The 115,664-nt window shown below is 33.5% G+C and overlaps 4 protein-coding genes across 7 annotated transcripts in view; all 4 read right to left on the reverse strand.

Annotated features, from left to right (window-relative positions):
• Positions 1–10,501: 10,501 nt before the first annotated feature.
• Positions 10,502–29,672, reverse strand: LOC131945948 (uncharacterized). Its single transcript, XM_059306614.1, has 5 exons — positions 29,513–29,672; positions 17,246–17,272; positions 14,103–14,161; positions 11,998–12,145; positions 10,502–10,629 (listed from the first exon to the last, which is right to left on the reverse strand). The coding sequence occupies exons 1-5, from the start codon at positions 29,532–29,534 to the stop codon at positions 10,502–10,504; spliced, it is 384 nt and encodes a 127-aa protein (XP_059162597.1). The 5' UTR covers positions 29,535–29,672.
• A 19,376-nt stretch (positions 29,673–49,048) lies between these two features.
• On the reverse strand, positions 49,049–96,079 carry LOC131948335 (fibulin-1-like). Of its 4 annotated transcripts, none has more exons than XM_059310081.1 (10): positions 95,986–96,079; positions 92,821–92,922; positions 56,194–56,298; positions 55,659–55,784; positions 55,405–55,530; positions 54,048–54,106; positions 51,925–52,072; positions 50,424–50,482; positions 49,372–49,522; positions 49,088–49,172 (listed from the first exon to the last, which is right to left on the reverse strand). In XM_059310081.1, coding segments are annotated over exons 2-10 (837 nt in total). In that variant the 5' UTR covers positions 92,882–92,922; positions 95,986–96,079; the 3' UTR covers positions 49,088–49,170. The 4 variants fall into 4 exon arrangements, with proteins under 4 accessions (XP_059166129.1, XP_059166064.1, XP_059165937.1 ...); XM_059309954.1 differs by lacking the exon at positions 95,986–96,079 and adding an exon at positions 95,769–95,848; XM_059310025.1 differs by lacking the exons at positions 92,821–92,922; positions 95,986–96,079 and adding exons at positions 58,564–58,659; positions 60,352–60,428.
• On the reverse strand, positions 79,698–89,755 carry LOC131948733 (uncharacterized). The gene is made up of 7 exons (XM_059310442.1): positions 89,590–89,755; positions 86,107–86,133; positions 84,464–84,522; positions 82,287–82,434; positions 81,252–81,313; positions 79,955–80,105; positions 79,698–79,756 (listed from the first exon to the last, which is right to left on the reverse strand). Coding segments are annotated over exons 1-7 (471 nt in total). The 5' UTR covers positions 89,612–89,755; the 3' UTR covers positions 79,698–79,754.
• Positions 96,080–112,701: 16,622 nt separating the features above from the next.
• The window catches only part of LOC131948008 (fibrillin-1-like), a 13,151-nt gene continuing 10,188 nt past the window's right edge, over positions 112,702–115,664 (reverse strand). The window contains exons 8-11 of the mRNA XM_059309498.1: positions 115,026–115,173; positions 114,469–114,530; positions 113,180–113,330; positions 112,702–112,980 (exon numbers count right to left, since the gene is read on the reverse strand). Coding sequence (XP_059165481.1) covers positions 112,979–112,980; positions 113,180–113,330; positions 114,469–114,530; positions 115,026–115,173 — 363 coding nt within the window. The 3' untranslated portion in view covers positions 112,702–112,978. The remainder of the gene's footprint in view (positions 112,981–113,179; positions 113,331–114,468; positions 114,531–115,025; positions 115,174–115,664) is intronic.

A 115,664-nucleotide genomic window follows, 5' to 3' on the forward strand; every position in this document is an offset into this window, starting at 1 on the left:
TGCTTTAATAATTATTAACTGGTTGTTCTCTATTATATAAATTTTCAAACCGATAAAATCGTGTCAAATTTGTATTAAAACTTGTGAAACCGTTCATTACATGAATTAATTTTGTGACAGCTTTTTCAGAAAAAAATCTTACACGGTAAGCTGTGGTGTTTAGAGAGCATACATAATGAGGAAAGTGAATTTTTGAATCAAACAATGTTCATTTTGCAAAATAACAGAATGTAGCAATTTGGCTACATTATTTAACGATAGGATAAAACATGTAAACATAGAAAAAAAGATAAATCAGCATTCATTGGAAATTTATTTCGTAATTGTTGATTTTAGAAATACACTTATTTTTCCCACATCAGGTGCATTAGAAATTCATTTACAAGAAAGCAATTTACATGTTTCGCACCACATCGCTATTACCAGTTATGTAATATTTCTTAAAAATAATGGATATTTTTATCGTGCCAGTCAATACGTAGTCTCAGTTTGTTCAGCAGGACCTCTATCATGTATAATTTCAACTTGTCATTGTTCTAAATTAAAAGTGGTTTTTAATTATTCAAACTTGTTGATAGGAAGGAAATTAGAATAAATCTACTAAGCTGACATTCGGCCATCATTAGATCTTTGTCCAGTGCTGTGATACTAGAGACATTACTGTTAGAAGAGAATGGCTAATATCTGCTATATCAAAGTCTGCAAGTTTTATCTGGATTCTTTGTGAAATGTAGATCTAATAAATGTGCACCTATTCACCCATTAAATTAACAGTCTCTATCCATGATGCAAAATAAAAAAATCTTGAGCAGTCATAAGTCTTTGCGCTAAAAACTAAGTTGATCAATGCATATTTCATACAAATACAAGAGAGCATTCACGTATTTTAGTTTACATCTTATGTTCAGCTTATGAATGTATATCTTATAATAAAGTATATCGCTCCAAACCAATAACTTTAAATATATTGTGTCTATATCACTTTCTAAGTGTACAATTTTAGTTACAGTAACACCTTCAACATCAGTTAAACCAAAAAATAAATAATTAGACATTAGTGACTAAAGAAATATGCAGCCTCTTTTTCTGACATAATTCTTCTGTGAGAACTTTTTCCATCCTGTAAAAAAAATGTCATTACTAAAACAAACGATGCATTATATCTGGATCTATTGGCATTATCTTCACACAAGCACAAATTAAATTTTAATTGAAATAAACATAATTTATCAATGCAAATTTTATTATACTGGTGTATTTTATGTGCAAGTATAAGTATTATATGTAAGAATTTCAGTAAAATATTATTATACCGGTTCCCAGAAAGAACCGCAACGAAAAAAAGCGAAACGGAAAAAAAAGCGCAAAACAAAAAGCGCAACGGAAAAAAGCGCAAACGGAAAAAAGCGCAAAGAGAAACAAGCGCACACAGAAAAAAGCGCAAACGGAAAAAAAGGGCAAACAGACAAAAAGCGCAAACGGAAAATAAGTGCAAATAGAAAAAAGCGCACACGGAAAAAAGTGCAAACGGAAAATAGCGCAAAGGAAAAAAAGCAAACAGAAAAAAGCGCAAACGGAAAAAAGTGCAAACAGAAAAAAGCGCACACATATTTTGATATACTAGGCCTACACTAAGTTTGATAATTCGTCTAAAAAACCGCTTACATAAATTTGATTTAAAGTGTTATTTGTTATTTTCCATTCAAATACTAAGTAAATATGGAAAAAGCCGTATTAACGCATTAAAATAACACTCTATGTCAGTATCGATATACGAGTAAACCTTAGTAAATAAGACTACTTTTCGGTGCCTCGACGATCGATAGCACAGGTGATGTAAAGTTCAACAGTTTCTGTTAAGTTTGGCACACGTAGTTATAATGCGGTCAGTTTTATGCAAAAACAAAATCTTTAGTTTCCCTACCTTATGTTAAGCGTTGATTAGAGCTTGTTGGACCAGAACATGGGATCCGAGCACCTGTCTTAACAGTCACGGGCTCTAGCTACAAACCACGCTGTCATAATACAGACTTTATATTGTGTTCCAAACTCTGTAAACTAGAATTTGCCATAATATAAATATACAACTGTGCCCCTATTTTACAAGACTTTGAGTTCAATTCATAACAAAAGCAATTTACTTGTGATAACAAAACAATTCAGACTCCCCCTTGTACAATTCATTTTGACTTTAATCACTGATGGTGCAGATAGGAACAGCATATATTGTCGAACACCAAGTCGCTTTGCCAAGTTACGAAAACAACGAGTCAAGTGTTGTATGCAATGACTCAGCAGACGACAGATGTCAAAAATACATTACAACACGTGACCCGCTAAACTCATAGAATCGAAATCATCCGCACGATAACGGTTTGATATTGAAATGTCGCACTGCCGCCCAGAGGACTTCACTCGTTTCTAAACCGCAGAGGAGCGCAACTCTTGGGTCGGAGAAAATTCTAGTCCTCTAAGACATTAAGGTTAGACTTTTGTTAAACTTTTAAAGCTAATACTTAATTTTGTGGGGAAAATTTATTCATTTGAACCGATTCCTATCAACTCGTTATCGAAAGCTGATTTAACTCGAAGTTAAATGAGGATTACTGATTTTGTAAAGCTGGTATAGATTAATTATTCATCCTAAATACTTAATCTGTTAACCTTTATCAACACTTTTTGATGCACATTCATAGTAAATATAGTCGCAGATCATACCCCTAAATCTTACGTCTAAGCTGACCTTTGACATTCAAAGGTTACCAGAGTTTCTTTGGGCATCTTGGGGCGTTAGGGTTAGGGTTAGGGTTAGCTAACCCTAACCCCCCCCCCCCCCCCCCCGAAAAAATTCTACCGCCCCCCCCCCCCCCCCCGAACGAAATAAAATTTATATAATTTATATAGAAAATATATACTTTTAACAGTGTCCACCCCCGTCCACCCCCCCGAAGAAACTCTACCGCCCCCCCCCCCCCCGAAAATTTCAAGAGCCCGACCGGAGAAAAAATTCTGGAAGAAACACTGAAGGTTACATTCACAGTTTCTTTAAGAACGTCACCGCCAACCCCCCCCCCCCCCCACGACAAATTAAAATATTAAGTAAATTATATTATATTTCACCAGTGTGCACCCTCCCTTACCTCGGATAAAATTTTGTCGTAACCGTTTCACTCCCCCGCCCCCAGGAACTTTCAAGTTCCCAACCTTATGGAGTAAAAAGTCTGAAAGAAACACTGGTCGCAGATCATACAGACTAAAGATAGACCCTACATCTCAAATCTAATCACGCAGACAGCCGGGTTTTTTTCCACACTCTTTTTCCTGGGTGGGTTGGTTGGTTCGGAGTGGGGGTAGTACTTAAAATTGTCGGTAGTTGGTGGACGTACTAAATTTTTCGATGGGCGGACAAGTATATAAGTATTTTCTATATAGGTACTTCCCTAGAGCCCCCATCCCCATTCTCATTTGTAGTTCATTATTAACGTAAAGCTTGTTACTTAAACGTTTTTTATGCAATTTCTTTTAATCTAATAAAATTTTATTATTTTTTTTTAAAATCATTCTTGTTTAATACGAGTAAATTGCCCGTTGAGGGAGGGATACAACGGGCGTTAGGTTGATATTGTTGACTATTTCTCTAAACCAAAACTAAAGTCATCAACTCAACTTCAAATTTAACCGGAATATATATATATATATATATATATATATATATATATATATATATATATATATATATATATATATATATATATATATATATATATATATATATATATATATGTTTATATATATATATGTTAACATATGTTAGAACACCTTTTATTTCATTAATCGAATTATGCTGTGGTAGCGTTATGTTAATTAATAACATCAAATATTTCATTTGAACAAGAAAAGACGTTAGGTTTTTAAACTAGGTCGTGCGGGTGATATATTCTTATAGACGTACTCAAAATATCTGATAACCATTAAACAAAAGCATTTGTAATTTGCCTTATTGTATTGTACGCTCATAATTTATTTCCAGCTGCGCTAATTGTTTTTCATAACGATGGTCTCAGCATATAGAAATAAATTCATAGATAAACTCAGTATATATATATATATATATATATATATATATATATATATATATATATATATATATATATATATATATATATATTGTCTGAGATATTTTGTCTGAGATCATTTGTCCTGTCACCCATGATGTGTGATGAGGCTTTTACCACAATAACTAATACAGGATTTACCTACTCCATCAGACATTATTTAACCTATCCGATCTAATTTTTTACACAATTCAATAACAAGGGCAATAGATACATGACTCGATCCCACCGCTGTAATGAGAACAGAGCGTTTTAAACAAAACTCGATCTTTGTTGATAAACATCGGATCTGACGTTGATGTTACTAAGGCATGTTTTCCTCAGGTATGCAATTCAGCGTCAATTTACCTTGTTATGTTCGCTTTAGTATTACAGTTTTCATCATTGGCTTTTAAGGACAGATACATGTTTATAATAGTAATACTTCAATGTGACATGTACTATCATTCATTGAAGATGGTTTAATGATAGAAAATTTAAAAAAAAAACAACATCTAATTACAGTTTTATTTTTAAATCTGATATTGCAAAGTATAGATTTATCACTGTTACGTCCCCTGATTGTGTGTTGTGTGTTTGAATGACAGGTACCCTTGGTTAAAGAGTGTGTTTACATTGAACGATAAGTGTTCACGCGAGAATTGTAACCAGAGTGTGTGCTATGGTGTGAGGCAATTGGTTGTGTGTTAATTATTGAGTATTGTTATTCGTGTCTTCAACACATTTACTTTCTCGTATATACGGAGTATAGAGGAAGTATTGTAAACGTGTAAACAATCGACGTTTTAGACCTATTTGAGTTGGAAAAACTTAATTTTTCAATCTTGTCTGTAATGTGTTTCTGTGTGTCTGTGTATTACATTTGTATTTCTGTATCAACTTTTCAGCAATTTCCGGTAACCAGAAGATGATCTTATCCCACTAATTTTTTTTTTCAAAAGCGAATGGCTTTAGTAATAATTTTTATAGATAGACGAAATTTACATTAGACCACTGACCCAGTTTAATATAATAAGCAAATTTGAATCTTTCAACATAGCCAAAAACAATATAATGTGTAAGTATTGGCCAAACATTCAGATAACATTACAATTACGTATTCTACTCGGTTAAATAATTTATTCAACTAACTTTTATTTAACACATACTGTCATATATTGCTTCATTTAAGAAAACAATAATTTTATAAATTAAGCTACCTTAAAAAAGGTTAAATTTAAATACACCAAGATATTATGGTAATGAAATATATTATTTTTATCCAGCACTAATGTTTGACAACTCGAAGTACAGAAATAATGACAACCCATCTGTAGTCACACAATCTTTGTCTTTTAAAAACAAACTTGTATGCGGATTTGACATCCTGCAGTACAGACACAATGACATCCAATCTGTCATTCACCCAAGCTGTGTCTAATGACTCTGTGTTGCTATGGAGGGTCACACAAGTTAATCAACCTACTCCTAATATAGTTTAGACAGAGCCATTCTTAAATTCGTAAGTTTTAACAATTGTACTTTTGTAATCCAAAAGAGCATATGACTATTTAAAGATTTTATCATTTGATTTCTTTGATATATTTATCAACTCATTATGATTAATTTGTATTCATCATGGCGAGCATATATTTTTATATAGTAGGTACATATTTTTAAAAAAATGTCTTTAAAGAAATATCTCTTATAAATGCATAACTTACTTCACAAAATGTTATTCAATAAAGAGCCGAATATTCTTCCCACATTATCACGCACATACAAGCCGGGAAACAAAGACCGACAAGTCTACTTAAACATACATATAGTGTATTCTGTAATTTTTACATTCTACATTAAACACTATTTTTTAAGAACACACACCTGCATATTTCTTACACGATTCTACATTCTTAAGTGTATCAATGACTAAAAAAATTAAAAGAGGACACTACGATGAGAATGCAAGTCTTTATTCAACAGTTTCCAATATATATACAAGTTGTCTAAGCAGTTCATTCGACAAATGTCGAGTCTCCGGCAGTACATTGTTGCTTTCTGTTTAGACGTGTCTTCCCCAACTGTTTTCTATGGTAAAACACAATTTTCATTAAAATCAGTTTATTTTTCTCGAAACCTATAAAACATAAGCTTACAATTATAAAAGGTGTTACACGTGAAATAATATTTATCATTTAATCAATAGTGTTGGTAATGCAATTTTTAAAATTAAAAAACAAAATAAGTTAATTTTATGAAAGGTAAAATTTGAACCACTAACACTCACATTTATCACATTTAAGATAGACAAATGTGTCCACCGGAAAGTTCTTTATGTCAACAGTGGATCCAACCGTATAAGTATTAATACAAGAACTTTTAGGGAAATATTTATAGCCGATACAATCGGGATCTCCAAGGCAATAGTAAAAACAATCCTGTAAGAGAAGTGCAAAAACATCCTCAGAAGATGAAAAGTTAAATCAATAGTAAGGCTAAGATTATAATTCCCAAATATAGAAGAGATAACACAAGACATGGGTAAATAAAGAAAGAGAAAGACATTTGTTTGTATTGTTTGTATGAAAAAAAGCTGAATAAGTAGAGCTTTCTTAAACACACACACACACACACACACACACACACACACACACACATATATATATATATATATATATATATATATATATATATATATATATATATATATATATATATATATATATATATATATATTTATATATATATATATATATATATATATATATATATATATATATATATATATATATATATATATATATATATATATATATATATATATATATACATATATATATTTATATATACTTACACACACACACACACATATATATATATATATATATATATGTTAACATATGTTAGAACACCTTTTATTTCATTAATCGAATTATGCTGTGGTAGCGTTATGTTAATTAATAACATCAAATATTTCATTTGAACAAGAAAAGACGTTAGGTTTTTAAACTAGGTCGTGCGGGTGATATATTCTTATAGACGTACTCAAAATATCTGATAACCATTAAACAAAAGCATTTGTAATTTGCCTTATTGTATTGTACGCTCATAATTTATTTCCAGCTGCGCTAATTGTTTTTCATAACGATGGTCTCAGCATATAGCAATAAATTCATTGATAAACTCAGTATATATATTGTCTGAGATATTTTGTCTGAGATCATTTGTCCTGTCACCCATGATGAGTGATGAGGCTTTTACCACAATAACTAATACAGGATTTACCTACTCCATCAGACATTATTTAATCTATCCGATCTAATTTTTTATACAATTCAATAACAAGGGCAATAGATACATGACTCGATCCCACCGCTGTAATGAGAACAGAGCGTTTTAAACAAAACTCGATTTTTGTTAATAAACATCGGATCTGACGTTGATGTTACTAAGGCATGTTTTCCTCAGGTATGCAATTCAGCGTCAATTTACCTTGTTATGTTCGCTTTAGTATTACAGTTTTCATCATTGGCTTTTAAGGGCAGATACATATTTATAATAGTAATACTTCAATGTGACATGTACTATCATTCATTGAAGATGGTTTAATGATAGAAAATTAAAAAAATAAACATCTAATTACAGTTTTATTTTTTAACCTGATATTGCAAAGTATAGATTTATCACTGTTACGTCCCCTGATTGTGTGTTGTGTGTTTGAATGACAGGTACCCTTGGTTAAAGAGTGTGTTTACATTGAACGATAAGTGTTCACGCGAGAATTGTAACCAGAGTGTGTGCTATGGTGTGAGGCAAATGGTTGTGTGTTAATTATTGAGTATTGTTATTCGTGTCTTCAACATATATACTTTCTCGTATATACGGAGTATAGAGGAAGTATTGTAAACGTGTAAATAATCGACGTTTTAGACCTATTTGAGTTGGAAAAACTTAATTTTTCAATCTTGTATGTAATGTGTTTCTGTGTGTCTGTGTATTACATTTGTATTTCTGTATCAACTTTTCAGCAATTTCCGGTAACCACAAGATGATCTTATCCCACTAATATTTTTTTTCAAAAGCGAATGGCTTTAGTAATAATTTTTATAGATAGACGAAATTTAAATTAGACCACTGACCCAGTTTAATATAATAAGCAAATTTGAATCTTTCAACATAGCCAAAAACAATATAATGTGTAAGTATTGGCCAAACATTCAGATAACATTACAATTACGTATTCTACTCGGTTAAATAATTTATTCAACTAACTTTTATTTAACACATACTGTCATATATTGCTTCATTTAAGAAAACAATAATTTTATAAATTAAGCTACCTTAAAAAAGGTTAAATTTAAATACACCAAGATATTATGGTAATGAAATATATTATTTTTATCCAGCACTAATGTTTGACAACTCGAAGTACAGAAATAATGACAACCCATCTGTAGTCACACAATCTTTGTCTTTTAAAAACAAACTTGTATGCGAATTTGACATCCTGCAGTACAGACACAATGACATCCAATCTGTCATTCACCCAAGCTGTGTCTAATGACTCTGTGTTGCTATGGAGGGTCACACAAGTTAATCAACCTACTGCTAACCTACTGCTAATATAGTTTAGACAGAGCCATTCTTAAATTCGTAAGTTTTAACAATTGTACTTTTGTAATCCAAAATTTAAAGATTTTATCATTTGATTTCTTTGATATATTTATCAACTCATTATGATTAATTTGTATTCATCATGGCGAGCATATATTTTTATATAGTAGGTACATATTTTTAAAAAAATGTCTTTAAAGAAACATCTCTTATAAATGCATAACTTACTTCACAAAATGTTATTCAATAAAGAGCCGAATATTCTTCCCACATTATCACGCACATACAAGCCGGGAAACAAAGACCGACAAGTCTACTTAAACATACATATAGTGTATTCTGTAATTTTTACATTCTACATTAAACACTATTTTTTAAGAACACACACCTGCATATTTCTTACACGATTCTACATTCTTAAGTGTATCAATGACTAAAAAAATTAAAAGAGGACACTACGATGAGAATGCAAGTCTTTATTCAACAGTTTCCAATATATATACAAGTTGTCTAAGCAGTTCATTCGACAAATGTCGAGTCTCCGGCAGTACATTGTTGCTTTCTGTTTAGACGTGTCTTCCCCAACTGTTTTCTATGGTAAAACACAATTTTCATTAAAATCAGTTTATTTTTCTCGAAACCTATAAAACATAAGCTTACAATTATAAAAGGTGTTACACGTGAAATAATATTTATCATTTAATCAATAGTGTTGGTAATGCAATTTTTAAAATTAAAAAACAAAATAAGTTAATTTTATGAAAGGTAAAATTTGAACCACTAACACTCACATTTATCACATTTAAGATAGACAAATGTGTCCACCGGAAAGTTCTTTATGTCAACAGTGGATCCAACCGTATAAGTATTAATACAAGAACTTTTAGGGAAATATTTATAGCCGATACAATCGGGATCTCCAAGGCAATAGTAAAAACAATCCTGTAAGAGAAGTGCAAAAACATCCTCAGAAGATGAAAAGTTAAATCAATAGTAAGGCTAAGATTATAATTCCCAAATATAGAAGAGATAACACAAGACATGGGTAAATAAAGAAAGAGAAAGACATTTGTTTGTATTGTTTGTATGAAAAAAAGCTGAATAAGTAGAGCTTTCTTAAACACACACACACACACACACACACACACACACACACACACACATATATATATATATATATATATATATATATATATATATATATATATATATATATATATATATATATATATATTTATATATATATATATATATATATATATATATATATATATATATATATATATATATATATATATATATATATATATATATATATATAACGAGTCTCAACTGCCCGAGTGTTCAAACTCAAAATTTTACGGGTTAGCAAGCATGAGATTACCCGCCCGACCACTCCAAGCCCCCCCCCCCCACCTCCTCCATTAATATTTATGCTTTGATTTGCTGTCGGGAACAGAGAGGTATTGATAAATTAAGTCTAGATCAGAAGGAGTTACCAAGCGTAGCAAGGACAGATTAAGCTAAGGCTGCCTTCCTGAACATAAAAATATATGGACCCCAGCATGCCTGCATTTGAAAACCAATCTTACATAAAACCTGTTTTGCTGTAGGGAACAGAGAGGTGTTCATCTTACACTACCACCGAGAATGTACAGACATTCACCAACAGCTGTCAAAGAAGAGTTCAATACATTCTCTGGTCAGACACTATTATTGGGGTTGGCGTGGTCCTGTCGGTAAAGCTCGTGGTTGCTTAACAGTCAAGTAGTTTGTTCTTGGGCGGGCACAGGCTATGGTGCCAAATCCAGAATGAAAAGTTGGATGAAGTCAGAGTCATTATAAATAAGAATATCCCGTGCAGTATAATTAAGAAAGAAGAAGACACCATTAATGAATTGAAGGGCTGGACTAGACAAAACTAAAAAAAAAAAACACAAGCAAACAAAGTAAAGGATGTACAAACCTTACCAAACAAGTTTTAAACTGAACCCCATATTTCAAACTTAAAATATAAGTTTAAATTTAAGTATAATTGGATATTGGTTGTAAAGAGATAAAAATATAAAACCTCAAAATAGATATAAAAATCAATTATTTCTAAATTCAAAATCATGAATCGACATTGAATGATTAAATTTATATTCTATCTTGTCACTTTACAGTTTTCTGATATAATTCTTTTTAAATGACGTTTTTAAACATCTAGATTTATTTAAAGTGTGTATGTCCAAAAACACATAACTTTACCTCGTGAGGCTCGCCAGTGAGGGGTATGTAAGAATTTACATCGCTTTTTAAAGTGCACTGTGCTACATAAAAATGTACATTTTTAAATGCATACACAGAAAAACAATTTTTTAATACACTATCAAAACGATCAGACAAAAGAAATAGTTTAAATATTTTTTACGCAGGCTACAAATTTTACAATTGTCTACAATTAGCATTTCTTTAACCACTTTAGATTGAACTCTAACTTTTCATGCAATTTAAAAAAAAAAAGGATACATATCACATTTATACAACAACACAAGGTCAAGTTTGCTTATAACTTTAATCTGTTGTCCTTGTAAAAAAAATTGATTAAAATTATGCTATTTCTGGGACTTAATAGATTCAATTTTTTTTTATAAAAAGATTTAAAAACCCGTCCGTAAAAGAGGTGGTGGTTTTTCGAGATCATTTTACAGAGCTCAGCATTGCGAAGACAACAATCGCTGTTTACTTTTGAAATTGACGATAATGTTGAAGCTAAGTTAAACGGTATAAGTAACGACGACGAGTGTTACGTCCCTTACATTTCCCCTGCTTGTGTGTAAGTGTGTTGTGTGCTGGAACGACAGGTACCCTCCCTTTGGTGTATAGTTGTATCCCTTGGTTGAGGTGTGCCAGGTGACGGGTGTCAGAGCGTGTGCTAGTGTGTAAACAGTTAGTTGTAGTGTGGCTGTGGACGTGGCTGTGGACGTGGAACGTGGTGTTGAGTATTGTTATGTATGTTGTAGACCCCTTCGATCTTTTATGATTTTATTACTGTATATATATTACATTTCTTATTATTATTATTATAGAGTGTTATTGTTATCTACTGTTGTATACGTTGTATTTTTCTGTTGCTATATGTATGCCCCTAGACAATGAAGAATCCAACAACGGGTAGAGTTACTAGTATGAGTATGGGTATTATTTCTTTAGCATAAGTTCTGTCAATTCAGGTCATATTAGGAAAGCCCAGTTAAGGAGTTTACATTACGCTTAGCAAAACTAATTTACACAACGAAACACTTACAGTTTTCATTGTAGCATGAGATAAATGATCCTGCAACTACATTTTGACTAAAATCTACAGGCTCCCCAGCATAGAGCTTGATTGTACACAGACCATTGGCAAACTTGAAAGAGTAGCATTGTTCTATCCTACAAACTGAGTAGCATTTCTGTGCCAAAAAAATAGTTTAACTTTAAGTAAGTGTTCTATTTTGACGTAGAAACATACACAAACACAAGCGTATACGCAGAAGCATATAAACATTAAGATCCAGATCTAGATACAGTCACCGACACATACACAGAGACAGATGCAGACACAGATACAAATACAGAAACATAAAAAGATACAGATACAGATACAGATATAGATATAGATGTAGATGTGGATGTGGATGTGGATGTGGATGTGGATGTGGGTGTGGGTGTGGGTGTGCGTGAGGGTGTGGGTGTGGGTGTAGGTGGAGGTGGAGGTGGAGGTGGAGGTGGAGGTGGAGACGGGAACGGAGACGGAGACGGAGACGTAGACGGAGACGTAGACGTAGACGTAGACGTAGACGTAGACGTAGACGTAGACGTAGACGTAGACGTAGACGTAGACGTAGACGTAGACGTAGACGTAGATGAAGATGAAGATGAAGATGCAGATGTAGATGTAGATACGGATGTAGACGTAGACGTAGACGTAGACGTAGACGTAGACTTAGACGTAGACGTAGACGTAGACGTAGACGTAGACGTAGATGTAGATGAAGATGTAGATGTAGATACGGATGTAGATGTAGATACGGTTACAGATATAGATACGGATACAGATACAGATACAGATACAGATACAGATACAGATATGGATGCAAATACAAAACAGATACAGATACAAATACAGTTACATAAACAGATACAAATACATAAACAGATACATATACATAAACAGATACAGATACATATACAGATACAGATACAGATACAGATACAGATACAGATACAGATACAGATACAGATACAGATACAGATACAGATACATGATACAGATACAGATACAGATACAGATACAGATACAGATACAGATACAGATACAGATACAGATACAGATACAGATACAGATACAGATACAGATACAGATACAGATACAGATACAGATACAGATACAGATACAGATACAGATACAGATACAGATACAGATACAGATACAGATACAGATACAGATACAGATACAGATACAGATACAGATACAGATACAGATACAGATACAGATACAGATACAGATACAGATACAGATACAGATACAGATACAGATACAGATACAGATACAGATACAGATACAGATACAGATACAGATACAGATACAGATACAGATACAGATACAGATACAGATACAGATACAGATACAGATACAGATACAGATACAGATACAGATACAGATACAGATACAGATACAGATACAGATACAGATACAGATACAGATACAGATACAGATACAGATACAGATACAGATACAGATACAGATACAGATACAGATACAGATACAGATACAGATGCAGATGCAGATGCAGATGCAGATGCAGATACAGATACAGATTCAGATACAGATACAGATACAGATACAGATACAGATACAGATACAGATACAGATACAAATACAAAAGTTATATGGTGTTTTATATTGCTTATGTTTTTCTAGATAGTTCCAGAATGACTGACAGAAGAGCGAAAATATTATTACTAATATGTTTTTTTACGTTTGATTTTATTATGCCAATCTTATTTTTGATGTGTAAAAGTTACTTCTTAGTCAACCTAAATCGATCTCCATTTCTGCAAGAGTACACAGTGACCCAGCCCCCCCCCCCCCCCCACCTCTTTTTTCTTTCAAACGGAAGTCATAAATGATAGTTTAAATAACTGGGATTGATTTGGGGTTAAAAGACTATAGTGTTTGGGACGGGCTTATTGAATATTGGTTTGTGTCGTGCAAAGCAATCGACCGACTATGTCCGAACGGGAATCTGGATCGTCTAAAATAAACCATAGTTGTATATTCAGATACCTATGGATATGTATTAGGATGTAAATTGATGTTAGTAAGTACAGTAATATGGGTATAGGTATGCACTTTAAATACATTACCAGGGCTGATGTTACGTTTCGGGTTTTAATTATTTCACTTGTTAACGGAACACAGTCTCCTTAAAAAATTACAAGATAAAAATTAGGAAACAATGATAATTTTTTTTTCAATACAAATTCAGTGTGTAATGTAACTATAAATACATATGACAAAGGAACAGTGGAAGCCCAATTTCTCTTCAAAAGACTTATTAAATTTAAAATATTCATTTTTAAAAGCAATTACTTATACAAGGTAAATAAAATAACATACGTTAAATAGAACATGTATAAGTGAAATAAAAAAACCAAATTAACGCTGCTAGGGTTTATAGTATTTTCCAGTCATCTCTTTGGGGGTCTACGTCTCCCGCCCCAACCCCCCCCCCCCCACCGGAAGAAATAGAATTTAAATAGATAATAAATACTTTTACCATTGTCCGCCCACCCCACCCCACCTCACGAACATTACAAGTGCCTCCCCCCTTCCCTGGAGAAAAAAAGTCTGAAAGAAACACTGCTTTTAATGTAATTTCATTACGAAAACAATAATTCCCTAAAAATCTACAATAATAAAATTAAATTTAAAAAACTTTTTGATGTTTTTTAACCCTTTATTTACGGAATTATGTTCTGAATGAATTTTTTACTTAAACAATGTGTTATCATATTGCTTTTGGCACATTTAAAGCATATGTCGAAGGAAATTTCGTTTCATAAATTTTTAATGGCCCAAACAGATATTGGTACTTATAAGTACCGTCAGGAATGTAGGACATTTTTTCAAAAAAAAAATTTTTTTACAAAACAGGAACAAACGATACAATTTATTAACTAATAACATGGCAATCATTATAACAGTCATTTTTTTTAATTTTCACACATAAATACAGCACAAAAGTATATTTGAGTACGATTTTTATTGGATTTTCTGTCGGAACACATCTTAGACCTTAAACACAGCAAAAGTTGCCGACATGTCATGCTCCCTCATTCTTGTCTGTGGTCATTCTAGTATAGCAACGGTTGCCGGACTGAACATGCTTTTGCTTCCAATAGATATTACTTACAATGAGCTGCATAAACTAACAAAAGCCTAGTCATTCAGTACACAGCTACTAGTAATACTAGTATAATTTTAGCCTACTAGAATGTTATGACAAGTCTATACTACAGTGTAAAGTTCATAAATAGAAGTGAGCGCAATGTGTTTAGGATAGCCGAAGTGGCCTATTGTTTCCTGTTTACGGATTAAAATTTACCATATACATCGATACTATATGCAGAAGTATGGACTATTACTAGTCTACCGGTATACATTACGTAAATACTAGTTATTGTAGGCAAGACAGTTTATTGTAGTAAATATAACTAACACATTAAATCTTACTACTAGAACTAGGCTTTGGTATACACATGAAGTATACCAAACCTAGTAAACGAGCCCTCAACTGCTACCTTTATTGTTCTTATTCTTTTACTACTAGAAATCAACATATAATTATAATATTTCTTAGGTAAACCATATGGTAACCTTCTTATAAATGTGTAAATATCAGTTTTTGAGTACATTTCAATAATTAATTATCAAACTAATATTTATGTCACTCTACATCGAAAATCTGCCATTTCCTAAAAATAAAAAAAAATGACCGTGTGCCCTGACGGTACTTATAAGTCCACTTGTAAACATCGATCTAATACAAAAACAATTTGATTAAAATTGTATAACTAGAAGTTAAATGCGTTTGCCTGACTATTGGAGATGCCAATAAAAAATATTTGGGGATGAAAACTTCAATAATAAGTTAAAACAAAGGGAAATCAGGAACGTGTGTGAGAACGTTACAGAAAAATTGTGAACTACCGATACAGCAAGACATTGAAATTGGCAGCACACAAACATTTTTCAAAATACATCGATCCCTCTAACTAATGGAGACTCAGGGGAGATAACACTATTAATTACATCAATAATTTTTAAAATTCGTATTAAATTAAAAATAATACAGGCACTTAGTTAAAGTGGTACTTATAAGTACCGTCAGTAGATAAAGGGTTAAAGTAAGTCTTAATATTATAACTATTTTGCTGTGAGACATTTTGTCTGAGATCGTTTGTCGCGCAGGTCATTTGTCCGTGATATCTTTTATTCGGAGATAATTTCTCAAGGACCTATAAATATATATGTATACATATATATATATATATATATATATATATATATATATATATATATATACATATATACATATATACATATATACATATATATATATATATATATATATATATATATATATATATATATATATATATATATATATATATATATATATATATATATACCGGCAAAGTCATGCACTGACCTCTGTGAATCACTTTCTGTAAAGGACCATGACTTTTGTGTTTATTAAGCATCATATAACCGGCAATGAACTCTAACTTTAAACTTAACACTAACTAAAACAAAGAAAAAACGACACAAAAACAAACACAAATATAATACAAACACAAAGAAAACGCAAACATAAGTACAATTGCAAACACAAATGCAAACATAAAAGCAAACACAAACACAAAAGCAAACACAAACGCAACCATAACACACAAAAAAACTCAAACCCAAACTAAAATACAGACGAAAATGCCTACATTAACGCAATCAATAACACAGAACATAAACACAAATTTTAATGTAAATATAAACGCATAGTTCTCACATTATAGCACGGGTCGCCAAATTGCACCTTCCGGAGGCGTCGGAAGACCCGCCTGAATCAACTTGTTAAACAACTATAATACCCATCTTATCGTTAGTCTGTTTAACTCACTAATCCGATCGTATACGCAATAGCGCTCGCCGTAAGGCCATGGCGCCCAATAGCACCTTGTCAGCGTGAAGAAAGACGCCCGGATTCAATATAGTGAAGGACTATAATAACTCTTCTTATCGAAAACAAAGGTATGCACTAAAGCGCTGACATGATAGAGCCAACGAACGCTTCTGATTCAAAAGTGATCGGCTATAATATCCCAAGCTTTTCCGGAAACGGAAAGATTGACTAAACTGGTATTGACTAAAAGAAATAAACTAATAAACAATACATTCCGAGTAAAAAATAAATAAAAGGCAATATTTAAAATATCCGTTTTTTACCTACCATAAGGAGAATCAGAATCCGTTGGAGCTATATAAATATAATATAAATATTATATAAATATTATATAAATATTATATAAATATAAAATAAATATTATATAAATATTATATAAATATTATATAAATATTATATAAATTTTAAAAACAATATTATATATCAATATTTATTTCAATATTATATCAATATTATATCAATATTATATCAATATTATATCTATATTATATCAATATTATATCAATATTGTATCAATATAATATCAAAACCAGATAGACCATATATGTATCATAAAAAAGTTCAGGAGATCACTTCAGGATGTACGCGTCAAGAGAGGAGCTGATGTTGCTTCAGACCATCACCTACTGGTAGCTAAAGTAAAACTCAAGCTGAAGAAAAACATGTTGGAAAACAAAAGGAAATACAGGTACAACACAGGCCTGCTCAAGGACCCATCTAAACTCAACGAATTTAAACTTCATATGTCCAATAGGTTCCAGGTACTACAAGAACTAATAGAAGAAGAGACGATAGAGGAAACATGGGAAAAAACTAAAAGTATATTAACATCAACATGCGAAGAAGTGCTAGGCCCTATCAAAAGACAAGCGAAGGAATGGATATCAGCAGATACCATGAAAATTATTGAAGAGAGAAAAAGAAAGAAGGCAACATTAAACAACAGCCGCACACGGGCTACGAAATTAAAAGCACTGGAAGAATACACCGAAACGAACAAAAACGTCAAGAAACACATAAGGAAAGACAAACGGAGCTATTTGGAACTGCTGGCAAGAGAAGCGGAAGAAGCACTGTACCATGGTAATATTAGAAACGTGTACAATACAATTAAGAAGATATCTGGTAAGTACAGTAAGCCAGAGAGGCCAGTGAAAACCAAAGATGGAAAGACAATACCTGATGCGGAAGGACAGATGAAGAGATGGGTAGAACATTTTGAAGAACTACTGAATAGACCAACACCAGAGTGCACGCAAGACATACCACCAGCTGAAAGTGACCTCCCTATAGACTGCAACTAACCTTCAAAAGAAGAGATACATAGAGCTATAAAGGAGCTGAAAAATTGGAAGGCTCCAGGAATAGATGGTATACCGGCAGAAGCACTGACAGCAGATATAGAAACTAGCACCACACTACTATACACACTCTTCAAGAAAATCTGGGAAGATGAACAAATACCAGAGGAGTGGAAGGAGGGACTACTCATAAAGCTTCCAAAGAAAGGCGATCTTAGTGCATGCTCTAACTATAGAGGGATAACATTTTTGTCCATCCCAGGCAAAGTCTTCAACAGAATATTTTTAAACAGAATGAAGGAAGCCATAGATCCCCAGCTTCGAGATCAACAGGCGGGCTTTAGGAAGGAAAGGTCATGCATAGACCAAATTGCTACCCTGCGCATCATCATTGAACAGACCCAAGAGTGGAACTCATCTCTCTATATTAATTTCATAGACTATGAGAAGGCCTTTGATAGCCTGGATAGGCAGTCAATGTGGAAATTGTTGAGACACTACGGGGTGCCACAGAAAATAGTCAACATTATTATGTCTTCATATGAAGGTCTCAAATGTAGAGTAGTGCATGGCCAACAGACTACAGAGGCCTTCCCAGTACGGACCGGAGTAAGGCAGGGTTGCCTACTTTCACCATTCCTGAGTAGTATATTAGGTCCCTTTTGGGTATCATTTTTGGCGGAGCAGGATGCGGGAAGGGACAATGACATATAGTAAAATACTCGGGAGCAGGATGCGCCGGAGGGACAATGACATATAGCAAAATACTCTATCCCCTGCCGCAGCCTGGCGCATCGCAGGGGGAGCAATATGCGCCGGCGGGACAACGAGATATAGTAAAATACTACGCCAACTGGGGTTGGCGGAGCAGGAGGGGTGACGTAATCTCCGTTGACCTTGTGACGTAATTACTGACCTTGTGACGTAATCAGTGACATTATGACGTAATCATTGACCTAGTTACGTAATTTTAACGCGTTTTTAATGAGTTTTAATGAGTTTTTAAAATTTTAATTAGTTTTTATTAACGAGCTACGTAATTTGATTATTTGTTTGATTTTTTAAATTCTTTAATTTGTTTGTTTACTTGTTGTTTAATTTAATTACTTTGTTTATATTGTGTAATTTTTATTAACGAATTACGTAGTTTGATTTTAATTTTTTAAATTTTTAAATTTTTAATTTAATTTTATAATTAGTTTAATTATTATTATTAACGAGTTACGTAATTTGATTTTAATTTTTTTAATTTTTTAAATTTTTTAAATTTTTAAATTTTTTAAATTATTATTTTTAAATTTTAAATTGTTTAATTTGATTGTTTACTTGTTGTTTATTTGTTCAAAAATTCATTTTAATTAGTTTGATTTTAATTTCTTTGTTGTATGGTGTTTAAAATAAAAGACTAACACTAGCGTGTACTTTGTATAGGGACCATTCGCCAACACAACGAACGTGTACCGAAAATAGAACATTCATTAAAGATAACGATCAGCGACAGCTGTTACATATCGATCCGCGATCCTTTGGTTTTTTTTAGAAGGCCCGTACAAGGGCTAGCTAATATCGATCGCACCCACGGGGCCATCACACCTAATTAAATTTGGTCACGCATCATGGATTTATGACGAGTTCGCTGAAGCGAACACAGCAGGGGTCCCGCGTTTAATCGAAAGAGCTAAGTGGTTAACCGCAAAGCCACCGTTAAGTGTAGCGACAGATGTTACCACTGTAATGGATTTTTCCCCGATCGGTTTGACAGCTGTGCAACAGCTGGTACCACACTTTCCACTAACACTTAAACGTACAGTGTCATGGGTTTTTAAGTTTCTGGTACGATTATGTTAAAGGTATACACATTCACACAATCACAGAAACTCACTTTCTTACTTTTATATTAAAAGACAAGTATGTGTTATTGTTTTGTTACTTGTACCTGTAACTCGGTATCCTATATAAGATTTTTGACTGGAAGCAAAATCAACCATTTAAAACGATGGATCCGAGATGGAAACATCCGTTTACCGCTCTGATCGCTGGGCCAACTGGGAGTGGTAAAACAGTATTTGTCAAAACATTTTTATCCCAGGTGTCAGAGATGATGGATCCTGCACCTGAGGAAATTTATTACTGTTACGGGGAGTGGCAGCCTTTGTTTGATACCATGAAGAACGTTCAGTTTGTAGAAGGTCTTCCTGACTTAGAAAATGGATCAATGGGGGATGGAAAACGTCGACGTCTAGTCGTCATCGATGATTTGATGGCGGAAACAGATGAGCGAATTACAAAATTGTTTACGAAAGGAAGCCACCATCGTAATATTAGTGTCATGTATATTGTCCAAAATCTATTCGGGAAAAATAAAGAACAAAGAACAATCAGTCTCAATTCGCATTACATCGTGTTGTTCAAGAACCCTAGAGACGGTTCACAAATTACAAATTTGGCAAAACAAATGTATCCCGGTCGCGTTTCATATGTCCAGGAAAGTTTTAAGGACGCAACTTCGGCCCCTCATGGTTATTTGTTGATCGACCTTCGACAGGAAACACCGGATAATCTGAGATTACGCAGTAGTATCTTTTCTTACGAGCAGCAAGTCGTTTACGTCCCGAAATAAAAGCAACCATGTCTGAGTCGGTAAAACGACAAAGTGAGATGTTAAGGTTTTTGGCTCGGGCCAAACCACCCGCCGTGAAAGCCGTTGTCGAAAATGCTACCACACAACTCGTAAAAACGTTATGCGAGTGCTGTCACAATGTCTTAAAAGGCAACTTTCCCCTCACCCCCGGTCAGAAGAGACGTTTGCGTCGTGACAAAGTGAACTTGAGACAACTTACCAAAAAGTAATTGACCGTCAAAAGACGAAAGCAAATTTTGCAGACCGGCGGTTTCCTAGGTGCTTTACTCGGACCAGTTCTCGGTGTACTTAAAGGTGTCTTGGGATTTTAAGGATGGCCAGGAAAATGCTTTTAATGGATCCTCGTATATTAGAGTCTATGCAACAAAAAACCTATGTACCACCCGACACACTCAATGATAGTCTACGCCTTTTGGATATGCAAATGGAACATATCTTAAATAGGGAAGATTTGTCACCACACGACAAAGTGAGACAATATCAAAAGACACTACAGCTCTACACGTCGCGACTTAGCGATTATAGAAACAAGTCCCTAGGATTAGTCGATGTGAAACCACCCACCGTGAATACCCCAACGACCGAGGTTGAAAAACCAAATGAAAATATAACCGATCCTAAAAAAGAAACGATAGACATAACAGAATCTGAAACTAAAACGAAATTCGTCTCGCCTGACTCTGAAATTCGCCCCTCGAAGAAAACGAAGACACACGTAGAAAAAACACCACCCTCGATACGTACCAGAAGTAAGAAAACTAAAACAAGCACTACCAAATGGGACGCGTGGGAAAAAATCAAACACTAAAAAGACATTACTATGATCCTAGTAGACCAGGCGCCTACGGCGGCGTGTTTAAGCACCCTGAAATTTGGAAGTAAGAAAATTAAAGAATGGTTAAGTCATCAGGATACCTACACGTTACATAAACCTCTTCGGCGACGCTTTCAGAGGCGCGCCACCATCACCGGTGGGATAAATTACCAGTTTCAAGCGGATCTCATAGATATGCGCATGTTACGAAAGCACAATGGTGGTGCTTCTTACCTACTGACCTGCATCGATGTGTTTAGCAAATTCGCCTGGGCGATTCCGATAAAGAAAAAAACGGGTAAGGCGCTAGTGGAGGCCGTACGTAAAATATTTACGACTAGGAAACCTATAAATTTTCAAACAGACAAAGGTAGTGAATTTGTCAACAAGACATTTTTAAAATTTCTTAAAGATGAAGGCGTTCATTTCTTTACCACTGAGAATGAAGATATTAAGGCGGCTATAGTTGAGAGATTCAATCGAACATTAAAAGAAAAAATGTGGCGGTACTTTACAAAAACAAATCGTCTTCGTTACATTGATGTCGTAGACGACTTGATCACCAACTATAACCACTCGTACCATAGGAGTATTCGTATGGCCCCTGTGAATGTTAATTTGTCTAATCAAGAAAGGGTCTGGAATACTTTATACGAGCCAGGGGACATTACTTATCGAAAAGTATTTAACGAAGGTGATCGTGTACGGATCGGCCAAAGTCGAAACACGTTTAAAAAGGGTTATACCCCTTCGTGGACGGAAGAACTGTTTACGGTGAGCCGCGTGAACGCGACAACGCCCGTTACGTACGTCTTGAAAGATGATTCAGGTGAAGAAGTGAAAGGCTCGTTTTACAAAGAGGAGCTTCAGAAAGTGGGGGACAAAAAAGTGTACCGCGTCGAACAAATTATACAAGAAAGAAAGGGTGTCGGTGGTAAAGAGTATTTAGTCAAGTGGTTCGGTTATAACCCTTCATTCAACAGTTGGATTTCAGCTAGAGACATTTCGAAATATAAAGACTAAGGATGGAGGAAACGGTAAAAAGCCTAAGTCTGGGTGACCCCGTTGTGGAAGAAACGCTCAGACCGTTCGGTGGGCTCGAGGTGAGACCCGGATCCACCACGTCTTCTATCGGTTCGACCATTTCGAGCTGGTTCGATAAACTAAAGACACGACCGGAAATCGTTTTCATCTCTCAAATGTTGGTTATATTTGTCGTCATTGCTTTTTCACTATTTAATCTGACGCGTGGAACGGTCGACGACAAAGAGGGAAAACTTTGGGTCGTGTTGTTATCCAGCTGTCTCGGATATATTTTACCTAACCCAACCATTGCAAGGACCAAAATTTTACAATGAGTTTTTATGTGAACCTGCCTAGCAATACATCACCAAATGTATTTCCAGACAATGAGGCTGGGCATTTTTTCGTTAAATTACCACAGACTATCGATGTGAGTTTACACTACGAAGTTGGTCTGGTCGAGATTCAAATGCCGAATGCGTTTTGTATGCTTAGAGAACATGAAATTTGGCTCCAGTATCATTCCATCACAGAAGGTGAAGACGTTAACCTTTTTCTATATGGATTACGTCAGTCCAAATATCAATACATAGACTTGCTTGTTAACGCTATAAAAAAACTAATAAAAAGAGAGGTAGAAGAACGAAAAGTGGTAGTTATAATTTCAAACTGTAACAAGGGATTTAAGAAAGTTGTCGTAAAAGTAATTGCGGCGGGAATAGAAAGTACCGTCCGTTACAGGTTGACAAGCTATTTGCTTGTTCCTGGTAGAGTTACAGAGAAACATCTCCCTGAAGACGAGGTAAAAACGGTATTCGTCTATTGTGACCTCGTAAAAACGAGACCGGTTGGTGATGTCATGGTCCCTTTGCTTCGGACCGTACCGATCGTTGAGAAGAAACCAAGTTCCGTTTTTCGTATTTACGACAAACCCCACTACATCCCCCTGAACCGCTTTTCATTCGACACTGTGGAAATACTTTTATGCGATGACTTGGGACAAACGCTCTCATTCACAAGTGGAACGTCAGTGTTGACACTCCATTTTAGAACACGTAAACATTTCGATCTCGAATAACTCACACCATGGTGAAACACACACTTTTACATCGAAACCCTAAATTGTACGAGGATTTTTACTGTAACCAGTACGGTGATGGTTTACCCGTTTTTATCGGTGGACGAAATCAGAGAGGACACGGTATTGGTAGTTTCTTTAGTGGTCTAGGTCGAATGGTCCTCCCTTGGATAAAGACGGGAGGTAAGGCTTTACTCAGAGAAGGTGTTAGTACTGGGTTGCAAGTTGCAAACGACGCATTAGCGGGAAGAGACGTTGGAGAATCGTTCAAAGAACATGCCAAGGAAGCCGGACATCGTTTATTGCAAGGCGCCGTTGATCACCTGGGACAAAACCAATCAGGAAGCGGGTTGAGAAGAAAGCGTGGGCTCTCGAGACCACCGGGTGAACTCTTCGAACAACAGATAAAACTAACACGCAGACCAAACCACAAACATTCGAAGACGTGTGTTAAGAAGAAGCATCCCAAGTATTCAGATATATTTGCTTAACCATGGCTCTTATTCACCCGAGTTCATGTGAGTGCTTACATTCTGGATTGGATTTATTTAGTACACCCCCGGCACAAACTGCCGTCGAGGAGGGTCAATTTGTTGAAATACATCCCCTGGCGTCCTTGGCACAAGGTGCACCTATAGAATTTGCCATTTCTGGCAACAGTGAAGACTATCTCGATTTGTTTAATACTTATTTACACGTGCGCGCTAAAGTGACTTTAGCAAATGGTGATTCAATACCGCCTGACGTTGATGTCGCACCCGTCAATTATTTTTTGCACAGTTTATTTTCACAAGTGGATATTTCTCTAAACGATACGCTAATTACTGCTAGTGAGAACACCTATCCGTATCGCGCCTATCTGGAAGCTACGTTAAATCACGGGGAAGAGGCCAAGAATGGGTCTCTATCGGCCGCTCTTTATGCGAGGGACTTAGCCTGTTATTTCGAGGAATTCAAAGATGACAATAATGAAGGGTATAGGATTCGCCGCACCACCGCTGCTGAAAGTCATGAGATCGATATGATGGGACGTATACACTCTGACATTTTCGCTCAAGATCGGTATATGCTGAATGGTGTTGACATTAAAATTAAACTTACACCCGCAAAAGACAGTTTCACTCTCTTGACAGCAGAACCAAACAAGGGGTATAAAGCGGTTATAACGTACGCAACATTGGTAGTTAGAAAAGCCAGACTTAACCCCGCCATTTCTATCGCACACGAAAAGGCTTTAACGACAACAAATGCAAAATACCCTTTTAAACGCGTTGTAATAAAAACCTTTGCTATACCGAAAGGTATGTTAAGTCACAACCAAGACAATTTGTATATGAGTCAAACACCGACCCGTTTAGTGATCGGTCTAGTCGCCTCTACTGCCTTTAATGGAAGTTACACGAAAAACCCCTTCAATTTTCAACATTTTCACTTGACGTATTTAAATGTAAGCGTTGATGGTCGCTCGTTATCGGGAAAACCACTGGTCATGGACTTTGATAAGAAACAAGACATTAGAGCGTTTTTCAATAGTAACCTCGCTCTTGGTATGGTTGGAAAAGATGCTGGTAATGGGATAGATTATAAAAACTTTAAGAACGGGTATACCCTGTTTGCTTTTGATTTAAGCCCTAGTCTTTTGGATGGTGAACAATTTGAATCGGCTAAATCCGGACCTGTTTCTATTCACAAGTTACAGCTGACCCGATTCAAGTTATTGTGTATGCTGAACTTGATTCGGTGTTAGAAATTTCGAAAACGAGGCAAGTGCTGACAGATTACACCGCCTAACTTGGCCTATAAAAGAAAATGAACTTAAGAGAACTACAAAGTATACTGGCCGCGGACTTACTTGTGCAACGCACAACTCTCTTTGCTGTTTTAGCGTGCGATCAGTTGCCCGCGCGTCTCGATAGAACGAAGCAAGCGGCATTCATTATCAATCTAGATTCGTCCTCGGAGGCAGGGAGTCATTGGGTTGGTCTATTTTTCAACGGACTATCGCAATTTACTTATTTCGATAGTTTTGGATTACCACCTCGGGAGCCGGCCATTTGGTCTTTTATAAAAAATAATTCAAACAGACCACTCGTTTACAATTCAAGAGTGTTACAAGATATTCTAACCAACAGTTGTGGGCTATATGCAGCCTATTTTGTTTTGAAGAAAGCTCGAGGTGCAAATTTAAAAGTTATATTACAACCCTTTTCGGGGTCAGCGAGTCGTCAATATATTAACGATCGTATTATAACACGTTTAACACTTCAAATTATTGGAACTAATTATAAAAGATTATTTCAAGATGTCTAATGAAGATTGGATACTTGTGGCAAGGAGTAACAATAAAGTGACGGAAATATGAACGATGAATCACACCGGATTTAAATTGGCGATTGTTAGCCAATTCATGAACAAAAACACTTTAAATCTTAGAGAGCTTATAGATGGGACCGATCTTAATTTTCCTACAAATTCTGGTGTTAGTATGAGTCGCGTCTGCTTTGAGCGCCTATTAAGTTTACAGGATGAAATTTTAAAAGCCTTTGATGAATTGGAAAAACGTTAATAAACAAATAAAATATAAGAAGACTTTTGTTCTAATTTAGTGTGTGTGTGTGTGTGTGTATACGTTTAACATAATCGTACCAGAAACTTAAAAACCCATGACACTGTACGTTTAAGTGTTAGTGGAAAGTGTGGTACCAGCTGTTGCACAGCTGTCAAACCGATCGGGGAAAAATCCATTACAGTGGTAACATCTGTCGCTACACTTAACGGTGGCTTTGCGGTTAACCACTTAGCTCTTTCGATTAAACGCGGGACCCCTGCTGTGTTCGCTTCAGCGAACTCGTCATAAATCCATGATGCGTGACCAAATTTAATTAGGTGTGATGGCCCCGTGGGTGCGATCGATATTAGCTAGCCCTTGTACGGGCCTTCTAAAAAAAACCAAAGGATCGCGGATCGATATGTAACAGCTGTCGCTGATCGTTATCTTTAATGAATGTTCTATTTTCGGTACACGTTCGTTGTGTTGGCGAATGGTCCCTATACAAAGTACACGCTAGTGTTAGTCTTTTATTTTAAACACCATACAACAAAGAAATTAAAATCAAACTAATTAAAATGAATTTTTGAACAAATAAACAACAAGTAAACAATCAAATTAAACAATTTAAAATTTAAAAATAATAATTTAAAAAATTTAAAAATTTAAAAAATTTAAAAAATTAAAAAAATTAAAATCAAATTACGTAACTCGTTAATAATAATAATTAAACTAATTATAAAATTAAATTAAAAATTTAAAAATTAAAAAAATTAAAATCAAACTACGTAATTCGTTAATAAAAATTACACAATATAAACAAAGTAATTAAATTAAACAACAAGTAAACAAACAAATTAAAGAATTTAAAAAATCAAACAAATAATCAAATTACGTAACTCGTTAATAAAAACTAATTAAAATTTAAAAAACTCATTAAAACTCATTAAAAACGCGTTAAAATTACGTAACTAGGTCAATGATTACGTCATAATGTCACTGATTACGTCACAAGGTCAGTAATTACGTCACAAGGTCAACGGAGATTACGTCCCCCCTCCTGCTCCGCCAACCACAGTTGGCGTAGTATTTTACTATATCTCGTTGTCCCGCCGGCGCATCCTGCTTCCCCTGCGATGCGCCAGGCTGCGGCAGGGGATAGAGTATTTTGCTATATGTCATTGTCCCTCCGGCGCATCCTGCTCTCGAGTATTTTACTATATGTCATTGTCCCTTCCCGCATCCTGCTCCGCCAAAAATGATACCCAAAAGGGACCTAATATACTACTTTCCTGTTCCTACTGGCCATAGACTGGGTTATGAAGATGTCAACAGAGAAAACGCGAAACGGTATACAGTCGACATTGTGGAGCCAGCTGGATGACCTGGACTTTACTGACGACCTGGCCCTCCTTTCTCACACACAACAGCAAATGCAGGATAAAACCAACTGGGTTGCAAATTTTTCTACAAGCCTGGGTCTGAACATCCACAGAGGGAAAAGTAAAGTTCTCAAAGTCAATGCATCAAACAACAACCCTATAACACTGGCAGAAGAAGCCCTAGAAGAAGTGGATAGATTCACCTACCTTGGAAGTATTGTTGATAAGCAGGGTGGGACAGAAGCAGACATAAAAATAAGGACGGGTAATGCAAGAGCAGTCTTCAACCAACTAAAAAATGTTTGGGGTTCGGGAGATTTAACCCTTAGAAAAAAATCCGGATCTTCGACACACTAGTAAAACCTGTTTTACTCTATGGAGCCGAGACATGGAGAATAACTGCTATAAATAAGAAGAAAATACAATCATTTATAAACGCATGTCTCAGAAAGATCCTTCGAATTCGCTGGCCTAAAACCACCAGAAATGATGTTCTATGGCAACGGACAAATCAACTGCCAGTGGAAGTAGAGATCCTCCAGAGAAAATGAAAATGGAATGGCCACACACTCAGGAAGCCTGTATCCAGCATAACAAGACAGGCCCTCACCTGGAATCCACAAGGCAGGAGGAAGAGAGGCAGACCAAGAAAGACCTGGAGACGGGACCTGGAAGAAGACACCAAGAAGATTGGATACACCTGGGGACAGTTGGAGAGACTAGCCCTGGACAGAGACGTCTGGAAAGCTCTTGTCAGCGGCCTATGTCCCAGTTGGGACGACAGACAAACATGACATGACATTATATCAATATTATATCAATATTATATCAATACTTTATCAATATTATATCAATATTATATAGGCCTAACTATTATATAAATATTATATAATTATTATATAAATAATATATTAATATTTTATAAATAGTATATAAATTTTATATTAATAGCATATAAATAGTATATAAATAGTATATAAATAGTATATAAATAGGATATAAATAGTATATAAATAGTATATAAATAGTATATAAAAAGTATATAAATATTATTTAAATATTATTTAAATATTATCTAAATATTATATAAATATTTTATAAATATTATATAAATATTATATAAGTATAATATAAATAGTATATAAATAGTATATACATAGTATATAAAGAGAATATAAATAGTATATAAATAGTATATAAATAATATATAAATATTATATAAATAGTATATAAATAGTATATAAATAGTATATACATAGTATATAAATAGTATATAAATAGTATATACATAGTATATAAATAGTATATAAATGGTATATATAAAGTATATAAATATTATTTAAATATTATATAAATATTATCTAAATATTATCTAAATAGTATCTAAATATAACAAAAATATTATAAAAATATAAAAATAATATAAAAATATTTTATTAATATTATTTAAATATATATATATATATATATATATATATATATATATATATATATATATATATATATATATATATATATATATATATATATATATATATATATATATATATATATATATATATATATATATATATATATATATATATATTGGCGTGTGTGTGTACTTATACTCACCGATAAATACCAATCTTACGTAAAACACAGTAAACTATTTGTTTTCTTTATCATTTTCCCCTTTTAACACGAGATCGATAATTATTATACATTTTAAAAATAAATGTTGAGTTACGTTTCTTCGATGACCTACCATCACACTTTGTTGGGTCCATTGTATTTACGACGAATCCAGGTCTACATAAACAAGTGAAGCTTCCGACTGTGTTGATGCAAATCTGTTGACATGGGCTTGGCTGAGCGCTGCATTCATCGATGTCTAGAAGTTAAGTTTCAGACAAAAAGTACTATGGAGCCGTGTTAAATATGTAGGCCTATTTGAAAAAGTATAATTTTTTTGAGGAAATATAAATGTTTTAATTCGGAGACTTACCGTCACACCGCCTATGGTCTTTTCTACTAATGACATATCCAGCATTACATGAGCAGGTGTAGCTTCCAATGGTGTTCGTACAAACCTGTTCACATGGACTTGGCTGAGCTTTGCATTCGTCAATGTCTGAAAAAATTTGAACAATAGAAAGCATGTATGTATATCAAACAATGTGTGCTCTACACTTGTTTACGTAATATCTTATTTCCAGCTGGCCAATCACAATTTTCGACTAGTACAATACGCAAAACATAAACAATCTTTTAAAAATCTAAAAACTTGTATTTTAGTAGGGCGTCGAAAGAACTATCGCAATGATACCGTAACACACAATAGCAAATTACCTATAAACGATTTTAGCTTATAACAGAAGCTCATAGTCACAATAATCCGGATCATCTGCAAAATTGTTCCACTTGAAATAATGTGTGATCGCTTAAGCATGTATAAACGGTCCTACCATATAATTTTACGATGTTTTTACATTGGAAAACCAACCGATCTAGGAGTTAAAGCTCCTAAATTAAACTTTACTTCCCTTAGCTTACTGCAACTACTCAGTTGATATTGGTAAATAAAAAATATTCTGATTTACACGAAGTATATTGCAAGTTGATATTACAAATTATAAATATTCTGATTACTTCTAACCTAAAGTATAATGAGGGAAACTATGTGATTATAATTATTATGGTTTCCTTTGTAAAGGAATTGGTAAGCGGCATTTATAAAGTAATTAATAACATACATATTACTTCCTATAAATAAATTTACGATAATATATTTCAGGTGTCATGTTTGCTATTAATTGTATTTGCCTAAATTATTGTGAATCTTAAAATAGTAGGTAATTTTCTTATTATTAGGACGAAATACTTCTCTAATTTTTAAAATTATTTTTACATATATGTTGATTAATTTATCAATTTTAAAATATCGATATTCTCACCATTACTTTTAGAAGAAGAAGCTGTGAAGTACAATTCGAACGGCTTGCAGGTAGACACATTTTGTCCATTGACCATCGTTGTAATTTGCTTGCAGCTACACTGGGCTAAAATAAAGTAGCATTCATTGTTATTGTCGGTATATTATGTCTCGATACTATGAGTTTATTCTACTTCATAACAGCAACTTCCCTTACGATAATTTGATAACTGTCAATTTTATTTTAGCTTTTCAGAAGTACCGACTATCTTAATAACGTTGTACCGCCCGAAATAACAGAAATTGACACACAGCAATAGACAAAATCAATTTTCCAATACAATAAACCATTTTATTATAGGCAAATCACGCTACATGTATCTTCTAAAAAAATGGAGGTTTAAGAATATGATTTTATTAAGATTTTATTAAGGTAAGTCTGTAATACTTTGTTTAAAAAATAACTTGGTTTTAATGTTTTTTTAAATGTGGCTGCTTCTTGAATAAAATGATTAAAATTTTCACAAATAAAAAATAAATATCAAAGCGTTTATTGTCTTCACAAATTACAGCAACAACAAAAAAATTACATATGCAAAAATGTACTAACAAATTGGATTAAAAAATTATTTTGCTATGACGTAACTAAAGCTGTATGCTGGTATGACTAAAAATAAAAGTCAGGGCGTCCAATAATTAAAACTAGACATAGGACTTATATAGTACGTTATGTAAAGAAAGTCTGTCAAATATATTCTTACCATGAGATCTCTCGGGGACGACATGGCTTAGCGTTAGAGAGCTAAGTCTTGCCGTGAATCTCGAGTTCGAATCCGGATTCAAAGTGATCGCGGCTGGGAAAAGTGCTAACACCACTATCCCTTCAAATGCCGAGGTCAATAAATCAAATGAACTCTACTTCATCTGCCACATGTGTCTTGGTCACTAACGGGATTAAGAAGAGGAAGTGTGCTGAAAGGCTTTTGATGTTTAGTTTTACCAGCATATTGCTTTGGAAGGTTAAATAAGCTTTAATATATTTTTGTTCCTTTTTTATGCTTTTTTAAAATTAATATAATAAAATCATTTTACCATACAATATACACTGTAAGTGAGAATAATTTTTCACTTGTTAGTTATTCGTTTGAAACAAGGTTGACACAAAATAGATTAACAGTAAAAATCCCCCGATTGCTTGTGCCAGACTTAACATTATTTAAGTATTTCTCTAGAATTATGTATTGTTATCTCAGCTTTTATTTAGAATATAGTAATCTTTCTTTTTTAAATTAGATAAAAATTACATATTCTTGCATGTCACTTAAACTCTACAGGTGTGCAAAATTTAAATCTAATCGGACAATGAGAAGAGAATTAAAGTAACATTGCAAGATTTGCGGTGCCGCAACATTTTAGTGAACTTAATAAACCCTTTAATAACTAGAAATCTAGAATTGCAAACACCAAAATCTGTCTCAATGTAAATAAAGTGGAAGTGGTATCCTCTAACTGTATCGAAAATTCTTATATAACACTACTGGAGATGGCAACTCGGGATATGGACATGAATTCTGAAATTTAGTAAAGTACAGCTTACGGTCAACGGAAATTTTTCAAAATTTGACGGAAGGCAAAGAATTAGATATTTCAACCATGTTTCAAATTCCGTTTATCTATTATTCACTACTTAAGTTGTAGGCTTTTGAAAATCTAAAAAAAGAATAACTTCCACTTCCGGTTTCCGGAAATCGATGAAAAGTTGTTACAGAACTACAAATTTGATATTTTACTTTTATATGAAATTTCATAAACCTAGCTCTAACGGAAAGCGTGATCACAGACATACACATGCATAAACACACAAACATACGGACAAAATTGCAAAACTATGTTTTTCCAACTCATGGAGGTGTAATGCGTCGAGATTTTCGCAAATCTCGAGATGTTCTTTATACTGCTAGACTAGAACGTTGAATTGGTTACGTTTGTTTCAGTTTATTTTACTATTTCAACTATTTTTCTAACTGCATGCGATCCAATCGCAACAGACTCACCCTGTGCGTATGATATGCACATAAACAGTATGGCTGCAATGTTAACTTTTGCAAACTTCATCTTGATACAACTTTTAAGGTGATATAGGTATAGTTATATATCTGTAATTGAAACAAAATTATTAATAATAAAACAAGAAGAACATTACTATTTTTTCTTTGAACAAACATATCGCAGACCAAATAAAACGAACGTATTTAATGAGCTGGTAGCACAGGATGAATACGTAGCCTACTTATATCGGTGTCCGGTCAAAAAACCCCTGGACAAAAACCCCCTGGACATAAACCCTCCGACATAAACCCCCTGGACAACCCCCCACCCCGCGACATAAACCCCCTGGACAAAACCCCCCCGCGACATAAACCCCCTGTACAAAAACCCCCTGCGATATAAACTCCCCGGATAATAACCCCCGGACTGAAGTTTATATAAAAAAAAATAACGATGATGTGAACCAAGAGATTTTAAAAATTACATTAAATTAATGTTTTACGACTAAGAAAATAGTCTCTACCTAAACAAAATGCTTTTCGAAATCAAGGAGTGACCTTAGGTGTATTTGATCAAAGATCGGACACCGACAAAACCTTAGATATAGGTCATCCACATGTGGGAGCCGTGCGGATCAAAGCAACACATTCTTAACAATTAACAAAAGATGTCAGGGATTCACCGGCGGAAGCTTGGTTCATATACACCTTGACATACAGAACCATGGTATTAATATAAAAACAAATTTATTTCTCGACAATCGTATATTTTCTGGAATGGAGTTCGTTCAATCCAATAAAGGAAATTTAAAGGTGGTTTTTGAAGGCTATGTTTATGTAAAGCAAAAAGATCTGGCGAACGGCGTTGTGTCATTTGAGTGTTCCAAAAGACGCAACAAGGCAACAAGGCAGAATGCAAAGCAAAAATAAAGATTCATGGTGAACAGCTTGTTGAACGATGTAATGAACATTCGCATGGACCAGATCCATCTCAACTGGAAGTGTGTAAAGTAGTGCAGCAGATGAAACAACTGGCAGAAGAAACGGAAGCAACACGTAAGTTATAATAAAAATAAAAAAATTTCTAATGTTTGTTTTGTATTTTTTTTATTAATTTTGTTTCTCATCATCTTTGATTTTTCCTCAATTGGGAGGGTTTTGTCCAGGGGGTTTATATCGCGGGGGGTTTTTGTCCAGGGGGTTTATGTCGGGGGGTTTATGTCCAGGGGGTTTATGTCCAGGGGGTTTTTGACCTGGAGCCCTTATATTAACAATAATTATTAGACTCCGCGTTCGATAAATATTATTGTAATTTTTGTTTTTAAAAATATACATGTTTTACTTACCATAAGGTAAATATGATATAAATATAATATAAATATAATATAAATATAATATAAATATAATATAAATATAATATAAATAGTATTAAAATATTATATAAATATTATATAAATATTATATAAATATTTTATAAATATTATATAAATATTATATCAATATTATAACAATATTATATCAATATTATATCAATATTATATCAATATAATTTCACTATTATATCAAAAATATATCAATATTATATAAATATTATATAAATATTATAGACATATTATATAAATATTATATGAATAGTATATAAATAGTATATAAACAGTATATAAATAGCATATAAAAAGCATCTAAATAGTATATAAATAGTATGTAAATAATATATAAATAGTATATACATAGTATATAAATAGTATATAAATAGTATATAAATAGTATATAAATATTATATACATAGTATATTCCTAGTATATAAATAGTGTAGTTTTGTTACCAATGTTTGAAAGAGACGTACAAATATTTTTAAAATTAACACAATGTTTCTAATATCATCACCTTTGGTTTAAATTCAGCAAACTAAAATCCATATAGAGAATAGTAAGTTAAACGTATTTGTTAAATTGATTTTCATTTCTGGCGTATATTATTCTTAAAAAAATTATTAACTGGTTGTTCTCTATTATATAAATTTTCAAGCCGATAAAATATTGTCAAATTTGTAATAAAACTTGTGAAACTCTTCATTACATTAATGAATTTTGTGACAGCTTTTTCTGAAAAAAATCTTTCACGGTAGGCTGTGGTGATTAGAGAGCATAAATAATAAGGAAAGTGAATTATTGAATCAAACCATGTTTATTTTGCAAAATAACAGAATGTAGCAATTTTGCTACATTATTTAACGATAGGATAAAATATGTAAACATAGAAAAAAAGATAAATGTATTTCGTAATTATTGATTTTTGAAATACACTTATTTTTCTCACATCAGGAAATTAGAAAATTCATTAGAAATTCATTTTCAAGAAAGCAATTTAAATGTTTCGCACCACATCAGTATTACTAGTTATGTCATATGTCTTACTAATCATGAATCTTTTTATCGTGCCAGTCAATACGTAGTCTCAGTTTGTTCAGCATGACCTCTATCAAGTATAGTTTCAACTTGTCATTGTTCTAAATGCAAAGTGGTTTTTGACTATTCAAACTTGTTGATAGGAAAGAAATTAAAACATATCTACTATCCTGACATTCGGTCATCATTAGATCTTGGTCCAGTGCAATGATACAAAAAAATTACTGTTAGAAGCCAATGGTTTATATCTGCTGTATCAAAGTCTGCAAGTTTTATCTGGAATCTTTGTGCAATGTAGATCTAGTAAATGTGCACCTATTCATCCATTAAATTAACAGTCTCTATCTATGATGTAAAATAAAATAATCTTTAGCAGTCATAAGTCTTTGCGCTAAAAAATAAATTGATCAATTCATATTTCTTACAAATACAAGAGAGCATTCACGTACTTTAGTTTACATCTTATGTTCAGCTTACTAATGTATATATTACAATAAAGTATATCGCTCCAAACCAATAACTTTAAATATATTGTCTCTATATCACTTTCTAAGTGTACAATTTTAGTTACAATAACACCTTCAACATCAGGTAAACCAATAAATGAATAATTAGACATTAGTGACTAAAGAAATATGCAGTCTCTATTTTTGACATAATTCTTCTGTAAGAATCTTTTTTCATCCTGTAAACCAGGGGTCTCCAAACTGCGGCCCGCGGGCCGGATGCGGCCCGCGAAGTCCTCTCATCCGGCCCGCGTAGACATTTTTGTCCACGGAAAAATCGTTTGTTGGTGATGGCTGAGGAACTTAGCCAAGAAAAATCAAAGACATGCTTGGAAGAAACTGGCCCCCCGAACTCAAATTTGATAGTTAATGCGGCCCTCGGACTGAAAAGTTTGGAGACCCCTGCTGTAAACGAATAATGTCACTACTAAAATAAACGATGCATTATATCTATATATATGTATTAACGCTTTAAAATAACACTCTATGTCAATATTGATATACAAGTAAACCTTAGTAAATAAGACAACTTTTCGGTGCCTCAACGATCATTAGTGCAGGTGATGAAGAGTTCAACAGTTTCTGTGAAGTTTGGCACAAGTAGTTATAATGCGGTCAGTTTTATGCATTAAAAAATCTTTAGTTTCCCTACCTTATGTTAAGCGTTCATTAGAGCTTGTTGGACCAGAACATGGGATCAGAGCACCTGTCTTAACAGTCACTGGCTCTAGCTACAAACCACGCTGTCATAATTCAGATATTATATTGTGTTACAAGCTTTGTGAAATATAATTTTATAAATATACAACTGTGCCCCTATTTTACAAGACTTTGAGTTCAATTCATAACAAAAGCAACTTACTTGTGATAACAAAACAATCAGACTCCCTGTTGTTCAATTAATTTTGACTTTAATCACTGATGGTGCAGATAGGAACAGCATATGTTGTCGAACACCTAGTCGATTTGTGACGTTGGGAAAACAACAAGTATTGTGTTGTATGCAATGACTCAGCAGACGACAGGTGTTAAAAATCGACTACCCCGCAACAGGTGCCCCGCCAAACTCATAGAATCGAAATCATCCGCACGATAACGGTTTGTTAGTGAAATGTCGCACTCGTTTCTAAACCGCACAGGGGCGCAACTCTTGGGTCGAAGAAAATTCTAGTCCTCTAAGACATTAAGGTTAGACGTTTGTTAAACTTTTAAAGCTAATGGTTAATTTTGTGGTGAAAATTTATTCATCTGAACCGATTCCTATTATGCTGCAAATTCATAGTAAATATAGTCGCAGATCATACCCCTAAATCTTACGTCTAAGCTCACCTTTGACAAAGATCACATTCACAGTTTCTTTCAGAACGTCCACCACCGACCCCCACCCCCCCTACGACAAATTAAAATGTATATGGAAAACTATATATATAATCCTCTTCTTGGAGACGTTAGAAAACAAGCTGTAAGCGCACCTTGCAGCCCCCTCTCTTCCCCTCTAGGAAGCCAGGTGAGCTGTGGTTCACGCTGAATGTTTACACTCGTAGAGCCGGGTTTAGTGACGGCTATTAGGGGCAGATAATTTAGTTTGAAACGATTTTAAACTTAGGGGAGGTAGCTAAGAGGAGGCTGCTTTCACAGTGGGGGGGGGGGAGGGGTTGGGGGAAAGGGGGGGGGGTTATCGTCCTTAACGGCTTACTGATAGTGTTTTAAAGCAAATATTTTCAGTGACAGCAGTCGTACTGTCGAATTCACAAATTATGAATTACCGAAAAGTAGAAAATAAAACAACTAAATAGCGGCGCGGGTGCTCGTTATATTATATTTGACCTCGGAAAATAATTAGTCGTAGCACTTCCACGCCCCCGCCCCTAGGAATTTCAATTTACCAACTACATGGAGTAAAAAGTCTGAAAGAAACACTGGTCACAGATCATACAGACTAAAGGTAGACCCTACATCTTTAATCTAATCATGCAGACAGCCGTTGTTTTCAAACACTTTTTCCTGGGTGGGTTGGGTTGGTGGGAGTGGGGGTAGTACTTAAAATTTTCGGGGGTTGGTGGACATACCAAATTTTTCGATTTTTGGACAAGTATATAAGTATATATTTTCTATATAGGTACTTCCCTAAAGCCCCACCCACATTCTTATTTGTAGTTCATTATTAACTTAGAGCTTGTTACTTTAACATTTTTTATGCATTTTTAAAAAATCTAGGAACACTTTAGTAAAATCTTTTTTAATAATTCTTCTTTAATACGAGATAAATGGCCCGTTGAGGGAGAGACACAACGGGCGCTAGGTTAATAATGTTAAATATTTCTCTCTCTCTCTCTCTCTCTCTCTCTCTCTCTCTCTATATATATATATATATATATATATATATATATATATATATATATATATATATATATATATATATTTGTTTCCATATGTTTGAACACCTTTATTTCATTGTTGACATGATGCTCTGGTATGCGTTATGCTAATTACTAACATCAAATATTTCATTTGGGTTTTTAAACTTGGTCGTGCGGGTGATAAATTCTTATACATGTACTCAAAATATCTGATAACCATTAAACAAAAGTATCCTTATCGTATTGTACGATCATAAATTATTTCCAGCTGCCCAAATTGATTTACATAATGTTTGTCTCTGCATACAGATATAAACACATAGATAAACTCAATGTATATATATATATATATATATATATATATATATATATATATATATATATATATATATATATATATATTGATAGGATGTTACATATGCTAAAATTGAGTGTTTATGCACATTTACAGCTTGATCACATAATAAGCCGAAATTATATAACTTTGTTGTTTATTTGCATATAACCAGCGTCCTGCTTTGGTTCTTGTATCCTAAACGTATGGGAAAAAAGATTTCAGAATATATATACGGGGTGGAGGGGGGGTGGGGGTAGGGTAGGGGTTGGGGGAAAGGAGGGTGGGGGGAGTTATCGTCCATAATGACCTACTGATAGTGTTTTAAAGCAAATATTTTCAGTGGCAGCATTGATACTGTCGAATTCACAAATTATGAATGACTGAAAAGTAGAAAATGAGACAACTAAATAGCGGTATATTGATACGCCGCGGGTCGGCACGTATACATTTTTAGTCAACACAACACCATATAAATGCACACGCTGATAAAGAGACTTAAAACTAAGAGACTTAAATGTTCTATGGTAGTTGTGTTACTTTTGTCTTTTAAAAACACCTATTTTGGCTGAGCATTGGTCTGACCACACTATCCCTTCATATGCTAAGAAGACATGAACAGGTAAACTCTACTTCACCTGCCCCTTGTCCAGCCAAGTCACGATAGGCAACTTTATCATTCAGATATAAAAAACAAATATTTTAAAAAATTCGATATTGACGTGGTGTTTCTCGAACCAGTACCATCCGCATGGTAACTAAGACACTATCATCTCAGCTATTTAGACACTTCAGCTTAGATGCGGAATAAGTATTGTACTTAAACCTAGATTTAGACCAAGTCAGCGTAAAAACTATACGCAAACAGGCCCTATTATTTCATTTGAAATTTTATCCCAAATTAGCCGACTACATAGATTAACAAACAAAGATTCATATTTCTACAAGGCATACTGCCTAGCTTCGATATTGTTTTAAAAAACATTTGAGAATTTGTATTCTTAAAACTAATTAGTGTTGGCTGTTATGTGGAGTGCTTACGTTTAAACAGTGATGCTAATTTTTGAGAACTTGTTTTTTTAAAACTTTTTTTTTGCAATTTAAAACCAGTGCAACAGCATCAACATTTTTTACATAATTTCAAATGTTCTTATTAAAAACACATATGAAGATGGATTTGCAAATGTATACATATTCAAAATAAAAAGATATTCTGTTTAGACCATTTTAACAACATTTCTATACACAGTTTATACAGGGATGAAATAAATAGTTAGTATGTGCTAGTGAAAAGTTCAAAGTCGAGTGAGAGGAGCAGTGGCGTAGATACCGTAAAACTAGCGTAAGCAAGGCATAGGGGCCCAAGACAAATAGGGGCCCTTTTTCAAAAGTTTGAGGGGGGTGGGGTGCAAATCGAAAGTCTGAGGGGGGGGGTGCAAATCGAAAGTTTGTCCCCGGTCGCCGGGAAGGGTCGCTACGCCTCTCAGGGGCCTACTAACACATTTTGCATAGGGGCCCAAAAATCCTAGCCACGCCACTGGAGAGGGGGTTTCAGGGGGGCGAAAACATAGAAAATAGGGGGGGGGGGGTATGTGAGGGTTCTGGTTCAGTGAGTTGCACCTTAACAATGTTTATAGAGTGTGTGGCTGCTGAGTATGAGGTAGAGGTGGGCAGGCGTGAAGCAAGTGACGTCGTGATTTCATCTCAAGTTTAAAAAGCCGTGTTGAGTTGGAGTAAAAGATATTGCGTTGACAACAGCGAACATGTGGCTACATTTACAGAAATAAAAGATAAAATATTTGAAATTTTGAATTCTAACTCATTTTTTAACGAGGCATCGAGAAAATGTCTGTATTTAATATAGTATTTCAACACAGGGGCAAGGGCGGAACTACAGTGCCGCCAGACCCCGCAATGCTGGGGGGGGGGCACGCCATTTAGGGGCCCATAGCTGATCATAATAATTTTTTTATAGTTAAAAAAAATTTCTTGCATTTTTGACTGAATAGTTATTTTATAAAAAGATTACCGTAGCTGCGGTTGGATTATCTTTATTCTATAGACACCATCTTATAAATTCTTTTTCCTTTTGTTTTTAAACCACTGTGACAGCCAAGTTCTCTTTTTCCTACAATCAAACTTATCAAAGATAAGCAAACGTTCAAACAATTTCCATGACTTATTTTCCATTTTCTTAAATAGTCGAATAGGGGTGCTCATAAGGTCCTTTTAATAGATTTCTACTAAACAACTTAAAAAGCAATTACTTCTCTTAATTATTACTCTTTTTATAAAGCTCTTACTAAATAATAACATTGTATAAAAGGAAATGTATTTAAAAATAATAATATAAATACAAAAAAAAAGAAACATGATTTAATTAAACATTAGCATTTTCGGGTTTAAAAAAAATTGTAATTAGTCGTTTGTATTATATATAAGTAAACCTTCTTAAATGAATAAAAGTTCAGTGTCTTAGACGCATGACCTTGTTTTCTAAAACTGTGTTATTTAAATGTAAACAATGCCTGTGCTTTAATAATAATCGGGACACGGGTTTTCCTACACTACCGCATGAAAACCTTGAGTGTACATTAATCACTCACCGAAATAATGAGGTAGAACACACTTCGGTGACCACCCATGTGTCAGGGACGTAGAGGGGCGCTCTCAGGAGCCCCCCCCCCTCCACCCCCCGATTACACTACCGCATAGGCGCAGCGTACGGCCCCTTTGCTCCTTAAAACTAACAGGCGCCATCGTTCTCATAGGATAACCCAGCGTGCCAAATAGCATCCTGTGAACAATGATGTAGATTTCGTCATTCGCTAAAGTGACACAAATGAACAGGATTTTTTTCTTTAACACGTAAAAAATTAATTTGATGTGTTTTAAACATCAGTGTGACTGATGCAATATGCTAGCGTTACCAATGGTCTATTATTAGATGCTCGATGTCAGTTTCTGACTGGATCGTCTAATAATAGATGCTTATTGCGTCATTCGCAAAGTGACGAAACTCTACAGTAGGCTCCTCATATTCAAAAAGTTATTTTTTCATCTTTCGCAAGGTGACGAAACTGCACATGATTTCCTCGCATTACAAAGTTATTTTTAGAAGCCTGTCGTAGTTTTACCGCTGAATATAGTAGTACCCGTTACTCGCTATGCAGGACGCTCGATTAACGGATGCCAAGTGCCAACATAGTCGCTCTAAAACTTTGGGCGCCAAACCGTGTATTGACGAAAATTGTACCCTTCATGGCGCCGCCAATAAGAAACTTTAGTTTTCTTTTTCGCAGAAATATTCTCGGGAGTATGCTCATCTACTTCTTAAAGTTTCATGGTACACGGATGAACGGTGTGAAACCGAAATAGACTTTTATTTTTATTAACCGTATATAGAGAAAAAACAAATCGCGCTCTGCCGGGGCGCCACCCCTGCGAATTTGAAAATGTTTTAGCGCAAAAACCTCCCCAGGAATATTCTCAACATCTTCCCAAAGTTTCATGGCGATCGTGTGAACGGTGTCACGGCAATTCACTTTTATTATTTTTATATACGGTATATAGAGAAATATCGCACCCTCTCGTGGCGCTGCCCTTGTGAAATTAAAAATATTTTTTTACAGAACCCTTCCTTAGAGTGTTCTAATTAACTCACCAAAGTTTGATAGCGATCAATTGAATGGTGTCAAAGCAAAATCGGCTTTCATTTTTATTTACCGTATATTGAGAAAAACAAATCGCGCCCTACCGATGCACATACCCTGCAAAACTTAAAAAACATTTTTCGCAGAAACCTCCCCAGGAATATTCTCAACAACTTCCCAAAGTTTCACGGCGATGTGATGAGAGGTGTAGTAATGCATAAAAGACAAACAGACAAACATACAGACACACACACACACATACATTGCTTTATATATATATATATATATATATATATATATATATATATATATATATATATATATATATATATATATAAGATAGATAGGATAGATAGATAGATAATTAAGGCCTGAAATAGTTTAGTAAAGAAATTCATTATTGGCATAAAATCTAGATTTAGTAGATAATAGTAGATAAAGCTAGAGTCTGGATCTAGAATCTACGTTAAGTCTAGTTTTCCGCTGCTCTAGATCTAGAATCTTAATAGACAAAGTAAATGTTATAAGTTTAGGCCGAGAAAATTGTATACATTTTATAGCGTACGTCTTGATAAGTAGATCTAAATCGAATTTTAATGAAATAGTTCATTTCTTTATATATTTTGAAATTGGAAGCTGACGCCATTATTTTTGTGTTATTTCCGCAGTTGAACCTTTTGACAAGTGACGTCATTGTTTTTTTGCGTTCTTGTCACGACAATAAACACTTTAGTTAGAAATGTGTTTCTACATTCGAACATGCCTTTATTTTTACTTTCCTTCTTTAAAGAAAATTTTGTTTTTACATTTATAACGTCCACCATATTATTTTCAACAAAGTTGATGATCTTTAAGTCCTGCATATATCGCCGAACATACTGATTACTTTGCCAAAAATATTGCGGACAGAAAGAGAGATACAGAGAGAGAGAGAGAGCGAGAGAGAGAGAGAGAGAGAGAGAGAGAGAAGTGCGCACATGGGCTTCTATATATTAGGATGGTCCGTATTGAAATTGAACAACGTGTTATTAATTACGACGTAAAACATCTGGTTATGTTTTACGTAATTATTTTCGTAGGTTAATACTATTCTTACCAAACACAACAAACCATAAACGTACACGAAATGGCTGGTATATTGCGATTTTTGAGTAGGGGTTAGATGGGTTTAAATGTCATACACATAAATTAACTCTCATGTAATGTTAACAACACAGCAATCGATAAAACACAGAAATGTTTTCGTGTTGACTTGCTAAATAAACGCATACATTATTCGTAGCCTGCAACATGTGCAGTATAAATTTAAAAAAACTAAATTTTCGCTTTGTTGTTTTCCCAATCAATCTGTTTCACTGGTCCCCCCCCCCCCCCCAAACATATTTAATTCGTTACGCCATCTATACACCTCCTGCATTGCACATTTAAAACAAACCCCAAATAGTTTACTTAAAATTATTTCGTAGCTGACTATCTGCTACGACGTCTAAATCGATTTGATTTCCTTCAATACATTATTTTTCAAAATATTTAAAATGCGTGCTACTCGCTACAAGGTATGATACCAGAAACAACAAATTAATGTCAACCACAATCTCATTATACTCACATTTCATTTCATTTCCCCACCCCCAAGCTAACAACTACATTTTCTAGATAAGAGCTGATCGAGAAAACAATGATAGGTAGCTATCATTTACAACAATCAAAATGAAACTTTCATTTATAACCTAGTTTATAACCCTTAGGAGAGCTGTTTCGTGTGAATTATAAATGACAATACTTGTTTTTGTATAACTGATATATTTACCTTAATTTTATAATAATTTTAGGATTATTTATTTTTATAATTTCAACATGACATTTCATTTACCAATTTGTTCTATACATTACTGCCCCATGCTCTAAGCCAGTGGTTCTTAACCTAAGTTCGATCAAGCTACTGGGGTTTGGTCAGTCAGTCTCAGTGGTTCTGTGATACGCACTCGACTCATTTGATTCGCTATCGGATCGGACAGTGTAGACCACGGGTTCCCAACCTGGGGGTCGCGACCCCCCTGGGGGTCGCGAAGGTCTTTCTGGGGGGTCGCCAACTGGTATACTAAACCTTAGTAATTTGAAACGAAACATAAATATTTAGAAGAATTTTTGAAATTCGGCTTCATTAACATCACTGGAAATGTAATACCCAAACGTAAAATTTATTGACTTTTCGAGAATATCTTTTCAACACTTTTCTTCGATTAAAAACAAAATTAAGATAATTATAATCACATAGGTTGGCGTTAACAATTTTTTTTAAAAATTAAAAACTTAACCACGAAGGTTTATTGAATAGTATGTAATTTTACTCACGCTATTAAAACAGTTATCAAGAGTAGTTTATATTGAAAGTCTACTAGAAAATCTTATTTTAGTGCTTATTAATGTCTATACTAATTTCGGCTTTTTAATTCTATGGAGGTCGCGGGTCACATACTTTTTATAAAAGGGGGTCGCCACTCGAAAAAGGTTGGGAACCTCTGTTGTAGACGATGGTTACAAATGGTTCGGTTAAAGCGCTTAAAGAACTATTGGGGGTTCTGTACCTTCCAAATGATTTTTAGAACTACTGGTCTAAGATATATAGGTCACTTTTCGGTTACTATGCCAGCAAGGTGTAAAATTCTCTTCTATCTATTGCACTACTAGCGTTAAACTTGAGGAAAGAAAGAAAAAGGAATCTGAAAAAAAAACATCACATTTTTTTGTTATATAGACAAGCACATACAACATAACATATGAGATTGAATTGACATGAATACTCGAACTAAACCACTGCATTATTTAAAGAGATGAAAAACGCAGTAACGCGAACTATCTATGCAACGGAAGGGAGAAGATGGCATATAAAAAATATTGTTAAGCAAAAAATGTGTTCAAACTCAAACTAGTTGAGTAGACATAGAACTTATATTAATTTATATAAATAAACTATTATATTAATTTTGATTTCAATGTTTAAATATGGTTCCATAGTCTAATAATCTATTGAATGATTAGGCATTGGAAACACAAGCACACATACATGGGTCTAAGTTGAGAGGACCAAATGTATCAGGCATCTCTCCACACACCTCATGGGCCCAACGGGCAGGGCGTCAACTATAGAGTCTGGCATACGAGGAACTTCCAAAAGGAAACTATCGCCTAAGGGTCTTAGTTCATTTTTACCTCGAGGGGTGGGGGAGGGTACTTGAACATTTCAGGAGAGGGGGGGGGTATACCGGTAAGAGTATAAATTTACTATTTACATTATATTTCGTTGGGGGGGGGGGGGGCGTTAGAAGTGCTTAGGGTGGTTTTGGGCATTTATTCACGTTTGTAACACCTGTGTATATTTCAATCTTTTGTTACTGTGTTTTGAAAACTAGATGGCTTTGGAAGACCAACACAATTAATTTAGAATGCAATAAATGTTTTGCACAAAGAAACTATATTAGCATACAGCTGTTTGTTTGGAGTTGGTTGCAACAAAAAGACCATACATACATTTGTATCTTATTTTAAATACTGAAAAACAATGTGTTTTGCTACAGTGAAAGTATTTGCGTAGGTTGATGCGAAGGCGGTTTGGATTTGATGACGATGGAGGGCAGGGACTGAACTACAGCGCCGCGAAACCCCACTATGCGTGCGGGGGGGGGGGGGCGTTTAGGGGTCCCACAGCAGACATTAATTTTTTTGTAATTTAAAATACATAATTTTCGTGCATTTTTTACTTGTTGGTTGATGCGAAGGCGGTTTGGATTTGATGACGATGGAGGGCAGGGACTGAACTACAGCGCCGCGAAACCCCACTATGCGTGCGGGGGGGGGGGGGGGCGTTTAGGGGTCCCACAGCAGACATTAATTTTTTTGTAATTTAAAATACATAATTTTCGTGCATTTTTTACTTGTTGGTTGTTTTGTAAAGAGAATACTGTAGCTGCGGTTGGATTATCTTTATTCTATAGATACCATCCCACGCTCTTTTTTTTTAATTCTTTTTCCCTTTTGTTTTTAAACCATTGTGAACGCCGAGCCCATTTTCTCCTACAATGAAACACATGGTGTTGTCGGCAATATTCTATGCCGCTAGAATTTTTGTGCTTCTATATAGCGTAGGTTAGAGGCCAACAATCCATTGTGATTTTACAATATAAAGTGTACTTTTGTTGTATTGGTAGAACCAATAGCCTGAAAGTCTTGAGTTGAGATCCCGGGCTAAAGTCTATATATTAGAAATTAATGCAATATCATTTTAAAGTCCGCACATTATCGCTAGAGGGTGTACGGCTCAATTAATGTTAGATTTACCAGTGTTTATTACCCCCCCCCCCCACTATTCACTGTTTACATTGTTCTTTTTAAGGTTTGTGTTTGTAAAATGCACCCATGTCAATAGTTTTCAAAGTATTTAGTTTTAACTAACTTAAATGGTTGCTTTTGAAAAGCGGGCTTAAAGCCAAAATAGGCTTTTAAAAATAATTGTAGATTTTAATATTGTAATTTAGACTTTTCTTGTACAGATGAAGAAATATTAAAGAAAAAATAAATATAAATTTCATATCATACAAGTGTCTAGTTTTAGGATTATTTCGTATACAGTTTAGTAGGATTCCTAAACCGTGTTCTCTAGTGTAAAGTATTTACCTTTGTATACAACTTTGTCATGTACTGAATTTCAATTAAATAACTATAACTCGTTGATTAAACTCGTTCTGGAAATATAGGAAAGATCGTGAGTTCAACATCGAAAATGTGGATTGGTTTTGTGGATTATGTGTACCTTGGTGTCTTGGGTTGGATTGTTAAGCCTCGCGTGGTGGATTACACAAATTGGATTACAGGTATAATACAAGGACATATTTAAAAACTTTAATACTGAATAATGTAAATTTAAAATGCTAGTGGAACAAAAAATTCATAAATAGTCCAGGTTTTTTTATTACATCTAATTCTGTAAAGTAGCAACGTAATGATAAATTACGAAAAAATAAAACTCAGAGCTAGTTCATTAAAAAACATGTGAAAATCAATGTCTAATTACAAATTAACATTGTGTTTTTGAGTAATTTTTAGCTAAACCTTAGATTGTCGTTGTTATTTAGTTTCCACTATGTTTAGGCTTAGTTTAAAGATGGTTTTGGAGTTTAAATTTAGAAATAATTGTGTTGTTAATGTAATATCAATTTTTATGATTTTGAGGGTAAAAAAATATTACATGTAAGAAACTTTTGCCTTTGTTGAAATAAAACATTGATGTACACAACCAGGTGAACCTACGTATAACCACGGTGGGAGAGAATTTACAGCTGTCATGAATTTTAACTAGGGCCAGAGCAAATGGAACGCCAACACCTGCACTATACTGTTGCCAATTGTCGCCGTAAAAAGCTGGGTATATAGACTATAGGGAACAAACTGGTATAATAGTGAAGTTTACAACTATTTACCTGAAGGTCTCGCGTTCGGATCACTGACACGAATCTGTAGGATTTATGTGAGTTCGCTCAGCTCTTATGGGTACCTAACTATCGTTATAGAACGTGAGTTAAATGGGCAAAGTGCTGAATAAAATATCCTTCATAAGGGTAATTCTTCTTCCCAATGTGTCTTGGGCACAATGTTTTAGTCCGGTGGCTGGAAATCTTCCTGCCGCTTGAATGTCGAGCTGGATTGTTGTGATTCTGAGATTAGGTAGCCGTGCAAGTAGAAAAATAAGAACTATTGATAATGACATTTACATTGGTGCCTCCCAGATTACACAAGCAGTGCAAGTAGTGAAGTTAGGACTAGAGAAAATGACATTTGTCTATGTGCATTCTGAGTTGTGTAAATGTAGGGTTACAACTTACACTTATATGTTTTTTTATGAATTAATGTGATTAATGAAGGTGCATAATTATGTATGGATATGTAAGTTTAAGGATTTTTTGTCTTTTTGACTTGTATTAGAAATTCAAGTGATGTTTCTTGAATATGAAACTGGCCAGGTCTTATTTGTGTTGTTTCTTTTGCTTTTGCAATTAACATATATATCTTTGTGACGTAAAATGAAGATAGATAAATGTATTATCTGTCTGTTACTAAGATTTATTTTTAGTTAATATTAATATTGTATTAGTGCGAAGTAGCTAGTTTTGTCAGGTCTGGTAAACCTTTTCTTTTTCCGAAGGGGAATGCACGGATTTGAGGGAATAATACCATCACTATTTCTCTCTCCAATTGGTATATCACCCTAGCATTTGGTAGCAACGAGTGGGATTTAAGATCATCATCCATCCCTCTCTTCAATCGGTTAAAACAATCCACACGCTAACATATATTTCATTATTTCTGCTCAGAATTTGCTTTATTTTTTACCCTCTGTGGCACTCCACCCCCTCTATAGGGTCGGCGCCCAAGGCGGTCGCCCCACCCACCGTACCCTAGATACGCCTCTGTGACTTAACAAATTCACACCTAATACTTAATCATGCTGTAAGGAATTCCTTCCAATATTTAAAATTAAGAACGGAGAAGTAGAAGAAAAACCATCTGTGTTGTGTCGTGTTGACAAACATCAGCGTCAGAGTGTGGTTTGTACCCAAGTCAAGTTACTGCAAACAGCTTACTGCCCAGCAAACAAACACGCCCATTAGTATTATTGGATCCATAATTTTATTTTTTATCACAAATTCTTAGCGGAACTAAAATGTGGAAAGGTGGCATCTACCCCTTTACATAACTATACTTATACCTACCGTCCTACCCCTGCCTCAACCCCTACACTTACCCCAACTATTATCCCTATACCTTACGAATAGACCTACATTTACATGCAAATTTACACGTAGTCAAACAGTTATTTATCCACATACAACGGCGAGAAGTCTACCTACACATACACATATTATTATATATATTTTTTTGCATTCAACATGAACATTATTCTATAAGAAAACTTGCCTGCATTTTTGTATAGAAATCAATATTCTCAAATTTCGTAAAGACTAGCAAACATTTTAAAAAATAAAGAGGACACTACGTTCAAGGTGCTAGGATTTATTCAATTGTTTTACATAGGAAGACAAATCATCTAAGAAGTTAGATTAACACATTTTGACAGTCCGCAGTACTTCATTGCCTTCAATGTAGACTTGTTTCCCCAATTGTTTTTTCTGTGGTAAAACACATTGTTCAGATATTAAGATATTACATATTTCTCGAAACTTGTACAACATAGGCTTACAATTTAAAAAGGGGTTGCATTTAAAATAATAATTTTTATATAATCAAAAGTGTTGGAAAAGCGTTCGTTTAAAAAAATGAAAAACATTATGAGCTAATATTACGATAGATACTTTTTCAGCCACTCACATCTATCACAATCAAGATAGACTAATTTATCCACCGGAAAATTGTTTATGTCAACAATGGATCCAGACGGATAGTACAGCATGCAATATACTCCGGGGATATAAAGATAGCCGATACACTCGGGATTGTCAAGGCAATTGGTATAGCAAGCCTGTATTAGAGAGCAAAAACATCCTCAATAGATTAATGCACTGGCATCTCTGAAAAACGTATCTATAAAGGACCATAACTTGTGTGTTTAGTAATCAGCATTTATTCGGCATTGCCCACCCTAACCACAACCAACCAAAAACACACAAAAAACGCAAACATAACACTTACACAAAACAAACACAAATGAAAATTAAAAACAAACGCAAAGACAAACCCAACCACAAACACAAAGAAAACACAAACAAGGGACGTAATATTAAAATATATTCAACTCACGATAATTTTTTTTTTAAATGTGAATGGAAAATCTACGGACCGCCTAGAAGGAATTAGTGTTGCAATAATAGAATTAGCAAAATGTGATTGTAATTTTAGCGGACATCCTTGAGGGAATTAGTGTTACAATAATATTATTATCATCATGTGAATGCTAATTGATGAGTGTTCTCTATTGTATTTGTTTTGTGTTTGTGTTATATTTGTGTTGTGTTTGTGTTCTGTTGTGTTTGTGTTGTGTTTGTGTTGTGCTTGTGTTGTGTTTGTGTTTGTGTTTGTTTTATGTTTGTGTTGTGTTTGTACTGTGTTTGCGTTGTGTTTAGTTTTGTTATGTTCCCAAGTTGGTACATTTAAAAATGACTTATCGCTGCAGAGCACGGGTATGCAGCTAGTATATATATATATATATATATATATATATATATATATATATATATATATATATATATATATACATATATATATATATGCCTATATACACCACATGTACCAATTATTTTAAAACTTGAAATACAGAATTGACTTTGAATGATCAGATATTATGTTATCTAATGCAAATGTGCAGTGTTCTGTTCTAAATCGTTTAATTAAATGACTTTCTGTCCTAAAGACATGACGTTTACCTCGTGATTTGTTGGAGTAACTTTTACGGGTGTTGCACCGCTTTTTAAAGTGCACTGTGCTACATAGAAGAAAAAAAATACTATTGTAAATGCATACATTAACAATAATAATTTTGTTTGATACATTACCAAAAAGATAAAGAGCAGATACATGAAATAGCAGTTTATGTAATAATCTCTTTAAATATTTACTATGCATAGAACAAAATCTCAGATTGTTTTTAAAAAAAATCGATTCAGCCAGAGTACTCTTATTTGCACTTTGTTTTTATCCACTTTTGATCATACTCTAACGCATATGAGAAAGTATAGTAAAATAAGAACATACCGAACTATTAAAATTATGCTTGATTATAAATTTGATCAAATCATCTTGGAGGAAATTATTATACCAATCGCATTAAAAGACAAATATTGTATAGTAAAAAAGATGTTTTTTTTTCTATTCAACAAGTGTGTAATCTTTATAAAATAAACCGGGAGTGATCTCCCCTAGACTTTATGTAATATTCTTACATAACACTACGGGGGATAGCAACTTGCAATATTGACATGATTTTAAATCCATTTTTAATTACTTTAACTTTTTGAAATAGAATAAAATCTTGTAGAAAAAAAAAGAATTGCGCACCAAGTTAATGGCAAAAAAGATGTGTATAATGGTGGGGAATATTTTAGTACTTAATAAATTTAGAAGCGTTTTTTTAAGAAACCGAATATAGCGTAAATTGCTACTTCCGTCCAATGGAAATTACTCAATATTTGACAGAAGGCGGATAATTAGTACTCTTACATACATGGGAAATTTCATTTATCTATCTGAAACAGTACTTAGGTTATATGCTTTTGAAAAACTAAAATAAGTTCCACTTTCGTTTACTGGAAAAGGTTGAAAAGTTAAAACAGAACAACACATTTGATATAATGCTTGTGTATTAAATTTCTTCAACCTAGCTGTTACTGTATTCACATTATCGTGTTCACAGACACACACACAAACACACACACACATATATACATATATATATATATATATATATATATATATATATATATATATATATATATATATATATATATATATATATATATATATACAGGCATAAAGACAAAATTGCAAAACTATTTTTTTCCGACTCAGGGAGGTGTAAAACGTCGAGATTTTTAGATATCTCGATTTCAATTTTTGCACGATTACAATACTTCCTATATACTTCGTATATGAGAAAGTAAAAAATCCCATTGATAATAAGATGTTTAGTAGGTGGAATGATCTCGCTCGTGTAGTCTTAGACTGCATCAGGTACCTTGAGGTATTAGAGGTTGTGGTTACGGATATGAATACAGGTAAGATTATGCAAGGCTAGGTTCGCTTAGGTCAGGCAGGAAAGGTCAGGCTGTATCAGGTTAGATCGTGTCATGTCGGGTATGATCAGGTCAAGCCAGTTTAAGTTTTCACATTACGCTTAATGAAACCAATTTACACAAGGAAAAAACTTACTGCTGTCATTGTAGCATACAATGCCTGATCCTGCAACTACGTTTTGAGTAACATTTCTAACATCTCCAACATAGCGCTCGGTTGTACACACACCATCGGCAAACTTGAAAGCGAAGCAATTTTCTGCCCTACAAGCTGAGTAGCATTCCTGTGGCAAAAAACGTTTTACTCTAATTAAATGTTGTATTTGGACAAAGACATAGATACAATCATACAAAGACGCAGACAAAGACGCAGCTACAGCTACAGCTACAGCTACAGCTACAGCTACAGCTACAGCTACAGCTACAGCTAAAGGCTACAGCTACAGCTACAGCTACAGCTACAGCTACAGCTACAGCTACAGATACAGCTACAGATACAGACAGAGACAGAGACAGAGACAGAGACACAGACACAGACACAGACACAGAAACAGAAACAGACAAAGACAAAGACAAAGGCTCAGGCGCAGGTGCAGGCGTAGATGTAGATGTAGATGTAGATGTAGATGTAGATGTAGATGTAGATGTAGATGTAGATGTAGATGTAGATGTAGATGTAGATGTAGATGTAGATGTAGATGTAGATGTAGATGTAGATGTAGATGTAGATGTAGATGTAGATGTAGATGTAGATGTAGATGTAGATGTAGATGTAGATGTAGATGTAGATGTAGATGTAGATGTAGATGTAGATGTAGATGTAGATGTAGATGTAGATGTAGATGTAGATGTAGATGCAGATGTAGATGTGGATGTATATGTGGATGTATATGTATATGTATATGTAGATGTAGATGTAGATGTAGATGTAGATGTAGATGTAGATGTAGATGTAGATGTAGATGTAGATGCAGATGCAGATGCAGATGCAGATGCAGATGCAGATGTAGATGCAGATGCAGATGTAGATGTAGATGTAGATGTAGATGTAGATGTAGATGTAGATGTAGATGTAGATGTAGATGTAGATGTAGATGTAGATGTAGATGTAGATGTAGATGTAGATGTAGATGTAGATGTAGATGTAGATGTAGATGTAGATGTAGATGTAGATGTAGATGTAGATGTAGATGTAGATGTAGATGTAGATGTAGATGTAGATGTAGATGTAGATGTAGATGTAGATGTAGATGTAGATGTAGATGTAGATGTAGATGTAGATGTAGATGTAGATGTAGATGTAGATGTAGATGTAGATGTAGATGTAGATGTAGATGTAGATGTAGATGTAGATGTAGATGTAGATGTAGATGTAGATGTAGATGTAGATGTAGATGTAGATGTAGATGTAGATGTAGATGTAGATGTAGATGTAGATGTAGATGTAGATGTAGATGTAGATGTAGATGTAGATGTAGATGTAGATGTAGATGTAGATGTAGATGTAGATGTAGATGTAGATGTAGATGTAGATGTAGATGTAGATGTAGATGTAGATGTAGATGTAGATGTAGATGTAGATGTAGATGTAGATGTAGATGTAGATGTAGATGTAGATGTAGATGTAGATGTAGATGTAGATGTAGATGTAGATGTAGATGTAGATGTAGATGTAGATGTAGATGTAGATGTAGATGTAGATGTAGATGTAGATGTAGATGTAGATGTAGATGTAGATGTAGATGTAGATGTAGATGTAGATGTAGATGTAGATATGGATGTAGATGTAGATGTAGATGTAGATGCAGATGCAGATGTAGATGTAGATGTAGATGTAGATGTAGATGTAGATGTAGATGTAGATGTAGATGTAGATGTAGATGTAGATGTAGATGTAGATGTAGATGTAGATGTAGATGTAGATGTAGATGTAGATGTAGATGTAGATGTAGATATGGATGTAGATGTAGATGTAGATGTAGATGCAGATGCAGATGCAGATGCAGATTCAGATTCAGATTCAGATTCAGATTCAGATGTAATTTGGGTTAAAAATTTATAAGTTCTGGGGCGGGCATATGGGATATTGGTTTGTGTTGTGCACTGCTGTTGACAGACCATTACCGAATGGAAAACTACGTCGTCTAGAATAATATATATAAATGCATTCAGATACCTGTGGATATGTTGCATGAAGAAAATATTGATGTTATTAAGTACGGTAGTATGAATATATTTATGAAGTCTAAATATATTTACCAAGGGTGATGAAGCGTTTCGGGTTTCTTTTATTGGAGTTGGTAACGGAACACAGAGTGCTTTAAAAGATATAACAAGATAATTTGAAATAAAAATATTTTTAAAAAGTGTATTATTAGGAAATATTATTTTTTATAAAAAAATTAGTTTTATAAAATGTAACTATAAATACGTATGACTCTGGAACAGCGTATGCCCATTTGCACTTCCAACGACGAATTAAATTAAAAATCTATTTTAAAAGCATTTAAATATACAACCTAAATCATAAATAAAACATTTTACAAAGAAAATTATTTATAAATTTAATATAAGTATCGTATTTAACGATAAAGCATTATTGTTCAAAGTACGTGAAATGTACTTTTATATCATTTAGCTGCTCATCAGTTTAGTAAAGTAAAATTAAGTTTTATTGCATTATCACCACAAACATAATACAACATACACTTTAAATAACGTCTGTATAGCTCACAAAGATAGAATTAGTTTTCCGTACTGGCCAATCTTTACCATCAAATTGGGCTGCTACCGTGTTGCTAATGTAGATTTTTATTGACCTTCCATTACAAAAAAAAAAAAAAAAAAAAAAAAAAAAAAACTTTTACTTTAATCTAGTTTTGTCCACCTAAGGATTATCACATGTTTGGCAAGCATCACACATGTGTATAAATATTCGTGTTTTATTTTGCAAATTTCATTAATATATAATTTTATATAACAAAGTATCTCTTGTTTTTAAAATCAGTCTAAATATTTTAAATAGGTTGCCGAGAGATATTTTGACTGAGATATTTTGACGGTATATGTCTATGATATATTTTATTCTGAGATAATTAAACAAAGTAAAATATATACGTATATATATATATATATATATATATATATATATATATATATATATATACATATATAAATATATAAATATATATATATATATATATATATATATATATATATATATATATATATATATATATATATATATATATATATATATATATATATATATATATATATATATATATATATATATATATATTTATATATTTGTGTGTGTGTGTGTGTACGTGTGTGTGTTTTGAAATTCGAGCTTATTTTAAAAAGTAATTTTTATTCCGCATTCCTTATTTTGGTGCCGGTACAATTTGCTATAAAAATATAATTATGCTGTTAGAAACGATTTATACGATTTCAGGAAATACAAAACTCCAATAAATACTAATCTTACGTAAAAGGCAGTAAACTATTTGTTTACTTTGTAATGTTTTTCTTTTTACCCATGATCGATACTTATTGTCATTTTTTCCGAATTTAAAATCAAGCAATGTTGTGTAGCATTCTATCAATGACCTACCATAACACCTAGTTGGGTCCGTGGTATTTACGGCAAATCCCGGTCTACACGAACAAGTGAAGCTTCCGTCTCTGTTGGTGCAATTCTGTTGACATGGGCTTGGCTGAGCGCTGCATTCATCGATGTCTAGAAGTTTTGTTTGCAAGCAAAATGTATTATTCAGCTGAGTTAATTATGCATTTCAAATAGTATAATATTTCTAATTTTAACAACGTTTATAAGGAAATATAAAAGTGTTAAATTCTGAAACTTACCGTCACACTGTGTAGGGTCTGTGCTACTTATAACGTATCCATCATTACATGAACAGGTGTAGCTTCCAGGTGTGTTGGTACAAACCTGTTCACATGGACTCGACTGAGCTTTGCATTCATCGATGTCTGAAATGGTTTGATCAATAGAAAGCAGGTATGTGAATCAAATAATGTGTACTCTACACTTGTTTACGTAGTACCTGATGTCCAGCTGGTCAATCACAATTATCGACTAGTAGAATACGCAGAACATGAACAATCTTTTAAAAATCTAAAAACGTGTATTTTAGTAAGGCTGCAAAAAGAACTATTGCAATGATAGAGTAACACACGATAGATAAATACCTGTAAAATATATCTGCTTATAACATAAGCTCATTTTCACAATAATCCAGATCTGCTTAAAGGATCTACTTAAAATATATTTGATCCCTAAAGCGTTTATCCTCGGTCGTACCGTAAAATTTATCGCTGCTCTTTACCTGGGAAAACCATTTTGATTAAGGTATCGATTTTACAATATCGATATTCTTACCTAGACATTTAGCAGGATTAGCTGGGTTGACGATATAGCCTGGGTTGCAGGAACACACATTTTGTCCGTTGACCACCGTGGTAATTTGCTGGCAGCGACACTTGGCTAAAACAAAGTAGCGTTCGTTGTTAATGTCTTTGTAATGTCTGGATATATATGGTGCATTCTACTTCATAAAAGCGACTTCTCTGACGATAGTTTGATCACTTAACTATTAATTTTATTTTAGCTTTTCGGAAGTACCAACTATCTAAACGTTGTATAGCCCGAAAGAACCGTATATGACACACAGCACCATCTTTCCAAAACAATAAATCATTTCGTTATAGGCAAATCATGCTACATGTTTCTTCAGAAAATAGAGTTTTAGGAACATTGTATCAATATCATTTCTAAAATTTAAATATGTAATATTTTGTTTAAAAAAAACACAAAAAAACTAGTTTTAATATTTTTTAAAGTGGCTGCTTCTGAAAAAAATATGATTAAAATATTCATAAACCGGACTCCTTTTGCAAATGCAAGCCTTTAAGAAAAAATATTCTCACCAAAAAAAAAAAATAAGCATTTTTTACATTCAGAAATCACAACAAACAAACAAAAAAATACAAATGAAATAAACCGGGAGTGATATCCCTTAAACTTTCTCGAATATTCTTATACAACACTACGGGGGATGGCAACTACGATTATAGACAATATTTTAAATCCATTTTTAATTACTTACACTTTTTATAAAAGAATAGAACATTGTAGAAAAAAAAATTACACACCATGTGAACGCCAAACAAAATGTGCATAACAGTGCGGGATATTATTAGTACTTTATAAATTCACATGTGTTTTTTGATATATCGTTTACTTATATGTGAAATTTCATTTATCTATCTGAAATAGTACTCAAGTTAAAGGCTTTTGAAGAATTTAAAGTAGAAAAAGTTCCACTTCCGGTTATAAGAAATCGCTCAAAAATTGAAACGGATCTACGATTTTGATTTAATACTTATATCTGAAGTTTCATAAATCTAGCTATAACGGTACTCAGGTTATCGTGTTTACAGACACAAATACATACACACACATACACACACATACACACACAGAGACATACGGACAAGATCGCAAAATTATGCTTTTCCGACTCAAGGAGATGTAAAACGTCGAGATTTGCAAATAATAATCATTAAAAAAGTTTTAAAAACCCACGTTTTCTGATTGAACTAAAAAGTAGAAAATAAATGCTATACATCACAATAATGCAAGCGATCACTCTACTATAAGCGATGAAAAACGTGGGGCGCCGAAGTAAAAGTTATATTACTATTGATTAAATAATAATATTGACTTTTATTAGGGAGATTGTAGAGAGTCAACAGTATTAGAAACTGTAAGAAAATCACGGTGCCCCACGTTTTTCATCGCTTATAGTAGAGTGATCGCTTGCATTATTGTGATGTATAGCATTTATTTTCTACTTTTTAGTTCAATCAGAAAACGTGGGTTTTTAAAACTTTTTTAATGATTATTATTTTCTACTTTTTAGTCTTTGTCTGTTTGTTTGCATTGAAATCTTGCTATCGATTTTATCTTTTCACTTTTTTTTTGGGTAAACGAAGACAACTCGTAAAAAGACAACTCGTAAAAACACGTTGTGTGAATACGTTACTGACTAGAACACATAGATTTGAACCCGTGTCGAATGGGTTAGCAATCGTGTGCCCAACCACTCGACCATGTCGTCTCCCCCATACTGGCCACCAGTTGCTACGTTCTGGTTGTTTGTAGACAAACACCGAAAGACAACTACTCAGTAAGCAAAAAGAGGGGGAGTACCGAACCTTCTTTTCATCAAATTACAGTTACTGGGTTATGTCCCTTTTTCCCCACGTTTTTGTACAATTATATAGGGGAATAAAATGATCAATAAAATGTTTGCATGGATCAATTTAGTAATAATAACAGTTGAATATTCTATTGCCATCCGAAACAAAGCTTCCCTGAAAAGTTCAGCGCGCTAGCTAACTGGGAAGTGCACGAAATTTCGATCGCAAGATTTGATTGGAAAAACAAACAAACAAACAGAGGCGAAAGCAAGTTAAAGAAAACGTGGGAAAAACTCGATTTTTTGCACGATTACAATACTTTCTCTTGAAGCCTACTCTGTATATACGAGAAAGCAAAAATGCACTAAAATTATTCGAGATTTGTGAAAATCATGATTTGGACTTTTTTGCACCATTACAACACTTCAAATTATACAGAGAGAATTTTAATACCGCGAGACTACAACGTTGAATTGGTTATGTTGATTTCAGTTTTATTTACTATTTTAACTATATTTCTAACCGTGTGTGATAGTAATAGACTCACCATGTGCGTATGATATGCACATAAACAGTATGGCTGCAATGTTAACTTTTGAAAACTTCATCTTGATACAACTTGTAAGGTGATATAGATATATACCTGTAATTGAAACAAAAATATTAATAACAATGAAACACGATTAACACACACACACATACACAAACACACACACATATGTATATATATATATATATATATATATATATATATATATATATATATATATATATATATATATATATTCATTTTAAAATAAACATATCGCAGACCAAATAAAACTAATACAATTTTGAATTAAAAGAGCTTGATCGAAAAGTATGAATAATTAGCCTACTTATATTAACCATAATTATAGGACATCGCTTTTGATTAATATTATTCAAAATTATGTTTCCAACATCCCAAAGAGACATACACATATTAAAAAAAAAATTCTAATGTCATCAGGTTTTTGTTTAAATTTAGTTAGTTAAACTAATTTGTTAAAGTGATTTTCATCCACATTGCTTAAATAATTCTTAACTGATTATTATATACACTACTTAAACAGACAAAATCTTGTAAAAAATTGTAACAAAATGTGTGAAATTCTTCATTGAAAAAATTAATTTTGTGAAAGCTTTTTTCAGAAAATAGAGGAAAAAATGAGGAAATCAAATAATTTTATCAAACATTGTTTATTTTGCAAAAACTTTATGTAGCAAGTTTCCGGATTTAGGCATAATCTCTATCTTTGTGCCCCTTATTTTCATAGCTGATAATTAGATTGACGGATGCATGGACAAAGTCAGTAGGTCAACGGTTGGTGATGGTGTGGGTGTAAGCGTAGTCGTGCAATCCACGTGTGGTCAAATTTTTCCGTTGCGCATTATTTTGTTTGCAGCTTTCCGTTGTGCATTTTTCCGTTGTGCATTTTTCCGATCACCGTGCCCGCTAACGTCTTGAATTTCACAAACCTTTCGTGCCCAGTTACATTTTCAGTCCTATTTTACATAAAGAAAGATGTATAGCCCAGCGCCTTACTTTTAGTAAAAATGAATACATGTTATTTAGCCTTGGGTTAATTTTATTTTTCGAGTCCGTACGTGTGTACTGGTGTGTATCTAATTAGGAAAGCTTTTTGTTTAGGATTTATATTTTTATGATTCGAAGTATGACAACTAGATTGGTTACACAACTGATGTTACCTAAATGAATTTGGCGTAAATTCACATTGCAATTTAAGACGTTATTAAAATTGTTATTCAATTTACTGTAGACAAGTAATTTACACATACTGTCACTTAAGATTTTTGGGATTCACTAAAGACTGTGTCGGAGTAGAGGCTTCCTTGCTGAACACGCTCAACAACATTGTTTCAGAGATACAAATGAGGAGATGGAGATGGCTGAGTCATGTCCTTCGCATGACCAGAAGAAGACTCCCAAACATAGCGCTAAAATTGACTGCACGTGGAAAATGAAAGAGAAGAAGACCACTCAGAACATGGAGTGTAGGCTACTGGCAAGACCTGGCACGAACTGAAGTGGCTGGCCCAGGACTAAAAACCGCTTGCATACATTAAATTGTTATTTTTCTTTTAAATATTAATTAAATATGGAATAAACCGTAATAACGCATTAAAATAAAACTCTATGTCAATATTGATATACAAGTAGACCTAAGTAAATAAGACAGTTTTTCGGTGCCTCGACGATTGATAACGCAGGTGATATAGAGTTTCTTTGAAGTTTGGCTCAAGAGGTGATCATGTGATCAGTTTTATGCACAAAAATCTTTATTTGTCCTACCTTATGTTGAGCCTTGATTCGAGTTTGATGTACCAGAACAAGGGATCCGAGCATCTGTCTTAACAGTCACTGGCTCTAGCTACAGACCACGCTGTCAGAATACAGACTTTATACCTTGAATATTATTTTATTTTGCTTGAGATGGAAATTTCATAATGGCACTCAACCAATAGAAACACAGTACTCACCATATACATTCCAAACTTTGCAGCTTTGAAACCGCCATGATATAAAATCGTTATAAAAAAAAAACAGAGCACTTATTATGCAATATTTTGAGTACAATTCATAACAAAAGCAATTTATGTGTGATATCGAAACAATTCAGTCTCTCTGTTGTACAATTCAACTTGACTTTATTCAATGATGGTGCAGATAGGAACAGATGTCGAACATCATGTCGATTCGTCACTTTGAGAAAACGACACGTCTAGTGTTATATGCACGGACTCAGCAGACGACAGTCCCGCCAAACTCATAGAATCGTAATCATCAACGCGATAACGGTTTGATAGTGAAATGTCGCAATGCCGCCCAGGGGACTTCACTCGTTTCTGAAACGCAGAGGGGCGCAACTCTTGGGTCGGAGAAAATTCTAGTCCTCTAAGTCATTAATGTTAGACTTTTGTTAAACTTTTAAAGCTAATGGTTAATTTTGTGGGGAAAATGTAATTATATGAACCGATTCCTATCAACTTGTTATCGATAGCTGATTTAACGCGAAGTCAATTGAGGATTACTGATTTTGTAAAGCTTGTATTAATTAATAATTCATTCTTAATACTTAATCTAATAAACTTGATCTACACTTTTGCCGCACATTCATAGTAAATATAATCGCAGATCATACCCCTAAATCTTACGTCTAAGCTCACCTTTGAGAAAGATCACATTTACAGTTTATTTCAGAACGTCTACCGCCGACCCCCCCCCCCCCAAACAAAATAGAAATTATATTGTATTTTACCAGTGTCTACTTTCCCTTCCCCTGGATAAAATTTAGTCGTCCCCCTTATTTTCACCTACATGGAGTAAAATGCCTGAAAGAAACACTGGTCGCAGATCTTTTTGAGACCCTACATCTCTAATCTAATCATGCAGACAGCGGGGTTTTTTTCATACATTTTTTCCTTTGTGTTGGAGGGAGTGGGGACATTACTTAAAATTTTCGGAGGTTGGTGGTCGTACTAATTTTTTTGATGGGGCGCACAAGTATATAAGTATATATGTATATATATATATATATATATATATATATATATATTATATTATATACATATATATATATATATATACTTGATAGAACAGGAAGTTTTCACCAAGAAAACAAAGCATTAGTGAAGGCAACATATGAATTCGCATTAGAAATTGCCAAGAAAAAATAAACCTCACACAATAGGAGGAAATCTCATCAAAACTTGTATGTTGACGATGGTAAAATTAATACTTGGGGATTCCAGTGCAGTAAAGATGCAACACACACACACACATATATATATATATATATATATATATATATATATATATATATATATATATATATATATATATATTATTTATATATGTATATATATATATATATATATATATATATATATATATATATATTTAATAATGCTATGCAGCCGAATATAGTAGACATGACCGTAGTTGTTAAAAAGCCAATTTTGAAATAAATCAAATTTTCACCATTGTTTGATTTTCAAGTTGATGAATCAACAGACTAGAGTTTTTGTGTTCGCAGTTACTTGTCTTTGTGAAATATATTCATTCAGATGAAAGGAAAGAAGAGTTGCTACGTTGTGAAGATATAATTAAGAAAATAAATACTTGTTTAACTGGATGATTAAAACGAGAAAACGGCTGTGGGGTTTGTACGGATGGTGCGTCGTGTTTGGGTTAAAATCAGGCTTTCAGAAAAAAGTAAAATAGTTAGCTACCTAATGAAGCGAATCCACTGCATGATTCACTGGTATGTCCTCGTCAGCAAGACAGTTCCGACTCCACTGCTAATAAGTCGTAAATTATTTTAAATCTTTAGCCCTAAAACACCCGTCTGTTTCAAGAACTGTGCAAAGACCTTAATACAGATCACGAGGTTCTACAATAAAGTACGCTGGCTGTCAAAAGGAAATATTGTGAATAATATGTTTGAATTGAAAGATGAAATCAAGTTGTTTTTTGGAAGTGCAAGGGAAACTAGACATTTTGATATACTTTAACGACAAAGCGTGGTTGGAGAGAGTATCATTTCTAACAGACATATTCAAACATTAACATAAGCTTAACCTGAAAATGAACAAATATTATCTCTTTTCATGATAATCCCTTGTCAATTTTTATCAAAACTGCAAATTTGGCAAAGAAAAATACATATTGGAAATACTTCCATGTTTTAGAAACTCTGCAGTGTGGTAGATGAATCTGATTGTGAGAGAAATAAAAATTTGAAAGAGAATTCTGTGCATCTTGAATCTCTTGAAAACGAACTTCGGCGTTATTTTCTCCGAGCAGAAAGAAGAAGAATCTGCTTTGTCACGTTACCCATTCTTTGCTTCCCTTGATGTTGCCATCATTCCTGATAAACTACAAGAAGAATCATCAAATTCCGTGTCACGTATCGTGTTAAATGAAAAACTGCACAAACTATTTTGGTGTAGTATGCAAAGTTCATACCAAAACGTGTAATCGATTGCCTTTTGAGTTTTATTTCTTTTTGTGTGTTCATATTTTTGCGAGAATAGATTTTAAACACTTCACCAATTAAAAACAAAACAAAGATATAAATTAAATGTTAAGAATGACATGAGTGAATGTGAATGTTGAGGCAAGTGAATAGCATGTAATTTCACCAATCGCATTTAAACAGTTATCAAGAATAATTGATATTGAGAGTCTACTAAAAATTGTATTTTAGTGATTAATTTCATAACTAATTTCGACTTTTTAATTCTATGGGGGTCGCGGGTCACTTACTTTTTATAAAAGGGGGGTCGCCACTCGAAAAAGTTTTGGAACGCCTGCTCTAAACCAAATCTAAAGTCACCACCTCAAATTCAAATATATACATACATATATATATATATATATATATATATATATATATATATATATATATATATATATATATATATATATATATATATATATATATATATATTTATTTATTTATTTCCATATGTTAGAGCAGGCTTTTATTTCATTGTTGGAGTGATGCTCTGGTATGCGTTATGTTAATTACTAACTCCAAATATTTCATTTGAACGAAAATAGACATTGGGTTTTACGTGCGGGTAATATATTCGAAAATATCTGATAACCATTAAACAAAATATTTTTAATTTTTCTTATCGTATTGTACGATCATAAATTGTTTCTAACTGCGCAAATTGTTTTACATAACGTTTGTCTCAGCATACAAAAATAAACACGTAGATAAACTCAGTATATAAATATACATATATATATATATACATATATATATATATATATATATATATATATATATATATATATATATATATATATATATATATATACATATATATACATATATATATATATATATATATATATATATATATATATATATATATATATATATATATATATATATCATATATATACATATATATACATATATACATACATATATACATATATACATATATATATATATATATATATATATATATATATATATATATATATATATATATATATATATATATATATATATATATATATATATATATATATTGAAAATGTCAGAAAAGTAATACGAAAACAAAAGTTTTTTTATGTAATATATTTATCGATAGAATGTTGACTATGCTAAAATTAGGCTGTTTATGCACATTTAGAGCTTGATCACATTATAAGCCGAAATTATATAAAACTGGTGTTATCTCCCGTAAACTTTGTTGTTTATTTTTATACGAGCCGAACCGCGGCATATCATACGCCGCTATTTAGTTGTTGTTTTTTCTACTTTCAGTAATTTATAATTTGTGAATTCGACACTACCAACGTTGCCACTGAAAATATTTCTTTAAAACACTATTAGTAACTCGTTAAGGACGGTTACCCCTCCCCCCTCCTCCCCCCCCCCCCTCCACTTAGTTACCCCACACCTCCCCCCTACGTTTAAAATTGTTTCAAACTAAATTATCTGCCCCTAATAGTCGTCACTAAACCCGGCTCTGCTTGTAAATATTTAGCGTGAACCACTGCTCACCAGACCATGTAGGGGTTGGGGTGGTAGGGAGCGCGCTTACAGCTTGTTTTCTAGCGTCTCCCAGAAGAGAATTATATATATATATATATAGATACCCAGCGTCCTTCTTTGGTTTTTGTACCCTAAACATATTGGCAAAAATGAGTTCAGAATATATTATTTGCAGTACTTATAGCAGACTTGAAGATCATATAAAAATTGTCATAAACTGTTAGGATTCTGTATAGAAACCACAATTTAACAACTGGGAATTTTTTAACCTTTAATTTAACCTGCTTCATATGTCTGCCATGCTATTGTCTGCCATCAGTCATAGAACCAAATATTACTTCAGAAAACGTTAATCGGATAGCTTTGGCCTGGTAATTATTTTAGAGAAAGATTAATTTTAACTATGACTCCTAAGCTGTAAGCTATGTATTTCTAATTTTTTTTTTTTGCAAATTGTTGTGTTTTGAAATATTTCGTAGCTTGCAGTAGGTGTTGGTGTGGGTGTGCGTGTGAAGGCGGAAGGAGTTGTAAGCGGAAAAAACAATGACAGGAAAAAAAGTCACGAAAATAAAGAGAGTAGTAAAATGTTTCGATTTGATAAATGTTAGTGGTGAATTGGTAAACTAGTCAATACAATTTTAAGGCATTATTGTTTAAGTAATAATCCGACTTTCTTCTTCATTATATGTTGAAAATACTATATGGCAATTTACAGTTGCGTCAAATTTTATTAATTTTTTATTTGACTACCCGGTTAAAATATTGACGTATAATATTTTGGGTATGTTGTTTTGCCGTATGCCTTTTATTGTTCGGCCTTGTCTGTTTACTCGAAAGCCCAATGTTAAAACACACATGTCTAGCGGCTAGTATCATGAATGAGAGTAATGCTCTATGCATTCTCTTTAATGGTACGCTGAGCTAGTGATCATTATCAGTGGAGAACTAGAAATAAATGGCCACCCCGCAGGCCGTTTAGTGGGCCAACAACAGACAATAATTTTTTTATAGTTTAAAATACATAATTTTCGTGCATTTTTTACCTGTTGCTTGTTTTGTAAAGAGCCTTTTTATGTATAGTTGTAGCCCTTGCAGTTGTTTGTACTGTGGATGTGGACGTAGCTATGGACGTGGTGTTAAGTATTGTTATTTGTGTAGTAGAACTTAGTTTCATTTATTATTTAATGATTGTTTACATGTACATATATATATATATATATATATATAAATATCTTATTATTGTTTAGCAGTGTTATTTAGTGTTATCTACACGTTGTATTGTGTTGTATACATACATACCCTTAGACCTAGAATAACCGAACTAGAAGAAGTGGAGAAATAGGTGCATCAGCACTTGCACATACACATACATATGCACATGCAAATTCCTTTAAGCTTAAACTTACACTCACATTCTCCTTCGCTCTCACTCTCACTAACACTCATACTCACACTTTCATTTACTTTCTAACACACACTAACTCTCATACTCACACTTTCATTTACTTTCAAACACGCAAAAATACACTAATTCTCATACTCACACTTTCATTTACTTTCTAACACACAAACACACACACTCACACTAACATACATACACGCAACCATACTCATGCTCAGGCTCGTGTTCGTGCTCACGTCCACTTCCACGCTCACACTCACACTTACACATACACTCACACTCATTAAAATGATACTCACACACTCACACTCACATTCACACTCAGACCCACTAAAAGTTATACTTATACTCACACACTCACACTCTCACAAATTTGAGCCCATACTTGAAACCTGAAAGGTTATGTTTTCTAAATGTTTTAACATAGAATAATATATTGTTGAAATAATGCCTATTTCATTTTTTTTAATACAGACGTACAAATACAGCTGATGATGTTTCTTTATAAAACAATAACTTGGGTTTATTGGCGTTTGTTTATTTAAAGCAATTATTGCTGTTACAACACAACATACATCGACCACACTCTTAACTATCTATGGCCTGACAACCCAATATGTAACACCTTACTATATACACAACAATAGTACAATACTAACATCCACTAACACGGAACCAGAAACTTCTGTTAAAACAACCTTTTATACGTATTTGACAACTCGCAGTACAGACACTATGACAACTCATCTGTCAGTCACCCAAGCTTTGTCTTTTAAAACATACTTGTATGCGTATTTGACATCCCGCAGTACAGACACAATGACATCCAAAACTGTCATTCACCCAAGCTGTGTCTAATGACTCTGTGTTGCAGTTGAGTGTCGCACAAGTTAATCAACATCCTGCTAATATAGTTTAGACAGAGCCATTCTTAAATTCGTAAGTTTTAAAATTTGTACTTTTGTAATACAAAAGATTTTATGACTGTTTAAAGATTTTATCATTTGATTTCTTTGATATAATTATCAACTCATTAGGATTCATGTGTATTCATCATGGCGAGCATATATTTCTATATAGTAGGTACATATTTTTAAAAAAAAACTGTCTTTAACGAAACATTTCTTATAAATGCATGACTTACTTCACAAAATGTTATTCAAAAGAGAGCCGAATATTCTTCCCAGATTATCTTGCACATACAAGCCGGGAAACAAAGATCAACAAGTCTACTTAAACATACATATATTGTATTCTGTAATTTTTGCATTGTACATTAAACATTATTCTTTAAGAACACACGCCTGCATATTTCTGACACGATTCTACATTCTCAAGTGTATCACTGACTAAAAAAATAAAATAAAAGAGGACAATACGATCAGAATGCAAGTCTTTATTCAACTATCTCCATATATAGACAAGTCGTCTAAGCAGTTTGTTGGACAAATGTCGAGTGTCCGGCCGTACATTGTTGATTTCTGTGTAGACGTGTCTTCCCCAACTGTTTTCTGTGGTAAAACACAATTTTCATTTAAGATCAGTACATTTTTCTCGAAATCTATAAAACATAAGCTTACAATTATAAAAGGCGTTACACTTGAAATAATATTTATCATTTAATCAATAATGTTGGTAATGAATTTTTAAAAATTAAAAACAAATAAGTTAATATTATGATAGGTAAAACATGAGCCAATAACACTCACATTTATCACATTTAAGATAGACAAATGTGTCCACCGGAAAGTTCTTTATGTGAACAGTGGATCCCATCGGATAAGTAATAATACATAAAGGGTTTGGGTAGTAGTGATAGCCGATACAATTGTAATTTCCATGGCAATAGTTAAAACAATCCTGTAAGAGAAGTGTAAAACCATCCTCAATAGATGAAGAGTTAAATCAATAGTAAAGCTAAGATTATCATTCCCAACTAGAGAAGAGATAACTCAAGACAATACATACATGAGTAAATAAAGAAGGAGAAAGACATTTGGTTTCATTGTTTGTATGAAAAAGCTGAATATGTAGAGCTTTATTAAACACACACACACACACAGACATATATATATATATATATATATATATATATATATATATATATATATATATATATATATATATATGACGAGTCACCACTGCCCGAGTGTTTAAACTCAAAATGGTACGGGTTAGCGAACATGAGCTTATCCACCCGACCACACCACCCGCCCCCCATTAATATTTATGCTTTGATAAATTAAGTCTAGATTAGTAGGAGGTACCATGCGTAGCAAGGACAGATTAAGCTAAGGCTGCCTTCCTCAACATAAAAATATATGGACTATATAAAGCATGTATTGGTTTAGGGAACAGAGAGGTGTTCATCTTAAACTACCACGTAGAAAGTACAGAATTTCAACAACAGCTGTCAAAGAAGTGTTCTATGTATTCTCTGGTCAACCACTAGTTATGGGGTTAGCGTGCTGGGGTCGGTAAACTTATAGTTGCTTAAGGGCCAAGTAGTTTGTTCTCGGACGGGTACAGGCTGTGGTACCAAATCTAGAATGAAAAGTTGGCTGAAGTCAGAGTCATTATGTAGGAGGCTATCCTGTTCAGTATAAATAAGAACGAAGAAGACACAATAAATAAATTGAAGGGCTGGACTAGACAAAAAAAAAAACAAACACAAGCAAGCGAAGAAGTAAAGGATGTACAAACATTACCAAACAAGTTTTAATATGAAACCCATAAGGCAAGCGTAGAAAATAAGTTTAAATTTAAGTATAATTGGATATTGATTGTAAAAAAGTAAAAATATAAAACATCAAAATAGAAATAAAAATCAATTAATTCTAAATTCAAAATAAAGAATCCACATAGTTAGATATATATTTTTTCTTGTCACTTTACAGTTTTCTGATATAATTATTTTTAAATGAGATTCTCAAACATCTAGATTTATTTGAAGGTGTATATGTCCAAAAACACATAACTTTACCTCGTGATCCTTGTCAGTGAGGGGTATGTAAGAATCTACATCGCTATATAAAGTGCACTGTGCTACATAAAAAAGTACATTTTTAAATGCATACACAACAAAATATTTTTTTGATACATTATTAAAACGATCAGACTAAAGAAATAGTTTAAATATTTTCTACGCAGGCTACAAATTTTCCGATTGTCTTTTAATACATTCAGCCAGAATACTCAAATTTGAATTTCTTTAACCACTTTAGATCAAACTCTAACATGACATGCGATTGTAAAAAAAAAGAATAAAAGCATTCACATTACAAGTATACTACAACAGTAGGTCAAGTTTGCTTTTAAATTTAATCTGTTGTCCTTTTAAAAAAATGTATTATTACAATCGCTTTAAAATACAAATATCCAATAGCTTTGCTATTGCCTAGGACTTTTTATATAACTTATCAGTTTGAAAAAATGTAAAATGTATAGATACATTAAAAAAAACTGATCGGAAATTCTCGCACTGATAATAAAATACGAAGCATGTGCGGTAATTTACACGACAAACACTTACAGTACTCATTGTAGCATGAGAGAAATGATCCTGCAACTACATTTTGACTGACATTTACAGCATTGCCAGCATAGAGCTTGGTTGTACACAGACCATCGGCAAACTTGAAAGAGTAGCAATGTTCTGCCCTACAATACGAGTAGCATTTCTTTGCCAAAAAAATAGTTTAACCTTAAGTAAGTGTTCTATTGGGACTTATAAACATACACAAACACAAACGTATGCGCTCACGCAAGTACAAAAAAAGGTTCAGATACAGATACAGATAAAGGTTCAGATAAAGGTTCAGATACAGATACAGATACAGATACAGATACAGATACAGATACAGATACAGATACAGATACAGATACAGATACAGATACAGATACAGATACAGATACAGATACAGATACAGATACAGATACAGATACAGATACAGATACAGATACAGATACAGATACAGATACAGATACAGATACAGATACAGATACAGATACAGATACAGATACAGATACAGATACAGATACAGATACAGATACAGATACAGATACAGATACAGATACAGATACAGATACAGATACAGATACAGATACAGATACAGATACAGATACAGATACAGATACAGATACAGATACAGATACAGATACAGATACAGATACAGATACAGATACAGATACAGATACAGATACAGATACAGATACAGATACAGATACAGATACAGATACAGATACAGATACAGATACAGATACAGATACAGATACAGATACAGATACAGATACAGATACAGATACAGATACAGATACAGATACAGATACAGATACAGATACAGATACAGATACAGATACAGATACAGATACAGATACAGATACAGATACAGATACAGATACAGATACAGATACAGATACAGATACAGATACAGATACAGATACAGATACAGATACAGATACAGATACAGATACAGATACAGATACAGATACAGATACAGATACAGATACAGATACAGATACAGATACAGATACAGATACAGATACAGATACAGATACAGATACAGATACAGATACAGATACAGATACAGATACAGATACAGATACGGATACGGATACGGATACAGATACAGATACAGATACAGATACAGATACAGATACAGATACAGATACAGATACAGATACAGATACAGATACAGATACAAATACAGATACAGAAAAAAATCGAACATTGTAGGCTGTGGTGTTTAGAGAGCATAAATAATGAGGATAGTGAATTTTTGAATCAAACAATGTTTATTTAGCAAAATAACAGAATGTAGCAATTTTGCTACATTATTTAACGATAGGTTAAAACATGTAAACATAGAAAAAAAAGATAAATCAGCTAGCATTGTAAATTTATTTCGTAATTATTGATTTTTGAAATACACTTATTTTTCCCACATAAGGTGCATTAGAAATTCATTTTCAAGAAAGCAGTTTCGCACCACATCACTATTACCAGTTATGTCATATTTCTTACTAATCATGAATCTTTTTATTGTGCCAGTCAATACGTAGTCTCAGTTTGTTCAGCAGGACCTCTATCAAGTATATTTTCAACTTGTTATTGTTCTAAATGAAAAGTGGTTTTTAATTTTTAAACTTGTTGATAGGAAAGAAATTAGAATAAATCTACCAAGCTGACATTCGGCCAACATTAGATCTTTGTCCAGTGCTATGATACTAGAGACATTACTGTTAGAAGAGAATGGCATATATCTGCTATATCAAAATCTGCAAGTTTTATCTGGATTCGTTTTGCAATGTAGATCTACTAAATGTGCACCTATTCACCCATTAAATTAACAGTCTCTATCCATGATGTAAAATAAAAAAATCTTGAGCAGTCATAAGTCTTTGCGCTAAAAACTAGGTTGATCAATTCATATTTCTTACAAATACTAGAGAGCATTCACTTATTTTATTTTACATCTTATGTTCAGCTTATGAATGTATATCTTATAATAAAGTATATCGCTTTCCTTGCTCCATACCAATAACTTTAAATATATTATATGTATATCACTTTCTAAGTGTACAATTTTAGTTAAAGTAACACCTTCAACATCAGGTAAACCAAAAAATAAATAATTAGATATTAGTGACTAAAGAAATATGCAGTCTCTTTTTCTGACTTAATTCTTCTGTGAGAATCTTTTTTCATCCTGTAAAAAAAAATGTCACTACTAAAACAAACGATGCATTATATCTAAATCTATTGGCATTATCTTCACACACGCACAAATTAAATTATAATTGAAATAAACATAATTTATCAATGCAAATTTTATTATACTGGTGATTATTATTGTATGTATTTTATGTGCAAGTATTAGTATTATATGTAAGAATTTCAGTAAAATATTATTATACCATTTTTTTCTTCAACAATATTTACCACTACAATATTTATTACAGTTATTATGTTGTAACTTCATAAGATATATAATCAAATATTACACAAATTTTACTTTTATTTTGATTCTTCTTGAAGTTTACCTTTTATTTCAGTCAGAACTGTTCTGCAACATAATATATTTCTGCAACACAAAGTATCGCTTATTCTTGACAAAAAGAGAACCTGTAACAATAAATAAAATAATGTCAGCACTAAAACAATCTCTAATCGTTTATACATTTTATGAATTTATAAATCTTAAGTCTTGATTACTATTATAAAAATAAGTGAAACACTACTACCTATAGTGATACTATTGTATGTGCACCGGTATTTACTAGATAATAAGTATGCTTAGAATGTAGGTCTATGCCTAATATTATTATTATTTTCCTTCAATATTAATTACTATCGTAATTTCTAAGCATATTAAACCCAAACACTTTCCATACGTGTGAATTATATGCAAGTAGTTTCAAGGACCAGCTAGTAAACATTAGTCTAATACTAAATTATTATTGTTATACATTAAGACATATTTTTTCTTGAATAGTATCACCACAATGTGCTTTCTTTATTATAGGCTTATTAAAGTTACAGACTGAATATCTTTGTGTATATAATTCTGAGTATTACGATTGTTACAGATTTTGAGTCTTTTCTTCTAGAAGTTACATGCAATTTTTAAAAAAAAAATATGAAAGAAAAAAAAACAAGCTAGTAAAAAAAACAAGATTCAGTTAGAGTCTACCTAATAGACGTAAGGAATAGTTCAATCTACAAATTATTATAAAAGAGAAAGGTTACTATACAGTAGTACTGGCTGATGTCAAGGTCGTACCGTTGCATAACGTATCGAAATTGAATTTTATAAGAACAAATATAACAAAATAGTGTATAAAGATCTAATTTTTAGGTAAAAATACTCACCTAAGAGGAGGTAATATTTATTTCAAGAAGAAAACCACGGCCTGTGATTTATAAATATCTTCTCAAAAAAACACCTAAATCGAAGGTGTCCAGCCAGTGTAAAAAAACGGAATTATATAGGAATTGTGTCAAACGAAACACACATATGCCTATTTTTAGGTACGAATGTCAAAAGTGATCAAGCAGGAGTATGCAGGGCCGGCGCTACCTATATGGCGAACTACGTGTTCGCCAAGAGCGCTGTACGTAGGTGGGCGCCAAAATGGGTTGGAAAAACAAATTGAAAGTTTTGGGAGGGGGGGGTGCAAATCGAAAGTTTTAGGGGGGTGCAAATCGAAAGTTTGTCCCCGTGCGCCGGGAAGGGTCGCTACGCCTCTGATAATACAGTGGCACGAAAACAATTGCGTGGGGGGGGGGGGGGGGGCGCTTTTATTACGTTGTGCCTAGGGCAAAACATACACGCACACACGCATATATATATATATATATATATATATATATATATATATATATATATATATATATATATATATATATATATATATATATATATATATATATATATATATATATATATATATATATATATATATAGTATTTTGATAATACTAGTCCTACACTAAAGGGGTCGGCGTGGTCGAGTCGGTAAAGCTCATGGTTGCTAAACCGAAAAGTCTCGAGTTCGAACCCTCGGGCAGATGAGGCTCGTTAGCTGGGGACAGCCACTCTTCTAGGAGAGACAACTCCAAAATTAAACAACTGCTGCCTTGTAGTTTGTTCTTGGTTGGACAAAGGCTATGGAAGCAAATCCAAAAAGAAAAGCAGGCTGAAATCGGAGTCAATGGCCTCAATGGCGCATAACCAGTTGACACGTAACGCTTAATTGTGTTGGAGGCGTGGTCGAGTCGGCAATAAGCTCATGGTTGATAAAATTCGAACAGTCTCAAGTTCAACCCCACTGGCAGATAAATCTCGATCCCCTTCAACACTAATAATTAAGAAAGAAGAAGAAGAAGAAGATTACGTTTTGCCTAGGGCAAAACATACACGCACACACGCATATATATATATATATATATATATATATATATATATATATATATATATATATATATATATATATATATATATATATATATATATATATATATAGTATTTTGATAATACTAGTCCTACACTAAGTTTGCTAAATCGTCTAAAAACCGCTTACATATATTTCAATTAAAGTGTTATTTTGCATTCAAATACTAAGTACATGTGGAAGAAGCCGTATTAACGCATTAAAATAACATTCTATGTCAATAATGATATACAAGTAAACCTTAGTAAATAAGACAACTTTTCGGTGCCTCGACGATCGATAGCGCAGGTGATGTAAAGTTTCTGTGAAGTTTGGCACACGTAGTTATAATGCGGTCAGTTTCATGCACACAAAAAAAAATCTTTAGTTTCCCTACCTTATGTCAAGCGTTGATTAGAGCTTGTTGGACCAGAACATGGGATCGAAGCACCTGTCTTAACAGTCATGGGCTCTTGCTACAAACCACGCTGTCGTAATACAGACTTTATATTGTGTTCCAAACTCTGTAAACTAGAAACAGCCATAATATAAATATACAACTGTGCCCCTATTTTACAAGACTTTGAGTTCAATTCATAACAAAAGCAATTTACATGTGATAACAAAACAATTAAGACTCCCCCTTGTACAATTCATCTTGACTTTAATCACTGATGGTGCAGATAGAAACAGCATATGTTGTCGAACACCAAGTCGATTTGTCACGTTGCGAAAACAACGAGTCAAGTGTTGTATGCAATGACTCAGCAGACGACAGGTGTCAAAAATACATTACAACACGTGACCCGCTAAACTCATACAATCGAAATCATCCGCACGATAACGGTTTGATATTGAAATGTCGCACTGCCGCCCAGAGGACTTCACTCGTTTCTAAACCGCAGAGGAGCGCAACTCTTGGGTCGGAGAAAATTCTAGTCCTCTAAGACATTAAGGTTAGACTTTTGTTAAACTTTTAAAGCTAATGCTTAATTTTGTGGGGAAAATTTATTCACATGAACCGATCCCTATCAACTCGTTATCGAAAGCTGATTTAACTCGAAGTTAAATGAGGATTACTGATTTTGTAAAGCTGGTATAGATTAATTATTCATCCTAAATACTTGATCTGTTAACCTTTATCAACACTTTTTGATGCACATTCATAATAAATATAGTCGCAGATCATACTCCTAAATCTTACGTCTAAGCTGACCTTTGTCATTCAAAGGTTACCAGAGTTTTTTTAGGCATCTTGGGGCGTTAGGGTTAGGGTTAGGGTTAGCTAAACCAAAACTAAAGTCATCAACTCAACTTCAAATTTAACCGGAATATATATATATATATATATATATATATATATATATATATATATATATATATATATATATATATATATATATACTTACACACACACACATATATATATATATATATATGTATATATATATATATATATATATATATATATATATATATATATATATATATACATATATATATATGTGTGTGTGTGTGTAAGTATATGTTTATATATATATATGTCAACATATGTTAGAACACCTTTTATTTCATTAATCGAATTATGCTGTGGTAGCGTTATGTTAATTAATAACATCAAATATTTCATTTGAACAAGAAAAGACGTTAGGTTTTTAAACTAGGTCGTGCGGGTGATATATTCTTATAGACGTACTCAAAATATCTGATAACCATTAAACAAAAGCATTTGTAATTTGCCTTATTGTATTGTACGCTCATAATTTATTTCCAGCTGCGCTAATTGTTTTTCATAACGATGGTCTCAGCATATAGAAATAAATTCATAGAAAAACTCAGTGTATATATATATACTAGCGTTCCCGTCCCCCGCGCGTTGCCGCGGGGATAGAAGAAAGTATGACGAAATGTATTAGAAAGATTTCACCAACGCGTTACCAATCATATGTTCTTAGACGCGTGACCGTCTTTTCTAAAAGTGAGTTATTTAAATGTAAACAATGCCTGCGCTTAAAACATAAATATTAGGACACAGGTTTACCTACACTACCGCATGTAAACATTGAGTGTACATTAATCACTCTCCGAAATAATATGTTAGAACACACTTCGGTGACCGCCCATGTGTCAGAGACGTACAGGGGCGCTCTCAGCCCCCACCCCCCCGATTACACTACCGCATAGACGCGGCGTACGACCGCTGGCTCCTTAAAAGTAATAGGCGCCATCGTGCCAAATAGCATCCTGTTAATAATGATGCAGATTTCATCATTCGCTAAAGTGCCACAAATGAACAGGCTTTTTTTCTTTAACACGTAAAAAAGTATTTGACATGTTTTAAACATCAGTGTGACTGATGCAATATGCTAGCGTTACTAATGGTCTATTTTTAGATGATCGATCTTAATTTCTGACTGGATTGTCTAATAGTAGATGCTTATTGCATCATTCGCAAAGTGACGAAACTCTACAGTAGGCTCCTCATATTCAAAAAGTTATTTTTTCATCTTTGGCAAGGTGACGAAACTGTACAGAAGGATTTCCTCGCGTTACAAAGTTATTTTTAGAAGACTGTTGTAGTTTTACCGCTGAATATAGTAGTACCCCTTCAGAGGCGTAGCGACCCTTCCCGGCACCCGGGGACAAACTTTTCGATTTGCACCCCCCATCGAGATTTCTATTTGCACCCCCACCCCCTCAAACTTTCGATTTTCACCCCCCTCAACCTTTCAATTTATTTTTCCAACCCATTTTGGCGCCCCCTAAGATCGGCGCTTGGGGACATATGTCCCCCCCCGCCCCCCCCCCCCCCCCTCCCTCGCTACGCTACTGTACCCCTTACTCGCTATGCAGGACGCTCGATTAACGCGTGCCAAGTGCCAACATAGTCGCTCTAAAACTCTGGGCGCCAAACCGTGTATTGACGAAAGTTCAACCCTAAATGGCGCCGCCCATAAGAAACTTTAGTTTTCTTTTTCGCAGAAATATTCTTGGGAGTATACTCATTTAGGCCTGCTTCCTAAAGTTTCATGGCACTCGGATGAACCGCGTCCGAGTTTTATTTTTTATATACCGTGTATAGAGAAAAAATCCCTCACCACCTTGGGGCTCCGCCCTTGCAATATTAAACAATATTTTTTCGCAGAACCCTACCATTGAGTGATCTAATCATCTCCCCAAAGTTTCATGGTACACGGATGAACGATGTGAAACCGAAATAGACTTTTATTTTTATAAACCGTATATAGAGAAAAATTGCAGCCTCCCGTGGCGCCGCCCTTGCGAAATTAAAAAAGGATTTTTTTTACAGAACCCTTCCCCAGAATGTCCTAATCAACACCCCCAAAGTTTCATGCCTATAGGATGAATGGTGTCACTGCAATTCACTTTTATTATTTTTATATACTATATAGAGAAAAATCGGACCCTCCCGTGGCGCCGCCCTTGCGAAATTAAAAATTATTTTTTTACAGAACCCTTCCGTAGAGTGGTATAATGAACTCCCCAAAGTCTGATGGCTATAGGATGAACGATGCCAAACCAAAATCGACTTTTATTTTTATACACCGTATATTGAAAAAAAACAAATCGCGCCCTGTGGGGGCGCCACCCCTGCGAATTCGAAATATTTTTTTTCGCAGAAACCTCCCCAGGAATATTCTCAACAACTTCCCAAAGTTTGATTAGAGGTGTAGTAATGCATAAAGGACACACAAACACACAGACATACATTGCTTTATATATATATATATATATATATATATATATATATATATATATATATATATATATATATATATATATATATATATATATATATATATTGTCTGAGATATTTTGTCTGAGATCATTTGTCCTGTCACCCATGATGTGTGATGAGGCTTTTACCACAATAACTAATACAGGATTTACCTACTCCATCAGACATTATTTAATCTATCCGATCTAATTTTTTACACAATTCAATAACAAGGGCAATAGATAAATGATTCGATCCCACCGCTGTAATGAGAACAGAGCGTTTTAAACAAAACTTGATCTTTGTTAATAAACATCGGATCTGACGTTGATGTTACTAAGGCATGTTTTCCTCAGGCATGCAATTCAGCGCCAATTTACCTTGTTATGTTCGCTTTAGTATTACAGTTTTCATCATTGGCTTTTAAGGACAGATACATATTTATAATAGTAATACTTCATTGTGACATGTACTATCATTCATTGAAGATGGTTTAATGATAGAAAATTTAAAAAAAAAAAACATCTAATTACAGTTTTATTTTTAAACCTGATATTGCAAAGTATAGATTTATCACTGTAACGTCCGCTGATTGTGTGTTGTGTGTTTGAATGACAGGTACCCTTGGTTAAAGAGTGTGTTTACATTGAACGATAAGTGTTCACGCGAGAATTGTAACCAGAGTGTGTGCTATGGTGTGAGGCAATTGGTTTTGTGTTAATTATTGAGTATCGTTATTCGTGTCTTCAACATATTTACTTTCTCGTATATACGGAGTATAGAGGAAGTATTGTAAACGTGTAAACAATCGACGTTTTAGACCTATTTGAGTTGGAAAAACTTAATTTTTCAATCTTGTCTGTAATGTGTTTCTGTGTGTCTGTGTATTACATTTTTATTTCTGTATTAACTTTTCAGCAATTTCCGGTAACCAGAAGATGATCTTATCCCACTAATTTTTTTTTTCAAAAGCGAATGGCTTTAGTAATAATTTTTATAGATAGACGAAATTTACATTTGACCACTAACCCAGTTTAATATAATAAACAAAATTGAATCTTTCAACATAGCCAAAAACAATATAATGTGTAAGTATTGGCCAAACATTCAGATAACATTACAATTACGTATTCTACTCGGTTAAATAATTTATTCAACTAACTTTTATTTAACACATACTGTCATATATTGCTTTATTTAAGAAATCAATAATTTTATAAATTAAGCTACCTTAAAAAAGGCACAACGTTAAATTTAAATACACCAAGATATTATGATAATGAAATATATTATTTTTATCCAGCACTAATGTTTGACAACTCGAAGTACAGAAATAATGACAACCCATCTGTCAGTCACACAATCTTTGTCTTTTAAAACAAACTTTTATCCGTATTTGACATCCTGCAGTACAGACACAATGACATCCAATCTGTCATTCACCCAAGCTGTGTCTAATGACTCTGTGTTGCTATGGAGGGTCATACAAGTTAATCAACATACTGCTAATATAGTTTAGACAGAGCCATTCTTAAATTCGTAAGTTTTAACAATTGTACTTTTGTAATCCAAAATAGTATATGACTATTTAAAGATTTTATCATTGGATTTCTTTGATATATTTATCAACTCATTATGATTAATGTGTATTCATCATGGCGAGCATATATTTTTATATAGTAGGTACATATTTTTAAAAAAATGTCTTTAAAGAAACATCTCTTATAAATGCATAACTTACTTCACAAAATGTTATTCAATAAAGAGCCGAATATTCTTCCCACATTATCACGCACATAAAAGCCGGGAAACAAAGACCGACAAGTCTACTTAAACATACATATAGTGTATTCTGTAACTTTTGCATTGTACATTAAACACTATTTTTTAAGAACACACACCTGCATATTTCTTACACGATTCTACATTCTTAATTGTATCAATGACTAAAAAAATTAAAAGAGGACACTACGATGAGAATGGAAGTCTTTATTCAACAGTTTCCAATATATATACAAGTTGTCTAAGCAGTTCATTCGACAAATGTCGAGTCTCCGGCAGTACATTGTTGCTTTCTGTTTAGACGTGTCTTCCCCAACTGTTTTCTATGGTATAACACAATTTTCATTAAAATCAGTTTATTTTTCTCGAAACCTATAAAACATAAGCTTACAATTATAAAAGGTGTTACACATGAAATAATATTTATCATTTAATCAATAGTGTTGGTAATGCAATTTTTAAAATAAAAAACAAAATAAGTTAATTTTATGAAAGGTAAAATTTGAACCACTAACACTCACATTTATCACATTTAAGATAGACAAATGTGTCCACCGGAAAGTTCTTTATGTCAACAGTGGATCCAACCGTATAAGTATTAATACAAGAACTTTTAGGGAAATATTTATAGCCGATACAATCGGGATCTCCAAGGCAATAGTAAAAACAATCCTGTAAGAGAAGTGCAAAAACATCCTCAGAAGATGAAAAGTTAAATCAATAGTAAGGCTAAGATTATAATTCCCAAATATAGAAGAGATAACTCAAGACATGGGTAAATAAAGAAAGAGAAAGAAATTTTGTTGTATTGTTTGTATGAAAAAAAGCTGAATAAGTAGAGCTTTCTTAAACACACACACACACACACACACACACACACATATATATATATATATATATATATATATATATATATATATATATATATATATATATATATATATATATATATATATAACGAGTCTCAACTGCCCGAGTGTTCAAACTCAAAATTTTACGGGTTAGCAAACATGAGATTACCCGCCCGACCACTCCAAGCCCCCCCCCACCCCCTCCATTAATATTTATGCTTTGATTTGCTGTCGGGAACAGAGAGGTATTGATAAATTAAGTCTAGATCAGAAGGAGTTACCAAGCGTAGCAAGGACAGATTAAGCTAAGGCTGCCTTCCTGAACATAAAAATATATGGGAACAGAGAGGTGTTCATCTTAAACTACCACCGAGAATGTACAGACATTCACCAACAGCTGTCAAAGAAGAGTTCAATACATTCTCTGGTCAGACACTATTATATGGGTTGGCGTGGTCCTGTCGGTAAAGCTCGTGGTTGCTTAACAGTCAAGTAGTTTGTTCTTGGGCGGGCACAGGCTATGGTGCCAAATCCAGAATGAAAAGTTGGATGAAGTCAGAGTCATTATGTAGGAGGATATCCCGTGCAGTAGAATTAAGAAAGAAGAAGACACCATCAATGAATCGAAGGGCTAGACTAGACAAAACTAAAAAAAAAAACACAAGCAAACAAAGTAAAGGATGTACAAACCTTACCAAACAAGTTTTAAACTGAACCCCATATTTAAAATATAAGTTTAAATTTAAGTATAATTGGATATTGGTTGTAAATAGATAAAAATATAAAACCTCAAAATAGATATAAAAATCAATTATTTCTAAATTCAAAATCATGAATCGACATTGAATGATTAAATTTATATTCTATCTTGTCACTTTACAGTTTTCTGATATAATTCTTTTTAAATGACGTTCTTAAACATCTAGATTTATTTAAAGTGTGTATGTCCAAAAACACATAACTTTACCTCGTGAGGCTCGCCAGTGAGGGGTATGTAAGAATCTACATCGCTTTTTAAAGTGCACTGTGCTACATAAAAATGTACATTTAAAATGCATACACAGAAAAACAATTTTTTAATACACTATCAAAACGATCAGACAAAAGAAATAGTTTAAATATTTTTTACGCAGGCTACAAATTTTACAATTGTCTACAATTAGCATTTCTTTAACCACTTTAGATCGAACTCTAACTTTTCATGCAATTTTTTAAAAAAAAGGATACATATCACATTTATACAACAACACAAGGTCAAGTTTGCTTATAACTTTAATCTGTTGTCCTTGTAAAAAAAATTGATTAAAATTATGCTATTTCTGGGACTTAATAGATTCAATTTTTTTTTTAAAGATTTAAAAACCCGTCCGTAAAAGAGGTGGTGGTTTTTCGAGATCATTTTACAGAGCTCAGCATTGCGAAGACAACAATCGCTGTTTACTTTTGAAATTGACGATAATGTTTAAGCTAAGTTAAACGGTATAAGTAACGACGACGGGTGTTACGTCCCTTACATTTCCCCTGCTTGTGTGTAAGTGTGTTGTGTGCTGGAACGACAGGTACCCTCCCTTTGGTGTATAGTTGTATCCCTTGGTTGAGGTGTGCCAAGTGACGGGTGTCAGAGCGTGTGCTAGTGTGTAAACAGTTAGTTGTAGTGTGGCTGTGGACGTGGCTGTGGACGTGGAACGTGGTGTTGAGTATTGTTATGTATGTTGTAGACCCCTTCGATCTTTTATTATTTTATTACTGTATATATATTACATTTCTTATTATTATTATTATAGAGTGTTATTGTTATCTACTGTTGTATACGTTGTATTTTTCTGTTGCTATATGTATGCCCCTAGACAATGAAGAAACCAACAACGGGTAGAGTTACTAGTATGAGTATGGGTATTATTTCTTTAGCATAAGTTCTGTCAATTCAGGTCATATTAGGAAAGCCCAGTTAAGGATTTTATATTACGCTTAGCAAAACTAATTTACACAACGAAACACTTACAGTTTTCATTGTAGCATGAGATAAATGATCCAGCAACTACATTTTGACTAAAATCTACAGGCTCCCCGGCATAGAGCTTGATTGTACACAGACCATTGGCAAACTTGAAAGAGTAGCATTGTTCTATCCTACAAACTGAGTAGCATTTCTGTGCCAAAAAAAATAGTTTAACTTTAAGTAAGTGTTCTATTTTGACGTAGAAACATACACAAACACAAGCGTATACGCAGAAGCATATAAACAGTAAGATCCAGATCCAGATACAGTCAACGACACATACACAGAGACAGATGCAGACACAGATACAAATACAGAAACATAAAAAGATACAGATACAGATACAGATATAGATATAGATGTAGATGTAGATGTGGATGTGGATGTGGATGTGGATGTGGATGTGGATGTGGATGTGGGTGTGGGTGTGAGTGTGGGTGTGGGTGTGGGTGTGGGTGTGGGTGTAGGTGTAGGTGTAGTTGTAGGTGTAGGTGTAAGTGTAGGTGTAGGTGTAGGTGTAGGTGTAGGTGTAGGTGTAGGTGTAGGTGTAGGTGTATGTGTAGGTGTAGGTGTAGGTGTAGGTGTAGGTGTAGGTGTAGGTGGAGGTGGAGGTAGAGGTGGAGGTGGAGACGGGAACGTAGACGTAGACGTAGACGTAGACGTAGACGTAGACGTAGACGTAGACGTAGACGTAGACGTAGACGTAGACGTAGACGTAGACGTAGACGTAGACGTAGACGTAGACGTAGACGTAGACGTAGATGAAGATGAAGATGCAGATGTAGATGTAGATGTAGATACGGATGTAGATGTACATACGGATACAGATATAGATACGGATACAGATACAAATACAGATACGGATGCAAATACGAAACAGATACAGATACAAATACAGTTACATAAACAGATACAAATACATAAACAGATACATTTACATAAACAGATACAGATACATAAACAGATACAGATACAGATACATAAACTGATACAGATACAGAAACAGATACAGATACAGATACAGAAACAGATACAGATACAGATACAGATACAGATACAGATACATATACATATACAGATACAGATACAGATACAGATACAGATACAAATACAGATACAGATACAGATACAGATACAGATACAGATACAGATACAGATACAGATACAGATACAGATACAGATACAGATACAGATACAGATACAGATACAGATACAGATACAGATACAGATACAGATACAGATACAGATACAGATACAGATACAGATACAGATACAGATACAGATACAGATACAGATACAGATACAGATACAGATACAGATACAGATACAGATACAGATACAGATACAGATACAGATACAGATACAGATACAGATACAGATACAGATACAGATACAGATACAGATACAGATACAGATACAGATACAGATACAGATACAGATACAGATACAGATACAGATACAGATACAGATACAGATACAGATACAGATACAGATACAGATACAGATACAGATACAGATACAGATACAGATACAGATACAGATACAGATACAGATACAGATACAGATACAGATACAGATACAGATACAGATACAGATACAGATACAGATACAGATACAGATACAGATACAGATACAGATACAGATACAGATACAGATACAGATACAGATACAGATACAGATACAGATACAAATACAAAAGTTATATGGTGTTTTATATTGCTTATGTTTTTCTAGATAGTTCCAGAATGACTGACAGAAGAGCGAAAATATTATTACTAATATGTTTTTTTACGTTTGATTTTATTATGCCAATCTTATTTTTGCTGTGTAAAAGTTACTTCTTAGTCAACCTAAATCGATCTCCATTTCTGCAAGAGTACACAGTGACCCAGCCCCCCCCCCCCCCACACCTCTCTTTTCTTTCAAACGGAAGTCATAAATGATAGTTTAAATAACTGGGATTGATTTGGGGTTAAAAGACTATAGTGTTTGGGACGGACTTATTGAATATTGGTTTGTGTCGTGCAAAGCAATCGACCGACTATGTCCGAACGGGAATCTGGATCGTCTAAAATAAACCATAGTTGTATATTCAGATACCTATGGATATGTATTAGGATGTAAATTGATGTTAGTAAGTACAGTAATATGGGTATAGGTATGCACTTTTAATACATTACCAGGGCTGATGTTACGTTTCGGGTTTTAATTATTTCACTTGTTAACGGAACACAGTCTCCTTAAAAAATTACAAGATAAAAATTAGGAAACAATGATAATTTTTTTTCAATACAAATTCAGTGTGTAATGTAACTATAAATACATATGACAAAGGAACAGTGTAAGCCCGATTTCTCTTCAAAAGACTTATTAAATTTAAAATATTCATTTTTAAAAGCAATTACTCATACAAGGTAAATAAAATAACATACGTTAAATAGAACATGTATAAGTGAAATAAAAAAACCAAATTAACGCTGCTAGGGTTCATAGTATTTTCCAGTCATCTCTTTGGGGGTCTACGTCTCCCGCCCCAACCCCCCCCCCCCCCCCCCACCGGAAGAAATAGAATTTAAATAGATAATAAATACTTTTACCAGTGTCCGCCCACCCCACCTCACGAACATTACAAGTGCCTCCCCCCTTCCCTGGAGAAAAAAAGTCTGAAAGAAACACTGCTTTTAATGTAATTTCATTACGAAAACAATAATTCCCTAAAAATCTACAATAATAAAATTAAATTTAAAAAACTTTTTGATGTTTTTTAAAGTAAGTCTAAATATTATAACTATTTTGCTGTGAGACATTTTGTCTGAGATCGTTTGTCGCGCAGGTCATTTGTCCGTGATATATTTTATTCGGAGATAATTTCTCAAGGACCTATAAATATATATGTATACATATATATATATATATATATATATATATATATATATATATATATATATATATATATATATATATATATATATATATATATATATATATACTTGCCATACCGGCAAAGTCATGCACTGACCTCTGTGAATCATTTTCTGTAAAGGACCATGACTTTTGTGTTTATTAAGCATCATATAACCGGCAATGAACTCTAACTTTAAACTTAACACTAACCACAACCAACTAAAACAAAGAAAAAACGACACAAAAACAAACACAAATATAATACAAACACAAAGAAAACGCAAACATAAGTACAATTGCAAACACAAATGCAAACATAAAAGCAAACACAAAAAAAAAAGCAAACACAAACGCAACCATAACACATAAAAAACTCAAACCCAAACTAAAATACAGACGCAAATGCCTACATTAACGCAATCAATAACACAGAACATAAACACAAATTTTAATGTAAATATAAACGCATAGTTCTCACAATATAGCACGGGTCGCCAAATTGCACCTTACCGAGGCGTCGGAAGACCCACCTGAAACAACTTGTTAAACAACTATAATACCCATCTTATCGTTAGTCTGTTTAACTCACTAATCCGATCGTATACGCAATAGCGCTCACCGTAAGGCCATGGCGCCCAATAGCACCTTGTCAGCGTGAAGAAAGACGCCCGGATTCAATATAGTGAAGGACTATAATAACTCTTCTTATCGAAAACAAAGGTATGCACTAAAGCGCTGACATGATAGAGCCAACGAACGCGTCTGATTCAAAAGTGATCGGCTATAATATCCCAAGCTTTTCCGGAAACGGAAAGATTGACTAAACTGGTATTGACTAAAAGAAATAAACTAATAAACAGTACATTCCGAGTAAAAAATAAATAAAAGGCAATATTTAAAATATCCGTTTTTTACCTACCATAAGGAGAATCAGAATCCGTTGGAGCTGTATAAATATAATATAAATATTATATAAATATTATATAAATATAAAATAAATATAATATAAATATTATATAAATATTATATAAATATTATATAAATATTATATAAATTTTAAAAACAATATTATATATCAATATTTATTTCAATATTATATCAATATTATATCAATATTATATCAATATTATATCTATATTATACCAATATTATATCAATATTGTATCAATATTATATTAAAACCAGATAGACCATATATGTATCATAAAAAGTTCAGGAGATCACTTCAGGATGTACGCGTCAAGAGAGGAGCTGATGTTGCTTCAGACCATCACCTACTGGTAGCTAAAGTAAAACTCAAGCTGAAGAAAAACATGTTGGAAAACAAAAGGAAATACAGGTACAACACAGGCCTGCTAAAGGACCCATCTAAACTCAACGAATTTAAACTTCATATGTCCAATTGTTCCAGGTACTACAAGAACTAATAGAAGAAGAGACGATAGAGGAAACATGGGAAAAAACTAAAAGTATATTAACATCAACATGCGAAGAAGTGCTAGGCCCTATCAAAAGACAAGCGAAGGAATGGATATCAGCAGATACCATGAAAATTATTGAAGAGAGAAAAAGAAAGAAGGCAACATTAAACAACAGCCGCACACGGGCTACGAAATTAAAAGCACTGGAAGAATACACCGAAACGAACAAAAATGTCAAGAAACACATAAGGAAAGACAAACGGAGCTATTTGGAACTGCTGGCAAGAGAAGCGGAAGAAGCACTGTACCATGGTAATATTAGGGACGTGTACAATACAATTAAGAAGATATCTGGTAAGTACAGTAAGCCAGAGAGGCCAGTGAAAACCCAAGATGGAAAGACAATACCTGATGCGGAAGGACAGATGAAGAGATGGGTAGAACATTTTGAAGAACTACTGAATAGACCAACACCAGAGTGCACGCAAGACATACCACCAGCTGAAAGTGACCTCCCTATAGACTGCAAACCACCTTCAAAAGAAGAGATACATAGAGCTATAAAGCAGCTGAAAAATTGGAAGGCTCCAGGAATAGATGGTATACCGGCAGAAGCACTGACAGCAGATATAGAAACTAGCACCACTCTACGATACACACTCTTCAAGAAAATCTGGGAAGATGAACAAATACCAGAGGAGTGGAAGGAGGGACTACTCATAAAGCTTCCAAAGAAAGGCGATCTTAGTGCATGCTCTAACTATAGAGGGATAACACTTTTGTCCATCCCAGGCAAAGTCTTCAACAGAATATTATTAAACAGAATGAAGGAAGCCATAGATCCCCAGCTTCGAGATCAACAGGCGGGCTTTAGGAAGGAAAGGTCATGCATAGACCAAATTGCTACCCTGCGCATCATCATTGAACAGACCCAAGAGTGGAACTCATCTCTCTATATTAATTTCATAGACTATGAGAAGGCCTTTGATAGCCTGGATAGGCAGTCAATGTGGAAATTGTTGAGACACTACGGGGTGCCACAGAAAATAGTCAACATTATTATGTCTTCATATGAAGGTCTCAAATGTAGAGTAGTGCATGGCCAACAGACTACAGAGGCCTTCCCAGTACGGACCGGAGTAAGGCAGGGTTGCCTACTTTCACCATTCCTGTTCCTACTGGCCATAGACTGGGTTATAAAGATGTCAACAGAGAAAACGCGAAACGGTATACAGTGGACATTGTGGAGCCAGCTGGATGACCTGGACTTTGCTGACAACCTGGCCCTCCTTTCTCACACACAACAGCAAATGCAGGATAAAACCAAACGGGTTGCAAATTTTTCTACAAGCCTGGGTCTGAACATCCACAGAGGGAAAAGTAAAGTTCTCAAAGTCATTGCATCAAACAACAACCCTATAACACTGGCAGAAGAAGCCCTAGAAGAAGGGGATAGATTCGCCTACCTTGGAAGTATTGTTGATAAGCAGGGTGGGACAGAAGCAGACATAAAAATAAGGACGGGTAAGGCAAGAGCAGTCTTCAACCAACTAAAAAATGTTTGGGGTTCGGGAGATTTAACCCTTAGAATAAAAATCCGGATCTTCAACACACTAGTAAAACCTGTTTTACTCTATGGAGCCGAGACATGGAGAATAACTGCTATAAATAAGAAGAAAATACAATCATTTATAAACGCATGTCTCAGAAAGATCCTGCGAATTCGCTGGCCTAAAACCATCAGAAATGATGTTCTATGGCAACGGACAAATCAACTGCCAGTGGAAGTAGAGATCCTCCAGAGAAAATGGAAATGTATTGGCCACACACTCAGGAAGCCTGTATCCAGCATAACAAGACAGGCCCTCATGTGGAATCCACAAGGCAGGAGGAAGAAAGGCAGACCAAGAAAGACCTGGAGACGTGACCTGGAAGAAAACACCAAGAAGATTGGATACACCTGGGGGCAGTTGGAGAGACTAGCCCTGGACAGAGACGTCTGGAAAGCTCTTGTCAGCGGCCTATGTCCCAGTAGGGACGACAGGCAAACATGACATGACATTATATCAATATTATATCAATATTATATCAATATTATATCAATATTATATCAATATTATATCAATATTATATCAATATTATATCAATATTATATAACTAGTATATAAATATTACATAATTATTATATAAATAATATATTAATATTTTATAAATAGTATATAAATAGTATATAAATAGTATATAAATAGTATATAAATAGTATATAAATAGTATATAAAAAGTATATAAATATTATTTAAATATTATTTAAATATTATCTAAATATTATATAAATATTTTATAAATATTCTATAAATATTATATAAGTATAATATAAATAGTATATAAATAGTATATACATAGTATATAAAGAGAATATAAATAGTATATAAATAGTATATAAATAATATATAAATATTATATAAATAGTATATAAATAGTATATAAATAGTATATACATAGTATATAAATAGTATATAAATAGTATATACATAGTATATAAATAGTATATAAATGGTATATATAAAGTATATAAATATTATTTAAATATTATATAAATATTATCTAAATATTATATAAATATTATCTAAATATTATGAAAATATTATAAAAATATAAAAATAATATAAAAATATTTTATAAATATTATATATATATATATATATATATATATATATATATATATATATATATATATATATATATATATATATATATATATATATATATATATATATATATATATATATATATATATATATATATATATATATATATATATTGGCGTGTGTGTGTACTTATACTCACCGATAAATACCAATCTTACGTAAAACACAGTAAACTATTTGTTTTCTTTATCGTTTTCCCCTTTTAACACGAGATCGATAATTATTATACATTTTAAAAAATAAATGTTGAGTTACGTTTCTTCGATGACCTACCATCACACTTTGTTGGGTCCATTGTATTTACGACGAATCCAGGTCTACATAAACAAGTGAAGCTTCCGACTGTGTTGATGCAAATCTGTTGACATGGGCTTGGCTGAGCGCTGCATTCATCGATGTCTAGAAGTTAAGTTTCAGACAAAAAGTACTATGGAGCCGTGTTAAATATGTAGGCCTATTTGAAAAAGTATAATTTTTCTGAGGAAATATAAATGTTTTAATTCGGAGACTTACCGTCACACCGCCTAGGGTCTTTTCTACTAATGACATATCCAGCATTACATGAGCAGGTGTAGCTTCCCATGGTGTTCGTACAAACCTGTTCACATGGACTTGGCTGAGCTTTGCATTCGTCAATGTCTGAAAAAATTTGAACCATAGAAAGCAGGTATGTGTATCAAACAATGTGTGCTCTACACTTGTTTACGTAATATCTTATTTCCAGCTGGCCAATCACAATTTTCGACTAGTACAATACGCAAAACATAAACAATCTTTTAAAAATCTAAAAACGTGTATTTTAGTAGGGCGGCAAAAGAACTATCGCAATGATACCGTAACACACAATAGCAAATTACCTATAAACGATATTTGCTTATAACAGAAGCTCATAGTCACAATAATCCGGATCATCTGCAAAATTGGTCCACTTGAAATAATGTGTGATCGCTTAAGCATGTATAAACGGTCCTACCATATAATTTTACGATGTTTTTACATTGGAAAACCAACCGATCTAGGAGTTAAAGCTCCTAAATTAAACTTTACTTCCCTTAGCTTACTGCAACTACTCAGTTGATATTGGTAAATAAAAAATATTCTGATTTACACGAAGTATATTGCAAGTTGATATTACAAATTATAAATATTCTGATTACTTCTAACCTAAAGTATAATGAGGGAAACTATGTGATTATTTTATCATGGTTTCCTTTGTAAAGGAATTGGTAAGCGGCTTTTATAAAGTAATTAATAACATACATATTACTTCCTATAAAAATTTACGATAATATATTTCAGGTGTCATGTTTGCTATTAATTGTATTTGCCTTAATTATTGTGAATCTTAAAATAGTAGGTAATTTTCTTATTATTAGGACGAAATACATCTCTAATTTTTAAAATTATTTTTACATATATGTTGATTAATTTATCAATTTTAAAATATCGATATTCTCACCATTACTTTTAGAAGAAGAAGCTGTGAAGTACAATTCGAACGGCTTGCAGGAAGACACATTTTGTCCATTGACCACCGTTGTAATTTGCTTGCAGCTACACTGGGCTAAAATAAAGTAGCATTCATTGTTATTGTCGGTATATTATGTCTCGATACTATGAGTTTATTCTACTTCATAACAGCAACTTCCCTTACGATAATTTAATAACTGTCAATTTTATTTTAGCTTTTCAGAAGTACCGACTATCTTAATAACGTTGTACCGCCCGAAATAACAGAAATTGACACACAGCAATAGACAAAATCAATTTTCCAATACAATAAACCATTTTATTATAGGCAAATCACGCTACATGTATCTTCTAAAAAAATGGAGGTTTAAGAATATGATTTTATTAAGATTTTATTAAGGTAAGTCTGTAATATTTTGTTTAAAAAATAACTTGGTTTTAATGTTTTTTTAAATGTGGCTGCTTCTTGAATAAAATGATTAAAATTTTCACAAATAAAAAAATAAATATAAAAGCGTTTATTGTCTTCACAAATTACAGCAACAACAAAAAAATACATATGCAAAAATGTACTAACAAATTGGATTAAAAAATTATTTTGCTGTGACGCAACTAAAGCTGTATGCTTGTATGACTAAAAATAAAAGTCAGGGCGTCCAATAATTAAAACTAGACATAGGTCTTATATAGTACGTTATGTAAAGAAAGTCTGTCAATGACCTCCCCAAGAAAGAAAATATATTCTTACCATGAGATCTCACGGGGACGACATGGCTTAGCGTTAGAGAGCTAAGTCTTGCCGTGAATCTCGAGTTCGAATCCGGATTCAAAGCGGTCGCGGCTGGGAAAAGTGCTAACACCACTATCCCTTCAAATGCCGAGGTCAATAAATCAAATAAACTCTACTTCATCTGCCACATGTGTCTTGGTCACGAACGGGATTAAGAAGAGGAAGTGTGCTGACAGGCTTTTGATGTTTAGTTTTACCAGCATATTGCTTTGGAAGGTTAAATAAGCTTTGATATATTTTTGTTCCTTTTTTATGCTTTTTTAAAATTAATATAATAAAATCATTTTACCATACAATAAACACTGTATGTGAGAATAATTTTTCACTTGTTACTTATTCGTTTGAAACAAGGTTGACACAAAATAGATTAATAGTAAAAATCCCCCGATTGCTTGTTCCAGACTTCGAATTATTTAAGTATTTCTCTAGAATTATGTATTGTTATCTCAGCTTTTATTTAGAATATAGTAATCTTTTTTTTAAATTAGATACAAATTACATAGTCTTGCATGTCACTTAAACTCTACAGGTGTGCAAAATTTAAATCTAATCGGACAATGAGAAGAGAGTTAAAGTAACATTGCAAGATTTGCGGTGCCGCAACATTTTAGTGAACTTAATAAACCCTTTAATAACTAGAAATCTAGAATTGCAAACACCAAAATCTGTCTCAATGTAAATAAACCAGGAGTTATATCCTCTAACTGTATCGAAAATTCTTATATAACACTACTGGAGATGGCAACTCGGGATATGGACATGAATTCTGAAATTTAGTAAAGTACAGCTTACGGTCAACGGAAATTTTTCAAAATTTGACGGAAGGCAAAGAATTAGATATTTCAACCATGTTTCAAATTCCGTTTATCTATTAATCACTACTTAAATTGTAGGCTTTTGAAAATCGAAAAAAAGAATAACTTCCACTTCCGGTTTCCGGAAATCGATGAAAAGTTGTTACAGAACTACAAATTTGATATTTTACTTTTATATGAAATTTCATAAACCTAGCTCTAACGGAAAGCGTGATCACAGACATACACATGCATAAACACACAAACATACGGACAAAATTGCAAAACTATGTTTTTCCAACTCATGGAGGTGTAATGCGTTGAGATTTTCGCAAATCTCGAGACGTTCTTTATACTGCTAGACTAGAACGTTGAATTGGTTACGTTTGTTTCAGTTTATTTTACTATTTCAACTATTTTTCTAACTGCATGCGATCGCAATAGACTCACCCTGTGCGTATGATATGCACATAATCAGTATGGCTGCGATGTTAACTTTTGCAAACTTCATCTTGATACAACTTTTAAGGTGATATAGGTATAGTTATATATCTGTAATTGAAACAAAATTATTAATAATAAAACAAGATGAACATTACTATTTTTTTCTTTGAACAAACATATCGCAGACCAAATAAAACGAACGTATTTAATGAGCTGGTAACACAGGATGAATACGTAGCCTACTTATATCGGTGTCCGGTCAAAAAACCCCTGGACAAAAAACCCCTGGACATAAACCCTCCGACATAAACCCCCTGGACAAACCCCCCCCCCCGCGACATAAACCCCCTGGACAACCCCCCCCCCCCCCCCGCGACATAAACCCCCTGGACAGAAACCCCCCGCGATATAAGCCCCCCGGATAATAACCCCCGGACTGAAGTTTATATAAAGAAAAAATAACGATGATGTGAACCAAGAAATTTTAAAAAATTACATTAAATTAATGTTTTACGACTAAGAAAATAGTCTCTACCTAAAAAAATGCTTTTCGAAATCAAGGAGTGACCTTAGTTGTATTTGATCAAAGATCGGACACCGACAACACCTTAGATATAGGTCATCCACATGTGGGAGCCGTGTGGATCAAAGCAACACATTCTTAAGAATTAACAAAAGATGTCAGGGATTCACCGGCGGAAGCTTGGTTCATATACACCTTGACATACAGAACCATGGTATTAATATAAAATCAAATTTATTTCTCAACAATCGTATATTTTCTGGAATGGAGTTCGTTCAATCCAATAAAGGAAATTTAAAGGTGATTTTTGAAGGCTATGTTTATGTAAAGCAAAAAGATCTGGCGAACGGCGTTGTGTCATTTGAGTGTTCCAAAAGACGCAACAAGGCAACAAGGCAGAATGCAAAGCAAAAATAAAGTCTCATGGTGAACAGCTTGTTGAACGATGTAATGAACATTCGCATGGACCAGATCCATCTCAACTGGAAGTGTGTAAAGTAGTGCAGCAGATGAAACAACTGGCAGAAGAAACGGAAGCAGCACGTAAGTTATAATAAAAATACAAGTTTTTTTCTAATGTTTGTTTTGTATTTTTGTATTAATTTTGTTTCTCATCATGTTTGATTTTTCCTCAATTGGGAGGGTTTTGTCCAGGGGGTTTATATCGCGGGGGGGGGGGGGGGGTTTGTCCAGGGGTTTATATCGCGGGGGGTTTTTGTCCAGGGGGTTTATGTCGGGGGGTTTATGTCCAGGGGATATGTCCAGAGGGTTTTTGACCGGGAGCCCTTATATTAACAATAATTATTAGACTCCGCGTTCGATAAATAAATAAATAAAAGCATCTAAATAGTATATAAATAGTATATAAATATTAGATACATAGTATATTCCTAGTATATAAATAGTGTAGTTTTGTTACCAATGTTTGAAAGAGACGTACAAATATTTTTAAAATGAACACAATGTTTCTAATATCATCACCTTTGGTTTAAATTCAGCAAACTAAAATCCATATAGAGAATAGTAAGTTAAACGTATTTGTTAAATTGATTTTCATTTCTGGCGTATATAATGCTTAAAAAATTATTAACTGGTTGTTCTCTATTATATAAATTTTCAAGCCGATAAAATATTGTCAAATTTGTAATAAAACTTGTGAAACTCTTCATTACATTAATGAATTTTGTGACAGCTTTTTCTGAACAAAATCTTACACGGTAGGCTGTGGTGATTAGAGAGCATAAATAATAAGGAAAGTGAATTATTGAATCAAACAATGTTTATTTTGCAAAATAACAGAATGTAGCAATGTTGCTACATTATTTAACGATAGGTTAAAATATTTAAACATAGAAAAAAAGATAAATTTATTTCGTAATTATTGATTTTTGAAATACACTTATTTTTCTCACATCAGGAAATTAGAAAATTCATTAGAAATTCATTTTCAAGAAAGCAATTTAAATGTTTCGCACCACATCAGTATTACTAGTTATGTCATGTCTTACTAATCATGAATCTTTTTATCGTGCCAGTCAATACGTAGTCTCAGTTTGTTCAGCATGACCTCTATCAAGTATAATTTCAACTTGTCATTGTTCTAAATGCAAAGTGGTTTTTGACTATTCAAACTTGTTGATAGGAAAGAAATTCAAACATATCTACTATCCTGACATTCGGTCCTCATTAGATCTTGGTCCAGTGCAATGATACCAAAAAAATTACTGTTAGAAGCCAATGGTTTATATCTGCTGTATCAAAGTCTGCAAGTTTTATATGGAATCTTTGTGCAATGTAGATCTAGTAATAGTGCACTTTCATCCATTAAATTAACAGTCTCTATCTATGATGTAAAATAAAATAATCTTGAGCACTCATAAGTCTTTGGGCTAAAAAATAAATTGATCAATTCATATTTCTTACAAATACAAGAGAGCATTCACGTGTTTTAGTTTACATTTTATGTTCAGCTTATGAATGTATATCTTATAATAATGTATATAGCTCCAAACCAATAAATAAGCATGTTGTCTCTATATCACTTTCTAAGTGTACAATTTTAGTTAGAGGAACACCTTCAACATCAGGTAAACCAATAAATGAATAATTAGACAATAGTGACTAAAGAAATATGCAGTCTCTATTTTTGACATAATTCTTCTGTAAGAATCTTTACACATCCTGTAAAAAAATAATATCATTACTAAAACAAACGATGCATTATATCTATATATATATGTATTAACGCTTTAAAATAACACTCTATGTCAATATTGATATACAAGTAAACCTTAGTAAATAAGACAACTTTCGGTGCCTCAACGATCATTAGCGCAGGTGATGAAGAGTTCAATATTTTCTGTGAAATTTGGCACTAGTAGTTATAATGCGGTCAGTTTTATGCAAAAAAAAAAATCTGTAGTTTCCCTACCTTATGTTAAGCGTTGATTAGAGCTTGATGGACCAGAACAAGGGATCAGAGCATCTGTCTTAACAGTCACGGGCTCTAGCTACAAACCACTCTGTCATAATACAGACTTTATATTGTGTTACAAGCTTTGCAAACTAGAAACCGTCATAATATTACAATACAACTGCGCCCCTATAATACAAGACTGTGAGTTCAATTCATAACAAAAGCAACTTACTTGTGATAACAAAACAATCAGACTCCCTGTTGTCCAATTAATTTTTACTTTAATCACTGATGGTGCAGATAGGAACAGCATATGTTGTCGAACACCAAGTCGATTTGTCACGTTTGGAAAACAACAAGTCTCGTGTTGTATGCAATGACTCAGCAGACGACAGGTGTTTAAAAATCGACTACCCCGCAACACGTGCCCCGCCAAACTCATAGAATCCAAATCATCCGCACGCTAACGGTTTGTTAGTGAAATGTCGCACTGCCGCCCAGGGGACTTCACTCGTTTTTAAACCGCAGAACGGCGCAACTCTTGGATCGGAGAAAATTCTAGTCCTCTAAGACAGGGGTCTCCAAACTTTTCAATCCGAGGGCCGCATTAACAATCAAATTTCAGTTCGGGGGCCAGTTTCTTCTTGATTTTTCTGGGCAAAGTTCCACAGCCATCACCAACAAACGTTTTTTCCGTGGACAAAAAGACCTCCGCGGGCCGGATGAGAGGACATCGCGGGCCGCATCTGGCCCGCAGGCCATAGTTTGGAGACCCCTGCTCTAAGACATTAAGGTTAGACTTCTGTTAAACATTTAAAGCTAATGGTTAACTTTGTGGTAAAAATTTATTCATCTGAACCGATTCCTATTAACTCGTTATCGAAAGCTGATTTAACTCGAAGTTAATTGAGAATTACTGATTTTGTAAAGCTGATAGAGATTAATTATTCATCCTTAATAATTAATCTGTTAACCTTGATCTACACTTTTTGCTGCACATTCTTAGTAAATATAGTCGCAGATTACGTCTAAGTTGACCATTGATAAAGGTCACATTAAAAGTTTCTTCAGAACGTCCACCACCGACCCTCCGCCTTTACGACAAGTTAAAATGTATATGGAAATCTATATATATAATTCTCTTCTTGGAGACGTTAGAAAACAAGCTGTAAGCGCGCCTTGCAGTCCCCTCTCTTCCTCTCTAGGAAGTCAGGTGAGCTGTGGTTCACGCTAAATGTTTACACTCGTAGAGCCGGGTTTAGTGACGGCTATTAGGGGCAGATAATTTAGTTTGAAACGATTTTAAACTTATGAGAGGTAGCTAAGAGGAGGCTGCTTTCACGGCGGGGGGGGGGGGGGGGTTATCGTCCTTAACGACTTACTGATAGTGTTTTAAAGCAAATATTTTCAGTGACAGCAGTGATACTGTCGAATTCACAAATTATAAATAACTGAAAAGTAGAAAATAAAACAACTAAATAGCGGCGGGGGTCGGCTCGTTATATTATATTTGACTTCGGAAAATAATTAGTCGTAACACTTCCACGCCCCGCCCCCAGGAATTTCAAGTTTCCAACTACATGGAGTAAAAAGTCTGAAAGAAACACTGGTCGCAGAACATACAGACTAAAGGTAGACCCTACATCTCTAATCTAATCATGCAGACAGCCATTGTTTTCAAACACTTTTTCCTGGGTGGGTTGGGTTGGTGGGAGTGGGGGTAGTACTTAAAATTTTCGGGGGTTGGTGGACATACTAAATCTTTCGATTTTTGGACAAGAATATAAGTATATATTTTCTATATAGGTACTTCCCTAAAGCCCCCACCCCCATTCTCATTTGTAGTTCATTATTAACTTAAAGCTTGTTACTGTAACATATTTTATGCATTTTTAAAAATCTAGGAACACTTTAGTAAAATCATTTTTTAATAATTCTTCTTTAATACCAGATAAATGGCCCGTTGAGGGAGAGATACAACGGGCGCTAGGTTAATAGTGTTAAATATTTCTCTAAACCAAAACTACAGTCACCAACTCAACTTCAAATTTAACCGGAAACGGTATATATATATATATATATATATATATATATATATATATATATATATATATATATATATATATATGTATATATATATATATATATATATATATATATATATATATGTATATATATATATATATATATATATATATATATATATATATATATATATATATATATATATATTTGTTTTCATATGTTAAAACACACTTTTATTTCAGTGTTGACATGATGCTCTGGTATGCGTTATGCTAATTACTAACATCAAATATTTCATTTGAAAAAAAATAGACGTTGGGTTTTTAAACTTGGTCGTGCGGGTGATATATTCTTATACAAGTACTCAAAATATCTGATAACCATTAAATAAAAGTATTTGTTTTTTTCCTTATCATATTGTACGATCATAAATTATTTCCAGCTACCCAAATTGATTTGCATAACATTTGTCTCAGCATACAGATATAAACACATAGATAAACTCAGTATATATATATATATATATATATATATATATATATATATATATATATATATATATATATATATATATATATAATTGTAAAATATTATATTATTATTATTTTATTGATTGTCATATGGTTTTGTTTACTATGTTAAATATTGTTTATATGCATATATAATACATGTAAGAAATGTCTGTCGTATAAATTTTTCATATTTCACTAAACATTTTAAAGTTAGTATTAGTAATATAGTATGCGAATATTAAAGAAATTATTTCGATAGACAGCGTAGTTGGGCTCGCCAAACATGAGACAATCCTGCCATGTTAGGTGGACGAAACTAGATTAAAGAGGATGGAATAACAATAAAGGTACACCTTCATGTCAAGGTGGCCGCCCGCTTTGATGGCAGACACATGCCTTAAGGGAAAGACATCCACAAAGGGATAGTAAAAATAGCATCTGCAGTCCATATTTATACGTTGATCACACCTTAACGATCCGGTGAAAAATGCTTATTTAAACAAACAGCGGTCATCACGGAGCTAAGATTGTCGTAGTGTGCATCAAACAAAGCATAATTAGTGGTGATTACTCAGCTATGGCCTTTTTCGTTACCACTCAAAAAGGTTTTTGGACATTTGTTGCTTATGAATTTATGTTTGCCATAAGCAGGCAAAGAGATTTGGAAATGTGAAATTAGGACATGTCGAGCAAGAGTTCACACAATAGATGATCACATAGTATTAGAGAGGTATGATCATATTGATGTACTTGTCAGCAATGAAACGTAACGTTATGTTTGTGTTGATGATTCACATTTTTCATAAATATTTCGCGTGTTTTGAAGCTTAATGTTGTTCAACTATCGTTACTTTATTTGTTTTAAGCATTATCATGTATTATACCTTTCAGGCTAAAGGAGTAAGTGGTTTATAATTTTTACTTTTTCTAATCAAATGCTCTACAAAATTCAATAATTCTTTTGATGGCCTGTTAGGTTTAACAAATATCACTTTATTCACAATTATTATGCGTAAAAAAGTAAACAAAACCATATGCACAGGCAATAAAAAAGTTCAAATCAACAAAAATCATCATACATATTAAAATTTCTCTGTCAGATATTTTGTCTGAAATATTTTGTCTGAGATCATTTGTCCATATCATTTGTCCTGATATATTTTTTCCTAGTATCTTTTGTCCGTGAGATCATTTGTCTTTGAGATCCTTTTTCCTGAGATCATTTGTCATGGAACCATGTATATATATATATATATATATATATATATATATATATATATATATATATATATATATATATATATATATATATTACTTATAGACATGATATACATACACAAAACGATACAAAATTAATACAAAAGTAAACGTTTTTGCTGCAATATATGTATTGATAGGATGTTAAATATGCTAAAATTGAGTGTTTATGCACATTTACAGCTTGATCACATTATAAGCCGAAATTATATAACTTTGTTGTTTATTTGCATATAACCAGCGTCCTGCTTTGGTTCTTGTATCCTAAACGTATGGGAAAAAAAGAGTTCAGAATATACAATTTGCAGTATATACAGCAGACATGAAGATCATATAAAAATTGTGTAGAAACCACAATTTAACGACTGAAATTTTTTTAAAGCTTTAATTTCACCTGCTTCATGTGTCTGCCATGTTTTTGTCTGCCATCAGTCATAGATTAAAACATTACTTCAGAATACTTTAATCAGATAACATTCGAAGGGTTATTTTTTTAGAGAAAGATTAATTTTAACTATCAATCTTAAGCTGAAAGCGTAGTATTTATAATTTTGTTTTTACAAAATGTTGAGTTTTAAAATATTAATTAGCTAGCAGTAAGTGTTGGTTTGGGTGTGGGTGAGAACGGGAGTTGTTAGCGGATTAGTGGAAAAACCAGTGACAGGAAAAAAAAAATGTTACAGTTTTTGTTATGAACAATTTAACAGAAGATAGCCAGAAAGGAAAAACAAACCATAAACAAACAAAAATTTCACGGTAAAAAAGTAACAGAAAATAATTTAATTTACATGTTGATAATAGTAAAATATTGCTATTGGATAAATTTGAGGAGTTTATTTTTATACTAGTTTATAAAACTTAAAGGCATTATTGTTTAAAGTAATAATCCGACTTTCATTTTTTTAGTAAGTTGATAATACTATATGGCATTTATATCAGCCTCAAATTTACTAACTTTTTATTTTGACTACCCATTAAAATGTAGACGTATAATATTTTTGGTATGTTTTTTTTGTCGTATGACTTTAATTGTTCCGCCTTGTCCGTTCACTCGAAAGTCCTGTGTTAAAACACACATGTCTAGCGGCTAGTATCATGAATGTGAGCAATTCATGATACATTCTCCTTTAACGGTACGCTGAGCTAGTGATCAATGTTTCACCGGTTTGACAGTTGGCTTATATATATATATATATATATATATATATATATATATATATATATATATATATATATATATATATATATATATATATATATATATTTATTTATATTAGCCGTCGGTACCCGTTACACGGGAATTATAGGCCTACCTATATATTTTAATGTTATAGGGCCTACTTGTTTGAGAAAATTATGTTAAAAAAAAGTTATTGGTCAAAACGCTATGTGCTTTACTACACGTTGAACAAATTTAGTGACAATGCAAAGAAATAACTAAATAGCTAAAAAAAATCCGACACATTTAAAATAACATAGAGTACCAATACCTATTAGAAAAATTAAATTAAAACCAAATTATCTATATATATATATATATATATATATATATATATATATATATATATATATATATATATATATATATATATATATATATATATAATTCTCTTCATGGAGACCATAGAAAACACCAAGCTATAAGCGCGCCTAGCAGCCCCCTCTCTTCCTCTCTAGGCATATCCCTACCACCCCCATACCTACATGGTCTGGTGAGCTGAGGTTCACGCTAAATGTTTACAATCGTATAGCCTGGTTTAGTGACGGCTATTAGGGGCTGATAATTTAGTTTGAAACGATTTTAAACTTAGGAGAGGTAACTAAGAGTAGGCTGCTTTCACGGGGGGGGGGGGGGGGGGGTTGGGTAGGGGTTGGGGAAAAAGAGGGTGGGGGGAGTTATCGTCCATAACGACCTACTGATAGTGTTTTAAAGCAAATTTGTTCAGTGGCAGCATTGATAATGTCGAATTCACAAATTATGAATGACTGAAAAGTAGAAAATGAAACAACTAAATAGCGTCATATTGATACGCCGCGGGTCGGCTCGTATACATTATTAGTCAACACAACACCATATTAAATGCTCACACTGATAAAGAGATTTAAAATTAAGAGACTTAAATTATATCGTTAAAACCCGGCTGTCTTTTAAAAACACCTATTTTGACTGAACATGGGTCTGACCACACTATCCCTTCATATGCTGAGAAGACAGAAACAGGTGAACTCTCCTTTAACTGCCCCTTGTCCAGCCAAGTCAAGATAGGCAACTTTATCATTCACATCTAAAAAACACATATTTAAAAAAATTCAACATTGACGTGGTGTTTCTCGAACTCGTACCACCCGCATGGTAACTAAGTCACTATCATCTCAGCTATTTAGGCACTTCAGCTTAGATGCGGAATAAGTAGTGTACTTTACGTAGATTAAGACCGAGTCAGCGTAAAAACTATTCGCGAATAGGCCCTATTATTTCATTTGAAATTTTATCACAAATTAGCCGACTACATAGATTAACAAACAAAGATTCATATTTCTACTAGGCATACTGCCTAGCTTCGCTTATGTTTTCAAAAACATTTGAGAATTTGTATTCTTAAAACTAATTAGTGGTTGGCTGCTATCTGGAGTGCTTAAGTTTAAACAGTAATGCTAATTTTAGAGAAATTGTTTTTTTAAATACTTTTTTTTTGCAATTTAAAACCAGTGCAACAGCATCAACATTTTTTACATAATTTCAAATGTTCTTATTAAAAACACATATAAAGATGGATTTGCAAATGTATACATATTCAAAAATAAAAAGATATTCTGTTTAGACCATTTTAACAACATTTCTATACACAGTTCATACAGGGATGAAATAAATAGTTAGTATGTGTTAGTGAAAAGTTCAAAGTCCAGCGAGAGGAGCAGTGGCGTAGATACCGTAAAGCTAGCGTAAGCAAGGCATAGGGGCCCAAGACAAATAGGGGCCCTTTTTCAAAAGTTTGAGGGTAGGGGGGTGCAAATCGAAAGTCTGAGGGGGGGGGGGGTTGCAAATCGAAAGTTTGTCCCCGGTCGCCGGGAAGGGTGGCTACGCCTCTGAGGGGCCCACTAATATTTTTTGCATAGGGGCCCAAAAATCCTAGCTACGCCACTGGAGAGGAGGGTTTATGGGGGCAAAAACATAGAAAAGAGGGGGGGGGGTATGTGAGGGTTCTGGTTCAGTGATTTGCACCTTAACAATGTTTATAGATTGAGTGGCTGCTGCGTATGAGGTAAAGGTGGGCAGGCGTGATTTCATCTCAAGTTTAAAAGCCGTGTTGAGTTGGAGTAAACAATTTTATTTTTAAGATATTGCGTTGACAACAGCGAACATGTGGCTACATTTACATAAATAAAAGATTACATATTTGAAATTTTGAAATCTAACACTTTTTTTAACGAGGCATGGAGAGAATGTCTGTATTTAATATAGTATTTCAACACAGGGGCAGGTGCAGAACTACAGTGTCGCCAGACCCCGCAATGCGGGGTGGGGGGGGGGGCACGCCATTTAGGGGCCCATAGCTGATTATAATAATTTTTTTATAGTTAAAAAAAATGCTTGCATTTTTGACTGGATAGTTGTTTTGTAAAAAGATTACCGTAGCTGCGGTTGGATTATCTTTATTCTATAGACACCATCTTATAAATTCTTTTTCCTTTTGTTTTTAAACCACTGTGAAAGCCAAGTTCTCTTTTTCTTACAATCCAACTTATCAAAGATAAGCAAACGTTCAAACAATTTCCATGACTTATTTTCCCCTTTCTTAAATAGTCGAATAGGGGTGCTCATAAGGTCCTTTTAATATATTTCTACTAAACAAATTAAAATGCAATTACTTCTCTTAATTATTACTCTTTTTATAAAGCTCTTACTAAATAATGACACTGTATAAAAGGAAATGTATTTAAAATAATAATATAAATACAAAAAAAAGAAACCTTATTTAATTAAACATTAGCATTTTCAGGTTTAAAAATAAAATTGTAATTAGTCGTTTGTATTACTTATAAGTAAACCTTCTTAAATGAATAAAAGTTCAGTGTCAGAAAGAAGTATTACTGTTGTACATCTGTATCATACCCCACAAGCAGATATTGAAAACTGTTGTACTAAAGCGTACATGGCAAGGCAAACGGGCGATGTAAATTACATGTCTGAGACGAAAAAAAGCACTTACACATATGACATGATGTTGTAATTTGTTTTAATCGAATAAAAACTTTTTTTCGCAAAACTTGAACAGGCCAGCAATTCGTGATAAGGTTTTAGCCCTGGCCGTTCGAGTAGAGGCTGACCGATAGTTTATCCATAAGGCCGATTCATTTGCCCAAGTTTATGGAAAAATGAGCCGGGTGTATAGAACCAAACGTCCAACACTTGTTAAATTCTAGTTGTTCAAACGCCATGTCCATGGCCGGGCCGGGTTTTTTTTTGACACCCCTAGGCGTTCTTCTACCACCTCACAAAATATCAAGGGGGTTGTTTGAGAGAATGTTTTTAATTATATAACTCAAATAAGGAGAATTTCACTCGCGGTCGATTTTTAGCCCTCGTCGAGGGTTTTTAGTCAAACTGACAGTTTTTCCATAAGGCCTGACCATTTATCAAGGTGCGTGCAAAATAGTAGCTAGATGTACAGATTGTAAGTATCCTAACATTTGTATTAAAATTGCCGTCTGTTTTCCACATTTAATACAAAGATTATATTGGGAAATACGACTGGTCAGTTTTGATCACTTAAGGAAGTTTTCTCATGTATGCCGACTTTTTTATGACATTCCTAAGCATTGTTCTACCACCTCAAAAAATATCAAAGGGGTCGTTCGGCAAAAGTTTTTTTTCGTATTATAGCTTATATAAGGCTGCGGTCAGTCGAGGTTAGTTTTGAGCCCCACTTCGTAGACTTTTCGGCCATCCGGCACTGGCCCTCGTGTTCTATAACCCCAAGGCAGGATCGTGCCAAATTTGAAGTACCTGTGGCGCAGGGAAGTGCCCTATCGGGCACCCGACCACTTTGCTTTATATATACTAGCGTACCCGTCCCCCGCGCGTTGCCGCGGGGATTGAAGAAAGTCTGACGAAATATATTAGAAGGATATCACCAATGCATTACCAATCATATGTTCTTAGACGCATGACCTTGTTTTCTAAAACTGTGTTATTTAAATGTAAACAATGCCTGCGCTTTAATAATAATCGGGACACGGGTTTTCCTACACTACCGCATGAAAACCTTGAGTGTACATTAATCACTCACCGAAATAATGAGGTAGAACACACTTCGGTGACCACCCATGTGTCAGGGACGTAGAGGGGCGCTCTCAGGAGCCCCCCCACCCCCGATTACACTACCGCATAGGCGCAGCGTACGGCCCCTGGCTCCTTAAAACTAACAGGTGCCATCTTGCTCATAGGATAACCCAGCGTGCCAAATAGCATCCTGTGAACAATGATGTAGATTTCGTCATTCGCTAAAGTGACACAAATGAATAGGATTTTTTTCTTTAACACGTAAAACAAATTATTTGATGTGTTTTAAACATCAGTGTGACTGATGCAATATGCTAGCGTTACCAATGGTCTATTATTAGATGCTCGATGTCAGTTTCTGACTGGATCGTCTAATAATAGATGCTTATTGCATCATTTGCAAAGTGACGAAACTCTACAGTAGGCTCCTCATATTCAAAAAGTTATTTTTCCCACGTTTTCTTTAACTTGCTTTCGCGTCTGTTTGGTTCTCCAATCAAATCTTGCGATCGAAATTTCGGGCACTTCCCGGTTAGCTAGCGCGCTGAAATTTTCAGGGAAGCTTTGTTTCCGATGACCATAGAATATTCAATTGTTATTATTACTAAATTGATCCATGGAAACATTGTATTGATTATTTCAGGCCGCTATATAATTGTACAAAAACGTGGGGTAAAAGGGACATAACCCAGTAACTGTAATTTGATGAAAACAAGGTTCGGGACTCTCCCTCTTTTTGCTTACTGACTAGTGTTCACGCAGTGTTTGTGTACAAACAACCAGAACGTAACAACTGGTGGCCAGTATGGGGGAGACGATATGGTCGAGTGGTTGGGCACACGATTGCTATCCCACACGGCGCGGGTTCAAATCTATGTGTTCTAGTCAGTAACGTATTCACACAAAGTGTTTTTTACGAGTTGTCTTTTTACGAGACTTTAATGCTATACAACTTTTAGGAGATTTTAATGCAAACAAACAGACAAAGACTAATAAGTAGAAAATAATAATCATTAAAAAAGTTTTTAAAAAACCACGTTTTCTACAAGCTCCCTAATAAAAGTCAATAGTATTAGAAACTGTAAGAAAATCACGGCGCCTCACGTTTTTGATCGCTTATAGTAGAGTGATCGCTTGCATTATTGTGATGTATAACATTTATTTTCTACTTTTTAGTTCAATCAGAAAACGTGGGTTTTTAAAAACTTTTTTAATGATTATTATTTCATCTTTCGCAAGGTGACGAAACTGCACAGGATTTCCTCGCGTTACAAAGTTATTTTTAGAAGCCTGTCGTAGTTTTACCGCTGAATATAGTAGTACCCCTTACTCGCTATGCAGGACGCTCGATTAACGGATGCCAAGTGCCAACATAGTCGCTCTAAAACTTTGGGCGCCAAACCGTGTATTGACGAAATTGTACCCTTCATGGCGCCGCCCATAAGAAACTTTAGTTTTCTTTTTCGCATAAATATTCTTGGGAGTATTCTCATCTACTTCTTAAAGTTTCATGGCATTCGGATGAATATACACCGTGTATATAGAAAAAAAAAGCTCCCCCGGGGGCACTGCCCGTTCAAAATTTATTTTTTATTTTTTTTGCAGAACCCTACCATTGAGTGATCTAATCATCTCCCCAAAGTTTCATGGTACACGGATGAACGGTGTGAAAACGAAATAGACTTTTTTTAATGAACCAAATATAGAGAAAAAAGATATCGCGCCCTGCCGGGGCGCCACCCCTGCGAATTTAAAAATGTTGTAGCGCAAAAACCTCCCCAGGAATATTCTCAACATCTTCCCAAAGTTTCATGGCGATCGTCTGAACGGTGTCACGGCAATTCACTTTTATTATTTTTATATACGGTATATAGAGAAAAATCGCACCCTCTCGTGGCGCCGCCCTTGTGAAATTAAAAATAATTTTTTTTTACAGAACCCTTCCTTGGAGTGTTCTAATGAAATCACCAAAGTTTGATAGCGTTCAAATGAATTGTGTCAAAGCAAAATCGGCTTTTATTTTTATATACCGTATATTAAGAAAAACATATCGCACCGTACCAGGGCGCCTACCCTGCAAAATTTAAAAAACATTTTTCGCAGAAACCTCCCCAGGAATATTCTCAACAACTTCCCAAAGTTTCACGGCGATGTGATGAGAGGTGTAGTAATGCATAAAAGACAAACAGACAAACATACAGACACACACACACAAACATACATTGCTTTATATATATATATATATATATATATATATATATATATATATATATATATATATATATATATATATATATATATATATATATATATATATATATATATATATATATATATATATATATATAAGAAAAGATAGAAAAGATAGATAGATAGATAATTAAGACCTGAAATAGTTTAGTAAAGAAATTCATTATTGGCATAGTATCTAGATTTAGTAGATAATAGTAGATAAAGCTATAGTCTGGATCTAGAATCTACGTTAAGTCTAGTTTTCCGCTGCTCTAGATCTAGAATCTTAATAGACAAAGTAAATGTTATAAGTTTAGGCCGAGAAAATTGTACACATTTTATAACGTACGTCTCGATAAGTAGATCTAAACCGAATTTGAATGAAATTATATATATATATATATAAGAAAAGATAGAAAAGATAGATAGATAGATAATTTAGACCTGAAATAGTTTAGTAAAGAAATTCATTATTGGCATAGTATCTAGATTTAGTACATAATAGTAGATAAAGCTAGAGTCTGGATCTAGAATCTACGTTAAGTCTAGTTTTCCGCTGCTCTAGGTCTAGAATCTTAATAGACAAAGTAAATGTTATAAGTTTAGGCCGAGAAAATTATACACATTTTATAGCGTACGTCTCGATAAGTAGATCTAAATCGAATTTGAATGAAATAGTTCATTTCTTTATATATTTTGAAATTGGAAGCTGACGCCATTATTTTTGTGTTATTTCCGCAGTTGAACCTTTTTGACAAGTGACGTCATTATTTTTTGCGTTCATGTCACGACAATACACATTTTAGTTAGAAATGTGTTTCTACATTCGAGCATGCCTTTATTTTTACTTTCCTTCTTTAAAGAAAATTTTGTTTATACATTTATAACGTCCGCCATACTATTTTCAACAAAATTGATGATCTTTAAGTCCTCCATATATCGCCGAACATACTGATTACTTTGCCAAAAATATTGCGGACAGAAAGAGAGATACAGAGAGAGAGAGAGAGAGAGAGAGAGAGAGAGAGAAGTGCGCACATGGTCTTCTATATATTAGGATGGTCCGTATTGAAATTGAACAACGTGTTATTAATTACGACGTAAAACCTCTGGTAATGTTTTACGTAGTTATTTTCGTAGGTTAATACTATTCTTACCAAACACAACAAACCATAAACGTAGGCCTACACGAAATGGCTAGTATATTGCGATTTTGAGTAGTGGTTAGATAGGTTTAAATGTCATACACATCAATTTACTGTCCTGTAATGTTAACGACACAGCAATCGATGAAACACAGAAACGTTTTCGTGTTGACTTGCTGAATAAACGCATACATTATTCTAGCCTGCAACATGTGCAGTATAAATTTAAAAAAAACTAATTTTTTGCTTTGTGGTTTTTTCAATCATTCTGTTTCACCGCCCCCCCCCCCAAACATATTTAATTCGTTACGCCATCTATACACCACCTGCATTGTACATTTAAAACAAACCCCCAAATAGTTTACAATGCAATAATGTTTTGCACAAAGGAACTATATTAGCATACAGATATTTGTTTGGAGTTGGTTGTAACAAAAAGACCATACATACATTTGTATTTTATTTTAAATACTGAAAAACAATGTGTTTTGCTACAGTGAAAGTATTTGCGTAGGTTTATGCGAAGGCGGTTTGGATTTGATGAGGATGGAGGGCAGGGACTGAATTACAGCGCCTCCAATCCCCACTATGCGTGCGGGGGGGGGGGGGGGGGGGCTTTTAGGGGTCCCACAGCAGACATTAAATTTTTTGTAATTTAAAATACATAATTTTCGTGCATTTTTTACTTGTTGATTGTTTTGTGAAGAGAATACTGTAGCTGCGGTTGGATTATCTTTATTCTTTAGACACCATCCCACGCTTTTTAAAAATTCTTTTTCCCTTTTGTTTTTATACCATTGTGAAAGCCGAGCCCTCTTTCTCCTACAATGAAACACACGGTGTTGTCGGCAATATTCTAGGCCGCTAGAATTTTTGTGCTTCTATATAGCGTTGGTTATAGGCCAACAATCCATTGTGATTTTACGATGTAAAATGTACTTTAGTTGTATTGGTAGAACCACTAGCCTGAAAGTCTTGAGTTGAGATCCCAGGCGAAAGTTTATATATTAGAAATTAATGCAATATCATTTTTAGGTCCGCACATCATCGCTAGAGGGTGTACGGCTCAATTTATGTTAGATTTACAAGGTGTTTATTACACCCCCCCCCAACTATTCACTGTTTACATTCTTCTTTGTAAGGTTTGTGTTTGTAAAATGCACCCATGTCAATAGTTTTCAAAGTATTTAGTTTTAACTAACTTAAATGGTTGCTTTTGAAAAGCAGGCTTAAAGCAAAAATAGGCTTTTAAAAATAATTGTAGATTTTAATATTGTAATTAAGACTTTTCTTGTACAGATGAAGAAATATTAAAGAAAAAAATAAATATAAATTTCATATCATATAAGTATCTAGTTTTAGGATTATTTCGTATACAGTTTTGTAAGATTCCTAAACCGTGTTCTCTAGTGTAAAGTATTTTCCTTAGTATACAACTTTGACATGTATTGAATTTCAATTTAATAAATATAAGTCGTAGATTCAACTCGTTCTGGAAATATAGGAAAGATCGTGTGTTCAACATCGAAAATGTGGATTGGTTTTGTGGATTATGAGTACCTTGGTGTCTGGGGTTGGATTGTTAGGCCATCGTTGGTTGATTACACAAAACGGAATACAGGTAAAGAACAGGGACATATTTAAAAACATTAGCAGTGAACAATGTAAATTTAAAACAAATAAATGATAGATAGTCCAGTTTTTTTTATTACATCTAATTCTGTAATGTGGCATCGTAATGATAAATTACGAAAAATTAAAACTCAGAGCTTGTTCATTAAACAACATGTGAAAATCAATGTCTAATTACTAATTAACATTGCTTTTTGAATAATTTTTAGCTAACCTTAGATTGTCGTTGTTATTTAGTTTCCACTATGTTTAGGCTTAGGATACAGATGGTTTTGGAGTTTAATTTTAGAAATAATTGCGTTATTAATATAATATCCATTTTTATGATTTTGAGGGTAAAAGACTACATGTAAGTATACTCTTGCCTTTTTTTAAATAAAACGTTGATGTACACAACCAGGTGAACCTACTTTTAACCACGGTGGGAGAGAATGAGCAGCCTTCACGACTTTTAGCTTGGACCAGAGCAAATGGAATGCCAAGACCTGCAGTACACTGTTGCCATTTGTCGCCGTAAAAAGCTGGGTATATAGACTATAGGGACTAGACTGGTATAATAGTGAAGTTCACAACGGTTTACCTGAAGGTTTCGCGTTCGGATCACTGAATCGAGTCTGTAGGACTTATGTGAGTTCGCTCAGCTCTTATGGGTACCTGACTCTCGTTAGAGAACGTGAGTTGAATGGGCAAAGTGCTCACTAAAATATCCTTCATAAGGGTAATTCTTTTTCCCAATGTGTCTTGGGCACAGTGGGAGATGGTGATAATGGTGCAGGTTACAAACATTTATTTTGCCAATATTTAGAATATGTATTAAAATCAAACATGATTTTTTTATGTTGATAAAAAATATATAATATATTAAAATGTTGATATAATTGTTTTAAATGTAGATTTAATAAATACACTAAATACATTGCACTAACTGGCTCCCTGTTTTGTTTCGTGTAGAATTCCTAAAGATAACACGACACACGTTTATTTTGCATTCAGCTCTATTCAGCCATCACATCAAATGCCTAGGCAGTTTACAAAATACACAGTTTATAACTTAACTAATATAATGTACTAGCTGCATACCCGTGCTCCGCCACGGTAAATCTTTTTTAAATGTACCAACTTGGGAACAGAACAAAACAAACAAAAACAGAAGACAAACATGAACAAAAAACAACCACAACACAACCACAAAACACACAAAAACAACACAGCCACAACACAACCTCAACATCTAAGAACTTTCACTGTGCAAGTGTTAGCTTAATCGGACTTTAAACAGTGGGTTAAATTAATATTCCGAGATTTGTGATGCCACAAACATACTTAGTAAACTTAACGAAAAGCATTTGCAAAATTAAATAGTAACCCCATTTTACTTGAGGGATAATTAACATCTGCGACAAACGTTAAAGACGAAAAACACTAAGCCTGAGACAATATTCAGCAAAATTAAATTCCAAAAAAAAAAAGGTGTTAACAAATTTCAACGCAATAAGCCAGCCGTATCCGAAATTTGAAAAAAAGAAGAGTTTTCGCAATCAAATTCCTGCTTTTAAAACGGAAACACATTAAAATCTTTTAAAATTAAGATCATTTGTATTATCTGCACTGTTGCGAAATTCAAACAATGTTAACGCAGTAATGAAGATTGGATTTTTTCAAGTTGAGAAAAAAAAAAACAAGTTATTTTAAAATTAATATGCTAGTGGATGCGGTGGTCTATGACACGCTGACTTATATGCACATGCAAATGCCATTAAGCTTAAACTTGCACTCATATTCACATTCGCTCTCACTCACACTAACGCTCATACTCACACTTTCATTTACTTTCTAACACACACACACACACACTAACATACATACTCGCAACCATACTTATGCTCATACTCGTGTTTGTGCTCACGTCCACGTCCACGCTCACACTCGTTAAAAATGATACTCACACACTCACACTCGCATTCACACTCAGACTCACTAAAATAATTCACACTCACACACTCACACTCTCACAACTTGAAATCCATACTTGAAACCTTAAAGGTTATGTTTTCTAAATGTTTTAACATAGAATAATATATTGTTAAAATAATGCCCATTTCATTTTCTTGTATACAGACGTGTGAATACAGCTGATGTTTCTTTATAAAACAATAACTTGTGTTCAGTGGCGTTAGTTTATTCAAAAGCAATTATTGCTGTCACGACACACCACACATCGACCACTACCTATGGCCTGACGACCCAATATGTAACACCTAAATATATACACAACAATACATACAAAACTAACATCCACTAACACGGAACCAGAAACTTCTGTTAAAACAACCTTTTTATACCTATTTGACAACTCGCAGTACAGACACTATGACAACCCATCTGTCAGTCACCCAAGCTTTGTCTTTTAAAACAAACTTGTATGCGTATTTGACAATCCTTCAGTAAAGACACAATGACATCCAATCTGTCATTCACCAAAGCTGTGTCTAATGACTGTGTTGCTATGGAGGGTCACACAAGTAAATCAACATCATGCTAATATAGTTTAGACAGAGCACTCTTAAATTCGAAAGTTTTAACAATTGTACATTTGTAATCCAAAAGATTCTATGACTGTTTAAAGATGTTATCATTTGATTTCTTTGATATAATTATCAACTCATTAGGATTTATGTGTATTCATCATGGCGAGCATATATTTTTATATAATAGGTACATATATTTAAAAACTGTCTTTAAAGAAACATTTCTTATAAATGCATGACTTACTTCACAAAATGTTATTCAAAAGAGAGCCGAATATTCTTCCCAGATTATCTTGCACATACAAGCCGGGAAACAAATATCAACAAGTCTACTTAAACATACTTATAGTGTATTCTGTAATTTTTGCATTGTACATTAATCATGATTCTTTAAGAACACACGCCTGCATATTTCTGACACGATTCTACAGTCTCAAGTGTATCACTGACTAAAAAAATAAAATAAAAGAGGACAATACGATCAGAATGCAAGTCTTTATTCAACTGTTTCCAATATGTAGACAAGTCGTCTAAGCAGTTTGTTCGACAAATGTCGAGTGTCCAGCAGTACATTGTTGCTTTCTGTGTAGACCTGTCTTCCCCAACTGTTTTCTGTGGTAAAACACAATTTTAATTTAAGATCAGTTTATTTTTCTCGAAACCTATAAAACATAAGCTTACAATTATAAAAGGCGTTACACTTGAAATAATATTTATCATTTAATCAATAGTGTTGGTAATGAACTTTTAAATATTAAAAACAAAATAAGTTAATATTATGACAGGTAAAACATGAACCAATAACACTCACATTTATCACATTTAAGATAGACAAATGTGTCCACCGGAATGTTCTTTATGTCAAAACTGGATCCAATCGGATAAGTAATAATACATAAAGGGTTTGGGTAGTAGTGATAGCCGATACAATTGTAATTTCCACGGCAATAGTAAAAACAATCCTGTAAGAGAAGTGCAAAAACATCCTCAATTGATGAAGAGTTAAATCAATAGTAAAGCTAAGATTATCATTCCCAACTAGAGAAGAGATAACTCAAGACAATACGTACATGGGTAAATAAAGAAGGAGAAAGACATTTGATTTTTTTTTTTATGTATGAAAAAGCTGAATATGTAGAGCTTTCTTAAACACACACAGACACATATATATATATATATATATATATATATATATATATATATATATATATATATATATATATATATATATATATATATATATATTATGACGAGTCTCCTCTGCCCGAATGTTTAACCCAAAATTGTACGAGTTAGCGAACATGAGCTTATCCGCCCGACCACTCCACCCCCCCCCCCCACATTAATATGTATGCTTTTATAAATTAAGTCTTAATTAGTAGGAGGTACCATGCGTAGAAAGGATAGATTAAGCTAAGGCTGCCTTCCTCAACATACAAATATATGGACCCCACCATAAAGTTACCATAATGCCTGTATTGATTTAGGGAACAGAGAGGTGTTTATCTTAAACTACCACGGAGAAAGTACAGGCATTCACCAACAGTTGTCAAAGAAGATTTCTATGTATTCTCTGGTCAGACACTATTATTGGGGTTGGCGTGGTCCTGTCGGTAAAGCTTATAGTTGCTTAAGGAAAAAGTACATTGTTTTCGGACGGGTACAGGAAAAGTTTGGTGAAGTAGGAGTCATTATGTAGGAGGATATCCCGTGCAGTATAATTAAGAACGAAGAAGACACCATCAATGAATTGAACGGCTGGACTAGAAAAAAAAACAAAAAAAAAAACAAATACAAGCAAGCGAAGTAAAGGATGTTCAAACATTACCTAACAAATTTTAAACTGAAACCCATAAGGCAAGCGTAGAAAATAAGTTTAAATTTAAGTATAATTGGATATTGGTTGTAAATAATTAAAAATATAACACCTCGAAATAGAAATGAAAATCAATTAATTCTAAATTCAAAATGAATCGACATGATTAGATATATATTTTCTCTTGTTACTTTACAGTTTTCTGATATAATTATTTATAAATGACGTTCTTAAACATCTAGATTAATTTGAAGGTGTATATGTCCAAAAACACATAAATTTACCTCGTGAGCCTTGTCAGTGAGGGGTATGTAAGAATCTACATCGCTATATAAAGTGCACTGTGCTACATAAAAAAAGTACATTTTTAAATGCATACAAAACAAATTATTTTTTGATACAGACAAAAGAAATAGTTTATCTGGTAATCTTTTAAATATTTCTTACGCAGGCTACAAATGTTCCGATTGTCTCTAAACACATTCAGCCAGAATACTCAAAATTGCATTTCTTTAACCACTTTAGATCAAACTCTAAAGTATCATGCGATTGTAAAAAAAAAGAATAAAAGCATACATATTACATTTAGACTACAACAGTAGGTCAAGTTTGCTTTTAAATTTAATCTGTTGTCCTTTTAAAAAAATGTATTAATACAATCGCTTTGAAATACAAATATCCAATAGCTTTGCTATTGCCTAGAACTTTTTAACTATTTAACTTATCAGTTTGAAAAAAATGTAGAATGTATAGATACATTTAAAAAAAAACTGATCTGAAATTCTTGCACTGATAATAACATACTAAGCATGTGCGGTAATTTACACGACAAAACACTTACAGTACTCATTGTAGCATGAGAGAAATGATCCTGCAACTACATTTTGACTGACATTTACAGCATTGCCAGCATAGAGCTTGGTTGTACACAGACCATCGGCAAACTTGAAAGAGTAGCAATGTTCTGCCCTACAAGCTGAGTAGCATTTCTGTGCCAAATAAATAGTTTAACTTTAAGTAAGTGTTCTATTTGGACATAGAAACAAACACAAACGTATATGCAGACGCATATACAGGCAAAGGTTCAGATACAGATACAGATACAGATACAGATACTGATACAGATACAGATACAGATACAGATACAGATACAGATACAGATACAGATACAGATACAGATACAGATACAGATACAGATACAGATACAGATACAGATACAGATACAGATACAGATACAGATACAGATACAGATACAGATACAGATACAGATACAGATACAGATACAGATACAGATACAGATACAGATACAGATACAGATACAGATACAGATACAGATACAGATACAGATACAGATACAGATACAGATACAGATACAGATACAGATACAGATACAGATACAGATACAGATACAGATACAGATACAGATACAGATACAGATACAGATACAGATACAGATACAGATACAGATACAGATACAGAT

This window comes from Physella acuta, unplaced genomic scaffold (assembly GCF_028476545.2).
Source record: "Physella acuta isolate Inbredline_101_S28 unplaced genomic scaffold, ASM2847654v3 ptg000007l, whole genome shotgun sequence".
Lineage (NCBI taxonomy): Eukaryota > Metazoa > Mollusca > Gastropoda > Physidae > Physella > Physella acuta.

Excerpts from the sequence above, each read along its gene's own strand:
- LOC131945948 (XM_059306614.1), bottom strand. The coding sequence starts at position 29,534 with ATGGACCCAACAAAGTGTGATG. Across the intron at positions 17,273-29,512 it reads GGACCCAACAAAGTGTGATG|CTCCAACGGATTCTGATTCT; the intron begins GTAGGTCATCGA and ends ATATTTATATAG. Across the intron at positions 12,146-14,102 it reads GAAACGTAACATCAGCCCTG|AAATGCTACTCAGTTTGTAG; the intron begins GTAATGTATTTA and ends TTTTTGGCACAG.
- LOC131948335 (XM_059310081.1), bottom strand. The coding sequence starts at position 92,881 with ATGAAGTTTGCAAAAGTTAACATCGCAGCCATACTGATTATGTGCATA. Across the intron at positions 55,785-56,193 it reads TAATCCTGCTAAATGTCTAG|ACATCGATGAATGCAAAGCT; the intron begins GTAAGAATATCG and ends AAACCATTTCAG. Across the intron at positions 54,107-55,404 it reads GGACCCAACTAGGTGTTATG|CACTCTGTGTTCCGTTACCA; the intron begins GTAGGTCATTGA and ends TATCTTTTAAAG.
- LOC131948733 (XM_059310442.1), bottom strand. The coding sequence starts at position 89,611 with ATGGACCCAACAAAGTGTGATG. Across the intron at positions 84,523-86,106 it reads GGATTCTGATTCTCCTTATG|GAGACTGTGTTCCGTTAACA; the intron begins GTAGGTAAAAAA and ends TAATTTTTTAAG. Across the intron at positions 80,106-81,251 it reads TCACTGGCGAGCCTCACGAG|GATTGTTTTTACTATTGCCT; the intron begins GTAAAGTTATGT and ends CTTCTCTTACAG.